Source organism: Xenopus laevis, chromosome 6S (assembly GCF_017654675.1).
Source record: "Xenopus laevis strain J_2021 chromosome 6S, Xenopus_laevis_v10.1, whole genome shotgun sequence".
NCBI lineage: Eukaryota > Metazoa > Chordata > Amphibia > Anura > Pipidae > Xenopus > Xenopus laevis.
In genome coordinates this window covers 28,864,190-29,008,368 of record NC_054382.1, presented here as the reverse complement: position 1 = coordinate 29,008,368, position 144,179 = coordinate 28,864,190, and the positions used below count along the sequence as shown (strand labels likewise).

At 38.7% G+C, this 144,179-nt stretch overlaps 1 protein-coding gene across 6 annotated transcripts; it reads left to right on the top strand.

Moving 5' to 3' along the window:
- The first annotated feature begins 57,015 nt into the window (after window positions 1-57,015).
- etv1.S (ETS variant transcription factor 1 S homeolog) lies at window positions 57,016-114,238 on the top strand. 6 transcript variants are annotated; one of them, XM_018269204.2, is made up of 13 exons: window positions 57,016-57,155; window positions 69,685-69,836; window positions 70,404-70,491; window positions 71,083-71,130; window positions 79,711-79,764; window positions 94,441-94,570; window positions 96,815-97,003; window positions 99,575-99,822; window positions 105,377-105,445; window positions 105,585-105,653; window positions 107,954-108,123; window positions 109,398-109,499; window positions 110,715-114,238. In XM_018269204.2, exons 2-13 carry the CDS (start codon window positions 69,792-69,794, stop codon window positions 110,934-110,936), a joined length of 1,434 nt encoding a protein of 477 aa, XP_018124693.1. In that variant the 5' UTR covers window positions 57,016-57,155; window positions 69,685-69,791; the 3' UTR covers window positions 110,937-114,238. The 6 variants fall into 6 exon arrangements, with proteins under 6 accessions (XP_018124693.1, XP_018124695.1, XP_018124696.1 ...); XM_018269206.1 differs by lacking the exon at window positions 57,016-57,155 and adding an exon at window positions 68,959-69,010; XM_018269207.2 differs by lacking the exon at window positions 57,016-57,155 and adding an exon at window positions 69,139-69,323 and having other exon boundaries at window positions 69,703-69,836.
- The last annotated feature ends 29,941 nt before the right edge of the window (window positions 114,239-144,179 follow it).

Sequence of the window (144,179 nt, the reverse complement as noted above, 5' to 3'; positions counted from 1 at the left end):
GAAAGGAAACTCATAGCAGCTGTGGCTACATTAGAGGGGACCCGTCACCCAAAAATTATTCAAAATCCAATTTTATTACATTAGTCAAATAAAATGAACTTTAATTACACTACATAAATTATTTAAATCTTGTTTCCTTGTCCGGGAATTCATAATTGTAGCAAGCAGGCAGGAGCCATTTTGTGGACACTGTTATTAAGACAAGCCTTCCATCATCTCAGAATCTTGTTTATGCACCAGAATGGGGGACCTGATGTCCATCCCCATGCCCTGGCTACACAATTAAATGGTGAAGAGAACAGGGGGAATGTGTGGGGAGCAGTGACATCTCGGAAGTGCTGAATGGAAAGTGAAAGGCATAGAGGGGGGGCAGGCAATATTTGATTGGCAGATGAGATTTTAAAATGAGTTTACAACAGCAATGAATGCTTTAATAAAAAATTGGATTTCATGTTTAACTTGAAAAGCACCTAAAGGACTTATTATACCGATTTTTGTGTCTGGGTGACAGGTCCACTTTAAGTGAGGTGAGCACACTGTATCTACCTAACAACTTAAAGGAATTGTTCGGTATAAAAATAAAAACTGGGTAAATAGATATAAAAAATGTTTTTAATATAGTTAGTTAGCCAAAAATGTAATGTATAAAGGCTGGAGTGACTGGATGTCTAACATAATAGCCAGAACACTACTTCCTGCTTTGTAGCTCTCTTGGCTTGCATTGAAGGCAGTAACCAATGTGTCTTGAGGAGGGCGACATGAGTCATATCTGTTGCCTTTGAATCTGAGCTTAATCCTGAGGATCAATTGCAAACTCACTGAACAGTTATTTCTCATGTGGCCCCCCTTAAAGTTGCTTACTAACTCAGAGTTAGAGAGCTGAAAAGCAGGAAGTTGTGTTCTGTTCTGTTAGACATCTGCTCACTCCAGCCTCTATTCATTACATTCATTACATTTTTGGCTAACTAACTATATTAGAAACACTTTTTATTTTGCACATACTATCTCTTTACCCAGTTTTTATTTTTACACGGAACTGTTCCTTTAAGCATAAATAAAGTATTAAATCAGGACCCTAACTATCTGTTTATATAGAGCAGGGATGTTGCATTGCAAACTGCAGGTCCCTGGTTTAAATACAGCCCGGATGTTAGGATGAATGCAGAACAAATTTAACTTGTGGGGGTTTAGGAGGGGGTATGTCATGTGAAGTGTTATGCAGGTGATTTTTTCTATTTTATAGGTAATATTTTGTCATTAATAAACACATGTACAGTAAAGAGGATTATTATACACGGTACTTAAAGAACAGTATTATTCCTGGTAAATTTCATAGAAACATGGCATGTGAGGTTAAAGCTTATAAAAGTCCTTCAAGTTCAACTTTTAAAGGATCCTTTCTAGATGAAGACAAAGAAAATCAAATAGCTTTTTTCTCTGTAATAGCAAAACTACACTGCATGAATCCATATTGGTGGCAAAAATATCCTACTGGAATTATTTAATGTTTAAATGATCATTAGCAGACTAAAAGGAACAGTAACACCAAAAAAATTAAAGCATTTTATAGGAATGGCAATATAATGTACCGTTGCCCTGCACTGGTAAAACTGGTGTGTTTGCTTTAGTAACACTACTATAGTTTATATAAACCAGCTGCTGTGTAGCCATGGGGGCAGCCATTCAAGCACAGGATACACAGTAGATAACAGATAAGTTCTGAATAATCCCATTGTATACTACAGAGCTTACAGTATATGTTATTTGCTGAGCATCCTGTGCCTTTTCTCCTTTTTCACTGTGGAATGGCTGCCCCCATGGCTACACATCAGCTTGTTTACCGGTATATAAATTATTGTAGAGTTTCTAAAGCAAATGTATCAGTTTTACCAGTGCAGCACAACAGTACATTTTATGTTCATTACTTTAAAGCACTTTCTTTTTTTAATACTGTTCATTTAAGGTTTGGCAAACCAAATTACAAAAATAACCCTCCTCTGGAAACCCGCAGGTCCTGGGAATTCTGGATAATAGATCTTATACCTGTACTATATACTATGGGGCAGATTTATCAAGGGTCGAAGTGAATTCAAGGGAATTTTCGAAGTAAGAAAATTTGAAGTAATTTTTTGGATACTTCGACCATCGAATAGGATACTACAACTTCAAATTTACTTCGACTTCGATTCGAAGTGAAAATCTTTCGAATATTCGACCATTTAATAATCGAAGTACTGTCTCTTTAAAAAAACTTTGACTTCAATATTTTGCCAAATTAAACCTGCCAAAGTGCTATGTTTGCCTATGGGGGGACCTTCCTCTGGATCAACTGGCAGATGGGTAGTTAATAATAATAAAAAAAAAAAAGGTCGAACTCGATGGACATGTGTCTTTTTTCAACCTTACTTACTATGTTACTATGTATGTTACAACGATTTTCTAAGTCTTCACACATCGAAGTAAAACCGTTCGATTGTACGCTAAAAACGCTCAAACGATTGAATGATTTAATTGGTCGATCGAAAGATTTTACTTTGATCGTTCGATGGCCAAATTCGGTAAAAAATAACATATACTGTAAGTATAAGTCAACAAATAACATATACTGTAAGCTCTGTAGTATACAATGGGACTCTTCAGAACTTATCTGTTATCTACTGTGTATCTTGTGCTTGAACGGCTGCCCCCATGGCTACACAGCAGCTTGTTTATATAAACTATAGTAGTGTTTCTAAAGCAAACACACCATTTTTACCAGTGCAGGGCATCAAATTTCCAGCGAAATTTGCAAAACGGCAAAAAATGAATTTTGACGCCGGCGTCAAATTTAAACATTTTGGATTATGTGATTATAATGGAGTCTATGGGAGATGGCCTTTCCATAATTTGGAGGTTTCTGGATAACATGTTTCCGAATAACTGTCAAAAAAAATTTGACACCGGAAATTCGCGCTGGCAAATAAATTCGCCAATCACTAAAAACCAGCCTGTTGGGTTTAATTAATGTTTACATGTTTTTTTATTAGACTTAAGTCGTGAAGATCCAAATTACGGAAAGACCTCTTATCCTGAAACCCCCAGTTCCTGAGCATTCTGGATAACAGATCCCATACCTGTACAACTCTTTAGTACTATCAAATTCACAAATACTGGACAACAAAGTGCATTATGGGCAAAAAGTAATACAGGTATAGGATGCCTTATCCAGAACTCCATTATCCTGAAAGCTCAGAATTATGGAAAGGCCATCTCCTATAGGTTTCATTTTAAGCACATAATTCAAATTTTTTAATGATTTTTTTCTCTATAATAATAAAAAAAAGATTGTACTTGATGTTTATTGGTGACTAAGCTGCATGAATCCATGTTGGTAGCAAAACAATCTAATTGGGTTTATTCAATGTTTAAATGACTTTAAGCAGACTTAAGGTATGGAAAACCAAGTAACGTAAAAGCCTATTTTCCTTAGCGTCCAATTGTCAGCACACAAATGGGGATTTAGTCCCATTCCCTGTTAATAGGACAGTAGGAACAATAAAGTTTAGCACACATATAAGGATCACCCCTCCCCTCCAACCCTCATGTTTTTTTCTGTCCTACCTTTGGTAGGATAGTAGGAGCGAAGATTTTTACTTTTCTTTTTTCTGATTTCAGCTCCAAGAGAGCTGTGGACATACAGGGAGCCAGAAAGTCTGGTGGTCCTTGTGGGTTAGGACATGTTCGCACTGCGATTACCCCTTGAGCAGTAGACGCGTTTATTGCCGATTATTCTGGCACTTCCGCGTTCCAGCCGCATCAGGTGACGTCAGCGCGGTGGACGCGATGCGTCTGACGTCATCACGCTCGTCCGGGCCGGAGGCGCCCTATAATGATGTCATGGCGCTCGAAGCAGCGCGGAAAATTATAAAACAATAGCGCTTTACAGCGCAGATTGCCTGCCACTTGTCACTGACAGAAGGACCAGGTTCTAGGGCTGCTGAGTGCTGCAGAAAAAGCCTGAAGGTATGTTCAGGTCCATTATGCCTACTTCTCTCTCTCTCTCTTATGAGGATTAAGGTTGTTTTTTTCTCCATGTATTACAGATGTCTAGTCAGGAAGCTCCCTCTGGGAAGAAAAAATCCAAGACCAGACATTTGATTTGCCGAGAATGTGAGGTTCCATTACCTGATAATTATGAAAGGGGGCGCTGTGAAGATTGTCTTGCAAAAGTACAGAGTGTACCACAACAACCTGAAAGTTCTCTATCCTGGCTTAAAGATTATCTTGAGCAATCTTTTACAGAGATTAAACAATCACTCATACAGTGAGATTCAGGAGAGAGGGAAAAGTCCCCGGAGTCCCTGGATGGGGCAGAATTTACAGTACTTGACGAAATATATTCGTCTTCCGATGGAGAGGAGACAGACATGGCAGTATTCCATGAGGAATCAGTCTCGAAGTTGATTAAAGCTGTTAGATCGGCTATTGAAGACCAGGAAGGAAAAGATGAAAATAAGTCTGACAGAACAGAGGACGAGGGCTCTTCAAGTTCAGATCTTGGAATTACAGTCACATGCCCCGGCATCCCTTCGTCAGATGATGAAAGTATTGGGCCTTATGACATCGTCCATAGAGGCAGTGCCTTGGGCACGCTTTCACATGAGGTATCTCCAAAACGAGATACTATCCAGATGGGATCGAAAATTATCTTCCCTGGATTCAATGATATTCATCCCGGTGGGAGTAATGGAAGCAATGAATTGGTGGCTCCAGAGGGACAGATTAAGACAAGGGAGATCAATAACAGAACAAAATTGGCTCCTTGTCACAACAGATGCCTCCAAAATCGGCTGGGGTGCGCATTTGGGGTCCCTTATGGTCCAGGGGAGATGGGATCTGATGGAGAAGTCTCTCTCTTCAAACTTCAGAGAGCTAAGGGCAGTATTTCTAGCCTTGAAAGCATTCCAGCCAAGGATCAAGGGACATGCGGTCAAAATTCAGACAGACAATATCTCTGTAGTGGCTTACCTGAACAAGCAGGGAGGGACAAGGTCCAGAATTCTCCTAACAGAGTCCCTAAAGATCCTCAGATGGGCAGAGGACAATTTACAGGATCTCAAGGCAGTTCATATAAGAGGAAAGGACAATTGTCTGGCAGACAGGCTGAGCAGGGGGAAAGTGTGCCCAGGAGAGTGGTCTTTAAACCAAGTAATGTTTCAGAAGATCATACACAGGTGGGGGAGACCAGTGGTAGACTTGATGGCAACACGCCACAATGCAAAGACAACCAAATTTTGCTCCCTATACAGGGAAGACAACCCTTGGGTTCTGGATGCTTTTTCCATAGAATGGAAGTTCAGACTGGCATATATTTTCCCTCCAATCCCCTTAATCGGCAGAGTTCTGAAGAAAATCAGACGGGAGCAATCTTCAGTGATAGCCATAATACCTTTTTGGCCAAAAAGGAACTGGTTCTCGGGCCTGATGGAGATGTGTCAGGGAGAATATTGGGTTCTTCCATTAACAAGAGATCTGCTGAGCCAGGGACAGCAGTTTCCCTTGGACCTACAACGCTGGAGACTGACAGCGTGGAAGTTGATAGGCCCCTATTAGAAAAATTGGGTCTATCGGAAGAGGTTGTAAATACATTACTTCAGTCAAGGAAGCCATCAACATCTAAAGTTTATGCCAGAATTGTTAAGGCTTATAAGAAATGGTGTGTTTCTCAAGAAATTTCTTGGTCCAATACGAATAATAACCAAGTTTTGGAATTTTTGCAAAAAGGCCTTGAGAAAGGTCTTAAGCCTAATACCCTCAAGGTTCAAGTATCGGCGTTATCTGCTTTTTTGGGAATTAGACTTTCCGAGAATCCTCTCTTTAGAAGGTTTATTAAAGCTGCAGTAAAGCTCAGACCAACAGTAATACACCCTATACCACAGTGGGACTTAAACGTGGTCTTAGAAGGTTTGTGTGGAATTCCTTTTGAACCACTGGATAAATCAGACATAAAACACTTATCCTTTAAAGCACTATTCCTCACGGCCATAACATCAGCTAAAAGGGTCAGTGAGCTACAAGCATTGTCGGTCAAAGAACCTTACATCAGATTTTTTCAGGATTATGTTTTATTAAGAACAACTCCCCACTTCAGACCGAAGGTTGCATCCTGGTCTAATATAAATCAAGAGATTTGCCTTCCTACTTTTTTACCAGAACAGAATACGGCGGAAGAAGTTCGGTTGCATTCCCTCGATGTGGGGAGGATTCTCAAAGAATACATCAGAAGAACTCAAGATTTTAGAGTATCTGAAAGCTTGTTCATTTCTTTCTTTGGGAAGAACAAAGGGAAGACAGCTTCAAAATTATCTCTGGCCAGATGGTTAAAGGATACTATTCAGACATGCTATATCGCAGATAATCGTTCTCCTCCTTTATTTGTCAAAGCACATTCAACCAGAGCTACAGCTACATCTTGGGCAGAAAAATTTCTAGTCCCAATGGATCAAATATGCAGAGCGGCTTCTTGGTCGAATCTTCACACTTTCTCCAAGCACTATAGACTAGACATACAGGCTTCCCAGGAGGCAGCTTTTGGAAGAACTATTATACAGTCAGTGACGAAGAGTTCCTGAAATCCCACCCTTTCTTGCTATATCCCATTTGTGTGCTGCAATTGGACGCTAAGGAAAGTTGAAATTTTACTTACCGTAATTTCTCTTTCCTTTTCAGTCCAATTGTCAGCACAAATAAGATTACCCTTCCCGATTAAATTACTATGCATTCAGTGTTTGTTATATTTTTCTTGGAAAGAACATGAGGGTTGGAGGGGAGGGGTGATCCTTATATGTGTGCTAAACTTTATTGTTCCTACTGTCCTATTAACAGGGAATGGGACTAAATCCCCATTTGTGTGCTGACAATTGGACTGAAAAGGAAAGAGAAATTACGGTAAGTAAAATTTCAACTATTTGGAAAACACCAGGTCCCAAGCTTTTCAGGTGGCAGTTGTTTTTTTCTTTCCTGAGCAGATTTTTCAAAACATAAAAAGCTCAGAACCTAAAACCTGCCAAGCTTTTTATTTATTGCTGGGCAAAAAACAAACAATTGGCAACAAGCTAATGTATTCGGATGCAGAAACCACACGTGACTTTAGGAACTCACATGGTTTTAGCAACCAAAGTCCGGTGGCTAATGCATTAATAAACCAGCACCTATATGGGGCTCATGCAAGGTTTTAGGAACCAATGCTCAAGCTCAAACATTAAAAAATCAGCCCCTAAAGATCTGCAGTGGTAGGATCTTGACATTTTAGCCTTTAGGTGTGAGCACACTAATCCACCATGGTTCCTACATTAAGGGGCCCATTCACTAAGTTCGAGTGACGGAATAGAGCAAAAATATTTCGATTTTCGAATGTTTTTTTGGCTACTTGGACCATCGAATTGGCTACTTGGACCTTCGACTACGACCTTCAACTTCGAATCGAACGATTCAAACTAAAAATCGTTCGACTATTCGACCATTCGATAATCGAAGTACTGTCTCTTTAAAAATTTCTTCAACCCCCTAGTTCGCCACCTAAAACCTACCGAGGCCAATGTTAGCCTATGGGGAAGGTCCCCATAGGCTTTCCAAGTTTTTTATGATCGAAGGATAATCCTTCGATCGATGGATTAAAATCCTTCGAATCGTTCGATCGAAGGATTATAATTCGCCAGTTAATTAACCCTCGATATTTGAGCCTTGATACATCTATCCCTTCAATTAATTACCATTATAGCATTAACCCAAGGAGAGTGAACTGAAATTTGGTAAAGAAGATACATTTAGAGTAGGGTGATATGGAGAGGTTGGTGTATTTAGGAAGAGCCAAAAGAGGACTATGAAGATGCAAAGACTAATGAGAGGATTATGAATTTAGGATGAAGGTAAAGGCTATTTGTTGCAAACAGATAAACACGATACAGGTATAGGATGTGTTTTCCAGAATGCTTGGGACCTGCAACTTTCCATATAATATATCTTTCTGTAATGTGAATCTTCATACCTTAACTCTACTAGAAAATCATGAAAACATTAAATACACCCACAAGGCTGGTTTTGCCTCCAATAAGGATTGATCATATCTTAGTTTTGATCAAGTACAATTTCATTGATCAAGTACGGTTTCATTATTCCAGAGAAAAAGGCAAGCATTTTTAAAAATGTGGATTATTTGGATAAAATAGAGTCTATGGTAGACAGCCTTTCCGTAATTTGGAGCTTTCTGGACAATGGTTTTCTGTATAATGGATCCTATACCTGTACTAAAAATACTGAATTTAAGTATGAACAGAATTGTAGCATCTTATGAATTAAAGGCAGAGAATGGTGTATGTGATGTTTATTGAGTCTTCTCTTGTACCCTGCCTGTAGTGATAATGTTTTCTGCATCGAGATAGGACATGAGATTTTCTACTGTAAATATTCACATGCACATTTCATTCCATTTATATGCATGCAATAATTAAACTTGTTTTCTGCCCATATGTTGCAATGTATGTTGATGAAGATTTTGATGGACAATGGATACTTCAAACCAATGCATAAAACCACCTTCAATTCATAAGATGTACATAACTGATCAATCATATTAATATTAATAATGAGACAATGTCTGGGCAGGCCAAAACCAAATAAACATCACAGGTTGGATAATTATCTGTGTACAACAATGAAATGAAAGGGGCATCATTACTGTTTGGAGGATCTATAAAAATGCTTATATTTATTAGTCTGAGGTTGAGAATATCACATCAAAGGCACAATGAATGTCAGGCAATATTGTTTCATAAAAGGTTGTAGAAAGTGACCACATATTACATTTCCTGTACTTGTGGTCTGTTTTGGCTCTCAGTGGCTTCATCAATCCAAAAAGTAAGTCTCCCGTGTTTAGAAATGTGTAACGGCATAGAAAAACAATGGCATGGGGAAAAACATATTTTGCGTTAGACAGAGGCAGACCAATAATTCACTGTTCAGAATTTTTAGTAGTGCTTCTTCCTTCCACGTGCGGTTTTAAGATGAGGATGTCCGTATAAGATACAGGTGAGATTATTGTTCTCTAATGCACATGCACTAAACATAAGAACATAAAACAGGAAGTCTGCACCTTTTCAGAGCATTTCATTTACCATCGTTAGACAAGGAAATTGTCTCTATGTCCATTGCAGTCAAAGTGCTCACAGCTCTTACATGCTGATGTTTTGGCCTGCGTTTGATTTTAAGGAACAGAATTCATTACTGCTATAATCATAAACTAAAAGTATTCTGAAAGTATTCTAAAAGTATTCTGGCATATCAGAATTTATATGCCAGGTGCGAATTCGCCGTCAAATTTGGCCGATTCGTCGCCGGCGAATAAATTCGTCAAACGGCCGCAAACATTTGCTGGTGAGAATTTGCCGGCGTCAAAAAAAATGTCACCGGCATTAAAAAATGGACGCCAGCATCAAAAACGAGACGCCGGCGCCATTCCGCACATTTTTTCTGTAAAAGCGAAATGCCACAAACTTGCCCATCACTATAAAACAGAACTATTATTTATTTTCTTTGGGATAGCACATGAACATTAAGGGGCCAATTCATTAACTTCGAGTGAAGGATTCGAAGTAAAAAAACTTCGAATTTCGAGTGTTTTTTTGGCTACTTTGACCATCGAATGGGCTACTTTGACCTTCGACTACGACTTCGAATCGAATGATTCTAACTAAAAATCGTTCGACTATTCGACCATTTGATAGTCGAAGTACTGTCTCTTTAAGAAAAAACTTCGACCCCCTTCGATCCCCATAGGCTTGGCTACGTTTTTTTGGTCGAAGGATTATCCTTTGATCGTTGGATTGAAATCCTTTGTTCGATTCGGTTCGATCCGAAGGATTTAATCGAACGATTATTCCTTTGATCGTACAATCACAGTATTTGCGCAAAATCCTTCGACTTCGATATTCGAAGTCGAAGGATTTTCATTCCAAGTCGAATATCGAGGGTTAATTAACCCTCGATATTCGACCCTTGATGAATTTGCCCCTAAGGGGCAGCTTTATCAATGGTCGAATTTCAAAGTACAAAAAACTTCGAAAGTCGACCATCAAATTAAAAAACTTCGAATATCGACTTCGAAGTTTATTCAACAAATTTGGCAAATCCTTCGGTCGAATAAAAATCGAACGATTTGAACGATTTTTAGCGATCGATCGAAGGATTTTTATTCGACCAAAAAAAACTTGCTCTGGAAGGTCCCCATAGGCTAACATTGCACTTCGGTAGCTTTAATTTGGCGAAGTATGAAGTCGAAGTTCTTTTAAAGAGACAGTACTTCGATTATCGAATGGTCGAATAGTCGAACGATTCTTACTTCGAATCGTTCGAATCGAAGTCGAACGGTCGAGTATAGCCTATTCGATGGTCGAAGTACCCAAAAATTTACTTCAAAATTCGAAGTTTTTGAATTTCGAACATTCACTCGAGCTTTGTAAATCTGCCCCTAAGAATATTAAGCTTTTGAACAGTGTATACATATATTCCCATTGCCCAAAAAAAAAAAAGATTAAGCGTATACTTTACATTGCGATGAAACATAGAAAATGATGTGTTAAAAAAATCCCAAGATACTTTTCAAATAACAGTTATCATTCTGTCTCAACTACACATGAAAGGTAAAGAGAACATACTTACAAAGCATGTGCTATGGAATATACAGTACCTAGAACTTTATGCTTCATGCATAATAGAATAACTAATTTAAGGGAAGAGAAGATAAGATATTGCCTGACAATGTCCCTGGAATTATAGCAGTCACGACTAGAGCTGGGAGGGCAGCCAATCCTAGTTAGGCTTAATAAATACAGGTCCTATCTAGCAAACACACCCGTAAAATGCAATAATGTCTGTGCAAATAATATAAAAAAACATAATTAATTTCTGCTTGTAAAATATGATCTAGCAATCTATATAGGTTTATCTTGTGTCAACGACAGCATCCAAGCAATAATATACTGTATACATAGGGCATGCCCATTGATTGTAAACATTGTATTTCTAAGTGATAGTGAACCCACATGTATAGTTGCTATATTACCTGAAATTAGAAGGGAGTAAAGTAGGAAATTCTCCCATTTATGGAAAATCTGCACGTCATTAAGCTTCTCTTCCCATAATGCTTGTCAATATAAAATTAAATATCTTTGAATATCTACACCATACATTATAATGTTAGAGATTATGGCCACTAAATGAAGGCATATATTCAGACAACTATTGCTTGAAAAGGGCATGAGGTTAAACTTCAGCAGAATGGACCTGCTCAGTCCAACTGAGGTCAAGTCTAGCAACGCCATGTGCAATAGAATATGTGGTCTCTGGCAACTCTTCCTGGATGACTCTTGCAACCTCATGCTGGGTCTGCAGCTCCTCATAATAGCACTGGTAAACATTCCCAAAGCCACTAGGTTCAATTCATATACAGTATACATTAGTGTAGATTTCAGCAGGAACTGTTTAACCTGAGTGTATATCTACCAAGGCCCCAAGTGCTGCACTTCACTACGATGTGGGCTACTAGTGATCTCACTGCTAATATCAGATTACTGTTCCAAAGCTCGTAGTGCTGCAACTAATAGAATAATTGTATCTATCACACAACCAGTCATTGTTTTTCACATGGCAAATACGTACCTGAGTATTTTACCATAAAGCTTGTCTAGACACAAAGTCAAAACCCATCACTGATTTTTTTCCGACATAAGGGAAAGAGCTTACATGATGTAGGTAAGATGTCTTGTGGGAATCCCTGATATCTATAGTAATGTGTAACATGAGTCATTTGCTTCATGCTTCCCAATACAGCATCCTGTATGGTATCATTAGAGATGGTCAATCCACTGGGAGATCATTTCACATTACTTTCCTTCCATTGTGTGATGAGAAAGCTTAGAGATGAAGGACGCAGGTATACAATGAAAACGATAGAAGCAAAGGACTGTGGTTTTTGGAAGAAATGCAGCTTGTCACCCCCCTGCAAGGGGCAACAAGTGTAACTCTCAAACTTCCGCGTATATTTAATTACAACTGTGAGTGTAAGGGCAAAGACACACTCTCAGATTCGGGAGATTAGTCGCCCAACGACAAATCTCTTTTTTGGGGCGACTAATCTTCCCGAACGGCCTCCCGCTGGCTAGAATGTAATGGGATGGCAATCGGTGCTCTTCGTTTTCCGAAGTCAACCCAAGTTGGAAAACGAAGTGTTCCAAAGGAGAGGCGATTAAATCTCCCTGAATCTGAGCATGTGTCCAGTGTCAGACTGGGCAGGCGGGACACCGGGAAAAAACCCAGTGGGCCCCAGGCTCTTGTGGGCCCCGCCGGCCTAGATCTGCTTCTCAGTGGCGCGACCCCTCTTTGTCAGGGTCGCGGTAAAATCAAAATTGAGCACATGTGCACTACCGTGGCCACGCGTATGCGCACTAACGTGGCGCTGCACGCGTGCACACTGATGCGCATACACGGCACCGTGCTTATCCACAGATGCGGCGCACCGGAGCGGCAGGGGGGCCAGTAGTCAGGCCCAGACTTGCAATATGCACACTTGGGCAAATGCCCAATGGGCCTGTTTATTTATTTATTTATAAAGTAGGCCAGGGAAGTCGCCAAAGTGAAGCTGTGAAAGGAGCTGAAGCAGCAGAGAAGAACTAAAACAGCTTTCGCTAGGAAAAAAAAGACTGCCTGCCAATCTTTAAAGGTAAGTTTCCACTGGTCTTTTTTTTTTAAATCCCTGACCACCAATGTTTCTTTCAACTTTTATGGGGGGAGAGCCCTGACCACCAATTTTTTTTTATAACTTGTAGGGGTGGGCCTGGCCACCAATGTTAAACATTTAAAAGAGGGCTGCTTTGATTTTTTTTTTTTATGTGCCCCCAGTTCAGCCCTTGTGTAAACGGCAACTTTGTGTCTTCCAAGAATTTTTGGTCTGAACATAATAATAAAAATCTTGAGTCATGGGTTTTAATGCAGAAGTCTGGGGGGGGGGTCTCAGTAGGTTTCTATCTACATATGTTTCCTGGTCTGGTGTAATTTCATTTTTAAAGACTTTAAGCAAGATTAATTGTTCTTTATATTAAAGGGGCACCTTCACTTTCAAACCGACCTAGGGGGCTATTTATCAAACATTAATATTTGTGTAATTTTTACCGTTTTTTTCTACTTTGAATAAACTCATAATTTTTTTTTTTGAAAGTTCTAATGTTGCCTTATATTTAAAAAAGCCAAATATAAAAAACTTAAATGATTAAAACAGTTTAAAAAACTTGAATATCTCGAATTGGTGTTTTTCTTGTCATTTTTAGCAAATTTTAGCACATTTTCAAACTGATTAAATAGTTAAAATTAAAGATAGCTCGCATGGAATTCTACATGAGAATTTAGATGCCAAAGTTCTACAGGTTTTTTTTTTTTTGCTTTATGAATATTTAAAATTTGTGTTTTTTCGTTTTAAACCATTATTTACATTCATAATTTTTAGTGCACAAAAATTTGAATCTCAGGGAAAAAATACAAACAAAAAATAGTTACCCCTTAGTATTAGGAGTATTGCTATTATAAGAATTTTTTTTTCAGTCCTTTGTTCTGTAACTTCTCAGTTTGCAATACAAGCATTTATTCACTGTAGTTCCATTAACCATTGACACTTTAAATTGAGGGTCTGAATAGAAAGAACAGTCATTGAAAATATAAATAACCATAAAAATCTAGCCTATTTATTGAAGGTCAAATTTTTGTGGTATTAGCGTTTTTGGAAACACGATTAAACTCACAAAACCACAAATGTCATGAAAGTTATTAAAACTTCCCATTATTAAAAAACACAAACGAAAGTAGCCACTGGGCCATCCAAAAAAAAAAATCCAAAGCAAACTTTCGGATCTCAAAAAACCTTTAAAACCAGGAACATAAGACAGATCTTTGCTAGAAAATAAGGGCAGTTTACATTTTCTACATGGCCTCAACTGCTTTTACTTGGTGTACTTTTATATTCATGAATTTTATGGATTTTACACTTTATAAATTACCAAAAAGTCATGGATTGAAGAAAAATGCGCTGAAAAGTCTGAATTGGAGAAACTAACTTCCCCGACGTATTGGCTTTTTGGTGGCTGGGGTCGGTGAACAATGGAATTGGGAAAGGGGACAAATATATGATGACAGTATCCCTTTAAATACCTCCAGGCATGGAATCTCTAAGCATTTCTTCTTGTTTGGAGTTAATTGGCTTACACCACTCCGTCCCTGTGCCTCTCCTTCTGCTTTCATGTAACCTCTCACTCCTGGCTTCCCTCACTATTGCTGATTACCATTCTGTGGGGCAACGCCTAGAATGTCAAACCAGGATTTTTTTTCTTCGTTTGTTTGTGAGTTTCTACTGGTTTTTTTTTCCTGCTTCCTTAAATTCCAAGTAAAGGAACATGTTGTGTTTATAATTGAACCTATAATCCTGCATGAACTCACAGCCCTGCCTGCAGAGTGTAAGCAAGTCTCTTCTTTACCAGAGCTAGCGGTTTACAGAATTATGTGGGCAATAGTTGGTACACAGGAAAAGTGCCTATAAATTTTTATTCTGTTTAAAGTACTATTATACATTATACAACATAATACTGAGCTTAAGGCACCAATAAAAAACAAAAAGATCTATTGGGCGGAAAAAGCTCCTTTAAAAGAAAGAATGAAAGGAAGGCAATAATAAGCGTGCCCTGTATGCCAACATGAAATTGTATGCCTTGATTGAATTGCACAGCCTATTTTAAACTCATTACAACACAAAATAAAGGAAACTTTGTGGTTCGCATGATGTTTCCGTGCCTAGTTTTTATGAGCAGCTGTTACTAAAACTATCTATTATGCAATCCTTCTCAGCACTGCTCTTAAAATCACACGTTTGACAGTCATATTTAACTTCGTGTTTATACTGTAAACATAAACTGGTGCCTTTATGTCAGAGATTTGGATTTGAGAGGAGAATGTGGATTTCAGGCTATAAAATACAACATTCATATGAAATATAAAAACTAAATGATTCTTCCGCATTAAATCACAGAGGGGCATGTTTATTAAAAATTGAAAATACTTCTTGCCACAATTCATGGTAGGGAAATGTTAGCATCTATCATCTCTCTATGGGGCAAATTCACTAAGATGCGAAGTTGCGCCAGGCGCAACTTTGCCGCACTTCGCCGCACTTCGCCAGGCGTAGTTTCGCCAGCGCTTCGCAAATTCACTAAAATCCGAAGTTGCGCAAAGGGGTAGCGTAAGGTTGCGGAGTTGCGCTAGCGTTGTTTCACTATATAAAGCGAAGTTGCGCTAGCGAAGGCGAATTTGCATACGGCGCGAAATTCAAATTTCAATGGAGGAACACGTATCTGCACTACAAATGCCTAGAAAACCTTCAAATCTGCAAATAAAAATTTTATTTTGCCCTACACATGTGCCCACTGTCTAGGTAAGTTGCCATGAGTCAGGAAATGTAGGGGGGAGGAAGGGGAGCCCCAAAAAAATTCGATCTTTTTCAGCCTATCAGCCATAATGTAGAAAACACGCCAGCGTTTTTTGGGACTTTTTTTTAAACAATCCCTATCTACTCGATTGCGCTTCGCCAGGTCTGAGGTGGCGAAGGAAGCCTAGTGTAAAAGGTAGCGTTCACTACACTGCGCAAGTTAGTGAATTTGCGTAGTTTCGTCGCTAGCAAAGATTCGCCTGGCGTAAGGTTGCAAAGTAACACTAGCGAAACTACGCCAGCGTTCGTTAGTGAATTTGCGCAGTAGCGAAAATGCCAAACGCTAGCGAATTAACGCTAGCGTTCGGCGCTTCGGCGCTTAGTGAATTTGCCCCAATCTGTCTACCTATCTGTCTGTCTATCTAGCTAAAAAGGGGAGTTGTGGCTCAACACTAAACAATTTTAAACTATCAGGCAGGGGTGCAATGAGGGTCTTACCATACAATTCATACAGACAAATTATCTGCTCTCAGCCATTATCAATATATTTAGGACATTGTGCATTATGCTGCTAAGCAATGTCCTCCGCTTTAAACAAAACAGGGATTGCAATATTGCAATATTTTCGAGCTGGCCAACTACGTGAAACTACATCTTATGTCCTTATAATATTATATTTTATTGTCTCATCATTGCCTCCTTTTTGTGGAACCTGCCTGGCTCAAGTTTATTATGGGTGCCAACAGGGCCACCATTAGAAATCATGGGGCCCAGTACAACAAAATGTTCAGGGCCCCCTGAGCCCCGCCCACCAAGCCCCACCCCAGATCCCTTCCACTCAACACTACAGTTTAAAGACCACATAGACATCAGTGCTAAAAAGGTAACCCCCCCACACACACACACGTTATAAAAAGCTATTGATGGTCAGGCCCCCTTATAAGTTAAAAAAAACTGTGGTGCCAGGGCCCCCCATAAAAAATAATTAGTGATCAGGGCCCCCCTACCAGTTAAAAAAAATAATTGGTGATCAGGGCCCCCCTACAAGTTAAAAAAAAAATAATTGGTTATCAGGGCACCCCTACAAATTAAAAAACATAATTGATGATCAGGGCCCCCCTACAAGTTAAAAAAAAATAATTGATGATCAGGGCCCCTCTACAAGTTAAAAAAGTAATTGATGATCAGGGCTCCTCTACAAGTTAAAAAAAAAATAATTGGTGATCAGGGCCCCCCTACAGCTTTAACGGGACTTATTCTTAAAGGACCACGAGGTTGCAGGAAATCTTTATAGGAGAAAAGCTTCCGTGCACAGAGCTGCTGTGCAGCACGCTGAAAGCAGGCGGGCCCGGCTAATCAAGTAAGTGAAGCATGGCCGGGCCACCCCTTAGACACTAAACCCTGGCAAGCAATTTTTAACAAAATTTGGGGGGATCTGGCCATTTATTTTACTCGCAGGGGGACCCCTGATCACCAATGACTTTTTATAACTTGTGGGGGGGGCAGGCCATCAATTATTTTTTACTTGCAGGGGGGCCCCTGATCACCAATGTTTTTTCGCTACTGCGCAAATTCACTAACGAACGCTGGCGTAGTTTCGCTAGTGTTACTTTGCAACCTTACGCCAGGCGAATCTTTGCTAGCGACGAAACTACGCAAATTCACTAACTTGCGCAGTGTAGTGAACGCTACCTTTTACGCTAGGCTTCCTTCGCCACCTCAGACCTGGCGAAGCGCGATCGAGTAGATAGGGATTGTTTAAAAAAAAGTCCCAAAAAACGCTGGCGTGTTTTCTACATTCTACATTTAAAAAAGTAATTGGTGATCAGGGCCCCCCTACAAGTTAAAAAAGTAATTGATGATCAGGGCCCCTCTACAAGTTAAAAAAAAATAATTGGTAATCAGGGCCCCCCTACAATTTAAAAAAGTAATTGGTGATCAGGGCCCCCCTACAAGTTAAAAAACATAATTGATGATCAGGGCCCCCCTACAAGTTAAAAAAGATAATTGGTGATCAGGGCCCCCCTACAAGTTAAAAAAGTAATTGATGATCAGGGCCCCTCTACAAGTTAAAAAAAAATAATTGGTGATCAGGGCCCCCCTACAATTTAAAAAAATAATTGGTGATCAGGGCCCCCCTACAAGTTAAAAAAGTAATTGATGATCAGGGCCCCTCTACAAGTTAAAAAAAAATAATTTGTGATCAGGGCCCCCCTACAATTTAAAAACAGTAATTGGTGATCAGGGCCCCCTACAAGTTAAAAAAAATAATTGGTGATCAGGGCCCCCTACAATTTAAAAAAGTAATTGGTGATCAGGGCCCCCCTATAAGTTAAAAAAAATAATTGGTGATCAGGGCCCCCCTATAAGTTAAAAAAAAACATTTGCAACCAGGGCCCCCCATAAAAGTTTTTTTTAAAAAAAAAAAAACATTGGTGATCAGGGGCCCCCCTGCAAGTAAAAAATAATTGATGGCCTGCCCCCCCCACAAGTTATAAAAAGTCATTGGTGATCAGGGGTCCCCCTGCGAGTAAAATAAATGGCCAGATCCCCCCAAATTTTGTTAAAAATTGCTTGCCAGGGTTTAGTGTCTAAGGGGTGGCCCGGCCATGCTTCACTTACTTGATTAGCCGGGCCCGCCTGCTTTCAGCGTGCTGCACAGCAGCTCTGTGCACGGAAGCTTTTCTCCTATAAAGATTTCCTGTAACCTCGTGGTCCTTTAAGAATAAGTCCCGTTAAAGCTGTACAGGGATTGGATAAGGGGATCCAATCCAAATGCAGATTTACTGGGACTTATTCTTAAAGGACCAATGAGGTTACAGGAAATATTAATAGTGGAAAATCTTCTGTGCAAAGAGCTGCTGTGCAGCACGATGAAGACAGGGGGGCCCTGCTAATCAAGTAAGTGAAGCATGGCCAGGCCACCCCTTAGACACAAAATCCTGCAAGCCCGGGACAAATGTCCCTCCCGTGAGCCCTTGATGGCAGCCCTGGTTGCCAATAGTGATGGGCAAATCTGACCCATTTCACTTCGCCAAAAATTCAGGAAAAGGCAAAGAATTTGCCAAATGCATTGAAGTCAATAGACAATTTTTTTTTTGACCTGCAACAATTGTTCACAATTTTTCAGCAGAGTATTTGTATATGTGGAACAACTGAAATGTTATTCAAAAGAAGTAGTAAAGTAGATAGCCAGCTCTAGAGACAAATTAATAGAGAGAGCTATTGATGACTTTCTGTGATTTGGATACTTGGTCTTTCAAGCAAAATGGCAACAACATGCTTGGGTTAATCCATGGCATACCAGTCCCTGTGAGACAGCTGGCAGTCTTCATTTATGAGACATTACCCCCTTCCAGTTAGTAACTTCACATATCATTGGCATCATTAAGCATTCATTCTCTTGGCTGCTTATTCAGGTGGTGGGAAAATATTTAATGCCAAGGACAGCATTAGCTTTCTAAGCCAGTGGACAGAGTGGCTCAAATTTAGGATAGTTTTTTTTTGTCTCTGGAGCAACAAATATCACTCACATTGTGCGCTTTCTAATTCTGCAGGAATGTCAAGCAATAGAAGGCTATTTGTGCATGATGTGTGGAGGGGTTCTGTACTCCATTTTCTCTGCTCATGCACTTGCATGATACCTGTTAATTGGTCTTAAACACCAGATGTTCACTAGACTGTTCACTGAAGTAGGATGTCATAGTAGGATAGCCCTGTAGAAAAATTCAGCCAATTGCCAGTAATATTAGCTGAACTAGGCATAGATGACATTATGATCATTGCTAGAATAAACACATGAGCATTGTCACGTGAAATGTCTCCAGCAAATGATTAGTGGCACCAGTAAAACTCCCTCGCTGAAGGCATCTAGAAGGACTTACATTGCTCTCTAAACATCTGCTACCATTGTTAGTTGGTATTCGTGCATTCAAGCATTACAGGGTAACAATTAGCTCATTATGTTAAACCTCTTTTCATAGGCTGCAAGACTTCTACTGGGATCCCCCCACTAAAGGCACTAGTTCTCCACCTTGGAGATGAATGAATTACATGTGAGACCGGCAGAAATTTTGCAGAAACATTAGAATAGCAAACTTGGCACCAAATATCATTTGTCGTCACTCAAGTACACTGAGAACATTAGTAAAGGATACAGTGACAATGAATATGTATTCATCATTGCCAAGGACTGTGCAACCTGATTGAGACTTGATTGTCTTCAGTCCCACTATGTAAAAATACAAACAATGTAACAATACAAAGTGCATTTATTGACAACCCTGTGGGAACCGCAGGCTGACAGTTGTGTTGTGTGGGCGAGGAAACAACAGTGCCAACATCAAGTAGGTTTTTTAAAAGCTGTAGATCTTGAGATCACTGTAGCTTTCGATATTATGCTTGTTCAGGAAATCATTCAAGCCTATCTTAAAGGCATTAATAGAATCGGCCATCACAATATCATCAGCGGGACTTTTTTACAACCTCACTGTCCTCACCCTGAAGAACATGCTTCAAATGAAAGTAGTTCCTCTAGTCTAAACAGGTGGCCTCTGGTGTGTTTATCTTTTCTATGGGAAAAAGATCCCTCGCTAAATGTCTATAATGTTACTGTATTTACTGGTGCACCTTATCCCTCAGTGCATCAAATGTAACAAGATTTGGATTTGGCAGAATCCAAGAGCCTGCCTGAACTGAATCCGAACCCTATATTATGGAACAAAAATGACAGCACGGGATTCAACAACTTTCACCCTGTGCAAGGGTTCAGATTCTGGTATTCAGACAAATCCATATCCAAGAATTTGTAGATTTGGCCAAACCCAGCGAAGAAGGGTTTGGTGCATCCCTAGTACTTATAAATAGTGATGGGCGAATTTGCGTCGTTTCACCGGAAAATTCACAAATTTCACGTGAAATTCGCGAAACGGCGAAAAATTAGCGAAATGGCGCCGGTGTCTCGTTTTTGACGCCGGCGCCCAGTTTTTTCAAAAAAAAATAAATAAATTTGACGGCGGCAAATTTTTGCTGCGAATTTTCGCAGGCGTTTCGCGAATTTATTCGCTGGCGGCGAATCGCGCAAATTCGCCACAAATTCACGCCTGGCGAATAAATTCGCCCATCACTACTTATAAAGAGTAACCGCGATTAGAATCCCATATTTGCTCCAGGTGTTTTGGGAAGTTTCCCTACTCTTTTGTCGGTCTGATACACAGTACAATATGGTACAGGTATGGGACCTGTTATCCAGAATGCTCGGGACCTGGGGTTTTCCGGATAACGGATCTTTCCGTAATTTGGGTCTTCATGCCTTAAGTCTACTAGAAATTCATTTAAACATTAAATAAACCCAATAGACTGGTTATGCTTCCAATAGGGATTAATTATATCTAAGTTGGGATCAAGTACAGGCTACTGTTTTATTATTACAGAGAAAAAGGAAATCATTTTTAAAAATTTGGATTATTTGGATAAAATGGAGTCCATGGGAGACAGCCATTCCGTAATTCGGAGCTTTCTGGATATTGGGTTTCCGGATAAGGGATCCTATACCTGTACTTTCAAATCTGATCCTCTAAATAAAATAATCCCCCAAAAAAAGCAATAATCTACATCCCTAGTGATCATATATCTATCATAAATGCAAAGTATGAATGGGTTATATTTCTCCTGTGTTACATTTGAAAAACCATGTTTTTAGTCTACTATAAATGTTTCACAATTTAGATAACTTTATAAGCCATATGCATGCAATAATTTTAATTACAGAGATATAATTGGTGAATCATCTAACACAGATGGCATGGAAAAAGACAAATATGTAATGCTGTAATTGAATTTCTAGATTTCAAGATGCACAAAGAATATATAATGAATGTAGGATTGATTAAAATGTACATAGTACTGTGCCTTGTACCTTTAATTTGTACCTGAAATGTAGTTGCTTAAAGACTGAATATGCAGAATATGTTTTGAACGTACATATCTGAGGTCATTATATTTTAGAAACATTGTAGAAAGATCACACCTTATATTTAAGATGTCTTTTGTGCATTCTTGTTATTCAGAATCTGTAATTAAACATAGGGGAGTTCTATAAATGAAGCATTTTAAAGCAGATCACTTCCCACTTGCAGTCAAAATTGTCTCACCTGCTTTGGTACTGAAACTGTGTCTTAAAATAGCAGATTTTCGCTTTCACTTGTCTTGTAAAACAAAAGAGTGCCTTGTGGGATATTTTTGAACTGAATTTGTAACTATGTGCAAGTTAGATGCACCTACAGCATTGGGCACTAAACACATTTTAAATTATGTGCAACAAAAGAAAATGAAAAGAGAAGGAAACAACAAGAGACATTATTTTGCGCAGTAATGTGTGCAAAGTGGAATTTTCAGACCGTTCTCTATTTTTTTACCCACAATGCACACAATTCTAGCCCTGTTGCAGTCAAGCACAGCTTTGCAAAGATGCACAATAGCACAAAATTTTCATTGTGGGGAAGTTGTAATTTCTGCCGTTTGGCATTACCATGTAGGCCCGGACTGGCAATCTGTGAATTCTGGCAAATGCCAGAGGGGCTGCTGTAAAATGCAATAGACAAGGGCCTTGTCTCAACAAAACTCCATTTGGCTGCCCTTTATCTTACAGGAGTTGCCTGTATGAACCCATCCCCCCCCCCCCGCTGCCCTTTTTGGGGCATGCCTCACATCAGCTCGTAGTTGACCTTGGTAAATTGTTTTACGAAGACAGGGTTCTGTAGATAGCTTGAAAAAAAGCATTTGAGAAGCTGATTAGCAGAGGCAGCTTTGGCGCTTCACCGAACTGTAAATGTCGGTTACTCATTAATGTAGCCCAAAGAAAAGGCATCTTCTACCAAAAAGTACCCGCCAGGGCTCAATCGAATGCTGGGCTATTTGGGGGAGAAACAAAGCAACTTGCTGCATGCACCATTGAACAGACATGTGGGGGATGCCGGTTTTGCAGACTCCAAAGTAGGAGTCACTCTTGAATGCAGCCTGAAGAAAATGACCTGAATAGAAGAGAGGGTTCTGTACAGACATAAACAACCCTGAAAGGTCTGGTAAATCATCCACCCTGGATTTGAACTCAGGATTCCCTGGGTGTACAACAGGCAGAGATGTATCCCGCCAGGCCCAGTTCTGCATGACCATAACAACCGAATGTCCCCTCGTGCCTCTACATTGACTGGTAGTGCCAGCAGTAAATTTTTCATCCTAATAGAGTCAATATAAATCCTGTGTGCCTCAATAAGGGAGGCCTCCCGAATGGCCGATTGGTTAGGATGCTTGCCTAAAATCTCAAAAGTTGTGAGTTACATTCCCACCTGTGCTGAAAACTTGAAACACCAGATGAAAATGGAAATCACTGAAGAGAAATGGAAGGACAGACTTCCTGCCCCTAGCAATGATGGGGCTGGCACTAACCTGCCAGCTGTAGCCTTTGCTAAAAAGGGCTACATTTGGCCCCTTTATCTTACAGGGCTTGCCCTTCTAAGCTACCCAGGTATCTACTTCAGACCAGGGGTTTCCCATCAAGCCCCTTTCCCTTACCTTGCCCTTACCTTTGAGAAGCTGATAAGTGAAGGTTGGTTACTCATTAATGTAGCCTGAAGAAAGCTATCTGTCCTTAGGTGGGTTACTGGTATTGCCAAGCCGTCCATCCTGAAGGCCTCCCTTAGGTACCCAGGGAGCGTATTGACTCTGTTAGGTGGAAGATGGCCTGCAGGCACTTCCTGCAAAGATACGCGGGGACATTGGTTTTTGTGGTCATCAGGAACCTCACGGGCAGGTATTGGCTCTGTGGCTTTTTTCAACTTTTGTACAGAATACTGTCCTCATTAAGGTCAAGTATGTACAGATCCAAGACAAGCCCCAAAAAGGGCAGCGGCTTTAGCCCCTCCCGCCGCAGAGCCGAGACCTGCACGGTGAAGTTCTGGATGACCATAACAAATAGCAGCTAGCAACTACCATATGAAACATACAGGAAGATATTGGGTCATTTAAATGTTATTAATTGAAAAACAAAGCCGATCTGAAGCATGGAGGAAGGAATTCTAAAAAAAAAAAAAAAACATTTTGATAATCTCCCTGTAATCACTTGTCATATTGAGATGCACAATGCAGCAGTGATACAACAAAGGGTTAAACATTCAAGTAACTGGTTTTACATGGCTATCATTTTACAAGAAGGCTTGACTGGCTTCCTTTCTGTGGCTTTCAGCAAGCAGGCACGAAGAAGAGAATGTAGCTGCCTGCTCGCAGATGGAATGGAATAAATAGAATTAAGTTCTCATGTAAGTATTTCCTTTCACAGCATGCAGGGGCATCTGTCCTTTGATTGCTTAAAGTAATTATGTTTCTAGCTTTCCTTACCTGTGACTTTATATTATAAATACACTGGGTTTTTTTTTGCAGGGCTGATATATGAATAGAATTTCTTAATTACATCTGGATGCAGAAAACACGATTAATAAAAACTTTTATAAACAAACGACAAACACAAAAAGCCAGAGATATTGAAACAAAGTGTATTAATCCTTGTAAGAGGCCTACATTTCCTAGAATGGATTGTATAGAGTTGGGCTGGCAGGTGCCTTGTCATCAATGAGTCACTGGAGCCTTGGAAAAATACAATATTGACTCTGCAAAGAAGAGAAGGAGGATGTCAGGGTTAGACTAGGAGTAAAAAGCGCCTTGACATACAAAGAGAACACACCCACATTGATATCTGAGCATCTCATTCACAAACAAAAGCAATTAGTTACATCAGATAAAGGCATCTTCCTCATACCTGACACCAGCAAATACGTCGCTCACATCATTCAAACAAAGCAACCTGAACACTCTCTAGCATGTTTGGCTTAAAGGAGAACTAAACCCTAAAAATAATTATGGCTTAAAATGTCATATTTTATATACTGAACGTATTGAAGAAGATGAGGATGGCTTGTAATATAAACTGATGTTATAGGGCTATTTATTAAATTCTGATGCTAATTGCACTGGTTTATGTGCTGCCATGTAGTAATTGTCTGTATTAATTACTAATCAGCCTAATATTGTGACATTTCTATTCTATGTGTACTGTATATTGTGAGTGGGTCCCTAAGCTCAGTAAGTGACAGCAGCACAGAGCATGTGCAGTGAATCAGCAGAAAAGAACATGGGGAGCCACTGGGGCATCTTTAGAGACACAGATCTTTACTGCTAAAGGGCTGTGGTTGCCTTGGGCTGGTATAGAAGCACACAGCATAATGTACAACATTTCTAGTGACTTCTTTAGTTAAGCTTTAGTTCTCCTTTAAATACTGCCTCTGCCCAGAAGCTGGAAATCAACAGAAATTCCCTCATATAGTCAACTGGTGCCTGAAATCTCCATTGATGCACAGTATGAACTCCATCATTCCAAATTCCATGGAAATCCCGTAAAACCAAGGAAACTATTGGAAACCTGGTGACCATTTATTAACTCAAATACTATCCCATGCTTGATTTGTATTATATACTTATTTCCTTACCATAATGTGCTATCTTTAAATATACAGTATGGTCTGATAATGCAGCTGATAATGCATAACCTATCCTTTCCTTTTTTCCTTTTGCCTTCTTCCCTTTCTCATCTTTTTTTTTGTTTCATTTAATTTGAACCTAGGTGTCACGATCGGCTCCCTAAATCCAGAACAGGCTCTCTGGTCTCAGCTCTGCTTCTGCCTGTGGCAGGCGCCTTTCACTTCGGGAGGAGCCCTCCGCTAATCGGATGCCGCCAGGTCTTGGCAAAGGGGCACGGTTGTTATCAAGGTTTTGGACGGAATGCACAGTTCTAGGAATAGACAAAAGCATAGTCAGGCAGGCCGGGGTCGGTGTGGGCAGAGTACTAGCAAGGTCAGACAGACCGGGTCGATGCAGGCAGAGTCAAGAATAGTCAAGAGAGGCAAGGGTCAATAGCGGTAGACTTGTTAGGCAGGCAGGAGTCAGGATTAGCAGAGTTCAGGATAGTGAGGCAGGCAAGAGTCAATATTGGCGGAGTTCAGAATAATCAGACAAGCAGGGATCAAAACCAGGAATCAAACACGTATAAATCATACCCAGGATACTAGCAAGTAGACCTAACGAATTGTAGACAATAGCCCCTTAAAATACATTTGAACTACATGCACAATGACATTACGTGCCACTGGCATAAACCCGGAAGTGAGCGGAGAGAGGACTAGGGCTGTGGTCGTCCCCGCAGCGGGCATTCTCGCCAGGACCTAGTTCCCGCTAGACCACCAGGGTAAGCTTTACACTAGGGGATGCATATATACAGTATCTCTGCTCTTGTTTGATGATATCTTATTAAGCATGACTATTTAATTTTTAAACGCCAATATTTTCTTCAAATACATGGCCCATAGGCTGGAAGGAGAAGTTCTATACCTTTGGAGATAGTTAAAGGGATGGTTCACCTTTAAGTTAACTTTTAGTATGTTATAGAATTACCGTTTCTAATTAGCTTTTCAATTTGTCTTCGTTTTTTTATTTTTGTTATAGTTAATTATGTGCCCTCTTCTCTTTCCAGCTTTCAGATGGTCACTGACCCCATCTAAAAAGCATATGTTCTGTAACACTACAAATTTATTGTTATTCCAACTTTTTATTACGCATCTTTCTATTAAGGACCTTCTGAAGTCGCCCGAAGTTGCCTCACTAGGAAACTTCGGGAGCAATCCGAGTGAATGTAAATGCCGGCGGGAGGCAGTTCAGGGAGATTAGTCGCCCCGAAGAAGAGGCAATTTATCGCCGGGCGACTAAATCTCCCCGAATCTGAGTGTATGTCTCTGCCCTAGAGGTGAACCACCCGTTATCTTCCACTGCATCGTTTAAGCTAATACATGACCAGTGTAATGTGTCAGACTAAAGATTTTACCTACAGCATATCACATTCACAACAAAGCATATCTCAAACTCTCCAGAATTAATAGGCAGAGTTTTTACACAGGCCTACAGGTAATTTAATACAATCATATTCAATTTGATCAGATTAAATGTAGCTGGTTTGTGTTTATTGAGAGTTATATACTAAAGTATTCTATTTTACCCTTCGGCAAAAGAACAGCTTCATAAATTTCTTATTTATGATTTGCATATCAAAAGCAATAACGTGCAAGATGGACGTCTCAATCTTATCCACTACTGTACATGCTGGTGGTAGTCTAGTCACGATTTGCTGTTGGATAGGGGTATAGGGAATCCCTGGCCTACAGTATGTTTTATCTCCCTAGACAACATCATTGTATTCAGTAACACCCATGTTGGCTGCTTCAAGTGTTTGACCTCACCAAAGAAGAAGGATTGAAACTGTGTCATAAATGATGTAGATGTCCTATCTGCAGTTCTCGTTACTGACCTGGATTAATTCAATATCATTATGAAATGATTAAGCTTTTAATCTGACAAAGGTGCAGGTTATGAAGGCTGTGCATGAAATGCTTAAATCCATCGCCGGATTTTCAAACGAGGCACCCCTAGTCCGGCAACTTCTGCACCCCCTAACCTAGTTAATATATCACCTATTCCATCTACTCTGCTGCTTCCTCTGTAACTCTGCTCCAGGTGTTCTTTAGGAACCGGAAATCTAGATGAGGCTGGGCGACATACTGTCCCTTAAAATCTGCCACCCCAGGCTCAGGTCTGCTTAAAACTGATATGAATTCTGGGCAAATTATTTATCGCATACTTTACTTACAACCCGTAACCCACTATGCAAAAAAACTGACAGCCCTGAAGCTTTTGTCAGTTTATGGCCTCTGCTTACATCAGTTCAACCAAGTACAGGTACAAAAATATAAAACTGGAAAAATCTCGAAATCAAATGACTATAGTTCTGTGTTATAATTGCATACAGGTATATGAACCAACTGAATTCTGATCCATAGTTATATTTGTGCAGAAACTTGGTGAGGGTCTCCGGATCTTATTGTCAAGTCTATTCAGAAATGGTTTGATTTTCTCCATGAAACTTGTTGGCATATTATTGTTTCGGCCAGATATCGATCAGGGAGGCCTGTCGGAGGGCCCCATACACGGGCCAATAAGCTGCTGACTCGGTCTGTCGGCAGCTTTTATCGGCCCGTGTATGGCCACCTTAACCATTCAGGTTATCCTTTTGTGTTTTTGAAAGACTAGTTATCATTCAGATAACTTCAAGCCTTTGATACACCTCCCTAATCTTTTATCCCTATTTATACAGAAAATTATATACCCCCACCACGATTCAAAGGGGTTCCACAGCCATATATATAAAGTTATACCAGTCATTTTTTGGCATACAATTCTTGGAGACCCAAGAAGGTGAGTAGGGGATAAGCAACCTACCATCCGGCCGCTTGCCCTGATTTTTCTGGGTAACTGTCAGGGGGTGTCCAGTAAAGGGTTGATTTATTTTGCCAATAATGGGGGGGGACTATGTCACTGTTTTGAGGTCAAGTGTGCCAAGGTTGATGATGGTCTCCTTGGAAAAGGGTCCCAGGGTGGTAGTATTCTAATTGCCTTCTCCCACTTGCCCACTTATTGCTCTTGTGAGAGGTGGCCAATTTGTGCATTCCATGTGGGGGTGTATAGTGTTCATACAGGTTAAAGTATTATATTATTGCTGCTTATTAAAATGTAATGTGTAATAGCTGTGGCCTCCCAAACTGGTTGTCTTTATTATCTCTATACATGGGTGACAATTGGGTAGGGATTTATAAGGTTAGCCTACCAGATTGATGCTGCACAGTCATGCACTAGCTCGGGTTAAAACTTACAGAGTGCCCCACACCACCACCATTTTATTTAGCAGTATAGTAGAATCAAAAAAATGTAACATTTCTGCACATGTTCAAGCCCGAAACTGGGAAATCTGGGAATAAGAAGGATGGAGACACTGCTAGTTATTTACCTGGTCTGGTGGGGCCCCTAACATATTTTCAACCTCACAGTAAATCCCCCTTTCTTTTTTCATTAATGAGACATGTTTATTCTAGTAAGACTTTTTATGTATAAACTGCACACTAGTGCAAAAACTGGCTGGGAAGTAAATTACTAATACTTTCTTAAAGAAAGAAAGGTTAAAACTAAGTAAGCCTTATCAGAAACGTCCAACTAAATACACCAGTATACCATCAAAGTAGTGCTGCTCTGAGTCCTCTGTCAAAAGAAACACTGCATTTCTTTCCTTCTATCATGTACACATGGGCTTCTGTATCAGACTTCCTGCCTTTAGCTTAAACCTCTTTGCCACGGGCGTGAGCATGCTCAGTTTGCTCCTCTTCCTCCCTCTCCCTTCTCTGCTGTAATCTGAGCCCAGAGCTATAAGTGAGCAGGAAGTGACTCAGGCAGGAAGTGATGTCACACCAAGCCAATACTACAGCTGTTATCCTAAACAAACAGAGAACTTCTAGAGCAGGGGTGCCCAAAAGGTAGATCGGGATCTACCAGTAGACCTTTAGCTGGTGATCAGTAGATCTCAAGACACTACCAACAAATGGCTTGTCTAAATCACGCACCTGTCTCATGCTTTTCATCCAGATATTTATTAAATTAAGGTTACATAAGAAATAGTTATTTGTTAAATATAGCAATTTACATTTTCTCATAAAAATAAATATTTAAGTAATATTTTCCATGGAACAGAATGCTAACTATGCTTTTATGGATGTAGATCATATTGGCACAACATCACTAAAAGTAAACCTCGCTTTAGTAAATTCCTGTTCTAGAGCTTTTTACTCAATGGTATGGTAAAACATTCTACAGAATAAATATAGCATTCTGGCTTGCACTATTGCAGCTAATCTATTGGCAAGAAACTGCCTCCTTATAATTCCTTCTCCTTTAAACATAGATATTAAGGGTATTATTTATCAAAGTAAGCTTTTTCTGGTTGGACTTTTAAAGGGGAAAACCACCTTTTTTTCTTGACTTATTTGTGATTTATTAAACCTCAATGGTGTTAAAAGTCAGCATAAAAAAGTACTCTAACTCAGACCTGCCGAGTTTATGTAGAAGTTAAATGGCAGATGTCACGTTGACATTTTTAAAATATTCTGATCTGCGCTGGGTTTCTGAAAAAAATGCGATGTTTGGCCGTCAAATCTGAAAAAGTTGTGGATTCAGATATTTTTTACAATCTTATCGAGACTTTTCCCGAGCAAGAATTTTTTGGGAAAACATAATGATAGATAGGGGGGGGGGAAGTATGTACGGCTGTGGTTGGAGTAGCTTCACAAAAATAGTGAGATAAATTCAGATTTTGATAAATAACCCCCTAAATGTAAGCAAAGGAAATATTATTCACACAAAGTATAAATTGTTCCCATTGCACCATTTCTGTTTTTTTTTTTACATTCCCAAATTGGTATCTATGCATGCATTTCCTGGCATAGGGCCATCATGTGGCCACAACCATGTGAATAAGATGGAGGTGACAGAATGAACATGATTGCCATGTACAGCAAGCTTTGCCTGCTTTTAAGCTTTCTTTAATAATTTAGGGTTACTTCTGTGCTAAATGTAGGAAAATTGTACATCTCTCCTGAAAGCAATCATAAAACTACCTGTCTCTTGGCCTCTGATTTCAGAGCATGCCTACTTTTTTATTTATTTATTTACTTATTTATTTATTTATTTTATCTTCTATTTTTTCTTCTCTTTTCTCTTCTCTTTTTTCTCTTTTCCCTCCCATCTTTAGCCAATATGTATACATGCATGAAAAAACATTTCAGAAAAAGCAAAAATCATTTGAAGAATTAAGTACCTTAAAATCTTGGCTGTTCATTATAGTCATAGCTAGAAATGCTCATATATGGGAAATATAAAATAGGGGAAAATATGTATATATACAAAAATTTAAATGAATATATAAATATAGCTTTGTTTTTAGAAAATTCATTGAGTAATGTTAGGTGTTGGTGTGTTTAGTTAATTTACATATTTAGGCTTCAGATTAGTCAGCCGTGCAAGATTTTGAATACTAATATACTGTATTTTACCCTGCTTGTGGATTACATTAATGTTCCTCTTTCATTGCAGAAACATATAATTTAGAAACAAGGCTTTGGATACTATGACATTTGCATAAATGTTGGTTACAAAGCTTGCCTCTGATGCATTATATGGATCCTTTAGCACAGGGGTTCTTAACCTAGGATCCAAACATAGGTAGACAAGTTGGACAAATAATTGTGTTTCCATTGGACAACAGTCAGGCCAAACAGGTAATGTGACCAGTCAGTTTCCCTTTTTAAAGCATTTATAAACAGTGTTCGTTTAATGGCATATGGGGCACCTAGGCTACATTCACACAGCCCCGCCTTCTTGCATGCAGATCCAGGCAAACAAGCTCCTTACGCCGGGTCGGATTTGGAGCACATGTGGTGTCACTGGATCTGTACGCATCTGGGGGAACACAAATTGCCTGCCTTCTTCTCTCAGTAGGTGCCCCCAGACCCAGCAGTGCAAATAAAATAGAAATAATTATTGGAAAAAGTTAGATGGGCCCCTGATCACACTGGGCCCCTATGATATAGCCTAAAGGTGGCCATACACGGGCCGATAAAAGCTGCCGACAGACCGACTGCCCATTACTATTCTTTAGGATCCGATCGTTGGGCCCTAGGGCCCACGATCGGATCAGCCCGATATTGCCCACCTCAAGGTGGGCATATCGGGGAGAGATCCGCTCGTTTGGCGACAACTTTTGTATGGCCACCTTAAGATAGCCCGAAACAGATACTAAAGTGACAGGGAATGTATCAAATCCCTGGCATGGCGCTTTCTTACTGTTTAAGGCTTTACTCGTAAATGCTCATTTTTGTTGTAAACACAAAATATATTTTAGGCAACTGATAATCAAGTGGAAATTATATATTTGTTGAACCCATTGGAGACAAATTTAGCAATGCAGTGCACCTTTTTCAGGAGCTTTAGCTTGTTTTAGGAATTTCTGCATAGCAAAGATATATTGCTATGTCTTGTGTATATGTGGTAGTACCTAGCATGCAAGTAGTCATGTAGTCTTGCTGCAATGCTGCCTACTACTGAGCAGGTTTTATGTGTTGATGGAACATAGCTGGCCATCCCCTTGCTTTCCAAAAAAAAAGGTATTCTAAGATGAATTGTTACCTTGAGGCATAGGCTCAAGGTAAATTGTTGAGGTGTAGGCTGTTAATGAATGGTTATAAAAGAATAAACATGCCTACATACCCAAGATATAATTACTGCACGCCTTTTACAATTTATGTTTGTCCCACACATTTGTTCCTCTCTGAGACTACCTAGTTGACTATTATTTAAGGGCTATCACATTTAGGGGCAGATTTATCAAGGGTCGAATTTTGAAGTGCAAAAAACGTCGAAATTCGACCATCGAAAAGGTCAGTTTGACATTCGAAGTCGAAGGAATTTTTAAAATCGTTCGATTGTACGATGCAATCCTTCGAATCGAACGATTCGAACAATTTAATGGTACCAATTTTTTTTTACCAAAAATCCTTTGATTTCTCAAAACTTGCCCAAACACTCAGGATGGGTTATAGGAGGTCCCCCATAGGCTAAACAGCAATTAGTTAGCCTTAAGATGGTGAAATGTCTTTTTTACACTTTTTTAAAGAGACAGTACTTCGAAGACAGTACTTTTCGAAGTCAACGTTTTTCACTTCGAATCAAAGTCGAATTTGGCCTATTTGATGGTCGACGTATCCAAAAAGTACTTTGAAATTCGAAAGTTTTTGAAATTCGAAAATTCACTTCGACCCTTAGTAAATCTGCCCCTACATTTCATACACATATATGTTGAGAAGCGCAATATATAATGTCTCAGTCATGAATAGTTAGAATGGCATCCAACCTTTTTTTGTGAAGTCCATCAATGAATCTTGACTACTGCCCTTTACAGCAAATACATCTTTTCTATGCTGAATGTAAAACCTTGTTTTCTGCAATCTTATTGAATGTCCTTGTCACCTGTGTCGTTCTATTGAAAAAAAAACAATAATTAGACAGTCTTTTGTGTTGACAAGTATATATTTGTACATGATGTGCCTTTTTTAAGGAGAATAACACCAACATAAAAAGCCTTTTCTTGAAACTTAGATCATCTTTCTTTTTCCAGCTTTGGTGTCCAAAACTGAACTCCATACTCAAGTGGTTTAACCAATAACCTATGCCTGTGCTGAATTATGCTTGCATCCCTTGAATCAAATGTCCTTTTATATACTTTTAGCTATTGCAGCTGCTTTGCCTGGCACCAGGAACAAACTTGTTACCTGCTATTATTATTATTATTATTATTAAAGCGTTTTTCCATTATTGACTTGCCTGAAGAATTTGACTTTTGGATAAGCAAAACATATTTTGGATGTTACTGAAAAAAGATTTCAAAGGTTTTCTCAAAAACGCATACTGTATTTCCCCACTCTCATGTCAGATTGTGTGGGTTTCTCGAATATTAGGCAATAAAATGCATTGTTCTAGTAGTACAGAAGGAACAGGCAGAGCTGGCACAAGGCATTACTCATTAGTAGAGGAGATTTTCTAATCAAGCTGCATAAACAGTCTGAATGTGAGCTCCACAAGTGAGCTATTTAGTTAATACATTGTGGTGCAACCTCACAGGAATTCATTGTCTAATACAAAAACATTTGCTGTGTTTATGGAGTCACCTGCACTCATGCAACTGCACAGGCCAATTGATCAAATTTGTGTGTACCTGAATTGTAACTTTCAACTTATCCAAAACGTTACCATGTGGGTAGCCTGCTTTACCTGTAGTCTAGCCTCTGTAAAATTAATAACAAAATGCTTTTGGAGGCTATAATGTAATAACCGGTGGGAAGCACCAGGCAAGAGATCTTTGCTCTATTATATATAAAATGATCCTAGTTCAACGCAATCAAACCTCTGCACAGGATTTACTTGTAGAAACAGGTGCTCCCCAATCCCCAGCTACTCCAAACCAAATATAGTAAATGGAAAAAGAGAAGCAGGCACAGGAATTATGTGTGAGTTATCACACTCCACATCATACTTCATGAAGAAGAAAAAGACCTTCCTTTACTGCTTCAAAAGAAATGATGTAGAGTGATGTAGAAATATGTAGATGGCTTTATAAATCGGGTGGTATAAAACGGCAGAACCTAGACGTGTGCGGTCATGCAGATGATCAAATAACTAAGCTAAATGTCTAAGTAAATCATCATCATCAAATACCAGATTTAATTAAAAAAAATGTGCACCAAAAGATAAATTCACAGGGTGCACAAATCTGTTTTGTGCACCCTGTGAATTTTTCTTTTGGTGCACATTTTCTTTAATTAAATCTGGTACTAGGACAAAGACTAGGACAAAGACAATAATGTAAACCAGTACAGTGCAGCAACTTGACCTACACCACCTTGACTAACAGTATGGCCAAAATATACAATTATCATAACACATCCACAAGTGCAATGGCAAGGGTTTGTGTATCAGGGCTTAATCTCATACAGACAAATACAAGAGTCCTCTGCACTCAACCCATTATCAATATATTTAAGACAGAGACATTTTGTGCATACTGCTACTGAAAAATGCCTTACCCTTTAAACAAAACAGGGATTGTTTGTCCATATATTGCAATATATTTAAGCTGGCCAACTACGTCAAAGTCATCCCATATCTGGCCAGTCCTATGCTCAATTTTTATCTGATTCATTAAGAATTCTATTACTTCAGGGGTAAGGGCCAGGCCACACTGGGCGTTTTGGGGAGATTTGGTCGCCTGGCGAAAAATCGGCACGTTTTTGCAGCGACCAATCTCCCCAAATGCCTTCCTTCACTCTGCGCTGGCTAAAATGAAAAAACCCCGGCACTAATTACATGCGGTGATTCGTTTTCCGAAGTCTCCCGAAGTTTCCTTGGGGCGACTTCGGAAAACGAATTGCCGCGTGTGATTAGCGCCGGGGTTTTTTCATTTTAGCCGGCGCAGAGTGACGGAAGGCGTTTGGGGAGATTGGCCACCGCAAAAACCAGGCGATTAGTCGCCAGGCAACCAAATCTCCCCAAAACGCCCAGTGTGGCCTGACCCTTAATCTCACACATGCTCCCCCCGCCCTTCCACAATGCCTTTGATGTCATAGACCAGGTAAATTTAAAATGAACATAACAATATAACAAAGAACAGTCGCTATAAAATATTCAGGAATGTAAATTTTCTGGGGTAGGTATTTTTTATAAGTAACTACGCACATGGCAACATAACATGACTACTATCTACTTTTCTGTTTACTTTCCACATTGCTGCTGCAATACATATTATGTTGTTAGGATCACGCCGGGACCGGGCTTCCTTCTGGAGCATGAGCAAAGCAATGAAAACAGTAATACAAAGCTACTGCTAGTAGAATATGATTTTTCTCCTGTTAATGGCTGGGAAAATGCAGGAAAAAAGGGGGTTTATCAATTTTGTTTGCGTAACAAAGGTAAGAGGTTTAGCATCTGTTGTGAAAATTATTTCTGAAATAAAAGAAAAAATCTTCCATTTTTCAGAAGCGATTAGGGGATGAACCTGACGTGCGCTTGTCAGTATAGTTTTATTACCTGTTAAATGCTTTATATGCAATGTGTAATGCTTTTCCAGCAAATTAGAGGTTTTCACGCTCTGAGTTTGTTTTTATCTACAGCTGTATTCAATTACTCTGCTGATTAAAGCACTATGCACAAGATTATGCAGCAACCATTTATGGACCAGCTATGTTTCCGTTTTAATGGCTTTTTCACAGTTTTTTCCCTTGTTTCCCTTCCCCCCATGCTTTATGTTTACTTTAGCTGCTATGTCAGCAGTGTATTAAGCAACTGTAACATTTTTTCCATAAAAGGATTCAACAACTCTGTTTTTCCATAGTACAAGGCACAAGCAAATAATTTTTCGCTATATAACTGTTAAGCAGGGTAATATTTATAATAATATTTATAATATAACGGGTAACTCTAGACACTTTTTTCCCATCTCTTCTGTGTTCATTTTGGGTACTTACTTGCATTTTCAGTCTTGCATAAGACTTCATTGTTCATTGTTTTGGTGGACTGAACCTGCCTTATCAATAGCTTTTTGCCCAGGAGTATTAATTCACTTTCAAAGGGCAAGTGAAATAAAAAATCACAACTATTAAGAAGGTATGTTGTACACAGGATAAATGCCACTTTATCACACATATCATATCTAGCATCTACTAGCATCTAATGCAGGGGTGCCCAAAAGGTAGATCGGGATCTACAGTAGACCTTTAGACCAGTAGATCGCAAGACACTGTCAACAATCAGCTTGTCTAGTGATGGGTGAATGTGTCCCGTTTTGCTTCGCCGAAAAATTCACAAATTACCCACTAAATTGGCAAAACGGCGAAAAATTCGGGAAATGCAAATTTTGACGCCTGCATAAATTTTGACACCCGCGTCAATTCTGATGATCATTTCAATTTTGACGCGGGCGTTAAAGTCAATGAGCGACCAAATAATGTTGACCCGCAACGGTTTTGACGCTAGCGACTTTACAAACAAGTGTCCAAAATTTTTTTACTCTGGCAAATTTTCACTGGCAGTTTCCGCATTTATTCGCCAGTGGCGAAATGCGGAAATTTGCAGCGAATTTGCGTCTGGAGAATTTATTTGCCCATAACTAAGCTTGTCTAAATCATCTTCCTGTTTCATGATTTTAAAAGGATCCTGTCATCGGAAAACATGTTTTTTTTTTCAAAATGAATCAGTTAATAGTGCTACTCCAGCAGAATTCTGCACTGAAATCCATTTCTCAAAAGAGCAAACAGATTTTTTTATATTCAATTTTGAAACTTGACATGGGGCTAGACATTTTGTCAATTTCCCAGCTGCCCCTGGTCATGTGACTTGTGCCTGCACTTTAGGAGAGAAATGCTTTCTGGCAGGCTGCTGTTTTTCCTTCTCAATGTAACTGAATGTGTCTCAGTGGGACATGGGTTTTTACTATTGAGTGTTGTTCTTAGATCTACCAGGCAGCTGTTATCTTGTGTTAGGGAGCTGTTATCTGGTTACCTTCCCATTGTTCTTTTGTTTGGCTGCTGGGGGGAAAAGGGAGGGGGGTGATATCACTCCAATTTGCAGTACAGCAGTAAAGAGTGATTGAAGATTATCAGAGCACAAGTCACATGACTGGGGGCAGCTGGGAAACTGACAATATGTCTAGCCCCATGTCAGATTTCAAAATTGAATATAAAAAAATCTGTTTGCTCTTTTGAGAAATGGATTTCAGTGCAGAATTCTGCTGGAGCAGCACTATTAACTGATTCATTTTGAAAAAAAAATTTTTTCCCCTTATTAAGTTAAGGCTACATAAGAATAGTTGTTTTCAAGGAAAAAAGTAATTACATTCTTCTTAAATATAAACAACTTATACTTGAATGCAATTGTCATGCTGATAATGGATGCCATGCTAAACAAAGTGGCACTGATGATGGGATTATTACCAACTAAAATAATCTTTGCATAGAAAAAATTATGAAATTATACTCATGTTTTGTTTTTATGTGCATTTCCTTTGGATGCTTCAAAGATCCTCCCAAAGTCCAAAAACCTAGTTGTTGCTTATTTGGCTTTGTGTTATGTTGATTATAAAAAAAAAAGACCAAACTCCCGTGTTCGATTTGACCTTATTTATTAATAAAAAAAATACTTGAATTAATCAGTTCAGGAAGTAAACCTGATAAATCAGGCAAAAACCTGAATCTTTATTTTCCTAATCTCTTGATTTTTTCGAGTTTTTGCCCAAAAACCCCAAATTTTTCGGTTTTCCATTTAAACTTAGTGCAAACCATGATATCTTCAAATTGGGATTGGTGCCTCTCCCATTTACTTATACAGGACCTCAACAGGTCTGAAGTGGTGGATTTTCAGATTCTGGCTTTTTGCAGCATCGGGGTATAATAAATCTCCAAAAAAAAAAAAAAAAAACCCCCAGAATATCACCCCCTTAATATTGTAAATGTATTTATTTGTATTATTGTACTTTGTATTTGTATGTATTTCTTATGTAATGACCCCTGTTCTAATAACGTATTATTTGCTTGTACAGTGCTGCGTACATAAGTATATATAAATACAAATACATATAAAAATATACATACATGGATTTGGTTCGGGATTCTGCCAGGATTCGGCCTTTTTCAGCAGGATTCAGATTCGGGCAAATTCTTTTACTCGGCCAAACCGAATCTGAATCGGGGAGGGAAATCGCGTGATTTTTTTGTCACAAAATAAGGAAGTAAAAAATGTTATCTCCTTCCCACCCCTAATTTGCATATGCAAATTAGGATTTGGACTCGGTACGGTATTCGGCCGAATCTTTCGCAAAGGATTCTGGGGTTCGCCCAAATCCAAAATAGTGGATTCTGTGCATCCCTACGACATACACCCGACCAACTGAAGCTGTAGTCTTGTCAGCTTTTTCTTCAGTAAGTCTGTGTGAATGTAGCATCGGTGGGTATTTGATTTTCTGGCAGTAGTCTCACCTGAGTCCTTTATCGCATGACTGAAATGCCTGAAGTGAAAGAACGGAGTTCCTTGATTACATTTTTGAGGTATTTTCTAGGAATAGTTTTTCACTTGGAACCCCCATGTTCTCTAGTTAACTAGCAATTAAGAACCTGATTGTTAAATGCCACAAGATTTACCTAAACATGCACACAAAAATAAAGACCAGTCCTCTGCAGTTCCTTAGGCTAGGGCCAGACAATTGTGGATTCTTCACAGGCAGAGAATCCACTGCCCTGCTGCTCCCTTTGGGGCAAATTCACTAAACGACGAAGCGCCTAACGCTAGCATGAATGCGCCTGCGTAGCACATTTTCGTTAATTCGCCAATTCACTAACGGACGCTGGCGTAAATTTGCTAGTGTTACTTCGCACCCTTACGCCTGGCAAATTTGCGCAACGAACGTAACGTTTGGGGCAAATTCACTGACGCGCAAATTATTCTTTTACGTCAGACTTCTTTCGCCACCTAAGACCAGGCGAAGTGTAATAGAGTAGATAGGGATTGCTTCAAAAAAAGTGAAAACAATTTCTAAGTCCCAAAAAACGCTGGCGTTTTTTCATTTTTTATGGGTGATAGGCTGAAAAAGATCGAAAATGTTTTTGGGGCTCCCGTCCTTCCCCCCCTACATTTCCTAACTCATGGCACCTTAACTATACAGTGGGCACATGTGTAGGGCAAAATAAACATTTTATTTGCTGTTTTGAAGGTTTCCCAGGCTTGTGTAGCGCTGCTACATATACCTCCATGTAACTTGAATTTGGCGCCGTATGCAAATTAACCATTGCTAGCGTAACTTTGCTTTGCTTGGCGAATTAACGCTAGCGCAACTTCGCAACCTTACGCTTCCCCTGAGCGCAACTTCGGATTTTAGTGAATTTGCGTAGCGCTGGCGAAAATACGCCTTGCGAAGTGCGGCGAAGCGGACGCTGGCGCAACAATGAATCTTAGTGAATGTCCCACAATGTCTTCTGAAGGCAGGGCGGATTTTTGCACGACATGCAAAATGTGGATTCTCGGCCTGTGTGAGGAATCATCTGGCCTTAGCCTAAGTGACTTCCTGCATAGTGAGATATAGTGTAATATATATAAACTAGAAAATGTTCCCTGGACTAGCCCAGGCCTGGACTGGCAATCTGTTGGTTCTGGCAAATGCCAGAGGGGCTGCTCTAAATTTCTTCAGACAAACCCTATTTATTGGGCCTCTGTGTGGGCTGTTTAGGGTCTCTGTGTACCTTAAATGCCAGGGCCTATTGTAATTCCCAGTCCAGACCTGGTCACTAGCCCAATAGCAAATGCCTTTTTTAATGATTTTCTTTTTGTCATGGTTTAGCTGTCAGTTGTTTGCAAAAACATGGTATTACCCTTTTCATTGTACATGTGTTAAATGCTGTGCAAGTGTCTGAAGTCATTAAATAACAACTTGTGTGACAGAGAGTGCTAAAGAGCTATCTCCACACGAGGGGCTGACAAAATAATTACAGAACACGAGAGTGAAGTTATCCAACAAACAATTAACACACAAGAAGAATAATCGCAAGTTAATGAACCTTATATAGTGTCTTGCACTTCTTGCTGCAAATGCGCAAAACCGCAATATTTTGCCCTGAAGTGCAGCTTTGTAAGGAGTCATTTGGGGTCATTCTCTATCCCCTTGGCAGAAGAGCAGCAGTGCAACAGCACTAAGGTCCCTCAGTGTTCAAGCATAAAGAAATACTTCCCATGTGACAAATATCTGGCACAAGGTACACAATGCAGTGTCATGGGGAGGAGGCCAGCCCTGGTCATAGACAGATGGAAAGAACATAGCTGGCCTGCACATCCCTTTTGGCACTAACTGCTACCATTGAAAACCATGTACAGGTAATAGCAACTCAATTTTTATATGTGAAAAAGAAACAAGAATTGGTTATTATTATATTTTGTATAACTTGGGCCTTTGTAGAATGTAAAATATGAATTAACCTATCATTAAGTGCCCAAAACAAGTAAGGCTTTGTATGCATCTGTTTTTTGCCTTAATGTAGTCTGTAGTTTCTTTACTTTGCGTGTCAGTGGGATCTGTGAGTTACTGCTGCTTTTTTCGTTGGTCTGATACCTCTACCTCGAGTTGTAAATCTGGGGCATGTGCATCCAGGCCCCACATGTAAATTGGTGAGATTCTCTACCTATATGGCTATGGAGCAATATTTTTTTTATTGTATCATTATGTCTATAAAGTTATTTTATTTTAAGAGCCACTCTCCCTTTTCAGTTTTATAAAGATTTTACTTACTGCACTTGCACTTTCAATCTTGCATAAGACTCCATGGTTCACTGCCCCTGTGAACTTTCCTTATCTTTCATGAAGCCCTCTTGTGGAATGCTAATACCCTATCAATAAACTAGTAAGGCCTGCTTAATCCAGTTTAGCAGGGATCTATCATGAAAGAAACTAAGAAGGCGACCATAAACTGGTCAACAATCTTTTTATCCATCTATGCACGGACCAGAGCCCAGGGCCAGTTCTAGGGTAGGGCAGAGAGAGCCTTTGCCTTGGTCCCACATAATCATAGGAGCTGCTTGTGGGAAAATGTTGATAAGAGCACAACCATCATTGCAAGACTCATTTACAATTGCAATTGCAGCAATAGTGCCAATATTAGTGTAGAAATACCTGTCTGTACTTACTCCCATCTATAATTGCACTCTGCATCTATAATATGCCAGCTGAGCACGCTCTGCAGAATAAGGGGTACAGTGCTTAGAACTTTGGGTGCAAAGGAGCCTCTCAGCATCTGTTTCTTTCATTCTCTCTCTACAGCTGGAGTTAAATGTCAGATTTTGATTGACAGTTAAATCTAATAATATGTCCCAAATAAGGCAGGCACTCACAGGTCTTATCCAAGGTGAAAAAGGCTAGAGGGCTAGCCTAAACGTTAGCAGTTTTTTGCTGAATAAACACCATTTTTTTCACTTTGGATAAGACTTGTGAGTGCCTGCCTTATTTGGGATATATATATATATATATATATATATATATATATATATATATATATATATATATATATATTTACTGCAGGCGACTGATCACCCTGAAATGCCTTCCCCCCAACAAGAATGCAAATCGCCAGCAGGATGGCATATGTAGTGCTTAGGTGACTTCGGAATTCCTAAGCGATACGTATGCCATCCCGACGGCAAATCTTGCTGGCGGAAAGGCATTTCTGGGAGATTATACGTCTTCTAAACGATATAATACATCTTGAGCACCCCACAAAAAAAGCTATATTAGATGTAGATATGAAAATCATACTCCTGCATGAAGAGAGACAGATGCTGAGTGGGGTGAGTGAAGAGTAACCTGATTATATTAAAAACGTTACAGAATCTTTAACTAAACATGTTTAGAATTTTTCTCATTTTAACATGATAAAGCTAATACAGGCTGGGGATCCTTTATCTGGAAACCTGTTATCCAGAAAGCTCCAAATGACAAGAAGGCCATCTGCCATAGACTCAATTTTAAGAAAATAATTCTAATTTTTTTAAAAAAATGTACAAACTAAACAGTACCTTGTAATTGATTCCAACTAAGAAATAATTAATCCTTTTTGGATTCAAAATAATTCTGCTGGGTTTAACTAATGTTTAAATGATTTTTAACAGACTTAAGGTATGGGGAGTCAAATTACAGTCAGATCTCTTATCCAGAAAACCCCAAGAATAGCATTTCCCGGTCCCTTTACTTTAGCTCTAGTTCCCCTTTAATGATACCTGCAGACATTGATGCCACCATAACTATTTCAGGGATGTAGGTTTTGCATCTACATTAAAAAAGCAAGTGCAGAAAACACTGAAATATGGGTTAGAAAGAGGGAAGATTTTATTTTCATGTTGATTGCGGTACTGCTGAAGTACATTAGCTTTAGGGCAGAGAGACGCGTGGAGATTCGTGGAGAATCTCTCTGAACTGCCTTCCTGCTGGCTAGAATCTAAATTGCCGGCTGGATGGCACTTGGAGTGCTTCGTTTTGCAAAGTCGCCCGAAGCTGCCTCACGAGGAAACTTCAGGCGACATCAGAACACAAAGTGATCCGAGGGCCATCCTTCCGGCAATTTAAATTCTAGCCGGCGTGAAGGCAGTTCGGGGAGATTAGTTGCCCGAAGAAGAGACGACTTGACGCCGGGCGACTTAATCTCCCCAAATCTCTACGTGTGTCTCTGCCCTTATAGTAATAATTGCTCTTTATCCTAAAACACTTTAGCTCTTTTTGTTTTTATCCACATTATTGAGTTGCCATGTTACATGTATGTTGTCAAGAAGGATCAGTTATTCTGTTGGAGTACATTACAAGTATCTCAGTCAAAACACATCTACAGTACAAAAAGGCCAATTGAGTTTTAAAAATGTCTCCAATTTAATTACTGACCATTTATTCAATCTTGTGAGAATCCCTCGGACTTAGATATGCAGACCATCTCTAAACATCAAAACTGGGAGGTATACATCTAAAATGCCATTTGCTAGCACATATGTTATTAATCCAAATAAAGTTATTCAGTGTTTAACAAAATAATCATATTCACAACATTTATATGTGTTTTTAAGGATTGTGCTGGCAGAATTTACAATAACTATACATACACTTTTTAGAATTTAATGGATGTTGAATTGATTTTGCTATCTTGAAATAGATTCCCTATAGAAGCTAAAGTGTTTTAGGATATTGATAGAATTTGGACATTCAAGCCAGCTGGTATATATAGGGGCAAATTTACTAACAGGTGCTGGTGTAAATTCACTAGCAAAGTGGACCTACTCTAGCGCTACTTCGCACCCTTACGCCAGGTGAAGTTACACTCTGGCGAAGGGACGTAACAATGCTAATTCACTAAGTTGCGGATTTTCATGAACTTTACCTCTTGCACATGAACTTTACTTCGGCCACCTCAGACCAGGAAAAATGAAATAGAGTAGATAGGGATGGTCCAAAAAAAGTTGAAACTTTTTCTAAGTTCCAAAAAAACGGTGGCGTCTTACTTTTTATAGGTTGATTGGCTGACAAAGATAGAAATTTTTTTTTAGGGTACCCTCATTCCCCCCTACATTTGATAGGGCACCTAAACTATACTGTGGGCACATGTTTAGAGCATTAGAATACATTTATTAAGGTTCCCTGGCCTTGTGTAGTGTAATATACTGCATATACGGCCATTGTATTTTAATATCACGCCGTATGCAAATTTGCCATCGCTAGTGTAACTTCGAACCGCTGATCGTAACATCGCTAGCGCAACTTCGTAAACGATCGGTAACTTGTGCGCAACTTCGGATCTTCGTGAATTTGCGTAGCCCTGTCGAATCTACGTCCGGTGAAGTGCAGCGAAGCCAATGCTGGCACAACTTCGAAGGTAAGTAAATTTGCCCCATAGAGTGTTACACTTTAATAGTTAATATTATTATTATTAACATGTATTTATATAGCGCCAACATATTGCGTAGCTACTACATTTGTAGTGTTATATAAAATAATTGCTCTTTGTTTTTGGTGCTACAGGTATGGGATCCATTACCTGGAAACCTGTTATCCAGAATGCTCCGAAATATGGAAAGGCTGTCTCCCATAAACTCCATTTTATCTAAATAATCGAAAAGTTTTAAAATGATTTCCTTTTTCTCTATAATAATAAATCAGTACCTTGTACGCTATCCAAACTAAAGGTGGCCATAGACGTAGAGATCCATTAATTTAGCAATGTCGCCAACTGAGCGGATCTCTCCCCGATATGCCCACATTGAAGTGGGCGATATCGGGCTGATCCGATCTTAGGCCCAGCGGGACCACATAAACGCATAGATGCAGCCGCTATCTGACAGGATTTTTTAACCTGCCAGATCGAGATCTGCCCGACTTTTGACCAGATATTGATCGGGAAAGCCTGACTCGGTCTGTCGGCAGCTTTTATCGGCCCATGTATGGGGGCCTCAAGTTATAATTAATCCTTTTTGAAGGCAAACCCAGCCTATTGGGTTTGTTTAATGTTTAAATGATTTTCTAGTAGACTTAAGGTATGAAGATCAAAATTACAGAAAGATCTGTTATCCGGAATGCCCCAGGTCCCATACCTGTATATACAACAGATAAATAACTTGCATCTTCCAGCCGCTGTTGATTTGCAGCTCCCGAGGGGAGTACTGGAAGTTGTAGTTCAAGTCAATCTTGGGTATAGCTATTTGCATATCCCAACATTTTTTCCATTTCATTTCTTGAAAAGTCTAACAATGGCCCTGCCAGGACTCATCCTTATTAATACGCTCTATGTTTAACAAAATATAAAGAGAGCAGTACCATCTCCTGCTTTTCTATGGTTGTTTTCAAGTAGTAAACAGCACAGGCAATTAAAAAACATATTCCACCCACATCCTCCACATTGTGCTGTATCAGTGGGCAGTATTTACTTAGATGCCATAAATGGAATGCACATGAGAACGTATCCATGAAAGGGAAACTGTGGCTAAAGTACATGTTGCTCCTATGTGAAAAGGTTTTCATGCCTTTGTAGAACTTCAGATATTTGTAATCCATGTGCTGTTTTTTTACCTGGTTGTGTGGGAACCATCTTCTTCCTTAGCAATGGGAGCTTTATGGCCTCTCACAGTAATGTCACGCTGTGCTTAAAAAATAGAATGACAATAGGAGGACAGAGGCAGCGTCTCTTTATACACAGGAAGTGATGGGGAAAACAGAAATTTGCATTCCTTACAACAGAGCAAATACAATTTCAAGTGCAGTGTCTGGTACGCTAAGATACATTTTAGGTTTGAGACTGTTGCAAAATAATGTGTTATATAGAAAGTCCTTGTAATTAATATTACAGGTATGGGACCTGTTATCCACAATGCTCTGGACCTGGGTTTACGGATCTCTCCTTAATTTGGATCTTCATACCTGTAGCCTACTAGAAAATCCTGTAGACATTAAATAACCCCCCATAGGCTAGTTCTGCTTCCAATTAGGATTAATTATATCTTAGTTTGGACCCAGTACAAGATACTGCTTTATTACTACAGGTATAGGATCCCTTATCCGGAAACCCAATATCCAGAAAGCTCCGAATTACGGAATGGCTGTCTCCCATAGACTCCATTTTATCCAAATAATCCAAATTTTTAAAAATGATTTCCTTTTTCTCTGTAATAATTAAACAGTAGCTTGTACTTGATCCCAACTAAGATATAATTAATCTATATTGGAAGCAAAACCAGCCTATTGGGTTTATTTAATGCTTAAATGAATTTCTAGTAGACTTAAGGCATGAAGACCCAAATTACGGAAAGATCCATTATCCGGAAAACCCCAGGTCCCAAGCATTCTGGATAACAGGTCCCTTACCTGTACAGAGAAAAAGGAAATCGTGTTTAATTATTTGGATTATTTGGATAAAATGGAGTCTGAGTCTATTTGGAGCTTTCCAGATAACAGATCCCATACCTGTATTTCCTTTATATGTATGGCACATGGGGAGGTGTTTGGATCACTGAGTTTTCAAGTAGCCCGAATACATACTGTAGCTGTGCCACACAGGTTTTATATTAAAAACAAAAAGGAAAGGGGTATCCACAACCACATGGCAAACAGTAAACTTAGAACATTTCTTGCCTTCTGTCCACCTCTGAGGAGGTAGGATAATAATGTAACCTGCTGGAAGCAGTAGACAAGAGTCTTTGCCTTGTGTGTTTGTTAACATTATGTACAGAAACTATTGTCTTTCTTTGCATTGTTGCATTTTCTTGGGGCACTGTACCTGAACCAGCCACTCCTTTTACCCTGCTGTGTGTGAAATAAGAACAAGAGCATTGAGGAGGATGTTCAGTGAGCGACCCTATTATTGCATTTAGCCAAACATTTGTCTGTACATGCATTGTTTTTGCCATTTTTGGAACAAACAAAGTTTTCATCCCTGGGAAAGTTTAAAAACGACATTACTTTGCAGAGAGGAATCAGAATTAGTGATCAAGCATGCGATTATGTACACGCTATATTTTATACAGTTCCGGGATCAGTTATCCGGAAACCCATTATGCAGAAAGCTCAGAATTACGGGAAGGTCATCTCCCATAGACTTTATTTTAAGTAAATATGTCAGATTTTTAAAACTGTTTTTCTATTTCTCTGTAATAATAAAACTAGGATATAATTGATCCTTATTGGAGGCAAAACAATCTTATACGGTTTATTTAGGGGGTTATTTATTAAACTCCAAATTTTTAAAAGGGGAAAAACACAAATTTTTTTTTGTGTAAAAAAAACGCTGAATTTGTTGAAAATTGATTAAACCCCGAGGTTGTTAAAAGTCCAAATTAAAAAAGGACTCCAACTCAGACCTGCCGAGTTCATGTAGAAGTCAGTAGGAGATGTCCCGAAGATATCCTGATTTGTGTTGGGTTTCGTGCAATAATTTGAAGATTTTGTGGTTTTCAGGTGTCAAATCCAAAAAATTTGTACGATTCAAATTTTTTCACTATTTTATAGAGTTTTTTCCCGCACAAGAAATTTTAGGGCAAATGCATTGATAAATAAGGGGAAAAATCCATGCAGATTTGGTTGGAGTCGTTTTCAGAAAATTTTTCGGATTTTGATAAATGACCCCCTCAATTTATGGAGATCCAAATTACGGAACGATCCCTCATCCAGAAAACCCAAGGTCCCAAGCATTCTGGATAGGTCCTGTATTTTTAAAGTATACTTCCTATAATTTGCTACTGCATTCACTGTTGTGACACTGGAATTGCACACAATTTAAAAGGCCATTTAAGAGTACGACCTTGTTCAGTCTGCATGCTGCCTAGCCTCTCCCAGGCACAGTTTACATCTAATAATGTGTGATTTGTTGGGTATCTTAGATTGGAATGATTTGTGGTTACTTTCCGTGGTATTGTTAGATACACCGTAGATACACCAATGATGTATAGCTATTAAATGGTACTCAGTTAAGCATTTTAAAATGAGGGGGGAAAGTACAAGTATGTGATCTCTTATCTGCAAATCTATTACCCAAAGAGCTATGAAATGCAGGAAGGCCATTTCCCATAAATATGACATTATCTTATCTTAATTATTGACTGATTTCCTAATATGAAATTACCCCATTCACTTCTTAAGGGCAGATTTATCAAGGGTCGAATTTCGAAGTAAAAAATACTTCGAAATTCGACCATCGAATTGAAATACTTTGACTTCGAATATCGAAGTCTAAGTTTTTTTTAGCGAATATAGGTATCCGAAGTAAAATCGAACGATTTGAAGAATTTCAGCAATCGATCTCATGATTTTATTCGACTTCCAAAAACTTAGAAAAATGCTCTAGAAGGTCCCCATAGGCTAACATAGCACTTCAGCAGGTTTAATTTGGCAAAGTATTGAAATCGAAGTTTTTTTTAAAGAGAGAGTACTTCGATTATCGAATGGTCGAATATTCCAACTATTTTACTTTGAATCTAATGCGAAGTCGAAGTCATAGTATCCTATTCGATGGTCGAAGTATCCAAAAAATTACTTCGAATTTCGATTTTGTTTACTTTTAAAATTCCCTCAAATTCACTTCGACCCTTGATAAATCTGTCCCCTGGTGTTAACTAAGCTAGTATAAATCCATGGTAACGTCAAAACAATGTACACATTTCTTTTAATTGGCTTAAAAACCTTTTGACCCGACAACCCCATTAAAATGTAGGAAGTCATGGTGAATCACATAAACTGGAAAAATTGGGTGCAATCTGAATTTGTGCAGATTTGCACTTTTCTAAATTTCCACAGGTCTCTGCACCCTGAAATGGAGTATTAAGATGTGCGTTTCTTACATGAATACAGCACTGACTTATGAGTTACTCAGATGCACAAGATAGGGAGCACCAAAGGGTGGTAAGGACAGAGCTGCACTATAAACCTTGCACAGGATATTTAATCTGCTGCTAACTGCTGCAGCACTTTCCCTGCTGCAAATCCAACATGAATGAATAATAAGGGATGAGGATTTGTGCCAAATATGCAAAAGTAAATGACACCTCTTGTCTTAATACCTACAAAGCTTTATTATAAACTAGGATTTCTAAAATTAGAGCCTCCCCCCTGAGAACAACATCAAATGGGGTGGAGAGCAAAATGTTGCTTACAATTAAGTTATTGGGCACCATTATCTTAAAGCATGATAACCCCTGTGTTGTTCCATAGAATAGTTGTTCAGCTGTGGGAAATACAAGATCCCAATATTTATTGCCAGCTATTGCTTACTCTTAAGGACTGAAGCTGTTTTAAATGGAAGATGCAGAAAATGTGAGGTTGGATGATATATTTTATTGGCTAACCGAGTAAGTAAAAACTGCAAGCTTTTGAGATGATAGTGTTACAGCTCTTCTTCAGAAACACAACTATAGTTTATATAAACAGGCTGCTGTGTAGCCACGGGGGTAGCCATTTAAGCACAGAATACACAGTAGATAACAGATAAGTTCTGAAGGATCCCATTCTATACTACAGAGTTTATCTGTTATCAGTTGTGTATCCTGTCCATTTTCTCCTTTACAGCTTTAAATGACTGTCTCCGTGGCTGCACAAAAGTTGCTAATATATACTATTGTCGAGTTTCTGAAGCAAACACACTACTATTACCAGTGCAGCACAACAGAACATTATATTTTTATGACTTTAAAACACTTTAATTTTTTGTGTTACTGTTCCTTTAAAGATGTTACTGGACAATGAACCTAAGGCCAAGGGCACTCAAGGAATACGGGCCCTTCTCTATAGCCCTTGACAATACCTCTATCTCTCTCTCTTTTCTATAAAGCCACATGATAGAAAGCCACAATAGTAACCAAAATGAATATAGTACAGGACCTGTTATGGGACCTGTTATCCAGAATGCTCTGGACCTGGGGTTTTCCGCATAATGGATCTTTCCGTAATTTGGTCTTCATGCCTTATGTCTACTAGAAATTCATTTAAACATGAAATAAACCCAATAGGCTGGTTTTGCTTCCAATAAGAATTAATTATATCTTAGTTGGGATCAAGTACAAGCTACTGTTTTATTATTACAGAGAAAAAGGAAATCATTTTTAAAAATTTGGATTATTTGGATAACATGGAGTCTATGGGAGACGACCATTCCGTAATTCTGGGCTTTCTGGATATCCGTTTCCGGATAAGGGATCCTATACCTGTAATAAGTAATACAGGTGAGAGGCACTAACTTTGAGTACATAGCACGAAGGAATGAAGGAATCATGGCGGGGCCTATAGTTCATTTTGCATTGTTTTGATCAGACTAGTTTTGTTTAGTTATTTACAGTACTGTAATATGGCCTGACCTTTCATTGTGTACGGTTGCATACGTTATTAAAAATGTAAATAATACAAAGCTGCAGTGTCTCATTTAATAGCATAATAACTCCAGCATGTTAAATTGTACTATAATTACTAGTTTACTGAGATGTGCTTTTCCGCTTACCACACAGACTGTAGTGTTAATCATTTTTTATGCATCAAGCCTTTTAATATTCAGTTAAACTCTCTTCAGGACTTATAGTTACCTAGACTGTAAGCTCCATGGGGCAGGGAACTCGTTCCTATTGTGTCTCAATTTCTGTATATTTAAAGGGTACTTATTTGTTATAATAGCTTATAACATTTCCGAAGACGCTGCTTGGCACTCCTGAATCAATAGGTGCCGCTGGCATGCGCAGATGGTGCTGCGCCTAAAAAAACTTTTTTTTTTTGCCGATCGGGAGAGGGACTGGCCTGGAAGGGGCCCATTAAGGGTCGGGGCCCAGCAGGTTTATTCCCGGTGTCCCGCCGTGCCTCCCCAACACTGATCCCTAGATTTGCTTTTGATGAGTATATTTTATTTTAGTATTTTTGTACCATATGGGGGAAGCACCAGAGTATTGCTATTCAATGCATTCTTCTTATTGACGGCATAGGAATAAAGCATGATTATAATCAGTCCCTGTCCCACCGGAGCTTACATTCCATGGCCCTGTTACATTTACAGCTAGGGTCAATTTTATCAGGAGTCAATTCTCCTGTGTGCTTTTGGAGTCTGGGAAAAATCCTAACAAAACACGGAACGGTTGACAGAACTAACAAATTCTTCACAGATAGTGCTTAAAGGGGTTGTTCACCTTTGAGTTAACTTTTAGTATGATGTAGAGAGTGATATTCTGAGACAATTTGCAATGGGGTTCATTTATAATTATTTGTATGCATTGATTTAAAAAAGAAATTGGAAAATGAATAGGAGAGGACATGAATAGAAAGATGAGCAATAAAATGTAGTAGTCACAATACATTTGTAGCCTTACAGAGCATTTGTTTTTCAGATGGGGTCAGATGGGGTCATCGAAAGCTGGAAAGAGTCAGAAGAAAAAGACAAATCATTCAAAAACTATAAAAAATATTAATAATGAAGACCAATTGAAAAGTTGCATAGAATTAGCCATTCTATAAAATACTAAAAGTTAATTTAAAGGTGAACCACCCTTTAAGTCAAAATCAAACTCAGGACCCCAACGCTACACTGACGCATAGGGGCAGATGTATTAAGGGTCGAATATCGAGGGTTGATTAACCCTCGATATTCGACTGGCGAATTAAAATCCTTCGACTTCGAATATTGAAGTCGAAGGATTTTGTGCAATTCGTTCGATCGAACGATCGAAGGAATAATCGTTCGATCGAACGATTAAATCCTTCGAATCGAAGATTATCCTTCGATCAGAAAAAACTTGGAAAGCCTATGGGGACCTTCCCCATAGGCTAACATGGACTTCGGTAGCTTTTAGGTGGCAAACTAGGGGGTTGAAGTTTTTTCTTAAAGAGACGACTATCGAATAGTCGAATAGTCGAACGATTTTTAGTTCGAATCGTTCGATTCGAAGTCGAAGTCAAAGGTCAAAGTAGCCCATTCGATGGTCGAAGTAGCCAAAAAAACACTTCGAAATTTGAAGTTTTTTTTCCTCTATTCCTTCACCTTTAGTGAATGGGCCCCTAATGTCTAAAAAAGACTGAAAAATCTCTGTTTCTCTAAGCAATATGTTAGTTCTCTATAAATCATGGCTAATTTAAACATACCTAAACCAAAATACCCTACTTTGATGGTAAATACTGACTATTTTTGGGGTACATTGTATTCCAGAATGCATTTTCTCAACTCAGCTATCATGTACACTGACCTCTATAGCTCCTATAGAATTACATAGGGATATGAGTGCTTTCCAGGCTCGGAGTGAGATTCAAAACAGACCCTGGCATTTCAAGTACACAGACTACAGTATGTGCAATAAACTATATTTTTAACCCATAGCAGCATTCTTCTTTCTGACGTTTTGACATCTGCAATGTTTTCTCTAAAACAAAGAATATCATAGTCTATATGATTTAAATAATCTGAGATATAAAGTGTTAATTAAGTAAAATAAAAATGTTCTCACCTATTGACACAGATTTAGCAAAATGTATCATTCTTTCATCTTTCCATGTCAATATACAACATACACTCCAACATTCTGTCAAAAGAAGAAGTGTGTATTATCATCTTGCAACTCCCTTGGATAATAACATGTTTTGCCACAGAGAATTTCAAGTGACCCTAAAATAAGTTTGTTGGATCTGAAATAGACTCTGGCTACTTGTTCCACGGGCTGACATTAAGGCTATTATAAAACAAAAGGCTATTTTTGTTGTACAAAACACACAAAATGCAAGTAAAAGGCAAAACAACCGAACTATGCTCTAAACACATTAATTATATTATAAAGCCGCATATGCAGGTGGCGGGGGAGGATCTAGTCCACAGATTGAAACCAAGGTTTTATATTTTGATCACAGGTAAACAAGTTAGGGACCGCCGTGTGGGGCTTACCTTGACGTGGTATGTCGGCTTTCCAATTTTATTATCATAATTTTGTAACAAAAAACCCTGTTTTTCTTTTTTTAGACAGGAGATTATTGCATTTAAATATGTTTTATTTGGCCTTAGGAGTGCACCCACAACACTCCTAGTTTTTTGTCCATAAACAATGGCTTTGGTGAGATGGGAGGGAAAATCTTCATTGGCCTGCACAGTGCCCTGACGTTTACCCAACTGCAAACCTCTGTCGGGAATTGAAATGCTATATACGCAATAAAGTTTCTACTGTCCTGGGTCATTAAGAAAGCTACTGCCCCCCAGGTTTTGGGAAATGTTGTATGCCAATAGTAGCTCTTATTCCTTCTACTGTAGCTCTACTGATGTCTCCTATTTTATTGCTATCATCCTATAAATCCTAAACCTTGAATGATAAGCATTTATTTTAAAATGAATATAAAAAAAATCAACTTACATTTTTACCATTATTTTATCCTCCTTCCTTTAGGGGTTCTAGACACAAATGCAAGCTTGCTCTGTAATTAAGCAATTCATGAAGAAGTGGGGTGCTGTCTGTGTTGTTTGGTGTTTGTGTTCCTTTGGCCTTTGTTTTTGTGAACATTTCCAGATTAAAAGTGCATGTTCTTGTGATTTCATATATTTCTGTTTAAATAAACGTGAGTCACAGGAGAATGTGTGTCCATAAACCTCAATGTATTATAAGCAGAAATTATTGTAATTCGTATCTGTATCTGATCTATGCTTTTGGATGATATCATCACTCATGTAGTTTAAGCACTGATTCCAACTGATTACTGAGGCAAATGACTTGTAGGACTTCTTGGATTTTAATCGCTGAAAAGTGCCACTGTCCTAGTCTGAATAAGAAGAATAAAAAAACTTGCTATATAATAGGGTGCCTCAATTCCAGAACTTTTGGTTAAATATTTGTTTTTTTCCACATTTTTCTGTATTAAGCTGGCCATAGACAGGCAGATTTACCCTCATATCGGATAAACGATCGTTCAGTGCCATCTTCCGACCTGCCACTAACCATTCAGATCAAATAAAATAGTAAAAGAACAGCTCCGACGATGTTCTCCCCCTGACAGCAATCGTACAAAAGTTATGTTGACAAAAGCTGGTAACAGTCTCCCACTGATATCGTCAGATCGACCATACATGCAGAGATCTTGCCGGTAGCCAACAGAAATTTTCTAACTTGTCTGATTGTCTGAACGACCAACAGGCCTGGACTGGGAGTCAAAATCAGCCCTGTCATTCCAAGTACACAGAGGCCCAAACAGCCTCCTACCAGTCCAAACAGACCCCTACCAGCCCACTATATGGTAACTTTCTATGGAGCCATACAGCAGCCCCTCTGGCATTTGCCAGAACCCACAGATTGCCAGTCTGGGCCTGACGACTAATGACCATGGCACGAAAAATGTCGGGACACTCCACACACGGCCCGAAAATTGTACGAAACAGAGATTTGTACGATCAAATCTTTGCGTCTATGGCCAGCTTTATAGCCTGTTCCAATTCTATCTTACATTTACCATGCAGTCAGTTGTTAGATCTCTTAGATCATATTGGTGGGGCAGATTACTTTAAAATGATGCTGTCATGCAAAAAAGTCTCTGGCAGGATGTGGGCCATAAAAATCTTGGGCCCTAGGTTGGACAACCCTTGTCTGGACCTTGATCAGCTGCCAAATTGTCTGCAATGGCACTTCATTTTCACACCGTGAACACTTTCAGAACCAGCTGGTGTTCCTTTGATGTGCGAATTAGACAGATTGTCTAATTACTAAAATAGCCTGGCCCTAAAACAAACTGCAGCTATTGGGGCATTACAGAGTCTGAGCTGTAAAGTGATTGTAAAGTTAATTTTTCCCCAAGTGTTTGGGTGAGTTATACAAGTGAACTTACACAAGTTCTAACAGGACCTGGCAAATCCAGAAACACCTAGATACACTCAACACTTCACTGATCCTTGACAAAATACTCCTAGAAGAACATACAGGCCCTCTTCTTGTGATACTGTGCTTCTTTGTCTTTAAGGCTGATTTATCTATAATTGCTGGCAAATAAAACATTGACTTGAGAAAAATCACAATAATAAATACATGGCAAACCTGTCGATATGGCATAAAATATGCCGTAATGGGAGCTTTATCTTCAGCATTCAAGCAAAAATCGAATTTATGTGTCATTTGCAATTTATCAACTTGTTCGAAAAGGCATTGCCAAGATTTTCTACTTTTTACGTCATTGTTTGTTGTGAAAGTTTTTTCAATTATATTTATTATAAGGACAATGACAGCTGGATCATTGTGTCACCACGTTAAAGAGTAAATACCCTGTCACTGTCTGCCTTTCAGACGGCTGCAGATAATTGAGCAAAAATTCTCTCCAATGTATTTTTGTGGAGTTACCCTCAGCGATTTGAATGGTCAGCTACAGTATGGTGCATATGCTTAGTGGTCATTTATTCAAGATGGGAACACCCAGTACAATATGAATGGTTAATTTAATTTCTCTCTAAGCCTACTTTTGCTTTGTCCCTAAGTTATTTGTTTGCATCTGTAAAGTTTGGCCATTTTGACCAGCATCTCTTTAAAACATATAACTTTAAAATGCTCCTAGAAAGAATGCTATACTTTCCACATATTTTCTGCCAAATCTCAAATCTCAGAACTTGCACTTTTAACGGTTCTGCTCATAAAAAACGTAGGGCTCCCTAAATCTGTTTTTAGGATTTTCTTGGACACACATCAGTTGCTACCTCAAATTTTTTACCTTCCTAAACACCTAAAAATAATTCATCCAATTTTTTACATTGAATACACTATAAATACTGCAGCATTTATATTGTTGATCAGCCCAACCATATATATGTCCAGAACATGATCAGAGATACACATTATACTTAGGAAACACAACGCTTTATGCTACTCCCTAAAAAAAGTCTGCGAATGAAAATAAATCAGAATTCATTGGCCACATAACCACTTAACTGTAATACTTGGCTTGTTTTGTAACCACAGGCGCATATCACAACAGAAGATTTGCCATTGTCGTTTTGTAAGATTTTAACTGGAAGAGTAGCAGCAACAAAGCACATGGAATATTCTCCAACTGTTTCTACTATGGACAAATAGAATTGCCCCAATTATAGCACCCCTTACAAGATTTTCACATGAAAACATTGACTACGACACTTTCAAGGAACAATAATGCAAATGTGCCCTACCTGCAGAAGTGTCGATTGCTCACAAACAGGAAATGACCCAAATCTATAAAAATTTTCTTGTTACCACTACTTTTCTGAAAAATGTTGCTAAATTTCCCGATATGACATTGGACATTGACAACATACTTGGGTTAAATAAGAAATATTGCAGTTAAAATCTTTAGCTTGTATTCGATCTACAAAACCACATGGTTGTCCGTGAACCTACACTTCAAAGGGTCTGCCTTATTGCAATTGAAAGGGGTTTCACACCTCTCTCAAGCTTGCTCTTTGATACAGGTCTGATACACTGAATAGGACTTCACACCTTTCTGGATACTGCTCTGTTATTCTGCTCTAAACCACTGTCTCATCCTGTCCTATCCCCTATCCAGAGTTTGTTGCTTTTTCCCATTATGATTAAAATCCTTTATTTATATAGTGCCAACACAGTTTACACAGGGATTATTTATAATTTATATAAAACCCTGCCCCAGTTTTCCACCTCACCTGCATCCTGTGTTCTGTTGATGGCTAAGGGAAACCGAGATCTTCATCAAAGATATGACAACATTGAGATATTATAAGTAAAATGTTCATTGATGGAAAAACATCATTTCAAAGTAAAATTGAGTTAATAACAACACCAAACTCCACCAACTTAAACTTTGTTCTGGCAAATTGCTGTGATTTATACATTTCTAAAGTGACACATGTAACTAACCAGAATTTCACCTTTCAAAAGTTACCAGGAGCAAAAATTGTGATATATTTATATAACCTGATTAAGTTGTATTGTACTTCTTTCTTTCTTTCTTTCTTTCTTTCTTTCTTTCTTTCTTTCTTTCTTTCTTTCTTTCTTTCTTTCTTTCTTTCAATTATTCTTTATTGTTTCTTTATGACCGTTATGGGTCAATTGTATACATAACATTGTTGATGCGGCTCATTCATGACTATGCTTCATTGTATTATGTGAAACTATTAATATATGTGTTTTAATATGTATCAATTAAATAATAATAATAAAAAAAAAGTTACCAGGAGCGGCTATTTTCCCGACCAAGGCAAGTCGACTCTCCACATTGGTGCAGAACCCATGTAGAGATCCAGCGTCGCACCTCGGCATGTGGAATCTACAATGGGCATCTACAAGAGCAGAAGTGAGAGGAACTAGTGGACCGGTCAAATGAATATGATTTTGTTACTTTATTTCCCATGATGAAGCAGTATTAAAGAAAAAAACACACACTTACATTTGAAAAACTGTCCACTTTCCCTGCAAGCTCCATCCCATTGGTGACCCCTGCAAGAGTTAAGTCCCCCTGGATTTTTATAACCTTCAAATTAGATGTTTTTTATTTAGAGATGCACTTAATCCACTATTTTAGTACTTCGACTATCGAATGGTTGACTGATTTTTAGTTCGAATCGTTCGATTCAAAGTCGAAGTCGTAGTCGAAGGTCGAAGTAGCCAAAAAAACACTTCGAAATTCGAAGTTTTTTTACTTCGAATCCTTCACTCAAAGTTAACGAATTGGCCCCTTAATGTACTGACTACAGAAGTATATAATCATGAAAACGTATTCCTTTAAAAAAAGTTGATTTATGAAATATGCCTAATGCATGGGCTGCATATATTTTAGTACAACCCTGCACAATGCAGCTTTCATAAGCCAAACCAATCATGTATTTATGGAAGAGTTTATGGGTTTCTCTAATCTTATAATATATATTACTTTCTTCCAGCACCACTAACGGTACCTAGCTGTATATTTTATTACTGCTTTAGCCCTCCCTCCTAATGGATCAAATCACTAGGCTGCAACTTGGCAATGAAGGAGTTAATCCGTGTCTTGGTAGAAACTATGTGAGTGGACAGCTGTGCCTAGTAAGCTACTCTGCTAACTCAAACCACTTCAGAAACTGAATCTCCATGCGACAGCTCTGCAGTGAGTATCTATGAAAATGTTTTGCTTTACAATGATTAAGTGTACAGCAGCACTCATAGACATGATGTATTCAGTAATAGCTGTGTTATAAAGAAGCAAAAAGGCAAGGAATAGTTACAATAGCTTGGTTCACTATCCATAAGGGCAATGTCACGTAGTAAAATCCTCTAATCTACACTGTTTGCAGTATGTAACTTTTCAGTGGTATTAGTTAAAGCCCAGCTGATTATCTCTGTGGTCATGGCAGGACCATTATGGCTATTTAACCACCAAACCATACCTGCCCTCTGAATGCAATAGGGAGTCACTATTGTAAATAGCACTATGGCACTCTACCATACTTAAAGAGGTAAACTTACTCTTAAAAGATCTATGATTGCTTCATAAATTGCACACAGCACACATTGGTGCTTGTGATTCCAAGCTCAGCATAATAATGGTCACCTGGTCCCTGCCACTGCACTTGGGGGTGTTGTGCAATGAGTGCTGACCCATGAGCACACTGGCAGGGACGAGCCGATTATCAATTAAGTCAATTGCTGCACAGGCTTTTGATCTCTGTGGGTGCCATTGATTTTATTGTTCGATGCATGCATCCTAAGGGCTCTTACACATGAGCGTTCTGACCTGCGCTCCCCTGCGTTCCGTTTTTTGGCGTTCAGCCGCAGGGGAGCGCAGGAATAGACGCAAGTCATTATTTGAAATGGGGCTGTACTCACTCAGGCGCGTGTAGGCGCCGAACGCAGGTTCAGACGCAACATGCTGCATTTTTCCTGCGTTCGGCGCCTACACGCGCCTGAGTGAGTACAGCCCCATTTCAAATAATGACTTGCGTCTATTCCTGCGCTCCCCTGTGGCTGAACGCCAAAAAACGGAACGCAGGGGAGCGCAGGTCAGAACGCTCATGTGTAAGAGCCCTAAGGGTTCAGCTACACAAGCGTCTTCAACGCGATTCAGACGGATCCGATGTGGTGTGCTATAGCAATGTCGGATGGTGTGGCAGCGTTTAGCCGGCGCGACTGTCGGATGCAGACACATCGTGCAGCGGATGAATGCTGCGACACCATCCGACATTGGTATTTCTTACCTCATTTTCTGACTTGATGTCTGCGTTTTGCCGCACCACATCGAATCCGCCTGAATCGCGTTGAAGACGCTTGTGTAGTTGAACCCTTAGGGCTCTTACTGACGAGCGGTTGAAGCTGTGCTCGCCTGCGTTCCGTTTTTCTGCGTTCAGCCGCAGGGGATCGCAGGAATAGACACACTAAGCTTTTTTCAATGGGGCTGTACTCACACAGGCGCGTGTAGGCGCCGAACGCAGGAAAAATGCAGCATGTTGCGTCTCAACCTGCGTTCGGCGCCTACACGCACCTGTGTGAGTACAGCCCCATTGAAAAAAGCTTAATGCGTCTATTCCTGCGCTCCCCTGCGGCTGAACGCAGAAAAACGGAACGCAGCTTCAACTGCTCGTCAGTAAGAGCCCTTAGGATACATGCATAAAACAATAAAATCAATGGCACCCACAGAGATCAAAAGCCTGTGCAGCAATTGACTTAATTGATAATCGAACATCGTCGGACCCCCCGGAATCGCGTTAAAGATGCTCATGTAGTTGTACCCTAAAGGACAAGGAAAGGTGGATTCACCGATCGGTGCCAATATGTTCATCCCCAGTGAATTCAATCATTATTTTCCCTGGGCTGGTTCTCATATTAGTTACCTTTCCAGGTTTCCCTAGTGTTGATTGACACTCTTGCAAGCACAGTATATTAAAATTGTAATATTCAATGGACAATGCTTATAACTTTTTCCAGTCCAGTTCCAGTGATGTAATTTTTACATGTTAAAAATACAATCCAGTTAGCCAACAAACAGTATCATGTTATCACAGAGAACTTACTAAGTAAAAGGACAGGTACATTTTTCTGAACAAGGCTTTTTGCCTACAGAAGCGCTGCCTGGGGTTCACATCTTGCACTGCAGAAACATCCCTAGATCTTTATAAACTAGAGGGGTCATTTATAACTGCAAGTGCAATTAAAGTGGCTGCAGTCAGATCCGCCAAAATCTCATTTGTAAATTGTAAGCTCATTTCTCATATATCAGTTACTGATGATATATATATTTATGTATGCACCCATTCATTGTATAGCGCTGCGGAATATGTTAAACAAGTGAATAATAATTCACTCAAGGCACGTGCATCAACATATGCTCCTTGCACTTCTCTATAGTTGCTCTTGGCACTGTTCATTGCTTCCTGTTCCGAATTTCGCCTAGGTTCATCTGTTGATGAAAAGGGAACCATGGAGCTACTGACACCTCCAAACGAGGTGGTAGCTCCAGGGTTCACACAGCAGCCTGTTCGGATCAAAATGGCAGCAACCAGACATAAAAAGATTATGGTGATTTTGTAGATAAAATAGTTGTTTCAGAATGCCACATTGAAGTAACAAATTTCTCCACTCAAAATATGGAATACAGCTAGAGTTCTTGTTAAGTTTTTTTATTATTAAAGTTTTTCAATATTTTACTGGAGTTAACATCATAATAGCAAAGATGTAGGTAAGCTGCCAAAATTGCTTTACTTGAACTTAAAGCAATTTGCAGTAGGGTGGGGATGAAATAAAACTTGGCATTCAGTTGATTCTAAATTTGTTTCATAATTTTCCGGCGTACACTAAAATTTCACCCCAGTTTAACTCCAAATTATTCTTCACACAACTTTTGTGAATTTGAAGAGAGCTGGAAGGGTGACCCTGATGACTATGAGCAGTGCTGGTTCCAGAGATAACTAGATAACCAACCAGAGCAGTTAAAGGAGAACTAAAGAAGTAGGCAATACATGTCATGCTTCAGGGTCGGACTGGGGGGCCCAGGGCCCACCGGGACTTTTGGTCCAGGTCCCCCCTCCGGCCCCCCTGGCCCCCTACTGTGATGCGCCAAGCTTTGCGTTACTGTGTGATGAACGGCGCCATGCACATGCGCGAGCTGCGTCATCAGTGTGCATGCGCAAAAACTTTTTTCCCCCCAAAATTTCGATATCGGGAGAGGGGGTCTGGCCCCGGCGGGGGCCCACGAGGGTCGGGGCCCACCGGGTTATTTCCCGGTTTCAGTCCGACACTGTCTTGCTTTATGATGTGGGCTTCCTTCAGTACCATCCCAAGGCAACCACAGCCCTTTAGCAGTAAAGATCTGTGTCTCCAAAGATACCCCAGTAACTCCCCATCTTCTTTTCTGCTGATTCACTGCACATGCTCTGTGCTGCTGTCACTTACTGAGCTTAGGGACCCACTCACAATATACAGTACATATAGTATAGAAATATCACAATATAAGGCTGATTAAAAAAGATAATTACTACATGGCAGCACAGAAACCAGTGCAACTAGCATCAGAATGTAATAATCAGCCTTATAGCATTTGCTTATATTACAGACAAACCTCATTTTCTGCTTGATAATTTGTGACGACCCCTAAGCTTAGCTTCTCAACAGCTGCTCAGAGCCCACTGAGCATGTGAGTGTCACAGACACTTTCCAAGATGGTGACCCCCTGTAACAAATTTGAAGTCCTGGATCATTGTTGCTATTGAGAAGCTGAAACTTTAGGCTGGTGCAATAAGTTATGTATATAATATACGACATTTTTATCCATATTCATTCTTGGGCTTTAGTTCTCCTCTAAAGCCCCCATACACGGGCCGATAAAAGCTGCCAACAGACCAAGTCGGCAGCTTATTGGCCCATGTGTGGGGCCATCCGACAGGCTTCACTGATTTATATCTGCCCAAAAGTCGGCCAGATCTCAATCGGGCAGTTTAAGAAATCCCATTGGATCGCGGCCGCATCTGTGCATTTATGCGGTCCTGCGATCCGTCCGCCCATATCGGACGCATTATGATCTGATCGTTGAGCCCTAGGGCCCACGATTGGATCAGCCCGATATCACTGACCTCAATGTGGGCATATCGGGGAGCGATCCACTTGTTTGACAATATCGCCAAACGAGAGGATCTCTACATCTATGGCCACCTTAACAGTATAAAATGGAAAAACTATAGCAGTTTCCTTACGAAATATATTTTTTTCACAAATATAAATACAATTCCAAACAATAAAATGCTTAATAACTTTAATAGATTTTAGTATGTAGAAGACCAACTGTCCGCCCTCTGCCCTTTGTCAAAAGTGCTGTAGTTTAACACTGGGAGATTCATTAGTTGGCAATACCTTACATCAGTGGTCCCCAACCAGTAGCTCGTGAGCAACATGTTGCTCTCCAGCCCCTTGGATGTTGCTCCCAGTGGCCTCAAAGCAGGTACTAATTTTTGAATTCCAGGCTTGGAGGCAAGTTTTGGTTGTATAAAAACCAGATGTACTGCCAAACAGAACCTCAATGTAGGTTGACAATCCACATAGGGGCTACTAAATGGCCAATCACACCACTTATTTGGCACCCCAAGAACATTTTTCATGCTAGTGTTGCTCCCCAACTCCTTTTACTTCTGAATGTTGCTCACGGGTTCAAAAGGTTGGGGATCCCTGCCTTACATTATGGGTTTATTATTATAGTTTACTTAAATTATTTTTTGTAGCAGAACAGTTTGATGTTTAAATTGGTATCTTGCTGCTCAGATTGCTAACTCAAGTAGCTGTAAAAGAGAGAAAGGAGCAGCAATAAATAAAAAGTAACACTGATGCATAATCGAACACCAAAATCACTGTTTTATGGCTGTCAGTCACTGACCATTGCAACTAAAGTGTTAGGAATTTCAGGCTAAAAACTCAGAGGATAGGCAAAAAAAAAAAAACCTTCTTTCTACCAGATACTAAAATTTAATCTAAGGGCTCTATTTTATAAGCCTGTTTAGCTGTGCAAGCACCTGTCGCACTTCTTCTCGTTATTTTGGCATCTGACTGTGGATAGAAGGGTAATTGAATACAGTTGCAAGATGGGTATGCTCCAGGGCCGCAGGGGAGTGCAGGAATAGACGCATTTCATTATTTCAAATGGGGCTGTACTCACACAGGCGAGTGTAGGCGCCGAACGCAGCAAAAATGCAGCATGTTGCGTCTCAACCTGCGTTCGGCGCCTACATGTGCTGAACGCCGAAAAACGGAACGCAGGGGAGCGCAGGTAAAAACGCTCATGAATAAGAGCCCTTACAGATGAGCATTTTTACCTGCGCTCCCCTTTCATGCGTTCAGACACAGGGGACCGCAGGAGTAGACACACTGAATTCTTTTTCAATATGGCTGTGCTCCCACAGACGCATGTAAGCGTCGAACATAGGTTGGGACGCAGCATGTTGCATTTTACCTGCGTTCGGTGCTTACATACATCTGTGTGTGTACAGCCGTATTGAAAAGAATTCAGTGCGTCTACTCCTGCGCTCCCCTCGTGAACGCATGCCCTGCAGGGGAGCACAGGTAAAAACGCTAGTCTGTAGGAGCCCTTATGGCCACATGGAGTTTTACCAAATTAGTGGTAGTAGGGTGGGTCCACATGGGTCAAAACACCCTTTTGTAGATACTTTATGTCAGACTCTGCACTGGAGAAAAGGTTGGGAATGCAAGTGTTTTGACTGTCTGTTGTTATCCCTTAGGAAGTAATTTTCAAACTTATTTCCTCTCGGGTTCCCTTTACACAGACAGCACTTAGTACATTTCCCTAACCCATGACCTACATACGTGCATATATGGAATTTGCCTCTTCTCTTCGCTTTTCCTCACCCATTTTCTTTCTGTTAAAATTCTCTTCTCCCATTCAGCTCCTCTGAAGGTCAGCACAATTAAAGTCTATGCAGGGGTATAATTGAGTGTCTTGCAGCTATCTGACAGCTAAAATATGTGCGGGTGGCAAAATGCTCTGTATGACAGAACAACTTAGAGTGATGGGCATGTTGTAACTCATGCTATATTTTCTCCAGTGCAGGCAACAATAAGTCAAAAAATACCTTTGCACTGAAGTCAATATGAATTACTGTTGATAAAACATTTCAATTGCCTATTTGCACAAAAATTGCCTACTACTCCATTTTTGCCCGATTCAAATGTTTCACCACCAGAAATTCAGAATGACTCAAATATACAAGGAATTTTGGACTTTTTGTTGCCCACACTGGAGTAAATGTAGCTTGGGTGACAATGTTCCATGTGCCGTCATCACCTTAAGTGCAACCCTCCACTCAATAATTTTATCTTACTGTTAAAAATGGCTCTACATGGGTCTACCATTTATGGTATCAGACCCATGAGAGGCCATACACATATTTGAACACATTTCTATTGTTGTGTTTAGGAAAACCAAAAAGATCAAAACCACAGAAACTGAAGCAAAGCCTCAAAGGTGCAACAGGATTATCCACCTGACTGGCCATTCATGCCCAGATCGTTGTGCAGTATTTCCAAAACTGTCCAAACTGCCCAACCAAATCCAGGCATGTATGGCCTGCTATAAATTGGATAGGATTTTTACGGATCCAGGGAAGTTGCGTGATCAGTGAGCATATGATCCAACATGTGTCCCGACATAGAGTTTCATGCTACTGCTGCTGTGCTAAAAGCATAAATGCATGTTAAGAATATAAAGGTGTAGCTACATGTTATGTCTGGGGTGTGACCGGATCCTGCAATCTGAGAAAGCCCAAGGACATAAATAATCAGGGCATGAGCACACTGTTTTTTGTCCTATAATCCAGGACTCGGGTACATTTCACTTGTGCCCAGCAGCAGCTAAATGCAACATACAACATACTGGTCCATGTTGCTTGAAGCTATAAAGAGAGAAAAGTCTTGTGTTTTTCCTCAAAATTATAGCAGCCCTAGCTGTTCAGGTGTATGACTATAACTCTCAACAGCAGATGGGGCTGAAAGTCAGCCTTCAACAACAGCTGCAGGGACGCAGGTTGAGCACCTCTGATATAAAGTGTTACCACCCTTACTGCCCCAACTGTACCTACTTATAAATGGGTGCTGGGATGCTTTTATTTGTACCCCATAAATATAACTCTATATGCTTCTTCCTGACACGGGTAACCACTTTCTTGCTGTAGTAGCCCCCGTCCTTCCCTTACAGAATGAAATACAAGATGATAGAAGGGACAGAGCACATATTTGTATGATGGGGATTACAGATTTGGGAGACAGAGAAGGTGGTGGTAGCATAATTGGGTCGCAGGCCCTGACTGGCAATCTGTGGCTTCTTGCAAATGGCAGAGGGGCTGCTGTATGATTGGGCTGATGGGGGGCTGTTTGAGCCTCTGTGTAGTTGAAATGCCAGGGCTTATTTTGACTCCCAGTCCAGACTTGATTGGGTGCAGGCGTATTTGAACAGCTCAAGTTTGAATACTAGAAAATATAAAATATGTGCAATATTTTAGTCCGTAAAAACAAATCTCTTTTCATATTGAAAAGACATTGAATCTTTCGGTCAGATTCACATGTCTCTTTTGAACCTGTTTGGATTATCTGCCTCAACACAAAACAGGCATTGACATTATACTTGTTAAGTATTTGAACAGGGCTGGCTGGAAGCAGAATTCTTTTCCCTTTGCAAACACAGCCCCCCCCCATTGGAAGCTGAGATTTACTTTGCTTTTTCCCTTAAGTTTTTTTTTTTTCCCCCAACTCTCTTGTAACTTGAGCTTGTTTTCCACCCCCTTCCTTCCACGTGACCCATTGTGGAATTTTTGTGAATGAAGCTCTATAGCTCAAAAGGGCCTTGAGGCAAATCTGGGCCGCGAGTCTATGAATAAACACATCAATCAGATTAGAAAAAAACAAGTCCTCCTATTGGCTGCCCACTGAAAAAAACAGAATGAACTGCAGCCAAACCCCGCCCAGGTTACCCGGGCAACCAATCCTGCTCAACCCACTCCAGACGGCTTCTGCAAACTGTTGCTCAGATTACAAGAGGAGGGGGGAGCTGGGAGAGTTCATCTCCATCTGAAAGAAACAAACACATGCAATGCAAAGGAACACGTTGCTTCCATTCACCCCCTCCCTTCCTCTGTGCATGTGCACACTGCTGCTGCACGAGCTAATAGAGCTGACATTACTGCTTTTTATGTATTTATGTATATTGTTTTTTGTATAGCGCTCCTTGAGAGCAAAGCACTGTACAGCAAAACAATAAATTAGTAGTAACAAACAAGGGTTCACTGCATCGATAGGTAACAACATTATTAGAAATAAAATTCACATGAATATCAAATATAATTAAAATACAGATTAAGTGCTCCGTGTCAAAAGGATTGAGGAACCTACCCCATGGGGCATAGAGTCTAATCTTTTATTTTAGGAAAGTGAAGTCCATGCAACACTTCTTTAATCCAGCACTTGCTGCTATTGCAGATCATTATGGAAACTTCCCCTTGGGCAGGTTTTGTGAATATTAGATTAATCATGCACTACAACTCCCAGCATCCCCTGGTAAAAAGGGGGGATACAGTATAGGGTTTCTTAAGGTAGTAGTTCAGCAAGAACAACAATCGGACTTTAAGAATAACTGCTAATGGGTATGCAACTGTGTAATGGAGTGTGGCACATCAACCCTTTATGGGTGGAGCTGCAGGGGTTCTAGTGCAAGGTGCTGTTTGCACTAAATGTTTCTGGGAAATCCAGAGTCTTTGATTATCAATGATGTACATAACCCAGTGCTGCACATAAACCACATGGGGACAAGTATGTGCAAGGCTGTGTGTCTATGGCACTGAAGGCTTTTGGGAAATCAGAAGTAATGGCTCCCTCATCAACACCATCAAGAAGTTTGACCAAACCATACAAAGATGTCAGACTGAGCTATTCCTGCCACAAATCGCCTGTGACAAATCTTTCATGTGGCCTAGTCTATAACAATTGTGTGTTAAGGGACATCTACAACCTAAAATCATTTGAGAAGCCATAGTATCACTTCAATGGCTGGCTGCCGGCCCAGACAGGGATTCAAAATAGGCCCTGGCAGCCCCCCACCAGCCCAATAAATAATAACTGTCTATGGCATCTTACAGCAGCCACTCTGGTATTTGCCAGAATCCAAAGTTTGAAGGAAAAGGTGCAAAAAGTCAATTTATGGCACTACCACAATAATAATAATAATAATAATAATAAAGTAAAAAACTGGTATAGTAAAGAAACTAAAAAATATAAACAGTTCACCCCTAACCTGTGGGTGCATCTATACAATACAAAAAGTATATATTTTTTCAAAGGCAATAAAACAAAAAAAGTGATTAAAAGTTCAAATCCATTTATTAGGACAATACAGGTGAAGGCCTAAAGCGTTTCATGCCTACTAGGGCACTTACCCATTATGAGTAAGTTGTCCCAGTAGGTACGAAACACAGGCCTTTTTGCTTTTGCCAATCTGGGCATAGCTGGCTGCAAAAAAGCAAGTTTGCTGCTTCCATTTATTGTTATATTTTGGTTTTTGTTTGTATTCAGTGGTTTTTGCCACCCATGGTAACTTGTGGGGTGCTGCTACCTGAGGTGAGTTTCACAGTACCCCTCTTTATATTGCAATGACCCCTTCTCTGATTTATTTTTCAGGCCCCAAAATATCTAGAGGTTGACCTGTTTTACCAATATTTATTGAAACTGTATATGAATTAGGGCCTCATGGGGCACCTATTCCTCCTGGGCCCCCCTGCTGTAGCAGGGTCTGCATCCGCTGTATTTACACCCCTGTCCAGCAGGCAAGCCTGGGTCAGAGTTGCCAAGTTGGTGGTTTTCCAGCCAAATTGGGCTACTAATTTAAACCCCAGGCGGGTTTTGAAAGTACAAACTAGCAAAGGTACGGATTTGGGGTACTTTTTGGGCCTTTGGCTGATTTGTACTTTGGAAACCAGCCAAAGTATTTTTCTTACCCTAATGTGCCAAGCCTGTGTCTCCCAATGCATGTTGGGTAATGTAGATTTTGTTTAACAATTTGCCAACTGCCAAGTTTAATATAAGACTACAATACCCAGCCTGCAATGGGACTGACTTGTGTAGAAGTCGGGAGTTACCAGATTTTGGGCTCTGTACCCCAGTCTCTCGTCACTCTTAAGCATTCTCCCATTTTCTGGTGACCTTCCTCAATTTCATGGGGTAAAAATCAGCTGGCCACCAAAATGTCTAGACTAGAGGATGATCTGTTTTACTAATATTTATTGAAAATGTAGATGTATTGGGGCCTTATTGGGCACTAGATTGCAATTGCATCAGAACAGAAACCTCTGCCTAAGTCTGGTACAAAGTCTTAAGCTGGCCATAGATGCAAAGATCTGATCGTTCGAATCGAGGATTCGTAAGATTTTCGGACCGTGTGTGGAGAGTCCCGACATTTTTCGCCCGGCGGAGATCGGTCGTTTGGTTGATCGGACAGGTTAAAAGATTTCTGTCGGCTGCCAATAATATCTCTGCGTGTATTGCCGATCATGCGATTTTCAGAGGGAGATTGTCACTTGCTTTGGTCGGACATAACTTTCATACGATTGCTGTCAGGGGCAGAACATCGGCTGATCTGTTCTTTTGTACTTGATCGGAATGGTTATTGGTAGGGAGATGGGGATCATCGTACGATCGGATCTTTGCGTCTATGGCCAGCTTTAATGCCAATTTGCCCTGCCCTTCTCCAAAGCGGAGACAGTGTCAGACTGGCCCACCGGGATACCAGTAAACCGTGTCGGACTGGGCCCAGACCCGGTCCTAGATTGGCCCCCCGAACGGAAAGAAAAGTTGTGCGCCGCAGTTTGCTCGCCACTTGCACATGAGCGCGGTGGGCCTGCTGTTCGCACATGCATGCGTTGGGCCTGTCATTCGTGCATTTGCGCAGTGCGTCTGTCATTCACACGCGCGCACAAAGTTTGCGCATGCGCACGGGGCCCCCCAAGGTTCACAACCCGGTGGGCCCCGACTGCGCCAGTCCGACCCTGCCAGTAAAACTCCCGGTGGGCCCTCAGTGTCAGCGGGCCCTCATACTGCTAAACTTTCGGCCTATTTCATGGCCATTCCCTATTTCTATGAGAACAAAGTGGCTAAATAGGAATGGAATAATAGATTATAGTATGTAAAGAAAAGAGACTAGGAGAATAGAGGTTAAGTGAGAAGAGGAAGAAAATAGTACTGAGGATGGGCCCCTGGTCTAAGGTTTTTTGGTGGGCCCCTGGCAGCGCCGTTTCTGTGTACATTGCCGCCTGAGGCGGCTCCAGTAATGCCGCCCCCCCAGCCCGATTCGATTTCCGGGGGGGAGGCAGCAACGCTAGTGCGGCGAGCGCAATTGCGCTCTCTCGCCCTAGTAAAGCCGAATTTCCGGTTCAAAAACCGGAAATTCGGCTCTTAAAGGCACCAGGAGCGTCTTTTTGCCGCCCCTGGAAACCTAGCTGGCGATGCCGCCTGAGGCGAGCGACTCAGCTCGCCTCATTGGCGGATCGCCCCTGGCCCCTGGTGTCCCAGTCCTACACTGAGCGGAGAGTTGCCTGAGCAGTTAGCAATTATGACAACAACTTATTGAGGGGCTAAAGAAAAAGTTGCACAAATCTGTGTAGGTGACATGACTTGAATGTTTAGGGAAATGCTTTCCTGTGTGTTAGTGCATGATCTCAGGGGCTTTTACACGGCCAAACAAGAAGGCAAGAGGAGAATAAACAAGCCGGCGGGTTACACTGCTCTCATTCATGGATTCTCTTCCCTGCACATATATGGCGCTCTATAAAGATCGCTTTGTACCTTCATTCAGCTGAATCGCCGCTGGGGGGGGAGGTGTGGCGAGGGGGAGGGGCGGGCAAATCTCTCTCTTTTTGTTGTTTTGGGAAGTTAATGGAGCCGGCGGAAAACAAGCATTTCCGAATTTCACTGAGAGGGCGAAGAAAGGTCAGAATGGCAACTCCCCCGGGGGATCAGGAGCCATTGTTTTTCTTATCAGAGGCCGAGAGAAGGGGGGGGAGCTTGATTGACAGGCAGAAATCTGATCCTGTAAAAGAAACAGTGAGCCAATGGGAGGGAGGGAGAGATCTATCAGTTTGGAGAGGAGGCCCCTGGAGGAGAAAGCCATAGAATTTGAGCTCTGTCAGTGGCGCTCTCTCTGCTGCTTCCACAGGAGGAGGGAGGGGGTGCAAATAATTCATGTTTTTTATGCCACACGGAGGGAGTTTTGTGCAGCCGACCGCTTGGGCACCGCTATCAGGTGGGTCATTGTGCAACTTTTATCCCCTCACTTCCGCCAGGACCGTTCCACCTTGTGCGGCGCGTGTTTCAAGGGATCCGCCGATTCTCCCCGTTAGATGCACGAGAAAAAAAAAAGAGGAAAAGAAAAAAAACCCGCTCTGATCGCCATTACTAGTTCTCACTCACTCGCAGGTCCGAGGCGTCATTTTTCTGGTGCTTTTGCGAGAGGGCAAGTTGAGGGATTCTTTGGTGCGCAGGCAGCTGGGAGGCGCGGAAGGGTTTTTTTTTATGAATGGGTCTGTTGCAGGTTAATTAGCGATGCAAATGTTATGCAGCCGGAGCTTCTCGCTCATTCATGATTTTTTTTTTTCCCCCTAAAGCCATCTTGTTCCCTGTAGATCGCTCGCAGCCGAGATTCCCAGGCAAGCTCCAGATAAATGCCCGAAACGTTGAAGCCTGAGCCCAGATTTGCCTGAGAGCCCCCAGGATGGATGGATTTTATGACCAGCAAGTGCCTTACGTGCTCCCCAATGTGAGTTCTTGGCTTTGACAAGTTTTATTTTGGAGTTGGAACAATTCAACATGGATTGGGAGGAGGGGGGCTGCGTGTTTTTGCTTCACTCCCAACTTGCGTTCTTTTTTTATCTTTTCCCCCCTCTTTTTAATGAACTTTTTTTTTTTTTTCACATAATTTCAGGATGCTTTTTTTTTATTTTTCAAAATCAGCCGCAGTTCAGCTTGTGCAGCTATTCTGCAATGTGCGTGGTGTGTTTTACACTCTCTGCACTTGTGTTTTCTTTTACTGGAGTTGCTGAACTACAACTCCCATCACCGTCCCTGCCCTAACATGTTACAGATGCTGGGAGTTGTGTGTCAAGTCTTGAGGGGGTTTTTAAAAACAACTGCGCAGGTAGAAGATCCCTGCCCCCCCACCCGACTGCTGAACATTGGCACTCGGACAGTTACACCCCCCCCTTCCCTCCTCAAGCGGAAGGGCTGTAAGGGGTTGCCATACACTGAGTGCTATAGGGGATGCTTTCATCTTGAACCAAAATCAGCGCTTGTAGTTTCTTTGACTGTGATTGTCGTTCTCTTCTAGAATCAGAGCGGGGGACCCAGTCATGAACGCTCATCCAGCAGCAGGAAAAGAAAGTTTCTAAATAGAGACCTGGCTCATGATTCAGAAGGTGAGAACTTGCCGATAAGATGCTTTAGGGCTATTTTGACTTTTTGTGCCCGGTTTACACCTCCACTCACTCGTACAGCTTAGTGCTAAATCTCCTTGTTAAAAAAAAAAAAAACAAGTTGCTAATCTTAGTATCTCAGTGCACCTACCTATGAATCACTCCCACGTACAGTACATATGTGTTTTGTTTATCATGCACACATTGTACGTTTATAGTCTGCGGCCTTCAGAGGTTAAGTGCTCCTCCACATTACTCATCCTTCAAGGCAGAGTTTATCCAACTGCAGCCATCATATGTGTGTGTTCTATATACGTACTATCCTATCCAACATGTCCTAATTAAAGCATGCTAATTGCATCGGAACCACCATGGTGCAACGACCGTCATATCCGTTAATGCAACCACAGCTGTACAAATCACAGGTCCTTGTGCTTTTCATTTGCATACATACTACACAATTTCTGTCCTAATGTTAATTACATATTACCCAATCCCTTTATCTAGTGTAGAATTGGTTATTGAAATTTATTGCAATAGGTGGTTATTATATTTAGCACTAAAGCTGCAAATATTCAACTTTCTCTTCTCCAGAACTCTTCCAAGACCTGAGTCAGTTACAAGAAACATGGCTTGCAGAAGGTAAGAATAGAAAAAAAAAAATTCTGTTTGAGATTGAAAACCCAACAGAAGAAGGAGGGTGGGGGGACAGTCCTGATCTTGCTGTCTTAATGTTCAGCCCAATTAATTGAGCTCTAAAAGAGCCACCTCATGTGTCATGCATACATTAGAGCCTCTGATGAGTTTGTCTTTGGGGACTATGGGGCTGTTCTATCCAGTGTCATCACAAATTACCAGGAGAAATTGCTTCCAGCTCACAATCACATCTGCTTTTGGCAAGAACTAATGCTCCAAGACTTCAAGTTCTGAGCCTCTGCTCAGTTTTTAATTGCAATTGATCAGGTTTATATCCGTGCACCTCCAGAGACTGCACACAATCAGCCAGATCAGGGCTTGCTGTTACCTACTGAGCAGCACACATGATTCTTTGGTGATCTGCAAGAGTACTTTTCTGATGGCACAAATTGCCTTCTCTGAGTTCATCAGGACGGGATGCTTCAAGAATTAAATGCAAGTGTCTTCTTCCCACCCTGTTCACAGCATAGGAGTCTAGGTGTGTATGCTATTATTTAGAAGAGAGAACTTGGGTTTTTGTCTAAGGTTTTAATGGATTAAAGAAAACTTTTTTTAATTAGTCACAAAATGCACATTTTGCTAAGCCTAGCTTTTAAGCATGTTACCATTCAATTCCAGTGATATTCTTCGTGTTTCTCAGAGGAAATTCTTTATGGAATTTAATGCTATGTATATCGACTTGCAGCCAAGGTTGCTGCTTAGAGGGCATCCATTTAGTTCAGGTGTCTGTTTACATTGCTTGTTTCTGATTATCTCTGTAGTAGGGTGTATTGCGTGATAAGCACGTTCGGTTTTATTGTGGCTTTAATCCCATGTATATATCTTAAGCCAACACTGATGTGAAGTTTTTGCAAAAGTAATATTGGAAACAAATTATTTGTAACTGGTGATGACATTGCAAACTGTATCTAGGAGGTAAATAATCTGTCAATTTTGATAACTTGGTGCAGGTTGTGCAGTGTGCTTTTATTTATATTTTACTGTATTATTTAAGCTGGAAGCTTCCTAGCAGATATCAATAGCTTGCATCAGTGTATTATCGGCTTTTCACGCTTGTCATAACTTCTTTCAAGTCTTTTTTTTTTTTTTTTGTCTGATTTGAAACTTTCTGCTGCTAAAAGTGTATCTAAATGGTATTATGACATTCGCTTCCTTGTCAGATTCCTGTTATAAATATTCTAGTAGTTTGTGCATGTGGAAGTTCTAGGGATGGATTAGTAAGAAATGATGGTAAAAATCTTTATTTACCGTGCAGTATTGAAAATATACTCTCAGCCTAAACATTCAGTTACAGTAACTGTTGGAGGTAATTTATGTCTGTGAATATGATAGCTATGCTTTTAAGTAGGCTTGGTGATTTATTATGATTATTTTTATTAATATTGATTAGTTGTACTCCAGATGAATCAGCGTTCTTTAAAAGCCAGGTGTATTTCTTCCTACCTGCCTGGACAGGCTTTATGCTCTGCAAGTGGCTTGAAGTTGCAAATATTTTAATGAATGTGCCTATGTCTTGTTATGAATCAGAATGGGGAAAAAAAATTAGGAAAATATATAGTTGTGTTTTAAACTGTTATGAAAATGAGAGCACCTTCCAGAGAAAGGATACTGATACCGGCCATTAGCTGCTGGAACATGTGGAAATCTCTGCGTCCTATATATTTCTATTCCTCTTTTCTAGCTGTATTGTTCAGATCGGATTTCTCTGGCCTATGAAGGAAATAAGTTAAGTGCACAGTCTATTTATATGAGATGCTGTCTGAGCCATTAGCACAAACGTGCATGCAGTTTTGGCACATTGTAGTGTTTATGTGCCTTTTGTTAAGATTATGTAGTCAGTAAAGAGACCATGAAATCTGCCAGTATATATGCCTATTAACAAGATAGATGGCAACATACCAGTTTTTTCCAGCAGGTTATGAAACCCCCCCCCCCCCCACTGAGTAACAACCAGGTCAAAGAATATGCTCATTAGTCTATCATACAAGGAAAGGAGTGAAGACATTCTCCATAACCTTGTAGTACGTGGGAGAAAATCGGCTACTGAAACTGTTTAATAATGAGAAATAGTATAATGCAAGATTAAGTCAAGTATAATGTCTTGATAATCTCTTAAACAATGTGGAAACAAGCCATCCCTTCAAAAAAGACTGAATATCCACATTTTCTGTAAATGTCCGCTCCACGGTGTAATATTGTATTGTTCTTAGCCTTGTAACTGTTAGTTTTTCAATTAGGCGTTATTGTGTTCTATTTCCCTGTAGAGTAGTTGAATCTTATCAACAGAGTGTTATTGTTGCTTATGGAACTTTATTTATTTATTTTTTTTATCAAACCAAATTCAGTTATATTGAGTGAGTTTTAGTGATGTAACTACTTAAACCCATTTTGTCTGTCAGAATTTGTTAATGTTAACCTGCAAAAATTTCAGTCAGATCCAGGTTGAACAATGGTGGGCAATTTTCAATTTTAGGTTAACAAATACATTTCTAAAATGTCTACAGTTAAATCACAATGGCCAATTAGAATGAACCAGGGTTCGGTGTTGTCATACTTTAGATCTGACCTGTTTGTATTTTCTCCATGCCCAAATCTAGATACTGCAGATTAATTGAAATGATGATAATATGTAATGTAGTAGCCAGGTAAACGTCTTGCCTCCTATCTAGTGGAGATTGTATTTCTAATACAAAGTACCGAGTATGTCCTGTTGTCCGTTCCCTCAAATCCTTTATTTTTCTGGAGATGACTATATTTTCCTGGCAGAAGGAGAGGAGGAGGTTGTCTGAACTGATTTCTACATACCAGATGGGCACCCAAGAGTGCATGAATATAACCTCCTCAAATGATTAGCTACCATTGGCACCCATCATTTTAGACAGCAGTTAACAAAACTCCACATCTCTTATAAGATGAAAGGGGCATATAGGAACTCTTGCTAAATCATGTTGTGATAAAACAAATAAGAAATATTTGTTTCAGGTACAAAATTATTTAGATGGTCTAACAGTCGAAATATGCATGTTGGTTAGGAAAACACAGGCTGTTCTATTTGCTTTAGAGAAACAAACTAGTTTCCCATGCTAGCTTGCCTATAGGTTTTTAGTTGTAATATTAATGTTGGCTCTGTTTCAAAAAAAAGTTTTGTTTTCCTATAACCTATATAGCTGTGGAAACAGTGTTACAAAGTTGCTGCTATGGGAATAAGGGAAAGGCGTTGGACTTACAGAGTAGGCCACTATCACTGTATCCCTTTTGAGAAATGGCAAAATTAAATGCAATGAAATAAAAAAATTCAAAAAAGTGCCGTTCTAAGAAACAGCAACTGTTTACAATTGTTATTTGAAACAGAAAGCAGTGTTTTTCTGTCTCTTTTTGCCGATTCTGCCTCTTGACAGATGTAGCAGAAGATGACCATTCACAGGTCTGGTTGTCTGCTTTCTCTGACTCCATTGTTGCACAAGTAAGAACCACCAGGGCAGAGAATAAAGTGTCAAATGCTCCTTTCTGTAGCAGTCGTATATATACAATTATGTAAAAGCATTTGTCAGTATCTATATTGGAAAGTTTAATACATTTACATAGGCAAAGTGTTTGGGTTTATATCCCTTTTAAGACCTTTACCATCCATTTCCCAAATGTGTTTATAACACAATTTCGTTTACGGCGTGGGCTCGTTTCCATCATGCAGGATTTGGCACCCTTCTATTGTATTTGTGTCCTCAGATTAGATACTGTTCTCTGAGTGTTTACAGTGGCCTAATGATGCTATAACCACTCACTGGGGTGCTTCAATGTGCATTATGTTGCTTCTGGGGAAGCATGGTGAGATTTATACATTTTAGATATAGTTTTAAATATAAGTAATTCCATCGGGGATGTTAAACTAGACTTTGCATATGATGCAGCACAACGTCCCATCTTCTAATAATTATCCTGTATGCGTTGTTTAAAGCGCGCTGTGTTTACTTGGGAAGTTCGTTTACTTTTAACTGCAAGTCTCTAAAGGGTGTGACCTAAAAAGACTGTGGTCGGACCGCATGCTCGATGGTGGACTGTTTTTGTGAATGAAGAGGCAGAACTCCCAGTTTCTCACTGCTTGTCTTGAGAAATTGTTCAGGAGATCAGCTGTCTCATTCACTGGCAGAAAGAATGACTCATACATCTTCTGCCTTGTTTGGCTTCAGGTCATTGTTACATCGGATAGAGCTTGTTTTAATTAAAAATACTAACTCCCTGCATGCTGGATCTCTGCGCAGCTCACCTAATCATAATGGAGGATGTATGTGTATGCTAAGTATATATTTATGGTAACGGCTTTTGTGTATTTGCGTGTTCCCTTCTAACAACTCTCTCTCTCTCTCTCTCTCTCTCTCTCTCTCTCTCTCTCTCTCTCTCTCTCTCTCTCTCTCTCTCTCTCTCTCTCTCTCTCTCTCTCTCTCTCTCTCTCTCTCTCTCTCTCTCTCTCTCTCTCTCTCTCTCTCTCTCTCTCTCTCTCTCTCTCTCTCTCTCTCTCTCTCTCTCTCTCTCTCATGATTCATATCAAGTTTTCCTGAAATATTATGTTTTTACTGTTGATTTCAAAGTGTAACATCTTGGGGGTGGGTTGAAACTGGCACGTAGATGTTAATACAGCTCCCATCACCACCTCCGCAGCGACTAATAATAAAGAGGAAAAAAATTGCTTCCGATTCCATCTGCAAATAGCAATCCGTTAGCAAGGCATTATGCTATTACTTATGGGGAGCATCCTTTGAAAACCTGTATTTATCTATTTTCATCAGAAGGGACCGCTCCTTGCTTCATATTCTCAAGTGAATGAACACAGGTATTAGACATTGGTGTGCGTTGCAGCAGATTATCGTGTTTTCAGGTGATTCATTAAAATAAAAGGTCTGGAGTATGTAATGCATGATGAAACAGTTGCAAGAGTGGGAATGTGATTTCTCCAGATAATGTCTATTGAGTAGACTGCGTAATCAGCTGTTTCCAGTTCCCAGAAGAGCACACATGCCATCCTATTGAAATACTGAGGCCAAGGATGTGCAGCTGAGCAGCCATCTCTTAATTAGGACCACACCTCCCAGCATGCTATGCTGGCCTTTAGCATGCTAGATATAGATGGTATTGATTGGTCTAGCACTATTATGGTTATGAAAGTGAATGTCTGGTTGCTATAGGCTTGCACTAGTGTTAACTTGCGGTCTGTTGTGTATTCCCTACTGCGTGCTGTAAACAGCTGGAGATGATGTAGTGCAGTGCGGCTCAACATCTGGTATAAAGTGGGTCAATTAATTCTTAAAACTGGCTTAAAATGATATTCTAACTAGTGATGCACCAAATCCACTATTTTGGATTCGGCCGAACCCTAATATGCAAATTAGGAGAGGGAAGGGGAAAACATTTTTTACTTCCTTGTTTTGTGACACAAAGTGACAGTCACACGATTCCCCCCCACCCCTAATTTACATATGCAAATTAGGATTTGGTTCGGCCGGGCAGAAGGATTCAACTCCCGAACCGAATCCTGGATTCGGTGCATCCCTAGTTCTAACAATAAGTCAGCGGAGCCCTTGACTGAACTTGGGTCACAAATTCTTTCTAGGGCCAAATCTGGTCTGCTTAACATCCAGGTTGGGACAGCCCTAAAAGTGTGTCTGATGTATAGAAGCGGAGATAAAGATAAAGGGTTTAAGAAAAATTTTGCCACGGATTAAAATCCAAGTTCATGTTTTTACAGTGCTACACAATATGTTGGCACTATATAAATACATAATAATAATACATGCTCCTATATGGATAAAATTCCATGTAAATATTATTTGGTGCTTACTAGGTCTAGAACGCAGCTGGTTTACGTGTCTTTTTCTTGCTGTTAATGATTATGCAACATAAATCCAAGATTGCTGATGCCATTTTGACAGTTTTAACCCATTTTAAACCAAAGCTTTCAACATGCACCATCAGCCTACGTTTACATGAATGCTCGTCATTCAACTGCTGTCATTTAAACCCAAGGGAGTGGGGAAATCCCAAAATACGTCAGTGGGAATAAGAGTGTTGCCATCGGGGGCCTTAAGTTGGAGTTTGAATGGGTTGGTAATGAGCAGGTGTATTTAATGAATTAGGCAGGGTGTAGCGCTAAGTTGCTTTTTCTGCTGTTACGGTATTAAGGATATTAACTACTTGGTGTATAAATGTTGTTTGTTAGAATGGCTTAGCAATGCTTATTGCTAAAGGAAGGAGATACACCATGAGACCTTTTAAGCTGTAGTTCAAAGTCTGAAGATTCTAGATGTAGTTCGACAGTCAGATTGTTCACATGGGGTAGCAGTAGCATCTTTGTTCAAAAACGAATACAGGTATTAAAACTGTTATCCAGAATGCTTGGGACCTGGGGTTTTCCAGATAAGGGATCTTTTTGTAATTTTGGATCTTCATACCTTAAGTACATTAGAAAATCATGTAAACATTAAATTAAAACCAGTAAGCTGGTTTTGCTTCCAATAAGGATTAATGATATCTTAGTTTGTACAAGGTACTGTTTTATTATTACAGAGAAAAGGGAAATTCATTTTTAGAAATTTGGATTATTTGATTATAATGGAGTCTATGGGAGATGGCCTTTCCGTAATTTCTGGAGAATGGGTTTCCGGATAATGGATCCCATACCACAAACACATCCGCTAGCAATTTCCAGTGGATGGCTGTGCATGCTGGGAACAGTGGGGGTGCATCTTTTAAAAACTCAAAGCTTCTTGTTTAACAACATTCTATTGTTAATTCATAACTTTTGGCAAGGCAGAGTCTATTGTAAATATTAGTACGTGGTATGATGTCTATTATATGAAAACCCGTTAGCCCACAAGCTTCCCATAGAGTACTGTTTTTAAGAAACTGTTGTTAATTTTCCACTGCTGTTTCATTTTATTTTTAATACGGCAGTATATTGTACTTGACGTCGATTAAACTAGCATAAATCTATGTCGATAGATGGCAAATGTTTTGTGCAGATTCAAGTTATGTAAAGATTCCTTATCTGGAAAACCCCAGGTCTCAAGCATTCCAGATAAAATATCTCATATGTGTGCTATAAGCTTTTCTACTGCTCTGGCAATCTGAATTTACTTCTGTACTTAGCATGGAGCTTCATCTAGGTAATTTAGTTTAGTTTGCTTGTAATTATTTGCTTGTAATTACCTCCCTACCCCCTTATAAAACACGTTTGGCTCTATATGTGTTTGTGTTATGTCTTTTAGTGCAATTCAAAAAGACATAACACATTGGAGTTTAGGAATTCTATATGTCAGAGCTCTGAAACATAAAACGTTAACTCAGAGATGCTTTGTGTGGTAACCAAGTTCAGCAAAATTTCTATCCATTCAAGAAGATGTTACTATTTAGAGCCTGGTATTAAGGAGCAGGCACACATTGCAGTGCTGAAATCATTTCATTATTGCTCATAACAACTCCTGGTTTAAGCTAAAATGAACATACAAATGATGCTAGTTAAAAAAAAAAAAAAAAAAAAATTACTTTTAAAGGAAAGTCTATGTATAAATGTAGGGCAGTCATAAGTGTTGAAGGGGCCCAGGTCATACCTTATCTAGCACTCAGTTTGCTGCATATGTCGCAGGTTTTTGTTGCACAATAATATATGCAACTAGTATCCTTATAAGATGTGTTTCTTTACATCTTCACTGCAGTGTGTAATGTAAATGATGGGGAGCAGTGCAGTATTTCTACCTAACTTACCCGTCTGCTTAGCTACTGCTCAGCTGTCTCACTGGTGGTCTCCCATTTTTGAACTCCTAGTTTGACGAAAATGGGTTTCAGATGCGTCCCATAGCCAGCATAGATTCGGAATGCTTGTGGAATGCTGGTTATATATACATACATTTATGTTGTCTTGAAATTTAAAGTTTTTTGATATGCGGTATAATAATATATTTGTATATACTGCCAAGTAGATGTAACTGCTAGCTCTTTCTGCCTACTGCCATGAATATAGAGCTACCTTACCACCATAACTATGAGCAGGTTACTGGCTACTGCTATAACTGTATCATTACTAGCTGTTTCTCCCTATTGCCGTTGCTGTAAGTCTACTAGTTTGAATAAACTAGCTGTGGCCCTACTACCCTGCGATGGCTGACTCCAGAGTCATCTTACAGATTTTATTTTAGGACAATGCGTCAAACTTAAGATTCTTGTTTAGATAATTCTAGCACTACTTGTTATTTAAAAGGCGTTCCGCCCTACCTCATTTTTAGGTGCGAGTTTCCCTTTCAGGCTACATCCTTTAGTTAAATAGAGCTTTGTTTTGGACTATAAGTGCTGATGCGTCATGTTGAATATTCAGAGTTAAAGATTCATAGAATGAGACTGGGAAGGATTTCTATTTTTAGTGGGTATAGTCTAAAGTAACTTTCAAAATCTTGTTGTTTCATGGTCATCTTAACTGTGCCCTGTAATTTCTGAGACTTGTATATTTACATGTATTTTTTTTTTTTTTCCCTTTTTCAGCTCAGGTGCCTGACAATGATGAACAGTTTGTGCCAGATTATCAGGCTGAAAACGGTGAGTATGGGAATCTTTTTGTTTTTACTTGTACCCTTTTGTTTGCGTTTCCTGCTCAGAGTATTGTGTTCAGGAAGCCCTTTGTGACTACTTGGTGTCTTTTTCCCTTTTACATTTTATGTTTTTTTCCTTTTATTTGATAAAGATTGTAATTGGATAAACATGGTATTTAAATAGACCATTACTTTATATTGTAGAAATGGTAATGAGACATGTTCTTTGCATATCATATGTCTTGCCCAGTCGTTTCAATACATTTTTCCTGCCTTAGCCATTTACTCCTGCATCTCCCAACATAACTAGGGCTTAAAGTTCTTGATGCTTTCCTTTATTTTGTACCCATGTTCATTGGATGGCAAGGCTGAAATTATATCCTTTTTTGTTCTGGAGTGATAAAAGGGGTTCACTTTAAACTTATTTTTTTTCCTCTTTGCATGCATTAATATTTCAACAATTGTTAAAGTTTGAAACTGTAAATATAGACTGAGGAACTGGTATTAAGGCACAATCTACACATTATTATGTGTATGCAAAAGAATTAAGAGCAAACTGGGAAATTGATGGTGGTTCAACAAAAGCTTTAAAAGGATATTGCCACTTTTTAACTGTAATCTGTTAATCATTCACATATCTGAAATTATATACAGGTAGCGGATCCATATCTGGAAACCAGTTATCCAGAAAGCTCCGATTTACAGGAAAGGCCATCTCCCATAGACTGCATTATGATCCAATAATCCAAATTTTAAAAATGATTCCCTTTTTCTTTGTAATAATAAAACGGTACCTTGTACTTGATACAAACTAAGATATAATGAATCCATAGTGGAGGCAAAACCGGCCTATTGGGGTTATTTAATGATTATATGAGATATAATGAATCCTTAGTGGAGGCAAACCCAGCCTATTGGGGTTATTTAATGATTACATACAAATTATGGAAAGATCAGTTATCCAGAAAACCCCAGGTCCCAAGCATTCTGGATAACATGTCCCATACCTGTACATAAAACTTCTGTTGCATTATTGCTTGCTTTGTGCATTAGACAGATCTGCAAGGCATTTTCATCCCTACCTTAAGTACAGGTATGGGATCGGTTATCAGGAAACCCGTTATCCAGAAAGCTCTGAATTACGGAAAGGCTGTCTCCCATAGACTCCATTATAATCAAATAATCCAGATTTTTTTAAAGTGATTCCCTTTTTCTCTGTAATAATAAAACCGTAGCTTGTACTTGATCCAAACCAAGATCTAATTAATCCTTATTGGCAGCTCAACTAGCCTATTGGCCTTATTTAATGTTTAAATAAATTTCTAGTAGACTTAGGGTATGAAGATCCAAATTGCAGAAAGATCTGTTATCCAGAAAACCCCAGGTACCAAGCATTCTGGATAACAGGTTTCATACCTGTATCATAAATCAAAGCATATACAATGGTCCTAATAAGTGTGTTGAACCCATCTTCTCCAAGGTACATATTCTTACTAGAATGGACTAATCCGAAAACAGACCGAGATGGTTTCATAGTTGTCTGTAGCCATTTTTTTTTATTCTCCTGAATATTCATTTGCCTACTGTGAAGTCCCCCTTTTATGTGTGTATGCGTATTTTAGTTGTTCTGTTATCTAGGTATTACATATATTTTAATTTACAAGTAGTTTCAGTAGACTTTACACTGGCCAATTACATTCTTTGTGGAAAATGTGGTTTACTTTCATTCATAATAAAACAAAGTAATGCTCTTTGAGGGAGACAGTCTGTTCAAAATCTTTTGCTGGGTGACTGAACAACCTTTTTATTTAAATGATTTAGTATTTGGCCTTTGTGGATGTCTGTAGATAATATCTCGGGGAGCTGCCATACTGCTTTATGTATAGTAAATACTAAATATAAATATGTTATACAGACCAACCAATAAGTCTTACTAAACATTTAGAGAGACCAAGTTAACATAATCCTGGGATATATTTAATTACAATAAATTAGCAAAATAAGATAAAAAGCAACCAACTTTTGACCGGATTTATAAAATTGTATGATACATTAAACATTGTAAACTTTGCTATGAAACAAATTATCCATTTGTAAATCTGTGGTAATCTGTGTAAATCCATTGGTAATGACCATCATTCTCTTTGGTGATAATGGCAATGTAAAAGGATGTGGGTATTCTATTTAGCGCACACTGCCGGAGTAGAAACTGGCGCAGTGAATCAGAGTTAATAATTGTGTAATAAAATATCTGAATTTACTAATCTGATTTCTACACAAGTTTTAGAGTTTCTGCAATTTAAGTGCACTTTTTTTTTTTTTATTGGTGTTGCTGCTTTGTCTCCGTGTTAAAATTGTCTGTTTTACATGGCAGTGTGCTATGAAAATGCTGTGCAGAACCTTACATATCTGCACCACTTCTTTTTTTTTTTTTTTTTTTTTTTTACACTATTCGATAAATAGAGCCCTGTGTACTTTCTCACTCAAGGTGCTTGGCAGAATGAAGAACGCCTTTTTCTTTCTTCATGTTTCATGAATAATGAGTGCTTTCCTTCGACAGAAAACTTAACTTGGCTGTTTGCTTTATGATGACAATATGCCATACCTTTCTTAGCTACTTATTCTCTCCAATTCATGCGTAAGGAGCAACACATCAGTTGGTTTTGTGTCAGACACCGGTGACTGTTCTTTACTCTGCAGACAGCTAATATTTGTTGAGACAGTTATCGTTTGTGTTCATTTGTGTAAAGTCAGAGTGCAACTTGCATGATTACTACTGACATTTATTGTATACGGAGATAAATATGCAGCACTTTCATAGAGCGATATAGGCCAATACTTCATTTTAAATTTTTTTTACAAGTTACCACAGTTGCTGTTTTTAGTCTTTACAATACAAGTTTAGGAGTTCCCTGGAAACTTGTTATTCAGAAAGCTCTCAATGATAACTAAGCTGGCATAAATCAATACTTATGCAAAAACCTCCTTATTATAATTGTTTTTGTAGTAGCTCTAAGGCGCGGTGCTGTAAAATTACAGGAAAAAAATCTTGAAAATCACAGGTTTCAAAAACTTAAGGGCAGATTTATCAAGGGTCGAATTTCGAAGTGGAAAATACTTCGAAATTCGACCATCGAATTGAATACTACGAAATTAGAAATGGAATTCGTAGGATTTTTTGCATTGTACGATCGTATTCCGATCGTACTTCGAAACGTACGATTTGAACGATTTTATCGTACGATTTTCCTTCGCAAAAAACTTAGAAATCTGCTCTGGAAGGTCCCCATAGGCTAACATAGCACTTCCGCAGGTTTAAGTTGGCGAAGTATTGAAGTCAAAGTTTTTTTTAAAGAGAATGGTCAAATAGTCGAACGATTTTACTTCGAATCGAAGGTCGAAGTCGTAGTAGCCTATTCGATGGTCGAAGTATCGAAAAATTACTTCGAATTTTTTAACTTAGAAAATTCCCTCGATTTCACTTTGACCCTTGCTAAATATGCCCCTTAAAGACTACAAATGATTTACCCACAAAATGTTTCACTTCTTAATGTATACATTAAAAAGTGTCATAACTGCACGCACAATGTTCAAATACATGTACATGTGCTATGGTTCAGTTCCATCCCTATGGCCTGCTAAAGTCTGTATTCCTGCTTAAACTTGTTACTTGTTCATAATATTTATTTAGAGCAACCTAGCAATAGCATTGCTGAGATAGCTTCCTGTTCTGCAGAACAGGAAAGAGAATCCTAAGAAAACGTATGCTGTGAATGATGCAATATACTTGCATACTGTATTTTCAGTTCTTATTTCTTGTATTAACAATGGTTATTCCTGAAGTGCATTTTACTTCAGATTAGTTCAGTTTAACTTTGATTTCCAGGCATGTGGGTTCATTGCATAGGCTCATTTCATGTTGTGTTTTTTTTTTTTTTTTTTTTTTTTTTTAAACATTCCCAAAAATATTGCCTGTGTGTGTGTGTTCCATGTGTCTTGATTATTGTGAATGAATCTGTTCATACAATTGGTAGAAAAATTCTAAAAATTAACTCTTTAGTCACGTGGGAAGATGTCCCTGCGTTGATTAATTGCAGAAGCAAGCCAACCAAATCTTGGCCACTAGTTCTCATTTGGATGTGTCTTGTTATGAGCCACATATATGTGAATCTTCTGAAGTTATTGCTATAAGAATTTTAAATATAGAGAAATGGCAGGATGAACTGCAGCTTATATATAAAAGCCTCTTTGTCTGGCACAGTCAGAAACTGCTTGTAAAGCTGCAAACGGCTTATTTAATGAAGTTAACCAGGGTCTTGTCTGCTGGCCATCTTTTTTCTTTTTGTAGTTGGGGAGGGACAAGGTGCTCCAGAATAAATTGTAAATGACTCGTGAGTAGTAAAAGTGGTCCGGGTGCTCCAGCCCCAGACCCCTAGCTTTAGGGTGCGGTTCAGAAGAGAAGAAAATAGGGCCAACCGGCACTCAACGGATCCACAGGACCAGAGGAATTAAATTAAAAGAATATTTTATTTATACAAAGTTAAAAGTATATGTAAATCTGCATCTCCATCCACCCTACGCATTTGCGCCCATTCAGGGCGCTTAGTCATGGGCTCATCTTTTTTTTTTTTTTTTTTTTACCTTCTGACACTTTATTTTGCTTCTCACCATTAATCGTTAATATATTCATATTATCTTAGCTGTTTTGACCACAAGGGTGTATCCAGTTGAGCAAGCATTCGCTGAAACTATTCCTGGGGAGTTCTGCAGGCTACATTCACCTATCCGTATTGCAGACCACAGTAACCATACCAGCAGTAATTTTTGCACCTCAACATAACGTGCCATACTAGGGGACAACTATCTTCATATACTCCTCAAGCTATTTAGCCATTGTAGATACAGATTTCCTTGTGCTTTATTAGAGTGAGTTACTTTAGTTACAGTCCTGCCAGGCAACTTGAGGCCCAGCCATAGATTTAGACTTCTGTCCTTGTCAAGAAGCTATTATAAACTCATCTTGATAAATGTTTATGGCATTGCCCAACTACTGTCTGAAAGACCCATCTTTGGTGCTCACATGTTGCTAAGTCACATGTAACACTATCTGTTTATGAAGCAGCCGATTGCTGTGAAACTGTCAAGATCTAGTGACATCCATGTGACTGTCCCCGCTTACCGTCAACTGTCCTCTTTAAGCCAGGATAAGATTTGATGGGGGTAGTCAAACTCTGGATTGAATAATCTCACGAAAATGATCTATTGAATAATTATTCTTAAATTATAATATTTGAAGCTGCTAAGGAGACAGTGTCTTTTATTGCTGTATAATCCCATTCCTATTTAAAAAAACAAAAAATGGAGTAAATGTCATGAAGCCAGACTGAAATGATGAGATCTGATTGATGACAGAGAGTGATGGGAGGCCATTGCATTTTCTGGATAGCTATAAACATTTTATCTTTAGAGATCTAACATTTGGTTCAAGGCCCCCCCCCCCTTATCTAATGGCAAGGTAGATAGCTATAGATATATGAAAGCTTGCTTTATAACTTTTGTAAGCCATTCGCTTACGCGTACCATGAATATGTAGAACAGCAAATCACTGTTCACCCCCAGGTTTTACCTTTTCTAACCTTTAAAGTGGGCTTTTATAAATCATCTAGAACAAGCAGGAATGTCTTCAACATGCCCATTGTCTAAAACAAAGTTTTGAGGCTCACACAAAAAGAAATGAACTAAAAACTGGTACTGCTATTAAAGTTTAGGGTTTCCGACAACTCCAAATTCAGTATGCAGATAGCATAGCCCGAAATTGCATTTTCCAAATGATAGAAAACGTCTGTTGCAGAGACAGAAATCTCAAAGTTAAGCAAATTCTGCAGGATTTAGCATGCTGTGAGAAAGTGTGTTACATCACTTGCCCCCAATAAGCCATTCAGTCCAATGGTATGTGGCTTTCCCCTGTTAAACAATATGTACCATGGCTTTGATTAATACATTTCTCCTACTTCTCCATTTTCTTAAGTAATCTTTAAAATGACCAATGTACCACATAACTCCCAACATTTTGGAAATAAAATAGGGACCAAAAAAAGTTGCCGCACGTAGCGAATTTTTGGGACCAAGCCCATTTTTTTGTGGCCGCACCCCATAATTACCATGTTTATGGTGGCTCAAGGGAAAATATGTAAAAGGGCAATATTTACTTAAATATGTGTGCCCGTTTGGTAAGATTCTTTAATATGTCAATTAATATTGTTGCTTAAAGTGGACCTGTCACCCAGACATAAAAAAAGTCCTTTTCAAATTAAACATGAAACCCAAATTCTTCTTTTAATTAAAGCATTCATAGCTGTTGCAAACTCGTTTAAAAATCTCAGCTGTCAATCAAATATTGCCTGCCCCTACTCTATGCTTTGGGCATAGAGGTGGGGCAAGTGATTACTTTCACTTTCCATTCAGCAATTACTAGATGTCACTGCTCCCCTCACATCCCCCCCAGTTCTCTTAACCATTTAATTGTGTAGCCAGTGTATGGGGATGGGATATTGGGTCCCCCATTCTGGTGCACAAACAAGACTATGAGATGATGGAAGGCTTGTCTTAATAACAGTGTCCACAAAATGGCTCCTGCCTGCTTGCTATTATTATGAGTTCCCAGACTAATGGAAACAAGATTCAAATAATGTATACAATGTAATTAAAGTTCATTTTGCTTGACTTTAATGATAGAATAGAATTTTTTTGGGTGATTGATCCCCCTTTAAATATTCATTTTGGGGGTTGTCCCATCAGAATCACCACTTATTCCTTTCATTTCCCTGTGCAAAGTTCTCCAGCCATTTCAGCAGAAGTCAAATATCATTTACCCTATTGAGCAATTGCATGTCTCTAGTCTTACCTACCCTATTTGTTCCGCTTGCAAATTTCCATGCAATCAACTGTTCAGCTCCAAAATGCTTTATCTATCATTGATGGGACTTTCTACATAAAACCTATGCAACTAAAGAAAAATTAGATTGCAATTTTTGTTTTGGTAAAACCCACACAATCCAGTTTTTACCAGATTTTCCCACTTCATAAGCAACTTCCTTGTACCATAGCAGTGTTCTCCCTGGGCCCTTTTTGTCGGGCGCATTGCCCAACACTTTTCCCCCCACTGCCCAGTTTCCCTATGTCCCAGATGCACCGCACTTGTATACTTATTCATGCTGAAGCTGGTAGGACTGCGCGCTTAATTTGTTGACGTGCACAGTCTTATTGGCAGCCCTTGAAAATGGATCTAATAAAGCAGGAGCTTTGGGGAGATGTAAGTAATAGTTTTTTTTTGTTTGTTTTCTGGGGGAGAACACTGCATAGGGTAGCTGGCATCATTGCATTTAGTGGTTTCAGGGGCACTAATTAATATATGTAAGGAAAAATAACTTAAAGGAGAACTAAACCCTTGCCTCCTCCACCCCTCCACTAGCTCCCTCCACAAAGCAAGTATTCTTTCCAGAAATTCCCCTGTTTGCTGACCTGCTATAAATCTGCATAGTTGCACAGCGGAGTTCAACGGTACCTTCTTCTAACCCTCTTCTGTCCTTGTCAATACGGATCTTGCGGGAGCATGCGCAGTAAAAGCTGATTCAGGACATACATTGAACTGCGTATGCTTCTCCAAGATCCGTGTCACCGCTCGATAGAAGAGAATCAGAAGCAGAAAGATGGCACATTTGAACTGCACAACTGCAGATTTATAGTGGGTCACCAGACGGGGATTTCTAAAAAGAATACCTTCTGCGAAGAGGGAGCTTGAGTGGGGTGTAGCAGGGGTTTCGTTTTCCTGTTACCAAAGGGGATTTTCACGCCAAAGTTATCCACTTCAATTGGGTCATAACCTACACATTTCCCTCTAGTGACCTAATGCCCTTGTGTTGATTATAATCCTATGCATTACATTAACATGATCCCTAAGCAGCTCTATAATGGCTTCCATCGAACATATTTCCTGTACAGATCACTGATGCTCATTTCTTTGCCTTTAATTTAATGCCTGCAGCCTTGGCATGTGCAATTTATCTATGTATAACTGTCCTCCAGAATTAACAGAAGAAGAGAACAATTGTTTTCCTAGTGATTTTCAAGAAATATTTTACACCTTTTTTTTTTTCTGAATGTAAACTGATGATTAAGCAAATCAAGTCTCCGAATGTAATCATCTTTTTACAGCTTTCTTTTTTACAGCTTTCGGTTGCAGAGCCCAACATAGCATTCAAGATAATAAAATAATATCCAGATATAACATCTGCCTATCTGGCTGAATGTTGATTATTTCGTTGTTTTCACACCTTTAGTTACAGAGTATGGATAGTGCCAGTTCTTTATAGTTTATTTATGTGGGTCCTGCTCATGTTTAGTCCTTGTTTTTTCACAGATCATGAATGGAAGGATAAACTGCTCACTTTGCTTTTCCAGAAAATGTGTTGCATTATTAATGGTAAACTGTAATACAATACAGCTTCTATCTAATGCTTGGCATATTAAGCAAACTGATATTAGATGATTGCAAAATTCTTTAGTAAAGTATTATCCCAAGCATGAAACATCAATTAAAATACAAATTTGATTTGCTTCTGTAAATGGACCCCAGCAAGTATACATTGGTTAAGAATTGCTTTACATTTTGTATAGATTTTAATTTAAATGAAATGAAAAAGAAAAAAAATAGTTTTTTCTGTGTATGTTTACCTCCCTGGACTGTTCCATGTCCCTTACCCATCTTTCAAGCCATTCCTGCTCTTGCCAGATACAGCTCCCTGACTTTCATCCAATCCACCCATTTCTACCCCCATGACCTGCCCCCTCTCCACTTGCTGGTAACTCTACCCTGAAAAGTTGGCAGCCATATTTCTGATCTGCCTTAACATTTAACTAGTCTACCGTATTACAGTATGTTCTTTTATTAAGTAATGGCGTTGCGTTGCAGTTGTTTTGAGTGAGTGCTATGAGTGCAACTTTTTACATGCAGTTTCTATTTTTTTTCTCATAAACTAGATACTCTGCTGGCAACATTAAAAAAGGACCATGAATGATAATGTAAAAAAAAGCCATTTTGATAAAGGATGTTTGAGCCTGTGTTTGTGCAAAGTGCCATAAAGCAAAACTTTGAGTGTTCTAGAAATAGTTGCAGGATACACAAGCCTGTCGAAGCAAAAAAACCTTTTCAAAAGTTTACAAAAATGTACTACTTAAAAGGGCAAAATGCCTACTTTTTAACATTAGTGTAATACAAATGACTGGTGCTAAACATGCTTTTAGTGTTAATCACAAAAATCTGCAGTTTCTGTTATTTTGTGATCTAAACAGGGCAAAAGGGAGAATGAGGATACTCGATGGAATTTTATGGTAATCTTCTTCTCTTGCTCACATTCCCCAAACAGCTTCCGGTTCCCTGGTTTGCTCAAGAATTAACAAAAAACATTGATAATTTTGTAATTCAAGCTGGCCATAGACTCAAAGATCCGATCATACAAATCCTCAATACGTATGATTTTCAGACCGTGTGTAGAGAGTCCGGACATTTTTCGTCCCATGGAGTTCGGCCGTACATAACTTTTGTACGATTGCTGTAGGGGGCAGAACATTGGCAGATCTGTTCTTTTTCTACTTTATTTGATCTGAAAGGTTAGTGGCAGGTCTGGAGATGGGGAAGTCCAATCGTTCAAGGATTCAAATGATCAGATCTTTGCGTCTATGGCCAGCTTGAAACAATCGGCAAACATTATTAGCCTGTCCATCGAACTCATGCTAAAAAGGCTATATATTGCCTCCCTTGTCTGGAGAGTGAATGCTCAAACATTGAGTAGGCCATAGAAGATAACTATTAAGAGAGTAGAAGAAACCTTAGAACTGTAAACCATTGCTGAAATGATCAGTGCTAACATGGTGTGGTTATACAAAGTTGGGAACTATAATGATCATGCAAATGTGTGTTTTTGTGCATTCTAAACAAAATAACAATAGGCCAACTGTTTATTTTGGCTTTTTTTTGAAATCACAAGATTTCAGTCTTAGCACAAAAAGCTTTCTTAAAGACCAAGATAGAGAAAATAAGGTCAATCATGTTTCTTTATTTTTTCAGTTTGCATTTTAATAGCAGTTTAGAAATGTTATTGCTAGATTTGTCATAGACATAATTCACATCTTTCTTCGGGCACAGTAAACAAGAGAAATTGTTTAATGGCTCCATAAAAGGCACTCTATGCTGATCGCTGAGATTAGGCCTTTCAGTAATGGATTTTGGTGTGGGGGAGGGGATATGGCTTGGCAGAGGTAAATGTACTAGAAGAGAATCTTTGAGAGGCTCTGATATATGTCAATTGCTTTCATCTTTGTTGTGAGACTGCCATCTTTCTAGACAAACCTCCTTTGCCGCTGGAATTTAACCAGGTGCTAATTGGGGTTAGTTAAATCAGCAGCTTTCAGTGGGTTTATCACTTTCAAGTACAGTGACACAAAGCTGTAGTGTCAAATACACTCATAAACCATAACACTCTTTTTCATTCCATAACGACGATTGTTTATGTAAGGGCCATTTATGAATGTAATTTTTTTTAAAAGTGAAGGTAATATACATGTATATCAATACAGATGCCACTGTCTTAATTGATGCATTTTGCACAAACTTCATGATGTGACATTTATGTGTGTTGTGTATGTTTGCATGTATGTTCATTAAATTATCTCGTCATATACAAAAAAAACAAAAAAAAAAACAGAACAGACTGCAATTAAATGTCTCGGGGTAAATTTTCATCCCTGAGAAACTTACCACATTTTTTAGGCACTTTCTAATGCTCTGATATCAATTTGACTTCTCTGTGAATAAGCTATGAGGCATCTGTTATATGTCACAACTTTGATTCTTTGTCCTATACATGTCCATATGAACTTGGCCAGAGCTGGTAGGCCCTTTCCCGATGCTGTTAGGTTTCTAAAGAATTATCTCACTTAACCACGAATGGCAGGACACTTTAAGAATATTTCATAAGTGTTCCATGTTATAAAAAACAATATTTGCTTACTTGTATTTAACAGTGTTTTAGAGATTCAGAAAACAAAATGACTATACATTTTGTCTAACTGGCTGTAGTAGACCGAGAGAGAAAGAGACATGGCCACGAGAACTAAGTTGTTTTTTTTAAGATACTGGACTTGACCAGAGATTTATACAATGCTGATCACTAAGGGGCCGATTCACTAACTTCGAGTGAAGGATTCAAAGTTAAAAAACTTTGTATTTCGAAGTTTTTTTTGGGCTACTTCGACCATCGAATGGGCTACTTCGACCTTCGACTACGTGTTCGAATCGAAGGATTCGAACTAAAAATCGTTCGACCATTCGATAGGCGAAGTACTGTCTCTTTAAAAAAAACTTCGACCCCCTAGTTCGCCATCTAAAAGCTACCGAAGTCAATGTTATTTTTTTGATCGAAAAAATAACATTGATCGAAGGATATTCCTTCGATCGTTGGATTTAAATCCTTCGAATCGTTCCATCCGAAGGATTTAATCGTTCGATCGAAGGAATTATCCTTCGATCGAACTATCTGCGCTAAATCCTTCGATTGTTGGGTTGTCAAGTGACTACATACATATATGGGTCTTACCAGCATCCCGTTTGGAATGACCAGATGTCTTAAAGGAAAACTAACCCCTAAAAATGAATATGGCTAAAAATGTCATACTTTATATATTGAACTTATTGCACCAGCCTAAAGGTTAATTACTAATCAGCCTTATATTCTGACATTTCTATTCTATGTGTACTGTATATTGTGAATGGGTCCCTAAGCTCAGTAAGTGACAGCAGCACAGAGCATGTGCAGTGAAACCGCAGAAAAAAAAGATGGGGAGCTACTGGGGCATCTTTGGAGACACTGATCTTTACTGCTAAAGGACTGTGGTTGCCTTGGGCTGGTACAGTAACACAAAACAATGTACAACATTTCTAGCTACTTCTTTAGTTAAGCTTTAGTTCTCGTTTAACGCAGCATAATGATCGTAATGAAACTGACTTTTTTTGTGCACACTTTTTTCGGAGACTGCAATTCACACATGACCATTGCTTGCAGAAACCATTCCAGACCAAAATTACCCATAAATGGTGGAAAAAAATCTAAATTTAAAAAGATTAACTTGCTAAAAAGAAATGTTTTCTGTCAGGGATGAAGTGGAGAGAATAAATTCTACCATCACTTATTAAGCCATATCTTTAGATATTTCCACATTCTCAGCATGCTTGGAGAAGTCTGTCCAAACAGCAGCAAAAGACCCAGCTAAAGCTGCACAAATCCTAGGAACCTTGTCTCCAGAACTATAATGGCTAAATTCACCATGCTATGCAATTCCTTTAGTTAAGCTTCCCTACTTCATTCAAAATTCCACCCGCCTGGCCTGTCGTTGTCCCTCATTTTGATGAGAAAGGTCAGGTGTCAGTATATTGCATATTCTAGTGAACAAACTTTTTCACTGACCGAAGAGACTCATAAACTCATGTGCTTGGTAGTAATTGACCTCTATGCTAAAGGGCATATTATGACTTGGCCAGCAACTTGACCTGGTTATCAGAGCTAACATATATACAAAGGAAACCATTTTGTTCTCATGGTTTGGATAATTTAGCGTGGAAAAAAAAAAATTGGGGTTTTGTGCTGTCTATTTAAATCTGAGCAGTAGATAATGTTTGGAAAGTGCTCGTCTTTCATTTTTTTATGCCTCTCTTTCTATTCTCTGTCTCTTTCACTTTTTTGTCCTCTGCCTTTTTAGTCATTGACCATTGCATCTCCAGTATTTTATCCCTCTCTACACCCTTGCATATTTTGTTTACTCTTTTTATAAATAAATGATTACCTATTATTATGGAATAGAAGGCAATTCAACATTGTGTCACTAAATGGAACTGTACTTTACACTTAAGATGATGCAGCAGAGTTCACATTAAAGATCTTTTTTTTTTTTTTTTTTTACAATATGCACGCAAAAAATATATGCAGCAGGCTGGAGCCATGTTCGGTGAATTTAATTTAATTAGCGTTGATCATGACTCCAGATGATGGTGATTTGATAAGGAATAATTTAGTACTTAACAGGCTTTTACACGCACCAACTCCATGTGGTAAGGTAAAGCAAATTGCAGAAATTAAATGTGCTGCCTTTTCTTGTGCATGTACCAGTGAGTGCCTTTTAGTAGATGCATAAGTGCCGGGCAGGAAGATTAACTGTCATTTTAAGCCGTGTGCATGCGTGATCCTCGGGTTAAAAAAAAATATATATATTTAATGAGTTGGGGCTTATTCATCTTGGAAGATGAAAAAAAAAAAAGAGTAAAACATTACAGTGATTTTACGAAAAGTATGTCTTAATAGAATACCCATGTTTATATACATTATATAAGTATGTATTTGTTCACCCCCCCCCTTTAGCAAATAGCTTCAAACACAGTTATACAGTGTTTTGTTCTACTACGTATGATGCACATGGGAGTGCTGACCACAGAAAAATAAATTATCTAATAGTTTTCTTGCTGTCCACTGGCCAGTCAAAATTGAATAAATGCGTAGGAATGATTTATAATCGTAATTGCTATTGAATAGTTTGCATGCTTAAAGAACTTTGTCACGAGACTTCCTTTGGCATGTACTGGCCAGACATTGAGGCTTTTAGTAAATCGGTTGTTGCTTTGCAACATTTTTGGGTGTGCAGGCATGTGTGTGTGGAATGAGCAATCACTACCCAGACACTCATAAGTCACATGGCTGACCTGCCCCCCCCCCCTTCACCCCCAATGCCTAGTATATTTTTCTGCCACCTGGATCTAGGCATTTACCCCAGCATATGCTTCTTTATGCTGCAGCAGATGTCTCCGTAATCGAAGGGAATCCGAGCAGGAAATGAACCATGACATCAGCCTTCTTTGTAGCCTTTTAACGGTTACATGATGATTGCTGGTGTTTTTACATTGAAACTTGGGCACTGGGCAGACAGAAAAAAATTAATTATGTAGCCCATTTTATCAAGTTCCCATGCGTGAGTGTCTATTTCCTAAACTATTTTAAGTTTACCGACAAGAGGCAACGCAAACACATGCCCTCCCAGCTAACTAGCAGAAGAATGCTTGGTATTCTAGTTTTGCCTCTGAATTGGACAAAGCCGGGAACTATAATTGAGTGCCATTCCTAAAATACGTTATGTGCTATATAAATAAAAAATATTAACCTGAAGAACAGGATTGCTCGACTGCCTTGTGGCATCCACTGGTGTGGCCAGATTACATGTGATTTTAGCCATTCAAACACACAGATTAAGGAACCTGAATATCTAAATGCCAGCCCATGTCCATAAAATTTAATGAAATGGTGGCCTCCAGTAGGTCTGAGTCAAATGGTTACTTGTTTAGAATGAACTGCTTGACTATCTGGCAAGTTAGAAAAATCCCATCTGGTTGATACCACACGGTGCCATTTTTGTGGTCCTCTATGAATGGATGTGCATATAGGCAAAATATTTATTGTTTTAACCTATGTTTGGTCAGTGTAATATATTTTATAAGATTGTTCTCCCAGTTATTTAGCATGTATGATTTATGTAAGCTGTAAAGTATTGCTGCAATCTAAATGTTAATATTTTTTTTTTTTAGTGGCTTTTCATTGTGTCCCATTAAAAATCAAGAAAGAACCACACAGCCCCAGCTCTCAACTCAACACTGCTTGCAGTCAAGAACAGCCATTCAAGTTCAGCTATGGGGAAAAGTGCCTGTACAATGCCAGGTAATAAAACCTAGTATAACATTGCCCTAGAATGAAATATGGGAAACTTGTAAGCAGGCTTTGATTAAACATAAATTCGGATTTAAAATCAAATTGTTCGATTAATCCTTGTGGTATTGTAAATATGTTTTACATTTTGTTTACAGTTTATCTAAATTGTGGCTCTCAGCTGTTTTGGCTGACAAAGGCTTATGGAAGCCACAGCATTGTTGCAAACACCACTGTCACCATGTTTGAGAAGAAGAGTCATTTAGAGCTCACCAAGGATACCAGATATGAAAGAGATCCTTGCTCTTCTACAAGTTAGACTGGTCTTAATCTGATTGCACAGGGAGGGCTTTTTGTAATCAAATGGCCCATTTATCAAAGGTCGAATTTCGAATTCATGTGAATTTTTTTTTTTTTTAACTTGAATATAGTCAAAATTCAACTAGGAGGTTATTTAAGAAAAAATTCTAATATTAGATTGAATAGTTCTGACCTGAAAATTCTAAATCGTAATTTGAATTGTATTTGAATCATATGAATCGAGTTTCTTAGAAAAAAAAAAAAATGCCTTCCTGACATTCAAGTTAACATCTCCAAATGGCTCATTGACTTGTATTTCTCCTCTGCCATTGACTTGTACATGAACTTGGCAGGTTTAAGGTGGCGAATATTCGAATTAGGACTGTTTCCATGGCAGAGGTGTGATACATCTCACATTCTAATGTACATTTGAATAGGGGGATTACAATTTGAATGTGGGAATTTTGACAATAGCAAATTTGAATTCCATTTTACGATTTGACCCTTGATAAATCTGCCCCCAAGTGTATAAACTCCTTATCATGCTTTCTGTCCCCTATTGATTTTCGGGAGGGGACCATAGTGCTGCTGGCTCTCTATCCCAAAATACACCATGTTTTCATGCAATCAGGTTGCTCCCATTGAAGCAGGCATCTGATTGGGTGCTTCTGTGACAGCTGAAATACGCTGGTAGAGAAAATGCCCCATGTGCCATAGCCCATACAATAGTAGAAACACTGCCCATTCGCTGTTAGGATATTTTTTTATAGTCGATCTATTGAGTCGGCATTATTTTCCTTAACTAGCCATGCATCCTAACTGTAATTCTAACTTTACAGTTAAAGAACTATTTTCTGTAAACAGCCTGCAAAGTAACTTCTCAGATTTACTGATTAGAAGTATTTGTAGTCGGTCCTTTTGAATGCAATGCAATTTTTATTTTAGTGATGCTTTAAGTGCTTAGTTTTTGGCTCCATTATTGCTACTTTGAATTTTTAATACAGAGAATTCAGAAATAAAGAGCACGTACGGTAAGTGGCTATACAAAGCCATAGATACAGTGAAGAACATGCTAGCATACAGCTGAAATAAATGGAATTTTGGTAAGCAAAAGTTTAGGGCTGGACACTTTAGCAAATGATTGAATAACAAGCAGGGTAGAAGGGGCTGGGACAAAACAGGCTTTCTAAGCCCTGAATAATTATTTAAAGCAGTACTGTTCATTGTATTGCTCTTCAAGAACATATCTACTATGCCACATTATTTTCCCAAAGGGTATTGGCCCCACTGCTGCCATAGCAGTGGCTCTACTATACCTGCTATCCCACAACCAGAGGCTATTAGTCTCATACTCTCAGGTGACGTATGAGCTTTAATATATTTAATGCATGCTTTATATAACTTACCTTTACTCTATGGGTTCTTGGGCAGTTTGCACAGTACGGCCCCCTCCCTTCAAGGTATCTTTGATAATCAGGAACAATATAGCAGTTTAAGAATATTAATCCAATGGACCCATCTGTGCCAACTCAGCAGATGGATTCCCAATCACCATCTAAAGAGATTAAGACACCTTTCTAATTTACTCATCTTGTAGTTGCCAGTTTTATAATTTATGAAGCTCTTTTGGGGCCCTTGGCTTTTCGTTCCTATAGATGAAAAATAATGCTTTTCAGCTGAGTGTATTGAAAAAGCTTTTTAACCTTTGCTTTCTCTACTGTAATGCATTTTTGTTTAGCATAGCTGAGACAGGCTGTTAAAGTGATTTACTATATGCTGTTCATCGAGCAAAAGAATGCATTGCGACTTGTAGGTGTACTTAATACAAGGAGCAGGTAACATTTCTATTGCATAGTTTTGCTATATAAATATGTTTATTATGATGTATGAACTTGTTGGGTTTACTGGGTTTACTTTTGTCCTGTTAATAAGGTTTGCTCTTTTGTGTTCTTCTAGTGCCTATGATCAGAAACCACAAGTTGGAATGAGGCCCTCAAACCCACCGACACCTTCAAGTACTCCTGTGTCCCCACTACATCATGCATCACCCAACCCTGCACAGACTCCAAAACCAGACCGGATTTACCCAGCACATATTCCTCCATCCCAACCCATCTCAGATAACAGCTATTCCATGGACCATAGGTTTGTGTATATATGTATATACCATCTCAATACACTTATGTTGTGTCATATTGTATTACACAGGCAGCTTACTTCTCTTCCACACCCCAATAAAATTTCACGGGTGGAGAACAACAGATGTATGATTGCTTACAAGTAGTTAAAGGGATACTGTCAGTATATTTAATATTAGAGTTTCAGCTTATATACTTTTATTTAGTTTTGTGCACTGGTTACTTTGTATTAGCAAAGCTTCCTTATCTCTTTCACGTTCCTTGTGAAGACATACCAAGTAGCAAGGTAGTAATTATTAATGAATCTTTCAGATAAAGGCTAATTGATCTGATCTTGTCCTATGGGATGCTGGCTCTGATATTGAGAGCATATCTAGAATCCCTACCATAAATCAAGACCTGGCTAAAAAAAGTAAACCAAGGAAATAAAAAGTCACATGAGCACAATGCAAACATAATTGTCAAGCAGTAAAGTAAAACAATTATTTTTCCATAACTGCTCACATCTCTATCATATTTAATATTCATTGAAAGAGGTTTTTTTCCAGTTTTAAGGCAGGGCTTGTTGTCCTCTGAACATTCCTCTTTGGTCGATTTCTGATCATGTATTTAGGAGCTGCCAAAAGGTTTGCTTCTATGCTAATAAGATGTTCTGTTGACGACCTGTTGCCTTTAATTATTGAAATTTAATATAACATGTATCATTTAAAAAAAATATAGTTTAAAATCTAGTAGAAGGTTTGTGCCAAATGCAATATGGTTCTCTAGCCTAGCTAGGGGAATGTAAGAATAAAGCAACTCAATAGAAATATCAAGCTGAATTTGCATGTTTAGAAGGCAGAGCATTGTAAAGTCAAACAAGTCTGTCTGGAGAGGGTCAGATATTTTCTTGTGTTTTTATCCTTTGATTCTTGCAGAATTATGAAGTACTACTTTTCTTTCGCTTTTTGCACTGCCAATATGTTGTAGTGTAGCTTAAATTTAACTACTCTGGTATATTGGTTATAAATCAATACTGGTATGCCAGTAGATAAAATGTCATTTGTAGCAGATGTGCTTAAGGATACATATGATTAAAAAAGTTTTTCAGGTTTTTGCTTTGTTCTACACAGTCTACTCGTCCTTCTTTCAATGTTTTACCAAGTCACATATAAGTACCACAGCATTTCTGTACTGGATACAGACGTTTTACATTGTATTTGGTTTTTGGTCTTAAGTCAACTTGTGGTATTTTTTTTTTCTCAACAAAATGGTTGCCTTTTCTCACAAAAACTTTTTGTGCTCATTTAAAGCACCTCTTTTTGTTAGTTCCTTGTAACATATAGGATACAATAACCCTGGCATTATAAAAAGCCTATTCATCCCAAGTATTCCAGGTGTCAGAAGCTTATGGCAATGTCCTACATTACAATTATGGAAACTTTGGTACCAACAATTTGTAGTAGATCTGGGACGGTGCCCTCTATTTCCAAAAGGCCATCACCTGATAAGCGTTTTCACTTGATTGCCATAGCAGGCTATGTGGGACAGTTGTTTAAAATCCCTCGTATAAATCCCTTAAATAAATATCCCATAAGATATCTTATTGGAATATTCTTTTTTTAACTTTCCTTGCCATTATTCTAGATATACCCATAGTAGGTGCACTACCAATTTAAAGCCCTTACATGGAATGGGGGACAAGAACATTGATGTGAAGGAATTGTATATTGCAATCTATATATAATATTTTACAGTGACCGCAGTGGTGCATACGTGCAACATCTACCTGCACTGTTCTCATCTATAGGAACAGTGTGTTTACATATCGTTTTCTGTGACTGCAAGGAGAAAGGAAACATGCTGTGACTTGAAAAGCGATCCAACTTAAGTCTCTGCAATGAAAGATTATTTTAATATGGATTCCTTGCATATAAACAGTTTGCTCAGCATCGTAAGCAGTTTTGTTTTTAGTATTTCTTGCTTTTTTTGTAGCTCGTGGCACATGTGGTATATTCTAGTGATGTGCGGATCGGCTTCCACCCACCACCCGCGCCCACCCGAGCATGACTTCCAGTTTCCTTTTATAGACCTGCTCCGCCGATGACATTACAAAAGGGGCGGGGCGAGCAGGCGCACGTCTATAAAAGTTCGACCCGGAAAGGGGGTTTCAAGGTCGGCCCGAACCCGCGGTTATCGGCCCGGCCCGTACATCACTAGATTTTCAGCTGGCACTAGAGATGAACGACCTGTCTTTTTATGGAAACCCCTGATGGGCAGTTTCTATCAAATGAGATGGTCAACTGCTTCTCAACAGCACATAAAATGCCAAGTGTGCCATGAGCCTTAGAGGCACTTTTTTTAATTGTTCCTATTGGGGATTGTAGACTGTTGGCATCTTGAGCATCACCTAATGGAAAAAAAACACTGGAATTTTAGAAGTGTTGTTTACATGTAATAAAAGAGTTAATTTTAGTTCTCTGTTAATATTTATTAAAACCAATTTGCTAAATGGTAGACTAAAAGTTTCATTTTAAGGTAAACTAAACGACCCATTAACGAATTAAATGGAATCTAAAGCATCCATTTTGCCCAATAGATTTCGCCGACAGCTCTCTGAACCGTGCAATTCTTTTCCACCACTGCCTGCAATGCCAAGGGACGGGCGCCCCATGTATCAGCGGCAGATGTCTGAGCCAAGCATTCAGTTTCCTCCACAAGGATTTAAACAGGAGTACCATGACCCCGTTTATGAACACAACAATATAGTCGGAAATGCACCCAGTCAAGCCTACCCTCAACCACTTATGATAAAGCAGGAACCTAGAGATTTTGCTTATGACTCAGGTAATTATTCTTATATCTTTCTTCATATAGATTCATTGTGAAATGAGTAGGGCTATTGTTTACCTCAGGGTGCATTACATTATATGTTTCACTGCCCCTTTGGAAAGCCTACTATGTCAATATATGTGTTTATCCAAGTCCATCAGCCACATAATGTAATGTATTTGCTTGAACCAAAAAAACTATACACTATTGTTTTACCTTAAGGCTGAGGTTCTAAGTTCATAGTATGTAGTGGAACTGAATTGTTCTTTCAGTAATGATATCTTTTCTGTGGAATCAGGCATTTAAAAATACGTTATGGGTAATTTATATTGAAATCTATCCAGCTGTCCCCTCTACTGTATAAACACTTTTTTTACTCAGTAGAAATTAGTGCAAATGTGTGTGTACTACATATGCAATTGTGCTCTCACAGCTTTTATAAGAACATTGGATTGCCTATTTTTTGAGATATTTGGTTAAAAATATTACTCTTAGACTAATGAACTTGAAATTACCAAGCTTAGATCCCTATAATAAACAATGTGCTAATATTAATATTGTCAATGAATGTAAATCGCTAGAAGAATTGGTTATGCTTGTTTATTTCGGATGTTGTGCAATTCATAAGATTAAGGGAAAAAAGTTTGCTTGCAGTAAATAATGAATCTGTTTAATTTCATTATCAATCTTCAAACCGAAATTCATGCAAGTTTAATGTGTGGGCATGGGAGAGTGTATTTTTCTTGGCCACAACATCTCCATTTAAAAGAATGCAGTCATGCATCCCAAAAAAACTCTTGTCAACAACTGTGGTTTGTGAGGGTTCTATTTTCTATTTGTTTGCCGTCAGTCCTTCAGAACAATTTATTACAATTAACCCAGAGTAGGTAATGCTGTGTTCATTCATCATAAACCATTCGCAAAGCCTCCATGTGGGTGTAATGAAGGGATCTTGCAAGGGGTGTGTGTGTTTACATTGTTTAGCTAGCCATGCCTTCCGGGTAAATGCCGAAGCAGATAAATAATTGCATTGAATGCATAGGTGTGTATGCTTAATAATTATAAATATATATATATATATATATATATATATATATATATATATATATATATATATATATATATATATATATATATATATATATATAGGTTTTTTTTTATATATATTATAACATTCATAAACCTCATCCCTATTGACCGTTACAGTAAGTGCAATTGTCTAGTTATTTGATTTGAGAATTGGGAGCACAGTCTGGATTTACTCCTTATGCATTAACAAAGGTCAGATGAACACAAGATACATTTTAAATGTGTAATGGATGTCTGAAGACTGCCTTAAACCAATCATGTAAGCCTTGCTTGTGACTGATTGCTCCCCGGGGGCTGGCTCATGTAAGCTTTCCTTTTACATGAATGGAATCCGTATAACTGGAAGTTTCATTCATAAAACTAAGGGAAAGGGAAAAAAACTGAGCAGTTCAATATTAGAGAGCTGGAAGGTTTAGAGTTCCATCAGCTGCTCTGCATGCCAGATAACTCGGAGCAGTGATTAATGCACTTCAGCTGTGCCAATACTTTATACGACTCCGTTTTATAGCCTCAGTGTGTTCCTAATGTATAGTGAATGAGAAGGCTTCGTTCTGAACTGGAAGATAAACAGGAACTGGTTGGTCTGAATTCCATTCAAATGTCATTGTGTTCACAATCTGTTTGAACAGCTTTCAGACTGGAAAGGGTTTGCTGGTGGAGCACATTTTTAAAGGGAAATAATCACAAAGGAAATTTGGCCAGTAGACATGCTTTGGAATACACTGAATATTTCAGGGAAAGTGAAAAACTTTTCTGATGTCTTGGGCCATTTGTAGCATGTGTGAAATCTGCTTGTTCATGTCAACTTCCACTTTCTAAAAAAAAAATTCTTAAAATTTACTTTTAACGTGTGCAGTACAGAACTAGAACCGAGCCACATGAAACACCAATGGATTTTAAATCTTGCTCAGATAATGAGTTTAGTCATTTCACCTGGAACAGAAAGATGCAGCTGTTATGGGTATTGCCCAGTACAGATGCCCATGGGTGCACATATCCATAGCCTCAAACCATGTACAGAAAACTAGAACTGGAAGCCTCTTCCCTGTGAATGGGATTGAAAAGATGGAAAGCAGTAACTATTAAGGGCTGATAAACTGTCTAGGCACATAAGAGTGACCACCACTAGATAGATCTTCATTATGACAATTGTAGGGTACCTAAAAGAACTAACAAGTACAATATGTGTTGCCAAGTATGGAATCTCAGTTTCTCACTCCACATCTCAGATCTAGTAATAACTTCATAGGTGATCATCTTCAGGCCGCCAACACACTTATGCTGCTTTTTCAAGCATGACTTATGGTCCGGTAGGAGTGAGAAAGTGCTGTAGTCCCATCAGGTCACTCTAGCATTACTTTGTTTCTCTGTGATTATATTCCGTTTTCTCATTCAAGCCTTGAAAATTCATTGTTAACTATCTTAACTAACTGCACAAACTAGCAATATTTTTGGTAACTGCCTACTGACACGCTGATCTATCCACCATGTTTTGGTGTGATATTCTTGGGAAATGGGGCCAATCAGACGACAGTGGTACAGGAAAATTCTAGTGTGAATCTGTGCATAGCCAGAACAGCAGTAAATGTGTTAAATGAAGCTCAACCACAGGAAGGTAACCTGCTATTTTCTTGCTGACAAAGAAAGGCAAGTTCCCTCTGGGAATTTTTACCTACACTTTTGATTTTTACAAATCAATCAGGTTTTTTTTTCACAACAAGGAAGTAAGAGGTGCAGCAAAAGCTAGATGCCTGGTACTGATGGTTCAAAAGGCTCAAGGCAAAGTCTTTCATGCCCTCCTATAGTGGTGTTTAAGAATCAAAAAACCAGAAGATAGACATGGTCTAGTAATTAAGATGCATGGCCTAACCATTGACCCCATGATTAGACAAAGGGGTTGCAAATTGAAGTATACAGGCATAGGTGCAGGGTGAGATGACATGTTCAGTGTTTGTGAGGAACAGGAGTTACCCCAACTGTGCATTTAATATAAAAGATGATTCTACCTATAGTATGTATAGATTGGAGGAAAGGAGAGAGGTGAGATGATCCATTCTATCTTGGGGACAACCAAAGGAAGTCATTTAACAACCATTGGTAAATGCCAGAAGAGGTAGGAGCAAATATAGTTGGGAAATTTAGGAGGGACCGTAACAATTTTTTTCCTGAGCATGTGGGAATGTCATTAATGGTCATGTTTCAGATAGGAAATGGAAAGACCAGATGGTTCCATAAGCTCATATTTGCCGTCCTAGCCGATGTTTCTATGTAAGCTTTATTTTACAGCAGAGTAAGGTGCAAGTTCCCAATGACGTTACTCTGGTGCCAGTTTATTTTTGCAATTCGGCATCTTTATAAACTCCAAGGTATGTCAGGTTGAATATGAATAAATCCACATGGGACCTATTGTCTCTTTAATTTTAAAGGCGAAACAAATTCCTTATTTAAAAATCCCCTACCCCACATAGACCCCCCAGCCTAGCTGCTACTCCGGATAAATGCCCGTAACTTTTTACTTACCCCTCATTGCAGATTCAGGGACCGGAGTTCATGGCAGCCATCTTCCGGGTCTTCGTGTCTTCTTTCGGCGCAAACCAGGAAATTGCTCCAACTGCGCATGCGCAACTCCGCCGGTCTCATTCTCAGATTACCGAAGACCCGGAAGATGGCTGCCGTGAACTCCGATCCCTGAATCTGCACTGAGGTTTATGTAAAAAGTTAGGGGGATTTGCCCGGGGTAGCAGCTAGGCTGGGGGGGGGGGGTAGGGGGTCTGTGGGGTGGGGGGGGTAGGGTTTTTTTTAATAAGGGATTTTTCTCCTTTAATGCCTCCTGTTTTCACATCTAAACATAATACACAGAGCAGCATAGGATATAGTATGCACAAATCACACTGTATTCTTTTGCTAGTAGAAGTGGACATGCCATTTTTTCCATAGATAACATTTAATATCACTTATTATTTGGAAGTTCTGTGGAACTATGCCTACACAATTTAATGTTTGAGGATATAAAGGGAACCTTCTTCATATATAAATCATTTACTTGCAGGATCTCCTGTGACACTTCTTCATACTACTTCCCAATTCAGAAGGAAACCTTCTTTGATACACTATAAATAATTTCAGAATTACCTATCAACAACCCCCTCCATCCATTTATTAATTATCGACTAAACTAAAGTACATTGGAGTACAAATAGATTCAAGGGATATGTCCAAATCTGTGCACATACAGTGTATTTAACCATATAGCAGAGGAGCTGTTGAATAAGTGGCTAGTGATGAAGGCAATTCACTGCAATTCATATTATATCAGATATGAAAGTGGAATAAAGATACTGTCTTGAAATTGCATTTACTTTGCTTTAGTCATGTCTTAATCATAAGGGGAGATACAATTAGCCTGCAATGTCTGCTAATTGTTTGCTTTGAAGTAATCCTGTTTAACCAGCACAAATAGTTCTGTGTTTTGCATCAACATTTAGTACAGTTTGAAACTGTAAATGCTAAATTTCATTGATGTGACTTGTTATTAGATAAGGTAGAAATGGAAGCAGCAGGCAATTTAATTAACTGCAATTTTTCTGGGCAAGTCATTACTTTGATGAACTTCAGAGCAATGTTTATGGCTCCTAATTAACCATGTTAGTCATTTGATTGAATAATCACTTTGGAAATGTTTCTGCAATTTGATTAGGGCCTGACCCAATCTGATAGCCATAAATTAACGGGTAAGATCTTTTGAGGGACGCAGGGTAATTTACTTGAATCTTCCATGCAGTGTCTTCAGAGATCCAAAAATTGCTATTATACACTTTTTTTTTTTAATTCGGCATCAATATTTTTTTTTAGTCCCCCTCCCCCCATCCAATAAAATATGATCTACTGTTGCCTTCATTTGGTCTATTTAGAAAATAATACAAATCTTAAAGCAACATTCATGATTGTAAGGAAATGTTTAATGCTTAAAATGCAATTAATTATGATTAAGGTTGACTGGATGGTTTTTTTTGGTATGGCTGCTTCGCTGTAGTACTTCATTTCAACTGCTAGTAAGTCTGGCAAAAATCTAATGAACAGTATTTTAATCCTACCAGAAAAGAATGCATTCCAGAAGATATGCACAAATGGGGGAACATGTTTGCTTTAAAGAAAAAAAAAAGCAAGAGGGTAAAAATGAAGTGCTATTTAAAGTAAAGTGTGTGTTAAAAGAGTTGACCTTTAGCAAGGTTGATTATGCTGAAAGTTTGAGTTCAAGTGACTGTTGGATAAAATCAATGTTCTTCATATCCTCATTTCATTCTGCAGTGCCATGTGCGTTTCTCTGAAAATGCCAACAATGTGTTGACAGGTTCCCTTTTGCTGCAAGTTATGTCCCTTTCTGTTAGTCTTCTGTCCGCAGCCTGTCTCATTGATGACCTGCACACTTTCACTCCCAGGCACTCCTCTTGATTAGCATTGTCCTCTTTTTCTTCTTCAGAAGTGCCTAGCTGCCATTCCATTTATATGAGGCAAGAAGCTTTCCTGACTCACCCCAATGGCACAGAAGGTATTTATAAGCAGCATCACTGTTCTTTTTATTTTTCCCTCTTTCCTTTATTTTGTTATTATGGTTGGCCTTTATTCATAATTTTTCTTTGAATTATAGATTCGTCTCCTAAATATATATCATTTTGCTGTGATTACAGGTTGCATGTATGAAAAGGGGCCTCGACAATTCTTCGATGACACTTGTGTTGTCCCCGAGAAATTTGAAGGTATATTTTAATTATTTGTATTCATTTGTGGTTATTCCATTAAGAACCATCATGTCTTCTCCTATTTAGTAAACAGAAATTTGTAGGTACATGATTAATATCTAGAAACTAGATGTATCTGAAGACCTTCTCCCATACAGTCCATTTTTATCAAATTATATTTTCTTTCATTTCTTTTTTCTCTCTTATAATATGATACTACCTTGTACTTGATCCTAACTAACCTGCATGAACCCATATTGGTGGCAAAACAATCCTATTGGGATTTATTTCAAGTCTAAACATAGAAGTTGTTTCGTGAACAAAATTACCTCCAGGACCCAAGCATTCTGGATAACAGATCCCCTCTCTGTATAAGGAAAAGATTGGTTTTGCAAGCTTACACTTTATTTTACAGACTAATTTTAGTTTAGAAAGCAGAATTTCTGACTCCATTTGCATGCATGTCATCCATTGAGATGAGAAAGATGAACTAGTTTGTGATTCCTTAGCTGTTGGGTATCTAAGATCCCATTGGTTTGTTTGTTTTTTTTTCTATATTGTTGCATAAGCAAAATCACTCACCCTTAAGTTGAATAGATAATCTGTTTTCTGGGTAGGGATCATTTTGGCATCTTGATTTTCCTTCCTAAGGCAAGGGCACAGACTGCACTGCACATTGACTGGTTTACAAAGCCTTTATTATGCTCCAATGGAATATATTTTTAGACTGATTATGTACCAAGTATGTACCAAGTACATATTAGTGAAAATAAACTCACTTTATATCAACCCAATGAACAAACTGTTCTTATAAGAAAAAAAGACGAGTTTAAATGTGTAGTTGTTTCTTTATTGTTGGTTGTTGCAGTGTTAATTAAGCCTTCTGAAAACAGAAGGTATTTACTTGCCTCGTGCCATATACATTGCACTGACTTAATACCAATAATGAAAGATTAACGCTCACATAAGGCATTTGGGGGTGGAGACATGCAAATCAAGCCTTTATGTCCCTTTGGCCAACTATGCATCCAGAACTGCTGGTTTATAGCACAGATACAGCCTAATGGTTCAGAGCCATGTATCCAAACTTGCAGACAGTCTGTTTCGATCTTGTTAGTTCTCCTCCGTGCGAAAAATTGGAACATGGCTTCTGAGTGGGTAGGACTTGTGGAGTAGCAAAGTAGAGAACCGAACCTGGTTAGGGTGAGATGGGCTTAAATGAGCCAATAAGCTCTTCCCGTACAAGACATGCAGTGTAAGGCCTTCTGAAAACAATGTATTTACTTGCCTCGTGCCATATACATAGCACTGCCTAAATAGCAAAAATGAGAGTATAACTATAAAACAAAGGCTCTGTAAATTCTGGTAGGTCTGTCATGGCACAATGAATTGCCTGGTCTATTCTATTGCAGCGTTATGGGAAAAGAGACAATTGAGTGAAGGTGGTACTGCAACTATAAATCAAACTTGTATAGTATATTTAATTTAGCATCACCATAAGAGGTGAAAGCACAATGTGTCCTACGAAAAGGAAGACTGAAGAAAGGTGACCAGATACCAGAGCTGAAATCTACTAAAGACTCGTCAGCGTCTGCATGACAGGCTTTTTAAGTCATCATATGACTGATGGATCGGGTCAGCGAGGGTGTAGAGTTCGCAGATAATTGCCATAGCTGACTTGAACAATTAGCCATTTGGTTAAAACATGTTTGGCCTATTTAGGGTTTGTAGAAATCCATTCTTAATTATGTTAACTACTTATTGATAGTGCTAGGGAAAAAAACTGCATGTTCCTTGCAGGGCTCCATTGTTTTGCAATCACCTTTGACCTGTGACTTTGCAACTGTTGGAAGACCTTTGTTCTAAAGTTCAATGGTGCTTAACTGCATCAGTATAGCTGCCAAAAGCAGCTAACAATAATTGTTTTGCCAGTTTAGATTTGGAATGCTTGAGACTTGGGTTTTTTTTTGTACTTTGGGTAACCATACCTTAAGTCTGCTAAAAATAGCAAACGTTAAATGATCCCAACAGGATTTCCACCAATATGAATTCATACAGATTAGGTACCATCAAATATAAGGTAAATTTTTTTTTTTTAATACAGCAAAAAAATTAATTTACTGTCCATCTAAGGGTCCCTGATACAAGATCTTCACCTGTGTGCATGTAAAATGTTAACTTTGGTGGGGACTGGAATAGCCTTTGAAACTAAGTGGACTGAAAGTGATTTATGTTTTAGTTGTGTGACGTTACCATGTTATGACATGAGCTGAGGCTGTTTGTTGCACCATGCAATGATGATATGTTGTATTTTACAGGTGACATTAAACAAGAGCCAGGCTTGTACCGAGAAGGACCTACATATCAGAGAAGAGGCTCGCTGCAGCTCTGGCAGTTCTTAGTAGCACTTCTTGATGACCCAGCCAATTCCCACTTTATTGCATGGACAGGAAGGGGCATGGAGTTTAAACTCATAGAGCCAGAGGAGGTGCGTACATTTTTTTTTCTTTAAAACATTTTCCCAATGCTTGAAACTGATCTGCAACAAAAGCATTAGGCTTTTGTGGAGGAAAACTAATACCAACGTATAAAATAGGACGATAAAAGCTTAACATCTGTATCCAGCATGGGAGAGTGATTAATGTTACTTAATGGACCTTTACATTAGAGATGCTACTGTAGAAAATCTCAGGGTCACCAAGCTATTTGGTCGGCCTTTTTTGTACATCCCTGTGCTAATAAATTTATTTTACTGGCATTTCAAGGAACTCAAAGGACACTGAGTCAAAGCATAACTGTGGTTATGATCAGCTTCCAAGCACAGTCAGATACCACCATACAGCCCTCTAATGATTTGAGTTATATGGGCACTATGCTAGCAAATATCAGTGGTTAACACTGGGACAATAAAAGTTATAGCATACTGAAATGAGAGTTTCTCCACCAAAAATCTGCTCCTGCATTTATCATATGGAGGTATTCATAGACAAATTTAGAAGGAAACCATCTGAATGTCCCAAAATGATCAGACTACGTGGTCATGCATTTATCTCTGTTACCCTGAAGCTGCCCAGATAAAATTGACTTTCTGCGCTGCATTTTGTTGTTTATCAGGGATTTTTCTTTATGGGTTATCAGCACCCCTTGACAAAGCTTATTGAGCATAGGTACGTGTTAATGCAGGAGTCGGTTATGGTTGGAAATGTAGCACAAGCCAGTATGTGCATGCCCAGGATTGCACACCTATATTTAGAAAAACTGAATGTGCAGAATATGGAATGCTATTGATTAATGACCTCCCCCAAGGTCAAAACCTCCATCATACTGGGATACATAGAAATCAATGGGCATTCTTCTTTAATAAGGATTCTGCCAAAAACATTGAGAAGGTCTTCCATGTTGCAATTGTCACATTTCTAAATTACTCTTTTTCACTTTACCGTGTGCAGCACTTTCATCAGTCTATGTAAGGTATTGGTGTTCTATTTTTGCCACCTGCCACTGGTGTTTGGATGTTTTCAACACATTGGTTGCACAAGAGAGATCAGTTCATACATGGCTAAGAGGGTAACTACTGAGAGAGGGTCCCGTCAGTGAGAACTAGATGTTCCAAAGGCTGGTCTCCACTTTTTGTTTTGTTTCTGCTCCAGAATAAGTTGCTGTTGAAATGTGCTCGATAATTCTTTATATATGTGTTGTATCTAAATATACAATGTTGTTACATATACCAATATCATTTCATTTTTGTCCTTTCTCTACCAGGTGGCACGTCGCTGGGGTATTCAGAAAAACAGGCCAGCTATGAACTATGATAAACTAAGCCGTTCTCTGCGCTATTATTATGAGAAGGGAATAATGCAGAAGGTGAGCAGGGGTTCCATAAGGACACAAGGGTGTGGGGTGATAATTCACTTTTATATTAATTGTAGAAAACAGGAGTCTTATTTCCTTTCACAATATACAGCTCTGCAAGCAAATTGCTATTCTGTTAATAGTGACCATATTAGTGCGGTACCAAGCTTTTGCTGTGAAAAGCAATTTCCATTTTCAATGAAGTTGCAGCAGTTGATTGGATACTGACAAAACTCTTTTTAATATTCATTTACGAAAGGATCCTAACAGTTGCTATTTAATCAGGAGGTGTTTGATGCTGTTGTGCCTCAGAGGTATCGAAGTTGCAAGTTGTCAAAAGTATAATTGAGATCAAATGATTTCTCATATTATGAATAATCTAATTTCCTAGTATAGCATAACTGTACAAAGTAAAGGCCAACTGCACTGCCTTTTCAGCTTGGTAGGAGCTGCACTATACACTCACAGGCTGATCTGATTAAAATCAATGGAGCAGGGGCATCAAGCAGATCTGCTTCTCTCAGCATGCAACAATACGCAAACTGACAACAGCCTGTGTACCCATAATCTTAGGACTTCTGTAGCTGCTTTTAATTTGCATCTATTAAGTTGTAACCCAGGAACAATCCATGGCCCTGGCACTCTGCAATTTTGAGCACTGTAGATTTTACTATCCCATAGGTTAATCCAGCACCTGCAGGGCCATGGGTTGCCGATTTACCTAATTTTGTAAGATTGTAATAGCCTTAAAAGTTACACTACAGGTCAACAGTGGAACAATATTTATGTTTTAAGGGACAGTTTTGGCTCAACATGTTTCTGATTTAAAGTCATTATCCGAAAAATTCACAATGTGTGTTGTTGCGACACTGTTTACAAGGGATTTGTTGCATCCTTAATGTTTTCATTCAACCGTATAACAAAAGATTTGGCTGAATCCTAAAACACATCTGAAAACCTAATTTACAGATATACAAGAGAAAAAAGCCTTCAGTTTTGAGCAAAAAAAAGTCATTATCAAGTTTTCCAAAAAATTTCAATTTGAGTTGTACAACTTTAGGGGTTCATTTTCTGTAATCTTGGAAAAAGTTCAAACATTTTTCCATTTCCCAAAACAAATTAAAGGGTCTGTTCACCTTCCAATTTTTCAGTTCAAGACTTTTTTTCAGTGACTTTATTTTTGACTGTTTCTGGCAGGTCTATAACATGTTTGCCTTCTTTTGTCAGGTTGCTGGAGAGAGATATGTCTATAAGTTTGTGTGCGACCCAGAAGCCCTCTTCTCCATGGCCTTCCCAGACAATCAGCGGCCATTGCTGAAGACCGACGTTGAGCGGCATGTAAATGAAGAGGACACCGTACCACTGACTCATTTTGATGAAAACGTGCCGTACATACAGGATGGTGGCTATTGTAATAATCATCCATACAACGAAGGATACGTGTACTAATGATAGTGACTGAAAATGATCAAGAGCATTTCACATTTTCTTCTTTGCAAGACCCAACAAAGCAGAATATTTTTTTGTTTCCAAGTAGTTCATAAATGGGCTTTACCTGTTGCATATCTCCTATGGTCTGCCATGGACAGCGCACTTTATTTGAGGGAAAGGGGATTTAAAAATGTAAACTGTTGTGTAACAGGATGAAAAAGATGGATACATTATTCATGTGGGCTTGGGAAGGGAAAGTTCAGTTTTAGGTACTTTATTGCAAAGTCATTTGTCTATTTTTTTCCTCTTTTAGGAGCTTATTATATGTTGTACATTTTTTCTGGACATAAAGGGTACAGTTAATTTCTGTTGTCTGAGTAACTGCGTGAAATGAAACATGCTTTCCTTATACCCAGTTTGCGGCTTTTCCAATTTCTCAACCCATTTTACCCAAAACACAATGATTGACAGCATTGCATTTTTTTTTTGTTTTAATTTATTTTCGGAACCGTCCATTCTCGGCATTCACTGAGCAGTTTCTACACCTGGCAGTTTCTAAACGCTGAGATTGATGTGGGTTTTGGAACAGTACAATTCTTATTCAAAGCAAGAAAATCTTCCTCCTACACATTAATGAGGATTAAAAGCAAATCGCCACTGAAGGAGAAAGAGATTTCCTTTCATTACGCTTAATACATAAACGAGTTATCCAATCAATAGGAATTAACTGTACTCTGTCACATATCTTATTATGCTGTTGTAGATACAGCAAGCACTCCTTGGAAAAATATCCAATACACTAAATAGGTACTTAAATAATTTTTAGATACAGTACCCATTAATATGCATTTACGCCTTTTACTGCTGTGTTATGTTGATAACATATATAAATACTAGATGATGCTTCTGCTGCTGTCTTTTCTGTACCATCCTCTTTGATGCTGAATTTACTAAAGTCATTATATGCATTGCTGTAACTACAGATAGCATTTCAGGACAAAATAGATGACGAATCATTTATTGCTTATAATATAGCTTAGCTGCGCTGCAATCAGCTTCTTCTTGCATCAACAAACCGTAAGCCTCTGCTTGCTAAGGGAATCTCAGTGGGATCTGTTTATTTTTTTTTTTTTGTAACATTTGGTGGAACAGAGGCTTATTTACAAACTGTCATAAAATACAATGAAGCCACTGTACGTCCTAGTAGTGCGGGCACTGATATAATCAATCAAAACTGTTTGGACACTACATGTAATGTGAGCAAATGTGTGTTTGGGAGACAAGTTCAAGGTTACATTTCTGGAGTTTGCTTTTATTTTTAAGCGAGACATGTACAGAAAGAAAATGTATTGAAATTTTATGGGCACCTTTTATAGTTTTTGTTTGAGACCTGATAAAAAAAAAAAAAAAGTTCACGCAACGGAAACATTGGTGCAGCCCTGTATAAAACAGCTTTTCTTTGCTGACTCGATAAGAAAGAGAATGTACAGCATGTACAAAGGCTAATTCTAAGAATACAGTTACAGTATTGGGATTCACAGCCTGCATGTTGATATATCTGGTGCAGGATTGGTGCAAAAACGTAACTACATAAATAATCATTCAATGAAAAAAAAAAAAAATGTATATAATGTTTTCATGTATTTCTATACAATTTGTAATATGCAATAATAGCAAGAACTAAATACCCTTTATGCGAATTTCTTTTATGGATACATGCAACTAAATGTCACACGTTTAATCTACTCACTGCCAAAGTTTGATCAGTAAACATTTTATGCAATTTTTTTTTTTTTTAATTTCCGGTATGGAAGAGAAAACAAATACAAGAGTTACTCATTAGGTTCCAAAAAAGTATACGTAAATGAGAGAGTGATATATGTAAAACTGCTGGGTTTATTTACAGTCACGGCTGAAAAAAGCACGTCATTTTTACTCTAGGTTTGAAAACGGAGCATTTTATATTTTTATTTGTTGCAATTATTGTGAGCAGTTTTTAAGAAACCCACTTTTAACAGATGTCTCACCTCCCTATGGCTTGTTATTTAGGTTAGAAGCTTCTTGCTTTTTTGTTGATATCTTGTAAATCCTTTAATTTGCATGCCTCAGTGAGGTGAGATTTCTGGCAGTGACCTTAAATATCACATTCAGTCTAACACCCTGGTCCAAATTTAGTATATGAAAGTCAATTGGATTAGGTTTGCTTTATGACATTTGTCACGTCACGGAAAATATTGCAAAACAAAAAAAAAAATGTCCCATGAATAGCAATATTTATCGTTCTAAAACGTTGCTGCATTCAACCCCCTGTAATAGCAGCTTCCCTCATTTATCAGAAAGGATTTTTCAACATTTGCTGATTTATTCGCAAAAAATCAAAATGGCAACCAAACCTGCAGAATATGATCGGTCATTTTACATTATCCATTTTGAGTTCCAAAATATATATAATAAAAACACTTTTGTTTCTAAAATAGTTGGTTTTTCACCAGTTCTCATCTATTTAACCTATACAACTTTTTGGTATTTGGAGGCACAAACTTATACATAAAACATTTTGAAATTGTATTCTTACTATATCTTTGTCTTAAAAATAGAGCAAAAAGGATCTGTTTATGGAAATGTCATGAATTCTTCAAAAACACCTCTACAATTTGCAAATCCGAAATTGTAGTTCTCTGTAATATCAGATTTGGGCATTATTATGACATTTTATAGCACTCTGGTCTGATTAGATTCTTATAAAATGATGTTTAGCCATTGGCCTGTCAACGGTTTCATAAGCTCCAAGTATCCCTTGACTGGAGTTACAGTATAACAGGTTTTGGGAAGTTACAGACTGGTAGTTTCCCTTCTTATAACCATGTATAACATGTACAATATTTTGACAACAGTTGCCTTTAGCTTTATGAAGGGAATCTAAAACCCGGAAATATGCTACTAGAGCTACTGAATCTTGTATCATTTGGTGAACCAAAAGACCTTTAAGAATGCTGGTAGCTGAAATTTGGCAGCACTTCGTCAAAGAATTGTATAAAATTCCTGTTCTATGTCATGGTTTCTTATGACTGTGCCCCAATATTTTTTTGTTTGACTGTAACAATTTACAAAACAAGTGAAAACTTGGCAGTTTTGAACAATTACTTTTGATTTGTGCTATTAAAACCTGAATGTAAAGGAAACCCAATGAACAGCCCTTCTACTGAAAATTGATCATCATGAGCACCCAAGTGAATGGTCAAGACATATTTAAACTTTTTAATTGTTGGTTTTGTTTTATTCAGATAGTAAAATAAAGTTGGCAGCTTATTTCTCAAAAATGTGAGATGTTTACTTTCCTGAAGGTTAAGGCATGAAAAAAAAAAAGAAGAAAATTTCCTATGTTTCATGAGTAAATAGCCTACAGTGTGATTTGCTGAGGCACCTTATAGGAGAAGGAAAGACACTCTTTGCTTGGGGTGCTAAAAGTTAGGCACCCCCAAGTAATTGTATATACTTACCTCACACCTGGGACTGTGTTATCAGCAGGAAACTGCACTGGTCTGGGGTTCTCCCAGCGAGCACCACGGATCGATCTGCTTCTTTCTTTGCGCAGGTGTGCATGAGCAGTAGCATGAAAAGCCAAACTTTAACAAAGAAAATGGTCTTTCATTCTACTGCGCATGCTTCTGTCCCGGGAAATTTTTAAGAAAGAACAAGAAAGCTGATCCCTCCGTGGTGCTCGCTGGAATAACCCCGGGATGGTGCCGTTTTCTGCTGATAGAAGCACCGGCCCGGGGTGTGAGGTAAGTACATAGACACCCCCAAGTGATTATAACTTTTAGCACCCCCAATTAAATAGGCCTTTCCTTCTCCTTTAAAGACCGTGAAGGCCAGAATATTTGAGGCTGAAAACACAGGCAAGATATTTGAGTGAATGAAATGAATGACTTGCTTACCCCTACTATTGTTTGTATGCCAGTCCTGTGTGTGTAAGACCTGGAACTTTAAGTAGCAGAACGGTTACCTGCAACTAGTTTAATTTTAAGTCTACCTAGTAAAATATCTGATGGGTGACCACTCAAGGGTATCTCCTTTCAAGACAGTTTATTCAATATATAAACCTGGGTTCCACAGTTGTGTGTGGTGTTCGGATATTGCTGGCTAACCCGTTTAATTTGTGCCAGCCAATGGAATCTGACACACACAGTATTATTAAATCAGACAAAATGAACAAAAAACATGTTTTTCTTTTGTTTTCTTGGTGCTCTTCTCCTCGGGTCAGGCCAAATACCACACATAAATTGACTGGTATGGCAACAGTGGATTAAAGGGTACCTGTCACCCTAAGAAATAATTCCAAATGCTATTTTATGCAGACATCTAGGAAGTGTAGAATGGAACATGAAAGCCTAAGAGGTGACAGATCACAGGTAACGGTGAGGTAAAATATTTTGATGGAGATGACCTGACAGAAGTTTGGACCAACCCAAATGTTGCTTTTCGTCATGAAGAAATAACGTGTCCCTTGCGAGAGAAACCTGGTATTTTAAGAGGCAAAAGTGTGACAAACATCTCTGAGAAAAGTTTAGGACAGTTTCACTGTATACAACGCATGTAGGCTGTATCTCCCAAAGCTACACACCAGTTGTGGAAGAAGTCTGTTCCTCCAAGAGAACTGCTGTTCTATGTTTTTCCTCCGAGGCTGTCAATGGTGTTTTCTCTAGGTGACAATTTCAAATGGTGTGGCGTGTGGCATATGGCATTGCAAGAGTTTGATCAATCCTTACCATATTTTATACCATGGTTTACTGTGTAAAACCGTGTGTATTTGTAAAAGTGCTGAATTATTTTTCACAATGGCAGAAATAAAAAAAATGCACCTATTTACATTATTTTTCGGCAAGTGCTTGTAAAAAATAGACAATTCTCTTTGGTAATAAGATGAGCTGTAGATTTTAGAATGTTACTGTACAGTTCCCAATGATATAAAATATACTGAAAACCATTCAGCACTGTATTTCAGTTCATAATCATAATTTGGTTACAAAGTGAATTTTCTATTCACTTTTAATATCCCCATGACACCATACAGGTATGGGACCTGTTATCCAGTATGTTCGTTACCTAGGGCTTTCCAGATAAGGGGGTCTTTCCATAATTTGGATCACTATACTTTAAGGGGGTTATTTATCAAAGACCGAATTTCGAAGTTATGTGAATTTTTTTGAACTTTAATAAATTCAAATGTACTTAACTTAAATGGGAGGTTATTTATGAAAAAACGCGAACGTCTAACATTCGATCGAATAGGAACAACCTGAATATTCAAATCGATTTTGAATAGAGTTTTCCTCCAAAAAAAAAATCTTAAATGTCAGGAAGGCTGTTCACATCTTCAAATGGTTTAACTGACCTCTGCCAATGACTCCTACATGAACTATGCAGTTTATAGGTGGCGAATAGTCGAATTAGAACTGTTTCCATGATCGATGTGTGATAAGTCTCACATTTGAAGTTAAATTGGTGGTTTTAAATTAAAACGATTTGAATTCGAATTTACCATTCGAACCTTAGTAAATGTGCCCACAAGTCTGTTAAAAATAATTTAAATATTCAATAAACTTTAAATTAATAGGATTGTTTTGCCTCCAATACAGGTTCATTACATATTAATTAAAGTAGAAGGTACTAAGAAATGGAAAATAATTTTTTAAAATCTGAAAAATTTGATTATAATGGAGTCTATGGGAGATAGCCTTCCCATAATTTGGCGCTTTCCAGATAATGGCTTTCCAGATAATGGCTTTCCAGATAATGGCTTTCCAGATAATGGCTTTCCAGATAATGGCTCCCAAACCTGTATCACAAAATAACTAAAAACACTGACCAGAAATGTCTTCCAGCCCCTTGATTTGCTTCTTCCAGGATTTTCTAGAGATTATTGTAGCTGTCAGATTTGTTACTGGTCATATCTACAGCAGACTTGCTATCATTACCCCTTGGCCTGCAAATGTATTTTCTTGTAAATTCCTCTGAAAACACTAATGACATTTTACAGGTGTCTGGATATGCAGACACCTGTGTAGACTTAACTGGGAGAAAGGGTAAACCCGCATTTATTATACTAATACCAGAGTCAGCTTTCTTGTTTAGCCCCTGAAGAAGAGAACTGTCTCTGTATGAAATTTCAGTTATATTGTGTTTCATCACCTCAGCATCCAAGTGCCTGAGCCATTCAGCTGCTGCTATCAACAACTTCTTAGGACCATTTGTGAAGTCTCAAGTAGCATGTATTGACTGAGTTGTGGTTTTTTTTGTATTTTATAAGCTAGAAGCTATAATTTCCCCCCCCCCAGGAATATCTTCTATTGGTTTGTAGACCAGCAAACCTGGGATATCTTCAACAGTTTTAAACATTTCAGTACATACAATATTGCAAGTTATACAATTCCAAGTTTTAAATATATAGCTTTAACTCTTAAAGGAGAAGGAAAGGCTAAAATGAAGTAAGCTTTATCAGAAAAGTATATATACATACACCAGTAAACCCTCAAAGTAATGTTGCTCTGAGTCCTCTGTTAGAGGAAACACCACATTTCTTTCCTTCTATTGTGTACACATGGGCTTCTGTATCGACTTCCTGTTTTCAGCATAAACCTCCAGGGCTAGGGCTTGAGCATGCTCAGTTTGCTCCTCTCTCCCTCCCTCGCCCTGCTGTAATCTGAGCCCAGAGCTATAAGTGAGCAGGGAGAGACTCAGGCAGGAAGTGATGTAACACCAAGCAAATATGGCAGCTGCTATCCTAAACAAAAACAGAGAGCTTCTAGAGCTGTTTACATATAGCAGTCTAGCTTGCACTATTGTTGCTAATCTATTGGCAATAAAATGTCTCCATAGCTTTCCTTCTCCTTTAATTAGATCAGTACATTTCAACCATAATGATTGAGAGCAGACATATAAAGCTTTGCCTGTTCCTGAACTCACTTTCTGCAATCGATTGGCCAAACCCAGACAGGCATGATAAAGCTTTCCTATGTAGTTCAGACATATGGGTGTTACTCTTGCTTTGTGACAGCTATGGAAATATACACAAAACATGGAAGACAAGAAGAATTGCTATTTAAACCTTAGGTCATCTGAAAGTAACTAGGGGACATTAGATCTATACTGCTGTATGATAATGATAATAATTGATGGTATTAACCATCTATAATCTGTCAATTTGGGCAATTTAATAAGAGCTTCACAAAATACAAAGTAGAGCTGCAATCAACAAGTTATTTATAAACAAGCCACCAAAAAAGGTGAAAAGTCACAAACAAATATTAATAACCAAAGGAACAGGACATAATAAGTAGGAAAAACTGGCAACATTTCTCGCAATATTGACATTTATGACTACAGCATATAGCCATAATTTAAAAGTTGTAATAGTACCAATGTATAAGTCATGTAGAGCAAGGCTGAGATCTGAAATCTTGTAAATCCTGGCATTTCTGCTAAGGCCTCATTAAATGAGCTGGTTTATGGCAGTTGACATCAGTTTCTGGAATAAGGATTGTCGGACTGGGTGCAAAGTGTGTCATGAAACAGTAGGATTCTGATAACTCCTGAATAGTAAATACCTAATCAATGTGTTAAGGACAGCGTTGGACTTTGTGTCCTGGCCCATCAGGGTTGCCACTTTCTCAACCGCCAGCCACCCACCCTACCTGCCCCCATAACTAAAGTTGCCACCTCTCTGGAATAAAAATACCAGCCTTCCTATATATTTATCTTTTTTCCCTATTAATGACATTGGGATAAAAAATACCAGCCAGATGGCAACCCTACCCACAACACCCTATGCCCCACCCCCACCCATGTTTTTTCTCCATGTGCCTGTGATGGGCAGGGAGTGATTCTGGGTCAGCGAGTCTAGCTCCTTCAAGTGCTCTTACAAAATGTGCAAAAAGAATGTTATTTAAAGAGTTGAGGAACACAAACCCCGCCCACATTGACCTATGCGACAACTTACATAACATAACTCCCAACTGTTACGATTTATGCAGACAGTCCTGATTTTGATAGCGCAGCCCGCAGACTCGAATTCTTACTGAAATGTCCCGAGTTTCTTTTTGATCTCCTGCACTGATAACAGAAAAAGATACTGAAACTTAATTAAATAAGATGCGTTTTGGCAGAGAGCCCAGAACCCTCAGCACCTGCATTTTGAAACAATCGTAGCAACATAAACAAGTCTCTTGGGGGAACTGAGACTTGCAGCTTAAAGGGAAATGTCACCTTCATTAGCAAAACTAAAATAACACATATGGCCCTAAAACCCCCAGAAATATGTTCAGACTTTCCATAACCTGACACATTTTGTAAAATGGATGTGGTATTTGGGATGTGGCCACAAAATAGACATGTTCAAAAAAAGTTGACCAAAAAGGTTCACTCCAAATGTAAGGAGGTATGTTGTCAGTATAAAAATAATGTTACCACAACTTTATCACATATGCTGCATATAAGTCTTTAGTTCATGTAACTCATAAAGGTCAGAAAATTCACATCATATTCATGTAAGAAGTTAGTCATAAAAGGTGGTGATAACATACCAACAGCATAGGTATTCGCCTGTGCTCTTTTCTGAAAAAAAGGAGGTACTGGCACTTTGGTCTACAAAAATGTCCCCCTTTTAATAGAACAGGGATTGTTTGTCCACATATTGCAGTATATTTAGCTGTCCAACTGTGTCAAAGACATCTCATAAAAAAATAGTATGTGGCCATAGTGAGCAAGTAGAACCCTATATTATGCCTGATTAGTTTCATGTGTAAAGAACAAGATTTCCTTGTGCCTTAGAGGTCTGCACACTACACTTTGCACACCACTTGCACAGTAGCAGGCATTTCACAAGCAGGGCCGCCATTAGAAATTACGGGGCCCCGGCCCCACCCCAGATCCCGCCCACACCACAGTTAAAAGACCACACACACACCATCAGCACTAAAAACGGTAAACCTCCCCCCCCCCCCACACATACAAGTTATAAAAAGCCATTGATGGTCAGGGCCACCCTATAAGTTAAAAAAAATGGCGCCAGGACCCCCATAAAAGTATTTTTGAAAAAATGGTGGTCAGGGCCCCCCTACAAGTAAAAAAAATAATTGCTTTACCAGGGCCCCCCCCCTACAAGTTAAAAAAAAACATTGGTGCCAGGGCCCTCCATAAAAGTTTTTTAAAAATGATTGGGGCCCCAGCAAATATTAAAAAAAAAACATTGGTGGCAAGGGCCTATAGAGTGTTAAAATAATACATTGGTTAAAAAAACCACACACATTGATGTTCAGTAGAACTGAACACGTGGCTTCAGGACTTCAAGTTCGGCTCTTTTCGTGAGTTTGGGACTTTTCGCGTCTTCGGGACTTCAGTAGTTCGGGACTTCGGCTTTTCGACTCATCGGGACTTCAGCGGTTCAGGACTTCGGAAGAGGCGACACGGCTTTGACGCTGTCAAGGGGGCCTGGGTATTTGGAAATGTACAGCAGAGATGGTCCCCCCTTTAGGGGCCCGGTACAGCAGTACCCCCTGTGCCCCCTGATGGCAGCCTTGGGCACAAGCTATGGTATAAGAACCCACCACACAACGCAGCCCCTACCCGCCTCCCCACCCGCTTCCTCCTACCCCTCACCAGCCCTCTCTCCCTGCCCACTCCCTCCCCATGCGAGTTCCCCTTGCATCCCAGAGAGTAGCCTGGGAGTGGAAATTTCTCTCAATCTATAGAGAAAACAGACCCTGCAACCCGAGGTCTGCTTCTTCTATAGTTACACCACTGGGCACAAAACATAAGCTCTTTCTGTACAGCATTGTAACACACGTACATTTGTGTGCACTTTTTATGCCCAGCATTGCTTATACTAAAGGAGTTACTAGAATGAAGAGAAACAAGAAAAGTTGTATGGTAGATCATTTAACCACTTATATTTTAAAACACTCGCCCACAGTATTGTGTACAATATCCTATTTCATTGACGTAATTGAGTATGTACTGTACAAGTAATGACATGTTCAGTGAAGTGCTTATGGCAATTCTACATCGTAGACATATCCAGCTAAAATATACATGAATTATAAACAGATCATTCCAAAGCAGCTTGGTAATATACTGGATGGATAATGTTCTAAATTACATTAACAATTAGTGGCATTTAACTGCTTCACTGCTACAGGACAATAGAATGGCACAGATAAGTTCCCATTGTCACAATTATAACTATGTCCCATTTATTCTATTGGGAAGCATATTTATAACAGCTAAATGAACTGACATTTGTTTTAAGGCGTAAGACAATTCATGAAATGATAGATAGATGGATGGATAGATGGATGGATGGATGGATAGATAGATAGATAGATAGATAGATAGATAGATGGATGGATAGAAAGAGAATAAAAAGAAGGTAGAACAACCAAAGGGAGGAGAGATATGTGGGACATGCATTTATGTCTAATGCTATGGTAAAATTGGGCTCCCAAGACCATTCGCTTTACTAATAATTTTCCAGATGAAACTCTCTCAGTTGTGATCCCTCACATATGGTGGAGGCCATGGTGTAGTGCAGCTATATTTCTTGGGTTGAGATAGCAATAATAGGCGCCAGTGATCTTGAACTTAAACAGCATCAGGTTTATTTAACTTGATCCATTAAGGAGTTATCAGTAGTAATGCAAAGCACGTGTTTAAGTTCACACTCAGTGTCAGACTGGGGGGTCTGGGCCCACCAGGGCTGCCATCTCAGGGCCCCCCACCCCAGCCGCAAATCCCTACAAGCCCCCCTCCCCAGCAAATCCCCCCTATACTCCTTAACCCCCCTCACTGCCAGCTGTTACCTGCTTGTGTGTCATTTCAACCATGAGGTCAGAAAAGGAGCGCAGGAGGCCAGCTGTAGACCACAGGTTTGGGGTGGCGGGGCCCACCGACCCTGCTTACAACACAACACAATAGTCGTATATATCTCTGCAGGGTAGATCAAGGAGAAAAGGATTAGCTCAATAATGATGCGTCACCATCAGATTTCAGGATCTTCATTCAGTATTGAGGATCCTGTGTCTCTCTGCATAATAGCATTAGTAAAGTAAAAAGTAAATGACTGCTGAACCTTGGTTTCTCTCTGAGGGCTAAATCCTCCCCCGCTGCTGAATTGCAGCTTTTAAGAGAGAGTGATTGCCCAAACCAACGCCCATTTTTTAAAAAAAGTGTATTAATATGGTGCGGTTAAAAGCATAGGGCCAGAGAGACACAGGATCCTCAATACTATGACTGGTAGGTAAACAAGTTAGGGACCGCCATATGGGGTTTACCTCAACGTGGTATGGTGGTTTTTCAACTTTATGATCATAACTTTGTAACTAAAAACCCCTGTCTTTGTTAACACATGCATTTGCATATCTACTGAATTACTTAGACAGGGGCCCAGGGAATGTGCACTGACCCATTTGGTTATGCCAGTAGCACTTCCCTTATACTTCTATATATTTTTACTTAGCAATGCTTGTGCGCCCACAACCCCCCTTTTGTATTTGCTCTAACAGTGCTCCCAGGACTCTAATCCTGTTAATTGTCCTCGGTGGAGCTTCAGGCTGCTCACATATCTAGCCATACTCCAATATATCAATCATAGAGTGAGCTATGACAGAGTATATCATACCAAGTGCTAGGTCTGACTATACCTAGGTTCCACTCTGCTCCAACCTGCCTGCTCGGGTTGCCATCTATGGAACTGCAAAGGTGATACTTTGATGCTGGAAGGGGAACTTATCTCCCGACTATGCTAAGGACCTCATCCTACGCTGTCTAACTGGCGAAACCTTAGTGGACTATCTAGTTAAAGTGGAAGCTATTTTACCAGTCCCCTATAGATGCAAAAAATATATAAATTTTAATTGAGAAGTTCTAGGGGTGTTTTGTAACAAGTTCTGGGCAGTGTCATTCTGTGGCTACTAAAGCAAATAAAGTTCTGTCTTGCATTAAAAAGGAGATTAACTCAAGAAGAAAACATAATTATGCCTCTTTATAGGTCCCTGGTAAGGCCTCATCTGGAGTATGTAGTGCAGTTTTGGACTCCAGTCCCTAAGAGGTATATAAATGAGCTGGAGAGAGTGCAGAGACAAAGTGCAACTAAACTGGTTAGAGGAATGGAAGACTTAAATTATGAGGATAGACTGTAAAGTTTGGGGCTGTTTTCACTGGTAAAAAAGGTGCTTGCGAGGAGACATGATTACACTTTACAAGTACATTAGAGGACATTATAGACAATTAGCAGGGGACCTTTTTACCCATAAAGTGGAGCACTGTACCAGAGGCTACCCCTTCAGACTAGAAGAAAAGAACTTTCATTTGAAGCAACGTAGGTGGTTTTTCATGACAGTGAGGTTGTGGAATGGACTGCGGTTGATGTTGTGATGGCCGATTCTGTTAATACCTTTAAGAGGGGCTTGGATGATTTCTTGGACAAGTATAATATCCAAGGCTTTTGTCATAGTAAAATATATAGTTAGTATAGATATGGTTATATATAGTTTATGTGAGTGTATGGAGGTGTAAGTGGGAGTGTGCGTATATGGATCCCGGGTTTCATTTGGAGGGGTTGAACTTGATGGACTTTATTTTTTTTCAACCCAATGTAACTATGTAATAGAATGGAAACAGTCCGTGTTCAATGCCCTCTATGGGTAGCACTGATTCAGTGTTCTTCAACATGTTCAAGATGTTCTGTTTTATATTTTTTGTTGTTGCTTTTATTATGTAAAGCCAGATTGTATACATGAATTTTAATTATGGTATTTAGTTTAGTTTTGTAAATGAGAAAAAATGTAGTCTTTTTTAAATAGTAATGTTCTTTGATGTCTCTCTATATTAAAGCTCTATGATGAAAACTGGTCCTTTGACACATGAGTGTATGTCAATCCAGGGCCCCTCGCAATGGCAGCAATACATGGGGTACAAAACAGCATACAAAAGTAGGGTTACCTACTGCACATGATCAAGTGATGAAGAGCTGCAAAAGTGTTGTCAACAAAACTTATAGGGTTATAATTTGTACCTGTAGATGATAGATTGGTAAACTCCATACCATACCCCGGTAGAGTTTTTTTTTCATCTACTTTGTATATTATAATGCTGTAACTGTTTATATCTTATGTTAATCATCTATCTGGATTCTTGTTTGCTTGAGACTGCAGCTATTGTTTATTTTTATCTACTCTGGGCTGTTCAGTTAACTTTTATTATGTTACAGAATGGCCAATTCTAATGAACTTTTCAATTGGTCTTCATTATATATTGTTTATAGTTTTTTTTGTATTATTTGCCTTCTTGTTCTGACTCTTTGCAGCCTTTAAATTGGGGTCACTATCCCCATCCAAAAGCAAATTATCTGTAAGGCTATAAATGTATGGTTATTGCTACTTTTTAGTACTCATCTTTCTATTCAGGCCTCTCCTAATCATATTCCAGTCATTTATTCAAATCAATGCATGGTTGCTAGTGTAATTTGGATCCTAGCAACCAGATGGCTGAAATTGCAAACTGAAGAGCTGCTGAATAAAGAGCTAAATAACTCAAAAACCACAAATAATAAAAAATGAAAACCAATTGCAAATTGTCTTAGAATATCACTCTCTACATCATACTACAAGTTAACTCAAAGGTGAACAACCCCTTTAAATATACAGTATAAAACAGGCACATCACACAGTCACAAAAAAAGACCCCCTGAGAAAATTCAGATGCTTGTGTTTTGAATGTGAATAGAGCCTTTTGGGATAATTGATTTCAAGGGAAGAAAACATAATTATGCCTCTTTATAGTGAAATATGATATATTATATATAATGAAGGCAAATAATACAAAAAAACTATAAACAATATATAATGAAGACCAATTGAAAAGTTCATTAGAATTAGGAACAGTATAAAAAAATAGTATTAAATAAACAACAGTGTTGCCCTGCACTGGTAAAACAGGGTGTTTGCTTCATAAACACAACTATAGTTTATATTAACAAGCTACAGTGTAGCCATGGGGGCAGCCATTCAAGAACATGACACATAGTAGATAACAGAAAATCCTTTATAGGCAATGATACATTATATTTTAATTACTTTAAATCACTTTTTTGGTGTTACTGTTCCTTTAACCCTGCTGTGAATATTCAGAATAATGCATTGCATCTCAATGGTCAGCTAAATGTTTATTAGCCCTCATATTCAACAGTTCTTGAGCAGTGCTCCACTTCTCAAAGATCACTAGCTGGATATATCACAGACAGTCTGACAGATTCATCTGTTGTGAGTATCTAGAGAATGTATTGTTTTCTTTAAGGAATGGTCATTGAGAGCTATATTGCATTTTATCTGCACCCTTCTTTGAGAAGAAATGTAATGTAAAGTTTTGGTGAGTACAAATCCCCCTTTAGATACAATCAAGGTTTGGAAGACACTGGTTTCTTTATATATTTAAGAGGCAATTTTCATATTTTGCAGCTAGAACAACACTAATTATCTACATGTTTGATTTACTGTGTAGTTTTGTAACTCTAACCATAAGGTTTCCTAAAATAAACGCACGGATATCCTAACATAAACATGGGGATATCCTACGAATAGATGAATGCAATACATATAAAAGCACTGATAAATGGACAGGCGGCTAGAACTATGGAGTAGTATAGTCATATAATTATAATTATGCTACCTTTGTTTAGAAAAATCTCAAATTTCTATTTCATGCAATTTACAAAATGTTTCTGCTCGAATGAGATACTTCCTGAATCAGCCTTTGCTTCCCTCTACTGGTTCTGCCTTTAGATTTGTACTATCCATGCAAAACTATTTTTTAAACTGGCAAAGCTCTTAATCAAACCATTTGTTCATCATTTGTTTTTATTAACATGTATTTTTATAGCGACAACATATTTCGTAGCGCTGTAAAGTAAATGTGTTTATATAACAAAATCACATGAATTACATACATAGAACATATGGGGTTACATACATCACAATCAATATCGGTACAAAAGGTGAGGATGGCCCTGTCCAGAAAGAGCTTACAATCTAAAGGGAAGGGAATAAGACACAAGGTGTGGTAGTGGGCAAGATCAGAATTAAGTGAGTGAGAGATGTAGTACAGTATGTGGTATTGCATTTGGTAGTTAAGCAGAGTGAGGGTAGGCTTCTCTAAAGAAGTGTGTTTTAAGAGATCTTTTGAAAGCAGAAAGGTTGGGAGAAAGTCGGACAGACCGTGGGAGAGAATTCCAGAGGAGGGGTGCAGCCCTTGCAAAGTCTTGAATGGGAGCATGTGAGGAGGTAATGAGAGAAGAGTTGAGTAGCAGGTCAGTAGAGGAGCGTAGTAAGCGGTTTTGTAAGAATATAGAGATGAGTTCAGAGATGCAGGGTGGGGCAGAGTTATGAAGTGCTTTGAATGTCTATTTATCTATTCATGGTAAAGTTCAAAAAACGCATTATCGGCTTTCATTTTTTGTGAATCGTACAGTATTCCAAAAATTCAAAAAAATGGCTTTATTTTATTGAAAATTTGTATCCTGAATTATCTGAACGGATTTTTTCACTTTGAGGCAACTGCCATCATCTGCCTCACTCTGTACATGAGCATTTCTTACAGTTATACATTTGCAAATGAATTTGTCCATTGCGAATGCCCCATTCACCTTCAGATCTGTCACATCCAACTCTTAATGATGCATTTCCATTACTTTAGCTTCAATCAGTCTCTAACAAACACAATAATCCTCCTGACCAACCACTGCAAACCAATCAAGTTAGATCTATTAATATGAACGTCTTTGAATGTCTTTCAGCTTTTCAGCCAATTCTAAATATTGTCTCCTCGTGTTTTTCTTCTACTTCGGAAATGGTTTAAACTGTTTAAAGAATGCCATACGTCACAGGTTCTCTGTACCGAGTGCTAGACATAATCCTTTACTGCTAGATCCTGGAATATTATTATAAGATGTTATTAATCAACAGTTCCCCCTGTTTCCAGATGTTTGAAATATCTCCCCAGGATTGCAAAATAATTGCTGATGTTGATGGAGTGCTTTCGGGATAAACTGCCTGCGCTACAAGAGCTTGGATAGTTACCTTCTGTCTCTTCACATGTTTGAGTTTTATAATGCAGAACGGAAGCATTTAATCAAACTAACAAGAAAAGCCTGAAAGTTGTTATGTATTCATTAAAACACCATATATTAGTTTAATGTGTTTAATTTAGAAATGGTTGCTATTAAAATGTAATGAAGTTGTTTCGAACAATATTTGGCAATTTTGCCTTGCAGTTTAGAGATGTTATTATCAGAAGGCTCATCTCATTAGCAAAAATGTTAAAGGAACACTAACACATAAAGGGAAAATAAATGCTTTCATTTCTTTCAATCTTTCAACAGGGATTGGGGAAAAAAATCCTATATAGAGTTTACTGTATGTGTTGTTCATTGGGGGCATGTTTTATGAAGGTAAAAAAATAAATTTGATATAAAATGCATGGCATATTGTTAAAGCTCTATTTTTGTCCTTAAAGTAATGGGGTTGTTCACCTTAAAATCAATGCTTGTTAGGGTCGGACTGGGCCGGTGGGACACCTGTAAAAAACCCGGTTGGCCCCAACAGCCTAGACCCCCCCCCCTGCATGAAACGACTGCCTCTGACTGTGGCCGCAGCCCTGAAAAGAAAAAGGTACATGCGGGGGAGGAGGAAGGGGGGTTACGGCTGGTGCAGGGGGCCAGGAAAGGGTGCGGGGGTCTCTGCAGGAGCAACCATAGTGGGCTCCAGACCCCCCAGTCAGATTCTGATGTTTGGCATGATGTAGACAGGAGTATTGCAGCTTTTTTTCAAAGGGAAAAATATCTTGAGCTATTTTACAGTAGGCAATAAGTACAAACCAACAACAACCAATCACATTTTAAACAATGTAATGCCATTTATTAAGTGAAAACTGATCAATTATTGATTGAATTACTAACACCAGTGTATGCGTTATTACACTAGTGTACATGTGAGCTATGATTAAAACACCATAATATGATTACAAACAATTCTCTTTGTAGTTGATGGTAGGCCTGGAGTCTTTAACATGCCATATTATAAGACTGATGTCCAAATCCTGCTATAGGCAGTGTCCTTAAAAGGGCACTTAAATGTACTGGTATGGGATACGTTATCCAAAAACCCACTATTCAGAAAGCTCAGAATTACGGAATGGCCATCTCCCATAGACTCTATTATAATCATATAATCCAAATTTTTAAAAATGATTTCCTTTTTCTCTTTAGTAATAAGACAGTAGCTTGTACTTGATTCAAACTAAGATAGAATTAATTCTTATTGGATGCAAACCAGCTTATTGGATTTATTTAAGGCATACATGATTTACTACTAGACAATCCATGAAGATCCAAATTACAGAAAGATCAGTTTCCGAGGTCCCAAGCATTCTGGATAACATGTCCCATACCTGTATTAAAAAGTGGCAGCTCAAGTTTCAGTTGTAGTTCAACAGCTGCTGTTTGGATGACACGTTGAATATACCTGTCCTAGGTTCTAAGGGGCAGAATTACTAAAGGTTAAAGTGGCTAACACTAGCGACTTTTCGGCAGAAATCACATCCGCAGGGACATCGCCAATTCACTAATAGACACAGACATCAATTTGCTAGCGAAAGAGACCCTTGCTTGCGTTGCGTTCTCTCGACAGGCGACTTTTCGCTCAGGCGAGTGGCTTTGCTCCGCAAATTCACTAAAGTGTGGATTTTACTGAACGTTACCTCTTTCGCCAGAGTTGACTTCGCCACCTCAGACCGACAATTCGCCCTTTAGTAAATCTGCCCATACCAGAAAAGTCCATATTCCTTAAAAAAACGTAAGCTGTTTTTCTAGAAGGATTGCGATGCTCTGCAACGCTCATGAATGTGAGCTGTGAAATGGGAAACTGTGAATTGACTGGATAACCAGTCTAGGATGGACAGACTGTATATGGTATTGAAGAGACAGATGGACATGTGGTCTATATTTGTCTTACCAGGTATATTGTACAGGCAAGTTATCCAGAAAGTTCTGAATTACAGGAAATAGACTTCATTTAAATCAAATAATTATAATTTTTAATAATGATTTCCCATTTCTCTGTACTAATATAACAGTGCCTTTTTCGTGATGGTAACTTAGCTGCATGAATCTATATCCATGGAGGCAAAACAATCCTACTGGGTTTTTTTAATGTTTAAATGATTTTTAGTTTCCATAAGGCATGGTGTTCCAAATTACAGAAATATTCATTTATCTGGAAAGCCCCAGGTAATAAGCATTCCAGTTAACCGATCCCATATCTGTATCAGAAAGTCTTGGACAACTGGAATTGGAGCAATACAGTAATGATACTGTTGCAAAATCCTGATTTATTTTATTGAAGCTGCTGCTAATTCCTGTTGTCTTCAGCCATATTTGATGTGTTTCCTAACAGATGGTTATGATGATTTACCAAGGCAGAGTTAATTCATTTGCAAACATCGGAGGCTGGTTCGCAATTGTTAATGTGTGCTAAGCAAAAGAGACCTTGCTGTTCATGCTGCCTCTGGAGTTTGCTATGTTATTAGGAGCAAATTGTGTTTACTTAATCTGAATTATTTGTATGAACCTCTTTGGAAGCTATGTTGTCATTAGAATAAATTAACTTTAAAATGCATGAAAATTGCCCAGCTCCATTGCTCGTTCAATTGACCTCCAATGATAACCAGCCCTGCAGATTTTCCCATGTAATAATAACATTTAGAGAATGCTTTGCAACCGTTTTCATTTGTACTCTTGTTTTTTTAAGAAAAGATTTTATCTGCTGTGCTTAATTTGCCATGCTGTATGCTCAGCTCTGTATAGTCGGTGCCAACAATGGGGCTTTAGCATTGAAAATGATTAATCATTGTATAAAGATGAAATGCCAAAATGGTGAAGAACGGGGGGAACTTATTTTTTTATTTAATAACAGTTTAAACTATTGTGTTAATTCAGCAAGTCCTGACATAGCTGATTAGAGAATAATGTCACTGAACTAAAGAGCCCCCATGAAAAAGAAATACGGTTTGTAATTTTAAACTCAGACTGTGACAATGTTCATTTCTTTTAAACACCAAATGTGTGCTATTATTATCTTTTATTTATAAAGCATCGTAGCTTTCTTTAGTGCTGCGCAAAATATGTTTAATAAGGAAAATCTCCAAAATATACAGTTATTCACTGAAATAACCGTGAGAGGCCTGTGCTCATGGCACTGAAACATTGACTTACTTGTTAGGTCTGAGCAAATGATTATTTGTTATGATCACGATTAGTAATGGTAAGATGGTTATGGCATCTATTTTATGCAGAATACCTGGGGTCTTGGGGATGAGGGTGTTTCTATTTAACCATGTCTACTTAAAAACATCTCATAAGTAAAAGACTCAATAGGATTGGTTTACCATATACAATTTGTACAGACTGATTAGGTTCAAGCACTAGGTATGAGGGCACACGTACATCCACAAGTACAATGAGTAACGTGCAATCACCATGGTTTTTTCCCACAACGCTGTGTTTTTTACCCCAGAATCACTGCAGTTCTTCTAGGGGTTCAAAGTGCAAAAAAATGGTGGATTTAATTTATTGTTTCCTGATATTGCTGACCATAGTAATAGAAACTTAGATAGTAAGCATCACGGGGGCATATTATAATCTCTATATAGTGCTGCATATATATTGCCACTATATCAGTAATAATAATTATGGTTAGGCATTATGTGTTGAATCCCTTTATATACATTTTACAAAAATTAAGGGGTTAGTATTCTGGGTCTATCACACGATAAATCGCGAGCAATCCTGCACACTAAATACTGAAGTGCATTTAAAGGGCAAAAAAATAAAATCCCATTTTTACTTTCTTTAATGAAGAAGAAACCTATCTCTAATATACTTTGATTAAACAATGTGTACTGTTTTTATAAGAAGCCTGACTGTATGCAATGAAATTCTCCCTTCATTTACTGCTGTGGATAGGAATTGTCAGATGGTCCCTAACTGCTGAGCAGGGAAACAATCATACTTATGAACAGCAGGGGGAGCCCCCACCTTACTTACCAGCCATGCAGAACTCAAGCAGCTTTGTTTATGACGATCCCTAAGCAGCCCAGACCACACTGAGCATGTGCACAGTCTTAGTCTTGCAAAGATGTTTACAAGTTACAAGATGGTGACCCCCTGTAGCCAACTTTGAAAGCATAAATTATTTGATTGATTAGGCTTGTGGTGCAGTAAGTTCATGTTTATATTTAGTATACAAAATACAACATTTTTAGCATTATTCTATTTTAGACTTTAGTTCCCCCTTTAAGACAGAAAAACTTATGTGCTCAAAGGATCATTGTACGTTTACATCCAATTAATTTTTGGGGTTAGATTCCTTTTAAACAAACTCTTTGAGGGACTGAAACAAAACTGAAAATGTTTGCACCAGGTTTAAGATCCTGCAGAAACCAAATAGAATGTTGTATTAAATTAAATTAAATATCTGAAACCAAACAGTGGGACTCATTTATAAACACTGGGCAAATTTGTACCTGGGCAGTAACCTATAGCAACCAATCAGTGGGTAGCTTTTTTCAGCCAGCTGCAAGGAAAACAATGAAAGCAAACACCTGATTGGTTGCTATGGGTTACTGCCCATGTGCAAATTTGCCAAGTGTTTATAAATGACCCCCAAATGATTGATTGCCATAGGTTACAAGACCTGGTAAAAAAATGCTGCCAACTTTCATGACATTACTCCATAAAACTCCTTAAGTGACCACCCATTGTATTTTATTCATGGCAGGTTTCCTAAATAAGCTGAACTGAATAAAATGGAATACTTTGATCAAATATGTTTGGAGTTTTGAGGACATTTTTGAAGATGTAGTAAATATAGCCATTAGGTATTGGGTGTAGGAAAAGTTCAATGATTGAACCTCTCTTGGTAGATTCTCCCATTCTATCAGTAACTATAAATGACTCTGTATCCGTCCTAGACCAAGCCAATACTATGGAGGAATGGAAATAGACTTCAATGATGGGGTTAAAGTATAAATGTTTTCATGTGATAAAAACACTAACAACAGTTAATAATTGGTTTTGAGAACAACAAAAAATATCATTTGGCCTTTTTTCAGGATTTATAGCGTCAGTCCAGTTCTGCTGTGATTGCTAATCCATGTTTTAGACCTGACAATTGTTTATTCCAATGTGTACTTGGACATAACTCAAAATTGTTGAGAATGTTTTTTGATTAATTCTAGACTTGTTTTCCAGTGCCATTCTGTCTGTCCAAAGAGCCTTGTAAATGGAAGATGGTCATTATACCTCATTAATATAACATTTGTCTTGTTTTAAGAGTCTTGATTAGGCTTCAGAGTTTCCTTCATTTGCAGATTTCCATTGAACGCCTGTTCTTGCATACAAGAGCAATTCAACTTTAATTGCATTTGTCATATTTTTAGCAAATACTAAAAATACACGCATTTTTTTTATAACAATTTATATTTTTATATGGTAAGTTTAGGATAATCTCAATGCACTTAAATGTCCCAATGCAGTAATTAATGTAAATACATTTAGTAAAGAGATGGCTCCCTGTGATCGCCTATGATGGGGCTGCCATATTTGTGCAGCAGGAGTCCGTTAGCATTAGAAACTTTAACTGACAGGCTGAGATGGGACAGTCAGGTTGACAAAACTGTCAGGTTTAGAAACTTCAACTAGCACTTCAACTAACAGCAAAAAACGATCAACATGACCTATAGGTGACTTTAAGGGGCATATTTATCAAAGGTCAAAAAGACCAACCAAATGGTGGTCGAAGTTTTTTGGGGTCGAAGTGGGCCTACTTCGAATTGTACAATTCCAAATAGTGCTACTTCGATCTACTTTGATTTGAAGTTTTTTTAACTTCGACCTTCAATCTCCCAAACTCCCCCAATTGCCTCCATACAGGTTCTAGGAGGTCTCCCATAGGCTAAAACAGCACTTCGGCAGCTTTTAGGTGGCGAATGGTTGAAGTCGAAGTTTTAAGGAAACAGTACTTCAAAAAAAATTCACCTTCAAATTTCGAAGTTTTTTCAACTTTGAATCGAAGTATGACTATTCCCTAGTCGAAGTACATAAAAAATAGCTCGAAAATGGTTTTTCAGTTTTTCACTTTGAAACTTCACCTCGACCTTTGATAAATCTGCCCCTAAATGTACATTCAAATTGTAAAAGTAGTTTTTTAGGGGGTTATTTATCAAAGTCCGAATTTATCTCAATATTTTCTGCTACAAACTCAAATCAAATCTGCATTGATTTTGATTTTTTTTTTTTATTATCAAATTTCCCAAAAATTTGCTTTGTTGAAAAATAATCAGATTTTCACGATTTTTTTATCGGATTTTCACGATTTTTTTTGTAATTTTCACCTGAAAACTCTGAATACTTCAGGGGATTGCAGGAAGCCCAGCGCACATCAAAAAATCATTGGAACTTCCCTCATTGACTTATATTCAACCTCGACAGGTCTGAGATGCTGGATTTTCTGATTCAGACATTTCCATCTTTGGGGGTTTAATAAATTCTGAAAAATGTGTGATTTTTTAAAATTCCGATTTTATATATAAAAAAAAACTTTAAGTAGCAAAGAGAAAATCGCTTTTTGTATTTAAAATGGTTCATCAAGTTGGTTAGAGTATTCTTTCCAAGTTGGGAATTAATAATATTTGTTTTTTCTTCATTTGGTGAAATACACTATACCCTAATGGAAACATTTCTAACACACCCAAGATACAGGCAATGTCACCTGTGCTCTAAAATCTTCAAAAAAGACAGTAATCAATGATCCCCCTCTTTAGGGTTCCATGCTTTCTGCAGTGACACTTATGGACACCTGAGTCACCTCAGACAAGAATATGGTGAGAGAATGGAGGACCTGATGATAAGAGATAACTAATAATGTTGTTGAACTTAATTTTTCAATGGAATATCCAGCCTTCCATTTATTCAAGTAATCAATGAGACATTTTAGACCTTTTATTATTCTAGTTCAGTGATCCCCAGCCAGTAGCTCGCGAGCCCTTGCATGTTGTTCCCAATGACCTCAAAGCACCTGCTTAATTTTTGAAGGCTTTTGAAGGCTTGGTTGCATAAAAACCTGTTGTACTGCCAAACAGAGCCTCCTGTAGGCTACCAGTCCACATAGGGGCTACCAAATAGCCAATCACAGCCCTTATTGGCACCCCTAGAACCTTTTTTAATGCTTGTATTGCTCCCCAACTTTTTTATCACATAGGTAAAAAAGATTGGGGACCCCTGTTCGAGTTAAACAGAAAGTTGTTCCTTTTACTTTACAATAAGCTGCTCATCCCCAATAAATAAAGTACAGGTGTGGGACCTGTTATATATAATGCCTGGGACCTGAAACTTTCCGGATAATGGACCTTTCTGTAATTTGGATCTTCCTGCCTTAAGTCTACTAGAAAATCATGTAAACATTAAATAAACCCGATAGGCAGTTTTTTCTTCTGATAAGGTTTAAGTATATCTTAGTTTGGATCAAGTACAATGTTCTGTTTTTCCCCCTCTGAGGCAAATTGGAGAGGCTTCAGATGGGTTTTTTCCCCTTTCTCTGGATCAACTGGCAGTTAGAAGGGTATATATAGACTTAAAAGGTTGAATTTGATGGACGTGTGTCTTTTTCAACCTAACTAACTATGTTACTATGTATATAGAATTAATTTACACTTGTTTAAACACTTTTATTCTGAAAAGTTATTTCTCAAAGTTTCCCACACTCTGTGAAGAGAAATATACAAATGGTATATGTGTATAGTAGCATTCTAAAGGAAAATTGAACACTTAAGCAACAGATAGTTTATATCATATTACGTGGAATATTAAAGAATCCTGCCAAACTGGTATATATATTTAAGTAAATATTGCCCGTTTACATCTCTTGCCTTGAACTCCATTTTATGATGGTCTGTGTGCTGCCTCAGAGATCACCTGACCAGAAATACTGCAACTCTAAGGGGGTTATTTATCAAGGTCCGAATTTATCTCAATATCGGCTTCTACAAACTCCGATCTAACCCGTTCGGGTTTTTAACTCTTATTTAACTGAAAATTTGCTTTGTGGGAAAAGCTCAGATTTTCACAATTTTTTTGCGAATTTTCCCCGAAATCTCAGAATTTTTTGTATTTCTCACCTAAAAGCACCGAAAACATCGTGAAATTGCCCGGACCTCCGACTCAACCAAAAATCAATGGGACTGTTCCCATTGACTTTCATGCAACCTCGACAGTTTTGAGATGCCGTGTTTTTATATTCAGGCTTTTTAACCCTCGGGGTTTAATAAATTCCGAAAAATTCATGATTTTTTTTTGGATTTTGGGGAATTTCGGGTATTCAGAGCTTAGTAAATAACCCCCTAACTGTAACAGGAAGAAGTGTGGAAGCAAAAGATAGAAGTCTGTCTGTTAATTGGCTCATGTGACCTAACATGTATGGTATGTTTGTGTGAACAGTGAATCCTAAGATCCCAGGGGGCGGCCCTTATTTTTTAAAAAGGCAATTTTGTTTTTAGGATTACCCAATGCACATACTACTAGAAAAGTATATTATTATTATAAAAAAAATAAAAATCAATTGTCTCTGGAACCCAATCTCAGAAGAGGTTATGTCAGGAGATACATTTAGCAATATTAGTGATTACAAGTCTTCACAGATTATCTTTCAAAAATAGCTGAGAAAAAAGACATAACTTGCCATATTATGCCAGATTGATGTACTTTTATTGACCTGGTAACCCTGGTCAATATATGGATAACTGAAATTGCCCAATATTTCAAACTGAACTACTTATGATTTTTACTTTTTCATATGCAATAGTAGCTGGGCCCTTATCCTCCTTGGTTCTACATGTTTATTAGAGATATATTTTTAACCATCATTTTCAACACAAAATCATTCTATGGGGCAAATTCACTAACCTGCGGAATTGCGCTAGCACAGGCTTCGCCACACTTCGCCACACTTCGCCACACTACGCCGCGCGAAGTTTCGCCAGGGCTCCGCTAATTCACTAAAATCCGAAGTTGCGCTCAGGGAGGCGAAAGGTAGCAAAGTTGCGCTAGCGTTAATTCATCAAGGAAAGCGCAGTTACGCTAGCGATGCCTAATTTGCATACGGCACCAAGTTAAAGTACAATGGACGTATATGTAGCAGCAAATACATTACACTACACAAGCCTGGGAAAGCTTCATAAAATAAAATAAAGTTGTTACATTGCCCTATTCATGTGGCCACTGTATAGTTTAGGTGCCATATGTTAGGAAATGTAGGGGGAAGGAGGGTACCCCAAAAAAATTTACTATCTTTTTCAGCCTATCACCCTTAAAAAAGGAAAAGACGCCAGCGTTTCTACTTTTTTTGAAGCGATCCCTATCTACTCTATTGCACTTCGCCTGGTCTGAGATGGCGAAGGCAAGTCTGGTGCAAGAGGAAACGTTCAGTAAAATGCGCAAGTTAGTGAATTAACGTAGTTACGTCCCTTCGTCATAATGCAACTTTGCCTGGCGTAAGGGTGCAAAGTAGCGCTAGAGTGGGTCCACTTCGCTAGCGAATTTACGCCAGCACCCGTTAGTAAATCGGCGAAGTAACGAAATTACGTCACGCTGGCGAATTTGCGCTAGCGTTAGGCGCTTTGCACTTTAGTGAATTTGCCCCTATGAGCCTTCCACTTACCAGTGTCATTCTACATAAATACAAGCACCTCCACTTGTCCCCTAATAATTTATATTTGTGGGTCAAAGGGTCGAATTTCGAAGTAATGGGAGTTTTTTTTTAACTCCCATAACTTCGCAATTCGAATAAAAAACAAAAAAAAACCCTAATTTATTTAAAAAATCAAAGTTTTTTTTATCTATTTTTTTGCTGTATTCGAATACGCTGTATTCGATCGTTCGAATCGAAGTAAGATCAAAACAATCAAATTTGATTCAAAGTATTTTAAAAAAAAAAACCTTCGATTTTTCAAAGTCCATCAATTGACTCCATATAGGTTCTAGGAGGTCCCTCATAGGCTAAAACAGCAACTCTGCAGGTTTAAGATGGCGGATGGTTGAAGTTGAAAGTTTTAAAGAGACAGTACATGATTAATTTCGATATTCGAATTTTCTATTTTTTTTTTTTCAAATTTGAATCGAATTTGGACTATTCCCTAGTCGAAGAACATAAGATTTTTTTTGCTTCGAATTTTCCCTTTGACCATTGATAAATCTGTCCCTAGATGTTGAACGAACTATTATTTATCTTGATTAGTTTTTGTACCTGAAAATTGATTATTCTCAAAAGGATGACAGATTCAAACCACACTTTGTACCGTAACCTCCCGAACTGAAAGTTACAACTGTAACTGTAATGTATTTTATTCATGATTTTTCATTGATGATAAAACTATCCAACCTTCCTGTTCCATTTTTTCCTTATTGAAAGTGCACAAACATATAGTTTTGGACAGCACTCTAAACAAACATAAATATTACATTGCTTACAATAGTTCTTTGAAGATCACTCCTTCCAAACCCTATTCTCCATGTTTTCCAGTCATATTAAACTAAAATAAAAAGCACGTAGCTTTCACTGTGTAACTTCAAAGAAATGGAATAGTGTGCGACTTAGACACTTATATTGAATTATATTGTCAGCGACGTACTCTAAAATGTCAGTAATAAACAGTTGTGTTAACAGTAACAGCATCTGTTATTTTTCTCTCTTGCAGATCTTTTTCTGTTTGTCCATCCTGACCAGAGATTAATTGTCTTCTTCTGTCAAATATTTATAAAAACAGCAATAAATTATATGATATTACCAAGAACACTGGGGTTTTTATTTTCCCAGATTTCCTGTTAGTGTTAAAAGTCAGCGGCATCCAATGTCTTTTAAATGTATCATTTCAAATGTAATAATTAATAATAATAGAAATACTCCTACTGATAGTTTAAGTTCTTATTTTCCATACCAAAATGACAAGGTCGTTAACAGTTTCTTCCTATACTTGAGCCAGGATGCCGCTATGACGATGTTCTTCATCATCACAGATTAAAGCCATTTAAAGGCCAATGCTACTTGGCCCAACAGACTGAGTCAGCATCTTATCTGCCTATGTGTGGGGGCCTCTCAAAAACCTGGCTACATGTCTATTTGGCAGGATTGGAAATGACATTGGTTTAAGACCAAATCAGTGCATTATATGGTCCTCAACCAAAAGGTCTCTGTAGGCCCACAGTATGATCTGATATTTGCTTCCCGTGCCTGGCCAAATAATGCTGAAATCCACTCATTTGACATGATGTACGACCAGATTTACAATAACTAAGTCTAAAGCTGGCCATAGATGTTGAGATTTTTAAAAGATCCAATCGTCATCGTGAGACCACGATTATCTCGGAACGATCGTACGAATCTTCCATCAACTAAAAAGACCAATTTGCCAGGAAAACAAAGGGGAGCTGCCTGCTTGGCCCTGCAAACATAGATAGATTGCACTGGGACCGACAAAGATTTTTTAACCTGGCCGATCAATTTCCTGACAGATGTCGGCCGAAAAAGTCAGATTGGTCGGACTTCGCTAAAATCGGTCGTTCAGCAAGAGAAATCTTTGCGTCTATGGGGACCTTAAGGGGCAGATTTACTAACTAATTTTTTCGCCAGTGTCAGCTTCGCACCCCTCGCACCACTTCACCAGGCACAAATGCGATACGATTACACTAATACACTAGAATGCGAAGCTTCGTCAATGGGTGTCGGATGCTGGCAACTTTTCGCTATCGTTATTTCGGCTGTGCGAACATTTCATAGCGAAGATGCGCTAGCATTCATTTGTGCCTACCGAAAATTCGCTAGCGATCTTGCGCTTAGGTCAGTTTGCATACAGCTGGAAATTTAATGTTGTATAGAGGCTTTTATTATAAATGTTGGTGTAAATGCTTGAAGTTAACACTTTTTATTACACATGTCCAGGGAACCTTAATAAAGACAAGAGGGTTGATATAATGCCCTACACATGAGCCCACTGTAAAATTAATGTTCCATATGTTAGAAAATCTCTAGAGAAAACCGGTTACCGAAAAAAAGTAAGTTAGGACTTTTGCCGCCAATCCCGCTTAAAAAAAGGAAAAGTCGCCAGTGTTTTTTAAACTTTAATGCATTTTCGGCACACAGGATATGATGTAAGTGACAGAAGATTGAGGAAGATGTAGCTGCTTTTTAGCACTTCGCCTGGTCTGAGGTGGCAAAGTCAACTCTGGTGAAAGAGGTGACATTCAGTAAAATTCACACTTTAGCGAATTTGCAGAGTAACGATTGTTCACCAGAGCAAAAAGTCGCCTGGCGATAGAATTCGAATGAATGCTAGCGAATTGGCATCTGTGGTGATCCCTGCTGGTGGCAACTCTGGAGAAAAGTCGCTAGTGTTAGCCACTTCGCTCTTTAGTGAATCTGCCCCCATATTTCATGCCTAAGCCAAGCTTACTAGGACTTTATTCCAGTAAGTTTTTTCTCTGGGAAACCTAAAACTTCATGCGATTCTTTACTGGCATCAGTGATACATCATCCAAGGAAATGACAACACTTCCTGTAAAATTTATCTCAGGTTTGGGACCTTCTTTTTGGTCATTGATAAAGACCTTTGTTGTTATATTTTAAGAGAGAATTCTAATTCAAGCCGCAAAAGCTAGAAATGCTGAGTTTGATGGGAAGAGGCCATGCCTTTATGGATCATATTTCTTTTTTATTACTTTTCTACTCATCGAAACTTAGTTCTGTATCTGTATACAGTATATGTGTATCTGTATATATGTGAACAAGATTTCAGTTTCTGGAAGAAAAGAGTTAAAGTATGAATTAGAAGACTGATATTCTTCTGTCATAGAAAATACACATATTAGACTTAGAATAGAATAGATATTAGAATAGAATCATTAGAAAAACCTTTTTGAAAGTCAGGTGACAATGCTAGAAAAAGTCATGTAGCAAAAATATTTTTCTGAGAAATGCCACAGGTCTGCTTTTCCCATTGATAATCAGCAGACCCAGGAGATGTAGTTAATGCTTAGCTCTGTGCTTCCTGAAAAAAAGACTGTAATTCAGTTTCTCAGTTTGAGGGCTAATATGTACTTGGAAAACCAAAAACTGGCCTGCAGTTTGTTGTGTTTCTCTTAAAAGGGGAAAATATGTTTCTAAAAATATTTTATAATAATGCATGGAATATTATTATGGATTAGATGTTGTCATTATTCCAAACGAAAGCCAGCAGTCACCGGATTTCACATCCATTCAGCCATTTCGACTACCGGATAGACAATTAGGGGGTTATTTATTAAGCTTCGAATAATTCATAGTTTTCGGAGCAAAAAAAACAAAAACTACGAATTATTCGAGATTTATTAAAGTTCGATAGTCTAAAAATTCTGAAACCCCGGCATCTGAAAGCTCTCGAGGTCCTGAATAAGTCAATGGGGAAAGTCCCAGTGTTTGCGCTGATATCCGTACCGATATTCGATGATTTTCAGGGAATCGGAGCAAAAAATGTTAGTTTTTGTGGAAAACTTCGAACAAATCTGAGTTTTTTGGGAAAGCTCCGGAGTTTTGCCTGACCCTATTTTTCGGGCTTTTTTCTAAATAAATAAGGTCCAATCGGGAATTCAGAGTTGCTCGAAGTTGGATATTAGAAATACTCGGATAAATTCGGATCTTGAGAAATAACCCCCTTAAATTGTTTGTTGTTTCATTACACATGTGGAGAACTAACCTAAAATAAACTATTTGCCAGGCAAAAGAGTGCTGATTTATCAAAATCCGAGAAACATTCTTGTTTTCCACCACAAATTCGAAATTCCATTTTTAATGTTTTCCCTCGTTTTTCTCAACAGACACATTTGTCATGGGGCATTTATTATTATTGGCATTTACAAGCACAATTTGTAGTTAAAATCAAGCAAGGGAAATAACTTGACCTCAGACAGGTGTGTCTTTATGTCTCTCCAACTTTTCATGGGCATAGATAGCATTGATCACATTAGATATGTGAGTGTTCTTTTCTTATTTATAGCAGTTTGTTTGTATGTAATGTCATATTTTTTGTGATCCCAATAACTGAAAATCCAAAATGTTCAGTATGCCTTTTTAAAGATACAATTCTGTTGAGTCTGCACAAACTTTGCTAGTATAACCCATAGCATATCCCTCAAGGCCATTTGACATGAAAACTGACAGTGGAACATTTAGGGGGTTATTTGCTAAAATCGAAATATATTTTATAAAAACCACTTCGAACAAACTCCCATTCACATGTTAAAGTTCTTTATCAATAAATTAACTAGAAGAAGACTGCGGAAAAAGACTTGATAAAATCATGAAAAAATCGGAATTGTGCGATTTTTCGGATTTTCCAAAACCATATTGCCCGAAAACCATGAATTAATCAAAATATTGTATGAAACCCTGCGCATATCCTGATATCCTCCAATTCTGAATGGGAATTGGCCATTGGCTTCTGCATAACCTCGGCAGGTTTGAGATGGAGTATTTTTAATCTGAGCAGGCTCCGGGTTTAATAAATCAAGAAAAATTCAAGGTTTTTTTCCAGGACATCCTTCACATTTGTGCCACGTTTGTTTGCATTTGTGTCACGTTTGTTGCAGTTGTTGATCAGGTCAGCCAGTTCAGCCTGGGTTGCGATTTTTCAGAAACGTGATATTCCAACCTTTCGCCCTCAGCTTCATTTTAACAGAGATGGGCTAATAGGACTAATGCATTCTGTATAATCTCAGACAGCACATTTGGAAACAATATTTTTTTTTTCCCTAATAATAATAAGTAGTGATGGGCAAATCTGACCCGTTTCGTTTCACCTAAAATTCAACAAAGTCTATGGGCGTCAAAAAAAAATTGTCGCGCGGCGAAATTTTTTTTTTGACGCATGCCGCCATACAAGTCTATGGGCGTCATTTTTTCGGCGAAACGAGGTGAAAAAATTCGCCCATCCCTAATAATAAGTTATTGAATAGTTTTTAGAACTCTACAGAGAATATCAATGTCTTCATCAACTGGTGTATGAAAACTGGCATATAACAGTATTGTTCTATATTATAAAGGTTTTCTAATATAATATCTGTTCTAACTCAAGCCATTTATTATAAGTAACAATAAAACCTGGGAGATATCTCAAGCAGTGAAAGCTTTTTCTAAAATATTATTATTCTCAGGGTTTAAGGCAGGAATAAAATCCAGTCTATTTTAATCAGATCTCTGTTTTAATGCAAATACAGACTTATAAACGGTTATACCTTTAATACCCATGCTTATGCGGAAAATACAAGTTCTGTAAAATATACATTATATAGCACCTTAAAGTCTCCATTGTTGATCCCATCTGTAAACATCAGAAACATGTGGATAACAGTCACTCATCTCTTGCACAGTTACGGCATAAGCGAATGTCATCAGTCTCCTCCATGGGAAAGGAATCTTATCTTGCTTAAAATAGCATGATGTTTGTACAGTACCATCAACTAGAACTAGATAGGTGCAAATACTCTGCCTGATATAACTAAGGCAGTAAATGGGTAGTTCAACCTAGACATGAATCAAAAATATTGCTGTCAATTTGATATTCTTACAGCCTATGGCACACCAGGTTTTTGCTCGCCCCAGCATACTGAAGAATACCTGTCAGTGCTAATGTTGCTTGCAGTAAATTTAACTGGCAACTGCCTGTTATGAGCAGATTTTGGCCTCAAAAAGGTTAAAAGCCACCTGTTAACATAGGGGATATGGTGATAATACTTTTTAAAAGAGAGATTTCATACCACCAGGGATAGCACTGGGGAGGGTGTGGAAACCCTTTGGATAGAGGTTTCAGCTGGGCTAAAGGCTACAAAGAAATTTATCATTGGTGGGTCAGTTGGTTGTTGAGAGCAGGGAAAAAGCAGGCAATTGTTGTTTTTAGTCTGTCTGCATGACTGAGAAACCAGCTAATAAAGGCTTCTTTATTAATAGACCCAATTCTAATAACTTAATTATTGAATGATGGGTCACTCAGGAGAAAATTCAAAAGAGACCTGCAATGCAGGGTATCCCAAACTCAGAAAGACTCTAAGGACCCGGTCGCAGCTCACTCTTCCACCTATAACAGCCACCTTTGGGTTCGGGACTAGCCCTCCGCTACTCAGATGCCATCAGGTCTTAATTTGAGAGGCCCAAGGAGAGAGTTTTGAGCCAGCAAGGGAACCAAGGGTGGGATAGTAGAATGGGAAACAAGGATAATAGTCGAAAGCCAGGCTGGGTCGGTAACAATCAGTCAATGCGGTACAGATACAGGAGACGTAAAAATGGTCGGGGTCACAGGCCGGGTCAAACACACCAAAAATGCGGTACACAAGAGGATCCAAGAGAGTAGTCGAAAACCAGGCAATAATCAGGACAGGCAGCAAACTAGACGTAATCAGGGTCTGGCAGGGTCAGTACAAGAACAAGAACACAGAGAAAACTTACCCAGGATAATAAAAATTGACCTAATGTTGGGCACTGACAAATGGTGTGCCTTTAAATATTTTAATTTCACGCAAATACACGATGACATCATGGACATCGAGCATCGGCGCCACTTTGACACTGCGGGCATCCGCACGAACGCCGCGGGGAGCACCAGGCTAAGTGCTCACAAGATCTAAATATTTAAAGTTGAACAAAGGTCCAGGACTGTATTGTATTCGGTCCAGGGTACTAAACAAGATTAGCTCTATGATTGTCAAACCTCTGGCATTGTGCCACTATTCAAAAAGGTGTCCCATTCTTAGCCTAAAAACTATAGGCCTGTTTGTAGATAAACTTTTGGAAGGGGTAATAACAGATAAGTTACTTGACTACATTGAAAATCACAATACAATGAGCTTGTGCCAGTATGGTTTTATGCATAACAGATCTTGCCAAACTTACAGTACTTAAAGGACTTTTATGTGTAGGTGAGCAGGAACCTTGACTCTAAGATGGCTGTGGATGTGATCCAGTTAGACTTTGCTAAAGCATTTGATACAGTACCACACAGAAGGTTAACATTTAAATTAAGGAATATTGGCCTGGAACATAATTTTGTTCTTGGGTAGAGAACTGGTTGAAGGATAGATTA

What these genes read in the sequence shown, in the direction of transcription:
- etv1.S (XM_018269204.2), top strand. Translation starts at nt 69,792, where the DNA reads ATGGATGGATTTTATGACCAGCAAGTGCCTTACGTGCTCCCCAAT. An exon ending in TGCCTTACGTGCTCCCCAAT is followed by an intron (nt 69,837 to 70,403) that starts GTGAGTTCTTGG and finishes GTTCTCTTCTAG; the next exon opens with AATCAGAGCGGGGGACCCAG. An exon ending in AGATTATCAGGCTGAAAACG is followed by an intron (nt 79,765 to 94,440) that starts GTGAGTATGGGA and finishes TTTTTTTTTTAG; the next exon opens with TGGCTTTTCATTGTGTCCCA.